This window comes from Callorhinchus milii, unplaced genomic scaffold (genome assembly GCF_018977255.1).
Source record: "Callorhinchus milii isolate IMCB2004 unplaced genomic scaffold, IMCB_Cmil_1.0 Scaffold19, whole genome shotgun sequence".
NCBI lineage: Eukaryota > Metazoa > Chordata > Chondrichthyes > Chimaeriformes > Callorhinchidae > Callorhinchus > Callorhinchus milii.
This window is the reverse complement of record NW_024704760.1, coordinates 9,764,008-9,866,376: the sequence shown is the minus strand read 5'-3', so window position 1 is coordinate 9,866,376 and position 102,369 is coordinate 9,764,008. Positions and strand designations below refer to the sequence as shown.

The following is a 102,369-nucleotide window of genomic DNA, read 5'->3' as shown; positions in this document are numbered from 1 at the left end:
TTCAATGTAGAGAAATGCAAAGTGCTTCACACGAGGAAAAAGATCCAGGAAGGAACTATTATTTAAATGGAAACAAAATATGTTTGGAAAATGAAAAAAAGAACCTGGGGGTCCTGATTGATAATAAATTGAAACTATCTCAACAGTGCTCGGTGGCAGTGAGTAAGACAAACCAGGTGTTGGGTTGTATTAAAAGGGCAATAGTGAGCCGAACTAGTGGGGTAATACTGCCACTTTACAAATCATTGGTGCAACCTCACTTAGACTACTGCGTGCAGTTTTTCTCATTGCAGTACAAAAATGATACTGCAGCGATTGAGAGGACAGACGAGGACAACCAGAATGATTGAGGAGATGGAAGGCCTGGACTATGAGGAACGATTGGGTAAACTGGGCATGTTCACACTGGAGAAGAGAAGGTTGAGAGGAGATATGATTGCAATTTTTAGGATTCTAAAAGGATTGGATAATGACACGCTGTTTTATCCTGTCCCGAACAGTAGAACCAGAGGACCTGGCCTGCGACTGAAGGGGGGGTAAATTCAAAACAAATCTGAAAAACCTATTTCAGTGAGCAAGTAGTAAATGTATGGAACAGACTCCCTAGGGAGACAGACGGTGGAAGCAGAAAGGGTTGATTCTTTCAAAAGCAAAGTAGATAGATTTCTTTCAGGAAATAATATCTTGGGATACAGTATTTGGTCTGGTACATGACATGTGCATGTGACTGCCAGGATCGTGAAAGACAAACTGGATGGTCCTTGGTCTTCTTTCGTCTGGTAATTATTATGTTTTTATAGTCAGTCTTCGGTGAACCCAAATAACAAGTTCAACACAGCTACAAATTCTACAATAGCAAAGTAACAAGGACTCAAGCTCAGATGAGAGAAGGCCCCCAAGCAGTTTAGATTCAAGCACCTTACATAGAGTGGGACATACTTGATATTAGCAATCCAAAGAGAGAGAGAGACATTTAATGTTAAAGATGCTGTATCAAATGCCAAGATAATTACATGTTCCCATACAACAGCAAGCTTAAAAATGGCTCAAGTAGAATTTACATTATAGTTTTGTGGGGAGAATAGTCTTCTTCCTCAATGCCAGGAGCTACAATGAAGCTCTTCCCAATTGCATATCTTTAACCAGATAAGAGCACATCCAACCAATCTGCAGTTGGGCCTCAGAATGCCACTAAAACCAGTCATTGGGAAATCTATGAATAGGCCCAGGGTGGCATGTCTGCTCAAGTTCCAACCCCTTCCCTCAGTAAAGTTGCGGTAGGAAAAATATGCAATATAACCATATAAAAACAGACAATTTATTTTTAAAGTTCCTTTCAAAACTGGAAAACATGCTAGCCTGTTTCCCCAGGCAAGCTGAAAGACTGGAATTTTTCCGTAGGGTTTCCTGTATCTAACAACTGCAAACTAAATCTGACCCTAATGATAAATCTCAAGGATGATAAGTTTTACTGCTGAACATTAGAAAGCTGTTCCCAAGACTACTATTAAAGCTACTAACTTGATTTGAAAAATGTAACATTTGGAATTCTGATTTCTAATCCTGGTACTAGAAAAACATTTGCCAAAAATCAAGTATTTCTTTCTGCCTTACCTCAAAAGAGAGACAGCTTGTAGGTTTTGCTCATAGGTCTCTATAAAAACATCACAGAATATTCTGAACAAAAAAGTGATGCAGTTTTCTGAATTGTGTAAATGTAAAGTTTAAACTAAGCTCTACAACCAGAATTTTCAGTGGGAAATTAACAAATTTATACACATTGCTTTGTCCCTAACCAACTTACAAGCAAGTTTAATTCAACATTTACAGCCTACATGACTTCCTTTATGTATTGTTAAACAAGCTTTAAACAACTGCAAATAGTTTTTTTCCAAAAGAGATTCAGAACACAGCTCTTAGCACAAAGAACCACTCCCACCCAGTTCCTCCCCAATTAGATCACCAGCGATGTTTATGCAAAAATATCACCTCAAGCAAAACCTCTAGAAAGAGAAGGAAAACAAAGTGACTTACTACTTTAAAACCCAGAAAGCTGTTGTGTAGTGACTATTTGTAGGCATACATAGTAGCCAATTTTAACACAGCAAAGTCTCATAAACAGACCTGAAATTATGTTGGCTAGGACACCAGGAGAAACTCCCTTCTCAACAGTATCAAGGAGTCTTTAATATCCCCTACAGCACTCCACCAATCTAATAAAAAAAATTGTTGTTTGATGTCGCAACTTTTAACATCATCAACGTCTCAAAGCAGTTCACAGGATACATTGCAAAGTTCTACTCTCGAGTCCCACGATCAGGCTTCAGACCCAAAGCTATCTGCTGAGCCAACCTTCTCTCACTAGTATCATCTGGACAATATACACCTATTTATTTTGATCACCCAACATCCATACAAATAACTTTAGTATCCTTTTGTGAACATACGTATGTGGTATGTGACCATTTAATGTAGCAACCCGGAGGGCACCAATCAATATCTCTAACACTAAAGCATAAAAATCAACATTTCAACCTTCAGTCCACACTATCAAGGTCACCAGCAAACAGTTTCTGTATTCCCACACAAGAAATAACCAAAAACAAATTGCCTGTGAAATACATCCAAATTTCTTATTCGTACTTTGTTTCCTATTAAGATCATAGCTCCAATTTTTTTGGTCAACTGTGTGTCTCACACATGGGAAATCAACATGGTTAAGAACTAAACATTTCTACCTTATGCATGGAAATGACCCATTGCACACTGCAATGCTTACTTAATTTCAAAAAAGTATTAGGTGCAGGTTCACTGGAGCCAAAGCTTGCAGACCCGAGAGCGTGCGTTGGGTGCTGCTGGAGTTTAAATGGTTAAAACCACATAGCTTGCCGTTTCAAGCGCTGTCTGGCAAGCTTCCAGCCTGCTGTGCGCAATTTACTGCCGACTTGCATCCACAAAATATTTAGGCAATTCATTTCACAGTATATTCTGTGAAGCGCTTTGAGTCGTGAAGATGTGATCAGGCGCTATATCAAATGCAAGGATTGTTATTATTGTCCCACTAGGACCACCCTACTGTTACTTCAAAATGAAAACACAAATCTAAGGCCAAAAGTGTTCTAATAATCAGACTAATAATACAAGGTACCAAAAACAGCTCAAAGATTTCCTCGTCAACTGAATCTCACAGTCAAGTTGCAGGCGTCGTATTACCATTCCAATGCCCGAATGTCAGCATGCAATGTACGTGAACCAAACCAGATTGTGATGCTTGCTTAATCTAGCTGACCGCAACTACATTCAAGAAGCCACTGATTATTTAAAAACATACACCATGGGTGCTCAATATCGCCATTAGCAAGTGGCAATGTCAGTCATTCTAATTCAGATAACACGACTAAACTGAGCATATTCTGAAACATCAACACAGAAACCTCACTGATCTCATCCAGCTGCACAAAACAATATTGCACAGCTCTTCTTGCACAAACACAGCCAAGCAAACCAATTATCCACTCATGAAATAAGTTTATAAAAACACAAGTTACATTTTTGTTGACCACATTTGTTCCACATGTAGACGAGGCAACTCTATTGACAGTCTTATTTGTATGGTAAAGAGGATCCAACTCTTCTATAGAATCTTCCTTTTCAACTGAAACCATTAAAATCACAATAGGAGCTCAATAACTCCTCCAAACAACAACAACAAAATTACATTTATAGAGCACCTTTCACGTCGGGAGGACGTCCCAAAGCGCTGTACAGTCAGATGTCGAAGCCCAAGCATGGGGGAGGGGTGGTGTAGCAGTGAGGGAAGGCAGGGAGGTGGGAGGGAGACCAAAGGAACGGTCGAAGAGAAGGGTCTTGAGACCGGCCTTGAAGGATGCAAGGGAGGAAGCGAGGCGAAGGGACCGTGGGATGGAGTTCCAGAGTGTGGGGGCAGAGAGGCTGAAAGCCCGGCCACCGATGGTAGGGCGGGTCAGGCGGGAGACATGGAGCAGCCGGAGCTGAACGGAGGGAGCGGGCAGGTTGTTAGGGAGTCAGTAGGTCAGAGGGGGCAAGGCCATGGATGGCTTTAAAGGTGAGGACGAGGATCTTGAACTCGATCCTCTGGGGGATGGGGAGCCAGTGGAGTCGGGCGAGGGTGGGAGTGATGGGGTCACGGAACCTGGTGCGTGAGAGTACACGAGCTGCCCAGTTTTGGATGATCTGCAGCTTGTGAAGGGAAGGGTTGGGAACGTCAATGAGGAGGGAGTTCCCGTAATCAAGCCTTGAGGTGACAAATGCATGCGTGAGGGTTTTGACAGCCTGAGGGGTGAGGCAGTGGTGAGTCTGGCAATGTTGCGGAGATAACGTTCGCACCCATTAGTGAAAATGATTAGTGACAGTGTCCCACCCCTGCGCAGTCACGTGTAGAGTTCCTCTGGGCACTATCTGTGGCCCCCTCCAGAGAAGCAGCAGGAAATCTCGCCAGACAGCAATACCAATGGCAAGTCTTAGCTGGTTAAACTCCAGCAGTACCAACACACACTCTGGAGTTCCTCCAGGAAGAGAGTGTGTATTCCATTCCAACAACCTATCTCTGGGATTTCCATGTGTAGGTGGATGCATAGAATTCTCAGCTTGGTTTGGATACTCTTAAGCATGGTGACGGGTTTCCGCATGTGTCAAGACACACAGCTGAACAACAAAATTCCCATCATCTATATGCTGCAGTCTCTAATTATCAACGATAGGGCCAAACATACACAGACTCTCTCCACACCCCAACAACAACTTTCACCTATATAGCATTCTGCATGCAAGGTAGCGTTGCAGAGCATTCTACCGTCAATTCCAAGACCACTGCTGTTCTGAACCTTTAGACAACAAGTTATGGAGCAGCTCTTCTTTTCTACATCAGCTCCACTTATCGTCTCCTCACATCAGGCGCTGACTGGATGCTCACTCCAACTCCTTTAGCTGGTGCGCAATCCTGTTGTTTCACACCTCCGCATCATCACCCACCTCCCAACACCCCCAGGCTGTTGAGACCCTCATCCATGTTTTAATTACCTCCAGACTTCATTATTCCAAACACCTGGAAGTCTGCCAGCAAGAGATGCACCAGGGGGATAAGGACAGGGAGCAACTTAGGAAATTTTTCATTAGTAGAGAATTGGTGCTCAGGAAACTGTTAGCACTAACAAGTGACAAATCCCCTGGTCCAGATGGCTTGCATCCCAGGGTTTTAAAAGAGGTAGCTTATAAGATGGTGGAGGCCTTATGTCTGATTTTCCAAAATTCCTTGGATTCTGGAACAGTCCCCATGGATTGGAAGATCGCAAATGTCACACCACTATTTAAAAAAGGTGGAAAGGAAAAGATGGGGAACTATAGGCCAGTTAGTCTCACATCAGTGATAGGAAAAATTTTAGAATCATTGATTAAGGATGTGGTAGTGCGGTATTTAGGGCACAATATAATTAGGCCAAGTCAACATGGCTTTACAAAAGGGAAGTCATGTTTGACAAATCTCATATAGTTTTTTGAGGATATTTCCAGTAAACTAGATAAGGGTGAATCAGTGGATGTGGTCTATTTGGACTTCCAGAAGGCATTCGATAAGGTGCCGTATAAAAGGTTAGTCCAAAAGATAAGGGCCCATGGAATTGGGGGGAGCATATTAACGTGGATTGGGGAATGGTTAACGGGTAGGAAACAAAGAGTAGGGATAAACGGGTCCTTTTCAGATTGGCGGGATGTGACTAGTGGAGTGCCACAAGGATCAGTCCTTGGGCCTCAGCTATTTACCATCAACATCAACGATGTAGATGAGGACATCGAAGCTAATATATCTAAATTTGCGAATGACACAATACTAGAAGGAAGTGTCAACACAGAGGTCAACATTAAAAAAATGCAGCGAGACATAGATAGGTTAGGTGATTGGGCAGGTAGGTGGCAGATGAAGTATAATGTAGGGAAGTGCAAAGTCATCCACCTACGTAGCAAAAACAGTAGAGCGGGTTATTTTTTAGAAGGGGAGAGATTGGAATGTGTTAGTGTCCAGAGGGACTTGGGTGTCCTTGTACACCAATCACAGAAAGTTAGTCTGCAGGTGCAGCAGCAATTAGGAAGGCGAACGGTATGTTAGCATTCATTATGAAAGGATTAGAGTATAAGAGTATGGAAGTCTTGCTGCAACTGTATAGGGCCCTGGTGAGACCACACCTGGAATACTGGGGGCAGTTTTGGTTTCCTTATATAAGGAAGGATATACTTGCCTTGGAGGGGGTGCAGCGTAGATTTACTGGGTTAGTACCAGGGATGAAGGGGATGAGTTACGAGGATAGGCTGACCAATTTGGCCTATATTCTCTAGAATATAGAAGAATTAGAGGGGATCTTATAGAAACCTATAAGATCATCAAAAGGCATGATAGAGTAGATAGTGGGAGATTGTTTCCCCAGTTGGAGAAACTAAAACCAGGGGTCACAACCTTAAAATCAGAGGCAGCCCTTTCGCACTGAGTTGAGGAAGAACTTCTTCACTCAAAGAGTGGTGAATGTATGGAACTCACTACCCCAAAGGGCTGTTGACGCTCAGTCCTTGAACATATTCAAGACTGAGATAGATAAGATTTCTTATTGCAAAAGGGATTACGGGATATGGGAATAAGTCAGGGTCAGGTTATTAGCTGGAGTTAGATTAGAAGATCAGCCATGATTGAATGGCGGGGCAGGCTCGAAGGGCCGAATGGCCTACTCCTGCTCCTACATGTTGTTACGTTATGACCTGCTTGATTAAACTCTCCCTGCACAAGCCACAAAACATGCAGAATTCAGCAGCCGATTTCCTGTGAGCCCATCCTCACTCAGCTCTACTGTTTCCCTCAGCAGATTAAATTCAAAATTCTCATCCTTACTTTCAAATGCCTCCGATCCCTACCTTATCTCTGCAACCTCCCCTCCCACTTGCTAGCCCTGTTCGAATTCAAGATCCTCATCGTCACCTACAAGGCCATTCACGGCCTTGCACCCTCCTACTTCTCCGACCTACTATCCCCCTACTTACCTGCCCATACCCTCCGTTCCTCTGGCTCCGGTCTGCTCCACATAACCCGCCCCAACCGCCCTACCATCGGCAGCCGGGCCTTCAGCCTCTCAGCCCCGAGGCTCTGGAACTCCATCCCCAAGTGCCTTCGCCGCCTCCTCCCTTTCCTCCTTCAAGGCCGGTCTCAAGACCTTTCTCTTCAACCGTGCCTTCACCTCCCCTCTCGACTCTCTACCCCCTCCTCGCTCCCTCCCTTCCCTCCCCTACCCTGACCATTTCCCCCCTGCTCGGGTCCCGACCCAACTGTCCAGCGCCTTGGGACGTCCTCCCGACGTGAAAGGCGCTATATAAATGGAATCTTGTTGTTCGACAAACACTCCACTCACCTGCTTCACACTCCCATCTAGCCATCGATGGACAAGCTTTCAGCCATTCTGCCTAGTCTCTGAAACACGATTCAAATCCCTCCACCTTGATCTCTGCCTTCAAAACTTGGCTTAAGCTCCACCCCTTTGACCGCGCTTTCAGCCTCCTACCCCCAACCCAACATCCAGTTTGGGCTCCCATTCAGTTTTGAAGTGCTTTGAGATATCCTCCCAACATGAAACACACTGTAAAATGTAAATTGTTGTTGAATATGGAGAGGGACAACCAACAGATATAACCTTAGGCAACAGATTTCCAGAATCCTGTTGGGACAGACTTCATATTTTGACATGTACAGATCTATTCAAAATGTTATTCTGGTTAGTTCTCTAATCTGCAGTGTTCCTCAAAAAAATATTAGTTATGGGTTGATCAAAAGAAGTTGCAGAAACCTCATATTAAAGACTCCTTTATAAAAATGTCAGTGTTTTCTCAGACAGCAAGATGCAAAAAGCACACATCAATGCAAAGTTTGTTTATTGGCAGTAATATACCGATTGCTGCAAAAAAAAGGAATCAAACCTCAGTAATGAAGTCATTCTTTTCAAACCATTACTCATTGTTCTTTACACTTACGGTAAGCGTATTTCAGCTGTTTCTCATTTCTCTGGTCAAAGCACTGTCAGAACAAAACGAAAACCACTGGATTGAATTTCCCTAAGTAAATAAATCTAGCATAATCCCATCTTCCACCCCATCAGGGAAGTTGCTGAACAGACAGCCAGTGCCTCACGGGAAGAGATGAAAGTAAGTAGAGGAAAACAACCTAAAAACAATATTGGTGTGCCATTTAGTGCCTACCACAAGGCCCACCCTCCCATCTAAAGAAATACATGGCTCAAATCCCCCTGCAAACACAGAAATGTGGCTGGGGCTGACAAATAATGTAATTAGGAAGAATATTCTATATTTAAGGGTTGCTGATCAAGAGCAGACTTCAATAGAAAAGGAATGATGCACTAAATTGGGAATTGGTGACATTTCTACTTCTAGGAATTTATCAAAGATACAGAACGTCTACTTCAAAGCTTAACTTCCCAAGGCGGGAATGGGAAAGCTTAGTAAAGAAAATGCAGTCTGGCTAGCAAGATTTAATTAACGTCCTTGCTAAACAGCAGGGCATCTTGCAAATACAATTAAATGTAAGTACATATTGTTTTACACAATATAAAAACACATAGCCACACACTACATATTAAATCCTTTTTCAGAACTTAAGAATGCACAGGTCAAACTTGAACTTAAATTATCCTTCCAAATTTGCACACACAAAACCTAACCACTTAAGCACATGTATGTCTTAAATCTACAGCTAATTACCAACCTTCCTGTACAACCTTTAAATGTTTAATCTGAATTAAATACATGTATGAAACTGCATTATAAATCAGCAATTTCACAATGTTTTTATAACAACATGGAACACAACTGCGCAGAAAAATCCTCCAGCTATAGCGTCTGACACTAACTTCCCTGGGCCTCTTGAAACAATTTCATAACCAACCCTCTAAAGAAATTTCTCAGAGCCTTTTAAGCTTTGTGCAGTTGAATATACAACCACTCATTGGGTCAGAAATGATCTGGGCACAAAGCTCTCTTGATGGACTAATAGGTAATGGAACTACCCGGTACAGCAGTAAGCAAGAGTCGATTTCCAATACATGTTGGGCAGTAATTTCAGGAAAGAGCATTTGAGCCCTGGGCTAGGGAACAGAAAAGGTAAAGCATGTATTCCCTCTCCTGATCACTATCCCTGCGAGAGTGCTTGTGTGAATACTGACTGATCAGGCTTAGTCTGTCAAGCATCACTAGGCTCATACATGAAGAAAAGCTCCTGAGTAAAACAGATTAATAGCCAGAATGAAGAAGCTTAACAATTACCAGAGACAAGGCAGACTTGGGATACATTCCTTACACCTGAGGTTAAGGGATGATCTGACTGAGGTGTTCTGAATGAAAGGAGTTGGCAAGCGGGGCGGGCGGTGACCATCGTTTCCCTCCAATAGAAGGTTGCAAACATGATGACAGTCATCAAAAATCAGAACTAAACTGATTAGTGGCAAAATCAGAAAGCAAAAAAAAAGCAACATATCTTATAGTTGCAAATAGGTAGAATCAACAAGATAAAATAGGTTACAATAGATAGTAAATAGTAAAAATAAAGAGAATAGGAAAGAAAATAGAAAAAGGATAGGGTAATCCAAGTACACTCGTAAGACGGCCTTTCTTTAACAACATGCTTTTCGTCATTAAATCACTAGTTTTATTTAGCAATTAGTTTGTGAACAGCAGGCCAATTCTAGAACTGGAAAATAAAACAAAGCTATCCCACCTAAAGGTAAACGTTATTACCTCACTTCGTAATCTCAGTGAGACGGATTCACAAAACATCCCAATTCTTTCCAAAACTCCTCACACTCACTGAAAATACTTTCCATCAAATGTGGTACAACTATTCACTTTATATTATTTCAAAGGCCTGCAAATGTAATTCTATCAGTTCTATATATAACAACAAAATGACATTTGTATAGTGACTTTCAGGTCGGGAGGACGTCCAAGGCACTGGACAGACAAGAGTTTCTGACCTGAGCTAGGGGTCGGGATCAGGGAGGGTGAAGAGCGGGGGGCGCAGCAGGGTGATCGAAAGCACGGTCGAAGGAGGGTCTTGAGATGCGTCTTGAAGGAGACAAGGGAGGGGGTGAGGCAGAGGGACTGCGGGATGGAGTCCCAGAGGCTGGAGGCAGAGTGGGGCGAGCAAGGCAGGGGACATGAAGCAGGCCGGAGTCTGCTGAGCGGAGGAAGCGAGCAGGATGGTAGGTGGTTAGAGCAAGATCATGGAGGGTTTTCAAGGTGAGGACCAGGATCTTGAACTGTCTCCTCTATGTGATGGGAAGCCAGTGGAGTCAGGCGAGGTGGAGGTGATAGTATCACAGAGCCTGGTGCGGGAGAGGAAAAGGGCTGCAGAGATCTGGGTGATCTGCAGCTTATGGAGGGAGGGGTTGGGGAGGCCAACAAGCAAGGAGTTTGCATAATTAAGCCTTGATGTAATGAAAGCGTGTATGAGGGTTTCGGCCGCCTGCAGAGTGAGACAGTGTCGGAGCCGGGCAATGTTGCGGGGGTGAGGGAAGGCAGAGCGGGTCATGGCACAGATGTGGGGTAGAAAAAAATAGTTGAGGGTCAAACAAGACTCCAAGGTTCCGGACTTCCTTAGTGAGGTGGAGGATGCAACCATGGATGATGACGCTGTCAGCGCCTGAGGTATGGAGACGCTGACCAGAGCCAATCAGGAGAGCCTCGGTCTTGGTGACGTTCAACTGAAGAAAATTAGCTCGAGTTTACTTCATTGACAAAATGCCACATGTCCATAAAATAACAGTTTAAAGTTAAATAAGAGTGTACGCACTCGAGAAGAATTTCAAGATGAAGAACACCAAAGATCAAAAGCTGCCAGGAGAGAGAATGCCAGGACTTTGGTTAAATGTTCTTCTTTTCAGCAGCCAAATTGCTAACCCACCCAAGTATTACATCTCACCATGTTTTCAACCTTCCAGTGAACTTAGCCACAGAAACTTTATACATACTGTATATTGTTTTAAAAATAAAATCAAAACAGTCCCACAGTGCTTTTCACACTGAACCTTTTTCACAACTGCTAGCAGGGCAGTAAAGTTCCAATATATCAATACTTTGTGTATGAGCCTATTAAATCAGATTAAATCATCCAAATCCAAACCAAGCTTCACCTACGTTTTCTGCACCACGCACTCCTCCCCACCCCCAGCCAGCACACGCAGGAGTAGGAACCCTGAATATTTTACCCCCATTTTAAAGGGCAGAAATATCAATTATTACAACTGAAATGCTATCTTAGTTAGTTTAACAGAGACCGGGGATTAAATATAGAGTTTTCTAGTGGGACTGGATGGCTTAATTTTACACTGGGCAGAGCTTTAGCAATTGGGCCACCAAGACACTTTATAACTGGGCCTGATGCTGATACAGGGTCTGCAGTTAAAATAATGAGGGATTGATTGCTAAGAGTACATACAATCCTAAAGATCAAAGAAGTATATTTTATCCACTCCGTTCAACTGGCTCCAGCTTTCTGCATGCTCTTCGTGCCTTCCGATCCACCATCAGTGGCCACACTTTCAGCCACTATACCCCGAAATTGTGGAACACTCTTCCTCGATCCCTCTGCCTTGCCCTTTCCTTCCCCAACTTCAGGTCACGCCTGAAGACCTTCCTTTTAGATCGTGCCTATGGCAACCTCCCCCGGCTCGGCAACGTGCTCCGCCACTGTCAAGCGCTCTGGGACCCTGCCCTGTGTAATTGTTGTTGTTGCTGTCATTTTACATGGGGGAAGAAAGGTCACATTTTGTCCAAAGAAATGTTAGCTGCATGTTATGCCACAGACTGCATTCCATATGAACTACATTTGTTCATTCTCCTGCTGAGAAGAGGTCAAGTTATAGTTTGGGACTTAGATTGTCTACTGGTACAAAGCATTTTAATACTTACTAAAAGAGAATCTCCATCTGCTACCCATTCTAGTCTGCAACAAGATTGTAATTAATCCCACAAAACGATTTAGACAAGCAGGTTAACAAACAATTCAGCGAGTGAGGTACCATTTAAATCATAATAAATCTTCTGGGAAATGATCATACTCGGTGATGTACACTCAATCAATAGTAGCACACTCAGACCAACTCCACATCAATTTCAACATAGCATCTCGAAAACAGGTGCAGCAAAATTATTTAGGGTTCAAATGACATTCATCTCCCAAGTCCCCCAGTTGAAGTGTCATCAACCAAATTCATAAATAAACAATACAACTGGAAGATCATCATTTAACAACCAAAGAGTTTCCTGTATTACTCCAAAATAATTTAATGGGATTTATAGGAGATATATACCACAATATATGGATTATAACCTTGGCTTTACCAACTAAAACTTTAACTCTCTGTAAATATATGTATATAAATGAAGATGTTAATGTGCTAGATTACAGATTTATTGTAATAATCTAGTTTGAAAAACTAATCCAAAATTCCTCTTTAGTGAAGAAAAACAGAATGTTCGGGCAGATCCTAAAACAAGCCTAATACTTTCCTATCCTCTGCTGAAGGCAATGACTTCAAGGGCACCTCCAGCCAAGTGGCAATTCTTCATACACAAGACTTTTAAAAGTGAGGCTATTCACTGTGGGACACTGCTGTGCGTAATTGGCCAAAGTATTTTGCCCACAAAACATACAGTCAATTACTGTGTATTCTGTGAAGCGTTTTGAGACGACTTAAGATGTGATAAGGCACTATATGAAATGCAAGGATTATTATTATAACCTACCACACAAATTAGATCAAAATACAGAAAATGTACCAAAATGCATTAATTCAAAGGGGAATGCTTCGCACGTGGCTTTTAAGAATTTTCTTATTTGCCCAAATATTTTTTTTTAAAAAAACTTCCCAAAAAAATTTCAAAAGCTAAATACAAACACTGAAATCACACCTTACATAAAAGACCCAAGTACACAAGCTAGTATTTAAATCAATTGCATTAAATGAGTATTGATATTCCACCACTAGTACTTAGTAAACACCAGCTAAAAGCTAGCAAATCAGATTCAATATTTGGCTTGAATTTTATAGTATTCTCATACTGAAACTTTTCAAACCCCTAAATAATATGTATTTGTAGGCACACACGGCAGCCAATTCTCATACAGTGACGTCCCACAACTAGTCATGAAGTAAAATAACTTCTTTAAAATCTAGGGGGATTTTTGACCAGAACACCAGGAAAAAATACTTTCTCTTTTTGAACAGCATAATGGGATATCTAATTATATCTCTACCACTATACCTCTACCACAGACAGCCCTCGGTTTAACATTTACCTAAGGGATGAGATCCAAGTATTCAAATTATCAAAATAAACAGAGCTTCGAGACACCATTTACAATTTTAAAAACACACCCAACATCTGGAAAGCCAAGAATTGGCATTAACCAACACAAACATAACATGCCGACTCTTTGCAACAGCAGGTAAACGACCATCATACTGCAGTACATGTTAAATGGACTATGGAAACAGAACTAATATCGCAAACACACAATGCACTGAGTAATGTGAAACCAACGTTCCCACTACTTCAAATGCAAATGTATTGGCATCACATACCTGACAGGCAATCGAATCGAGATACAGAGGCCACCAAAACAAGGTGCGGGTGTAAAGCTGGGAATAAAGTTTTACATTACGACTCCAAGACCAGTACCTTATACACGATCCGAAGATTCACATTTGACATGGTTGAAAAGTTAATAATTCACAGACGCACTAATGTCCAACGTGCAGTAATGACTGAACGCGTATGGACACTGGGATCCATTTACTGAACACGACTGATAATAATAATAATAATCCTCGCAGTTGATATAGCGCTTTTCACGTCCGGAGGACGTCCCAAAGCGCTTCACAGAACACACTGTAAAGTGAATTGACCGTATATTTGTGGGCGAACGCGGCGGACGATTGCGCACAGCAATGTCCCACAAACAGTCTTAGATTGAAAATGACCAATTTATTATTGTTTGGGGTTTTTGGAGGGATCATTATTAGGGCTCTGTGCGGAGTCAGGAAACTTGATGGGGGAGAAGCTCATCTGTAAACACCGTCACCGCAACATACGTCCCCGTGTAATGAAATGACGAGTGCAGTGATGTTACAAATGGCAATTAAACAGAGTCGGCTTCAAATGTAAGCAATGCCGCGGGAATACTAAACAAACAATGGACCGGCCGCTCGGTCCCCCCCACCCCACCCACACCCCCCGCGGAAAGCAAACGTACAAAGTTTGAAATAAAACGGGAGACTACAGGAGAGGGAAAAACAAAATGACGCTGAAAAGTGTAACAAAAGTTTTGGCGCAGCGAGAAACCCCGTTTCAAAACAAAGATCAAATGTGGGAGGTCACACCCCCCCTCACACCGGCACAGCCGGGAAGCTGGAGCCCGGGGGGGGGGTCGAGGCTTACCTGCCGCTGCGGGGGGGGGGGGGGGTCAGTGCTGTGAGCCGCTCCGGGAGCGGTGCGGTGACGGTAAGAGAGGCGGCGGACAGCCCCGACCCCGCACCATGTCGTTCGGCTCCTCCGCCCTCCGCCTCCCCTCCGCTCCTGCCTCCCCGGCGGTGCCTCACCAGCCCTCCGCGGTGCCGAGATGGGCCGAGAGGCCGGGCCGCGCGACTCGGTGTCCCTCGGGATCAGCGGCGGGGGGAGCGGGGGGGGAGCGGGTGCGAGACGGGCCGCATCGCGACTCTGCCTGCGGGCGGGCGGGCGGGTGTGTGCGCGTCCAACCCGCTCTGCGGCTCCGCTTCCTGCTCTTGTTTGGGTTTAATTTCCGCCACAGGAGGAGCGGGTGGTGGTGGGGAGGGGGGGGGAACAAACGCGACGCGCGTCACGTGACGTGACGCCACGCACAAGCACGACGCTCGCTCGCTTGACGCACGCACGCACGCACGGGCGGGCGGCGTGGCCTCTGGAGGTGAAGCGAGGAGGGCCCCGCCGCCTACCACAAACTACCACACACCAGAGCGCGCGCGCGCGCGCGAGAGAGAGAGAGCCGCCGCCGCGGGCCTCCTCCACCGATAAAATAAAAACGGGGGCGGGGTATCTGGTTGGCGGTCCCGGTCCCTTCGAAGACCCGTTTTTTTTATCGCGAAAGGAAGCGGTGGTTGGGAGAGTGATTTGATTTGAACGGGGAGCGGCGCATACTCCCCCCCGTCCCCTCCTCCTCCCCCCCGCACGGCTCGGCTCGAGCGCTCCCCGCGCAACCGCCGTCAGCCCTGCCGCCCGCCCCTCCCCCCACTGCTCACCTGCAGCTCTGGTTGGCCTATCGCGCACAGGATGTCCCGCCTTCTCCCCCTCCCCGATTGGTGGCTTGCAGACGCCGTCCGTCGTTCGGGCGAAATCGGACGCCGACGTCATGCCATGGGGGGGGAGGAACTGGGTGTGCGCGTGCGCAGTTGGAGCGGCCTGCCGCGATGCAGTGTGGTAGTTGTAGTTTACTTTACTGTGTGTGTCCACCACAGCTGTGATCCGATTGGTGGGCGGGGGGCGGGGTGGGGGGGGGGCTGTGACGCTACAAATATCAGCTCTTGTTTCAACCTGAACATCATCCGGGTTACTCTGGCTGTCTGCAGATCAGTTTGTACTCCCTCCTACATCTTCCCCACTTACCCTCCCTGTTCCCTTCCCCATCTCCCCCCTCCCTTCCCCATCTCCCCCCTCCTACCCCATCTCCCCCTTCCCGTCCCCATTTCCCCCTCCCTACCCCATCTCCCCCCTCCCTTCCCCATCTCCCCCTCCCTTCCCCATCTCCCCCTCCCTTCCCCATCTCCCCCTCCCTACCCCATCTCCCCCCTCCCTTCCCTACCCCATCTCCCCCCTCCCTATCTCCCCCTCCCTACCCCATCTCCCCCCTCCCTTCCCTACCCCATCTCCCCCCTCCCTTCCCCATCTCCCCCTCCCTACCCCATCTCCCCCTCCCTTCCCCATCTCCCCCTCTCCCCCCCCCTCCCTTCCCTACCCCATCTCCCCCCTCCTTCCCATCTCCCCCTCCCTACCCCATCTCCCCCTCCTACCCCATCTCCCCCCTCCCTTCCCCATCTCCCCCCTCCCTACCCCATCTCCCCCCTCCCTACCCCATCTCCCCCTCCCTTCCCTACCCCATCTCCCCCATCTTCTCCCCCCTTCTTCATCCCCCACCAATAAAATACAAAAAGCAGTTTTTTTGCAATGAGTCGCATTCAACTGCAACAACAAATTAGATTTACATCGCACCTTTCACACCAATAATAATGTTGTCAATAATATTGACAACACCACCTTCATAGGGTGCGAGAAAATAATAATTCTCCATTGTTTATGGCCGGAAATAATTAACACATTTACTAAATCTGTCCTTCAGATGAGATGTTAATCCGAGGTCCCGTCTGCCTGTGCAGGTGGATGTTAAAAATCCTGAAGCGCTTTTTCCGGGTGTTCTGGCCAACAGTGCCCCAAATAAAATTGGCCACTCACTTCCCTAACTTCAAATTGGCTGCCATGCTTGCTCACAAAATAGTCACAATATTTTACAGTAAATCCTGCGAAATGCTCGGAGCCATCTCCACGACATGATAAGACGTATGAAATGCAAGGCTTATTGTTAATTTATAACTTTTGCTTTGTGTCCTGTTTCCGTGTTTCTTGGTTGTTTTTTTCTGTGCTCTTGCGATACGTACAGTGCACAATTCAATCTAAGGATGTCCTCATGACATTAAAAGGTATTACATAAATATTTATTATTAAATTTCTTTTGTATTGTAATTCCTAGGTAAATGTAAGAAAAAAACATTTTTATAATACCCTATCACGTCAAAACATCTCAAAGCGCATCACAAATAATTATAGTCAAGTATAATGACTGGTTTTGTGGATGAATACAGTAGACAGTTTACACCAGCAATGTGCCACAGTGCATTTTTTAAGGAATTGTCACTGGTGGGGACTGCACTGAAAGGGGCACTTTTATCCCACATCCAGAAACATTAACATTAGATTTCTACAGATGAAGCAAACCTTAGAATGATTAAAATATGAAAACAGGAATCTAATAAATAATAATCAAATAATGTCTTTAATTATCAAATAATATTCTGTAAAATTTGCCTAAAATCCTGTAAAAACTGCCTAAAAACTGGTGTCCCTTTGGTGACTCTCGATGAAGTCATCATTACCTTTATTGTTATTTATTATCGAAGGGCAATTTACTGGTGGAGAGTTTTGAAATGACTGCTACGGAATTGCTAGGAGCTGATGGGGATTTTTCCCATCACTTTATATGTTAAGCAATATCCCAATGTGCCATAAACAGCAATCAGCTAAATAACCAATTTACCCAGAGTTTTTTGGCCAGAACATTGGGAGAAACTCTCTTCTCTTTTCAGAAAGTGTCGAGGGATCTTTAAAGTCCACCTGAGCAGGCAGCCGGGCAGACGGAGTTAGGTTAGAAGATCAGCCATGATCTTATTGAATGGCAGGACAGGCTCGAGGGGCTGAATGGCCTACTCCTGCTCCTAATTCCTATGTTCCTATAATACTGTAAAGTTTTATCCTGTGAAGCTGTGTGTTTTGCGGGGAATATAGTAACTTTTAAATTTTCTGACACAAACTGACTATCTTAAAACATTGTTGAGATGACTCAAAGCACGTCATAGAATATACGATAAAGTAGTGTTTCCGGTGAGAGTGGACAAGCAGAGGGCCGGGGGAGGGGAGTGTCTGAAACTATTAAACTCACTCAGGTTCAAGGGGAAGATAATCCACTGTAATAATCAAAATTCCAAGCTTTAAACATGTCAGTATCAAACGATGAAGTGAGTGAACAATTTATCAGGAAGACTGTTGGCCAGGATCCAGGGGAATTTTGCAGAAATTCCCGAATATTTAACCAATGATTTCACAGCTAAACAAATGCTACCCATGGTAAAGAAGTACAAGGAATCGAATCCTGGAAAATCCGACTGTGGAAACGGGAATATTACAGAGATATAATAATAATCCTTGCATTTGATATAGCCTTATTAAGTCGTTGAGATTGACCAAAATTTATTTTATTTTATTTATTTATAACAACAACAACAACAAGATTCCATTTATAAAGCGCCTTTCACGTCAGGAGGACGTCCCAAGGCGCTGCACAGTTGGGTCATGACCCGAGCAGGGGGGAAATGGTCAGGGTGAGGGAAGGGAGGGAGCGAGGAGGGGGGAAATGGTCAGGGTGAGGGAAGGGAGGGAGCAAGGAGGGGGAAGAGAGTCGAGAGGGGAGCTGAAGGCACGGTCAAAGAGAAAGGTTTTGAGACCGGCCTTGAAGGAGGAAAGGGAGGAAGCGGCGAAGGCACTGGGGGATGGAGTTCCAGAGCCTCGGGGCTGAGAGGCTGAAGGCCCGACCACGATGGTAGGGCGGTTGGGGCGGGGACGTGGAGCAGACCAGAGCCAGAGGAACGGAGGGTACGGGCAGGTAGGTAGGGGGATAGTAGGTTGGAGAGGTAGGAGGGAGCAAGGCCGTGAATGGCCTTGTAGGTGAGGATGAGGATCTTGAAATCAAGGGATTATTACCCCCAGAAAGTGATCTACCAATTGACTAACAACAACAAAATTACATTTGTATATGCCTTTCACATCGGGAGTACGTCCCAAGGCGTTGGACAATACGTGTTGTTCGGTCGGGATCGGGGAGGATGGAGGGCAGTGGGGCAAAGAGGATGATCGAAGGCACAGTTGAAGAGGAGGGTCTTGAGCCTGGTCTTGAAGGAGGCAAGGGAGGGGGCGAGGTGGAGGGAGTGCGGGATGGAGTTCCAGCGGGCGGAGGCAGTGTGGTTGAAGGCCCGCCCGCCAATGGTGGGGCAGGCAAGGCAGGGGACGTGAAGCAGGCCATAGTGCACTGAGCAGAGGAAGCGAGCAGGTTGGTAGGGGGTTAGGAGGTCGCAGAGGTAGAGAGGAGCGAGGCTATGGAGGGCTTTGAAGGGGAGCACATTGAACTGTATTGTGTGTGATGGAAAGCCAGTGGAGTCGGGTCAGGATGGGGGTGATAGGGTCATGGAGCCTGGTGCGGGAGAGGACACGGGCTGCAGAGTTCTGGATGAGTTGGGGAGGAGGGCAAGCAGGGAGTGTGCATAGTCAAGCCTGGATGTTATGAATGCGTGCGTGAGGGTCTCAGCTGCTTGCGGTGTGAGACAGTGGCAGAGTCACGCGACATTGCAGAGGTGGGGGAAGGAAGAATGGGGCATGGCACAGATGTGGGGTAAAAAGGATAGTTGAGGGACAACAAGACCAAGATTCCGGACTGGCTCAGTGAGGTGTAGTGTGCATCCTTGGATGGTGGTGCTGTCAGTGCCTGAGGTGCAGAGGTGCTAGCCAAGCAAGAGGGCCTTGGTCTTTTTAACACTTAACTGTAGAAAGCTCTCATCCAGAACTTGATGTCTGACAGGACAGCAGTTGTCCTGCAGTCAGAGTGGAGGCAGAGAGGTAGAGTTGGGTGTCATCCGCATACATGTGGAAGTTGACTCCATGTCTGTGGATGATGTCCCCAAGAGGGAGCATATAGATATTGAAGAGGACAGGACCAAGCACAGAGCCCAAGGACAAGATTCCCACTACATTATTTTGAAGAGCAGGGAGCTCTGGCCAGTGTACTGCTAGGATGAGATCATCCTCCTCTCTTCAAATCTACCGCAAAAGGATTAAGTCACTTGTAATGAAGTTAATATAAAGTGCACAAAAAAATAATCCCTGATTACTACTCATGAATAGTCAGGGCACATACATTTTGATGTCATCAGATAGAAAAATAGTGACCCTGAGCACATGGTACTCATTCTTTAATGAACATTGAGCCCCCCCCCCCCCCGCTGAATTAGGGTATTCAATGATAATTGTATTGCACCAACAATTCCTTGATGTAATTGGTACCTTTTTATGATCCAATTCAAATCATCCTTAAGTGACCCAATGGGGAAGCAATGCACCTTCCTATCCACTTATGCAAATTATAAATAGTCAGTTACACTGTCAAATTGTTGAGGTTAAAGTCAGACATTTTGGCACCAAAAGTATCAAAAACAACTCTACATACATAAAAAATTATTTAAAGGGCTACTCAATATACTTATAGCGTGCATGTGCCAGTTCTACTGAATTTCAGTACTTTCCGAGTTTCCCCGAGCACAATCGGTAATTTCTAAGCAAGTGCGCTTAGAAATTGTTTTAGCAAACACATAAACTTTACAGGACATATTTTAGATAACAAACAGACATAGTTTGCCATTGAGAGCATTGTCTGGCAAACTTTCCCACTGCTTGTCCAGATAGGACCACCCAAACCATTAGGGCTTTGGCTTACAGGGTTAACAATACAAGATTACATTTGTATATCGCCTTTCACGTCGAGTGGATGTCCCAAGGCGATGGGAAGGGAACTCAGTGTAAGGATTCTCTGCCCCCAGTGACTGGTCTTCCCTTCCAGGTCCTGCCAGTGAGCCGGGTTGATTGTGCTGTCAACAGCAGAGCCCCGGAGTACTGCCAACATAGAACCGAACTAGAGATGTCACAGGGGGTTGGCTTGATTCTGACATTCCATTGCCAAACATATCACCTTGGAGCCAATTCAGCTCCACGGAAAGCCCCCCCTTACCTCCTCACCAGGTGGGTCCTCAGTTCCTCCAAGGTTAATTTCCAGCCAGAAATGAACAGCTGTTTGCACCAATCAGCCTCTTACCTCGGAAACCATTGCAGAGCGCTTAACAGTGAAGGAGCCTGAGCTTGGTGGGAGGTGGGGGAGTCAGGAAGGCTGTCGAAGAGGCAAATGTTTAGAAATAGTTTGAAGTCGAGAGAGATTTAGGAAGAGAGTTGCAGAGAGTGGGGATGAAGTGGCTGAAACTTTGGCCACTGCTGGTGCAGAGGAACAGAGTGGGGATGGGGATGTCAGGGGCACCTCTTTCACCTTTTGCTGGTTAGACTCCAGCAGTTACCCCAACCACACTCTGGGGTCCCCAAGCCTTGGCTCTTGCCTAATACTCTGTGCATTAGGTAAGCAGGAAGCATCCCTCCAGTGAGTGTGCACATTCCATTCCAGACACAAGGGAAAGCTCCATGTGTAGGTGGCAGACACACTGTGATAGTGATGGGTTACCGCAGGCCGGCAGTGACTGGTTGACCATAACAAACCTCATGGCGTAACCAGTGGGTAATGCGTCTGCGGGACACAGAGGCAGAAGATTGTGGGTTGATAGCCTGGTCAGTGCAGATTACACAGATTTACATAGACTGAACAGCACTGAAACAGCCGACTGGCCCAACCAATCCGTGCTGTGTTTATACTCCACACAAGTCTCCACCCATTCCTTACTCCCTTCCAAGCCCTCTATTCCCCTCTCGCGCATGCGAAGGTCTAGCTTCCTCTTGCGTGCACTATCTACACTATCTGATTCAACCACCGCTTCAGGCAGCGAGTTCCACAATCTCAACCAGGGCCACAGAGGGGGTTTTACAGACAGACCACCTCCCTCACCGCCCCCCGGGAGATTGGCTTGTCTGGAGCAGCAGGAATGGCAGGAAGTGAAGAAAAAGTTGGGAAATGGAAGTACAGTAATTTGGCGTCTGTGAAGTTTCAAAACAGGAAACCTGGTAATAAAAGTTGCCAGACAGAGGTCCTGATAACATCAATCCCAAATACCAAGTGTGACTCGCAGATGTCTCTCCAAATTGTTCTGCTCTGAATTTACACAGCCCGAGCAGCAGCTGTGTCTGCCGTGTCCACTCAGGGCTCCATGGTCAATGGTCGGTGGTCGGGGAGGGACGTGGTAAAGGACAGTGCCAGCAGCTTGTTCTGTTCTGAATTTATGAATTTTTCTCCTCTCGGCACCAACATGAGAACAGCCTCACCTGTTCCCCAATACCTTGCCCATGGGACCATTCTGTTACCAGCTGTCCCTACCTGTACATACACTAAACGGGGTGGGGGGTGCGATTACAGAGAGAATGTAATGGTGCGACTCCGCTGCACTGGCATGATGTGAGGTGGTGTTGTGGCCTGAATCCGACATTCAACCCTTAATGATAACAACACACAGCGGATCCTATGGTCGGATCCAGTCTAGAGAAGCTGTGATTCTCTAAAACTGGATTCCTGTAACTTGGTGGTTAGAGTTCTCGCCTCGCAAGCGAGGACCTGGGTTTGATTCCCGGGCAGGGTGAAACATTAGGCAAGTTTCCTTACTCCACACACCTGTTTACCTCGCAATAATTAGGAACCCGGTTGTTAGTCGATTGGCAGATTCCTTTTCTGGGGCTAATAATCCCTTCTGAAAATATATATATAAAAAATAATAATTTGGTCACTCAATCAATGACTGTGGGACGCTGCTGTGCACAATTGGTTGCCGCTTTTTGCCCACAAAATACAGTAAATTCACTTTACAGTATACTCTGTGAAACACTTTGACACATCTCGAAGACGTGGTAAGGCTTTATATGTAGAGTCCAGTAGCTCAGTTGCTGGAGCACTCACCTCGCAAGCGAGAGACCTGGGTTCAATTCCCGTGCAAGGTTAAACGTTGGGCAAGTTTCCTTACTCCACACGCGTCTGTTTACTTAGCAATAAGTGGGAACCCGGTGATTAGTTGATTGGCGGATCACTTTTCTGGGGGTAATAATTCTTTCTCAAAAAATAATAAATTGGTCACTAAATCCACAACGGTTTGTGGGACACTGCTGTGTGCAATTGGCTGCCCCGTTCCACCCAGAAAATATACAATCAAGCGGTATATTCTGTGAAGCGTTTTGATACACCCCGAAGACGTGAAAATGTGCGAAATCAAATGCAAGGATTATTATATTCTCAACTCACAGCAACAATCTGATCGAGATTCAGAACTTTATTGGAAGTGTTCTATGCTTGCTCAACGATATTTCTCCCTCCTCTCATTCAATGCCCATCTCAAGACCTCTGACAGCTCAGCTTTCCTTCCCCAGCTCAGGGGCCCAGCTAGCAGCTTTGAGACGTCCTCTTGCCGTGAAAGGCATTGTATTTGTGTAAATTATATCATAGATTACTCTACATTGCTGGAATAAGAGGCGGAGATTTTGGATAATGTAGTGAAATGGGAGCACATTCCACACGTTGCATCTCAGACCGCTTTGCCAGTCACACAGCATTGATCTGCACACTGGAGCCACCTGCTGCAACAACAATGTTGCTGCAATAAATACTGTACAGTGCTTTCATCCCACTTGATATTTCGTAGCCCCTTATCACGTTGTCGAGACATCTCAAAGCACTTTGCAAGGTTTTAAGTGCTCTGAGACGCCGTCCGGCGTGGAGGGCGCTATATAAATCCAAGTTGTTGTTTTACTGTGAAGTATAGTAACTTTGCATTGGTAGGCAAATGTGACAGCCAATTTGAATACAGCAACGAACCACAAATAGCCTTGAATTGAACAACCAATTTTATTTGGGAGATTGTCGGCCAGGACTCTGGCAGCAACTCCCGATCTCAGACAGCGTCGTGATAATGAGCTGCACAAAGGCACTGGTACCACATTAAGTTGCAGAGCGATGCAGCACAGAAACAGGCAATCGGCCCAAACAGTCCATGCCGGTGTTTATACTGCATCTGAACCCCCACCTTCCCTATTCCCCTCTCTCTATCCCCTTTATTCCCATCTCCCTTATATGAGAGTCTCTAGCAAGAGATCACTTGTTATTTACTGACCAGCAGGCAGCTTTGCCAGTGCCCTCAATGACAACCTGCACAGTATTAGCTGGTTACCTCAACGTTGGGGTCCTAAACTCTTAGGATTAGGTGGAAAGGGTGTGATCCTGTGGGGAGAGAGAGTACGCAATGTATGCCAGATAACAGATGCCACACATATGTGGAGCTCTTAACCAGTGTGTGTGTGTGTGTGTGTGCGTGAGAGAAGTACCCAACTGATCAAAAATATAACAAAGATGGCTGAATCTCACTGGGGATAAGACCCGGGGTGGGGGGTGGGGGGAGATTGCAAAGACTGGAACTGTGTTTTCAAGATGGAAGGATTTTGTCCTCTTGAAGAATTAATAATAATCCTCATGTTTAATATACTGCCTTATCGCCATTGAGATAAGCTCTCGGGGGAGGTGGTGAGAAGGAGAGATCAGAGCAGAAAGGAAATCAGCCTGAGGGAAAGGAAAAGTGAACTCTGAATATCGCAACCCCCCCCACCCCCAGGTTTCCAGCAAATCCGTTCCTTCCGTTAAGACCAGACGCTTCTCTGTGAACTGAAAAGCACCTGTGCCAGGGCTCATACAGCTCACAGCTTTTATTTATACTCATATCAAACAAACAGCATCTCTGAGGTCAAACACATGCTGTTGGGGAATAAATCAATGCACAGGGGCATCATGCCCGTGTTAATACAATCAGTGTCGGTCACAGTGACTAATCAGTCGTGTATTTGATGCAGAGCTTTTAACAACAATTAACAACAGATTGCTGTAATCAGCGCACTGAGCACAGGGCAGCGACGCGCAGCCCTGACATTTCCATGTCCTGAGCTTTGCTCCCCTGATCCCAGCCTCTGCCTGACAGCAGTGACACCCAACACTGAACATGTCACAATGTGAAGACTCCCAGCTCGGTGTCTCTTAAAAGTCTTTTTAAGATGAACGTTACTTGCATCTGTTTAAGTTTCATCAAATCTCCAAAACGTGTGAGCAGCTGACCATGTCTCCTGGAGCCCTGGGGGCAGGAGCCCTGGGACTGAGGGGGGTGGGGGCCGCACGGTCAAGGCTCTGCTCTGCTTGGAACACCAAGCTGGTCTCTCCCGGTGGCCAGAGCCGCTGCAGGACTAAGCTTCCCCACCGCCCAGGGTCAGGACCACGGATTTCACCACACTGAGAAAGGCCTCGAGCATTGCCTCCCCCTCCGTGTCCTGCTTCACGGTGACCCTCAGGCCTTCCTCCTCCTTCTCGTCCCCTCCCAGCCACAGCTCAGCCAGCAGCAGCGAGCCTGCCCGCTCCCTGCCGTACACATAGGCCTTCCATGGCTGGGCCCCGGGGCAGCTGACAGCGATGGTCTGCAGGTGGAAGCGGTAAAAGGCCTCCTGCACCGTGTGTGGCTCCGGGGCCCCAGCCCAGGGAACAGTCACCCCTCGCACCCTTGCTGCCTGGCTCCACGTCTCCTCGAAGCTCCTCGGGGACAGATGGACCCCGGGAACCAGGCACATGACCCCCGGCCCCAGGGCAACCACTCCGGGACCTGAGCAGAGAGCACATTACGACCATTACTACAACAACATGCATTTACACAGCGACTTTCACGCGGGGCAGTGTCGCAGAGCATTTAACAGTGGGGGAGCCTGACGCCGAACCAGGGGGAGGTGACTGTCAGCATGGACGAGGTGGAAGGTCCTAACACCCTCTGCCCCCCACCCCCATCCCACCCCCCACCTATCTGACTGTGGCTTCAATCACCACCCTCCTACCCCCAGCTGTCTCCTGGGATAACCGCCTGCAGGAATAACAGGGCCAGGAATTGGATTCTTGCTGACAATCACAGCTTGCCAGTCCCGTCAGTGTGCGTCCACCTCCCGCCCACATGTGGGAACCCAGACTCCAACTAGAGCCTCTGGGATGGAATGCGCACTCTCCCCCTAGCGATGCAACAAAAACAACAATAAAATTACATTTATAGAGCGCCCTTTACGTCGGGAGGACGTCCCAAGGCACTGGACAGTCAGGGGGGAGGGGTATTGTAGGAGTGAGGGAACGCAGAGAGGTGTGACCGAAGGCACGATCGAAGAGAAGGGTCTTGAGACCGGCCTTGAAGGAGGCGAGGGAGGAAGCGAGGCGAAGGGACTGTGGGTTGGAGTTCCAGAGTGTGGGGCAGAGGGTCTGAAAGCCCGGCCACCGATGGTGGGCGGGTTGGGCGGGAGACATGGAGCAGACCGGAGCCTGCTGAACGGAGGGAGAGGGAAGGTTAGTAGGGAGTCAGCAGGTCAGAGAGGTAGGAGAGGGCGAGGCCATGGATGGCCTTGAAAGTGAGGACGAGGATCTTGAATTTGATCCTCTGGGGGATGGGGAGCCAGTGGAGTCGGGCGAGGATGGGAGTGATGGGGTCGCGGAGCCTGGTGCGTGAGAGTACATGAGCTGCAGAGTTTTGGATGATCTGCAGCTTGTGAAGGAAAGGGTTGGGAAGGCCGATGAGGAGGCAGCCTGCTTACCTAATGCCAGAAAGTATTAGGCGAAGGTTGGTGAGACCCAAGACTTGGGGACCCCAGAGAGTGCAGTGGGGTAACTGCTGGAATCTAACCAGCTAAAACCACATAGCTTGCCATTGAGAGCACTGTCTGGCAAGCTTTCCCACTGCTTGTCTAGCTAGGACTACCCTGGCCATTAGGAATACGGCTTGCAGCGTTAACAGTAGCTGAGTGGTAGAATTCCCTTCCCCTCTGTGACTGGTCTACCCTTCCAGGTCTTGCTGATAAGCCAGGAACCAGAATAGAGACTGCCATAGCGGGTGGATTGATCATTTCATTGGCAAACTAGCTCAGCCCCAAGAAGATCTCGCTTACCCCCACCAGATGGCGAGCGAACGTGCGTCTCTCTCTCACCCGTCTCCTGTACTGCAGGCGCCAGTGCCTCCGGTATGGTTAGAGACTCTGCATTCTCGGCTGTGAGCCGCGCCCACCGCGCTCTCCCATAGACTGGGATCAGGGTATTGAAGTCCTGCGCCCAGACATGCACTGCTTCGCTGGCCTGGCTGCTGATCACCCCCAGCGCTGGGTCAGACTCGGGGCCACAGACAACTCGCTTTGCCTCCTCGGCTCCTTGTAGCAGCAGCCTGTAATAGAAGAGGCCACGGTCCCGCACAGCCATGTCCAGTTCCTCCTCTGTCAGGCAAACAGTAGGCAGCTCACAACAACAGAAACAACGACAACAGCAAAAATAACTTTCACTTATATAGCGTTCTCCACGAGGGAAGCGTCTCAGAGTGCTTAACAATGGCGGGGTGTGACTCCGAGCCAGGGAGGGGGGAGGAAGGTTTTCAGGCGAGACTTGAAAAAGGGATGAGGGGGGGCAAAGAGGAGGGATTGAGGGAGAGTGTTCCTGAGTTTTGGGGCGTAGTCGATTGAGGCCTCGCTCCAGACGTCGATTTAAGCCTCAGTCCAGGTGTCGCGCGTGTGAAGTCGTCTTGGACCCCATTCCAGGCTTCCGCCGCGGGAGGCCTCGGACCAACGAACTCCTGCCCTCCCCCACTCAGCTCCAATGGGTCTCTGATTGAGCCCACTCGTCAGGATGGCAGAAAACAGGATTTTCCCCCCTGTTTTTGCAATCCAGCCTCCAGCCCAAATAGATCAAACAGGTAAGTTAGAAGAAATTTCTTCACACAGAGAGTAGTGGGAATATGGAACACGTTACCACAGGAGTTGTTGAGGCAAATAGCATGGATGTATTTAAGGGAAAGCTCGAAAGGTACATGAGGGAGAAAGAAATAGAAGGTTATGCTTGAAGGCTTAGTTGAGGAAGGGCAGGAGACTAGTGGAGCATAAACACTGGCACAGACCAATTGGGCTGAATGGCCTGTTCTGTGCTGTATATTCTAATGTATTCTAATGGATATCAAATGCAGGGACTATTATTATTAAACAGCCACATAGAGAACACCCACCTATAGTGTAGCACAGCAGCCGGCCCAGTGTGTCCTGACACTCTGCCGGGCGGCTCAGGAACAGCCTCACCATCGCCGTGAGGAGCTCGAGCTTCACGCCTGCGCAGTTCTCCGTCCTCACAGCCTCACCATCTCCTCCAGAATGTAGGGGGTGTTGGCCATCTGCTCTCCGTGCATTCCCAGCAGCCAGATCAGCGCCTGCTTCCCCTGCTCGTGAAAACGGGAAGAGAGGTTAGAAGACAGCAGTTACCTGCAAAGGTCTTACTTAAAGCCCCCTCCTTAGCCTCCTTCAAGTCCAACCGCAAGACCCTCCTCTTCGACCATGCTCGGGTCTGAAATGCTGTACTCTGTCCAGGGCCTTGGGACATCCCCCACTACGTGAAAGGCGCTATACAAATGTTGTTGTTGTTGTTGTTGTTGTAAAGAGGATTTATTTACCCGCTCAGAAGGAGCCCCACCCAAGCCCCATCCACCCCCACCACCTCACCCACCCTCTCCCCTCCTCTGACTGACTTCGTTGCTTTGGACGCTCTCCTCACAGCCGGGCAGAGCCTGACACACGGCCGGGATGCACTGAGGGCAGAGCCACACGAGATCCCTGAAGGTCTGAACCACAGCTAGACAGAGACAGAGAGAGACAATCAACTTCATAACAATAATACTATTCCTTTTATTTGATATAGCGCCTTATTGCGTCATTTAGACGTCTCAAAGCGCTTCATAGAAGCGTAAAGTGAACTGTAAAGGGCAGTGACTGTATTTTGTGGGCGATATGCAGCAGCGAATTGCGCACGGCAGTGCGTGGACTGAGTGATGACCACATTATTTTTGCGGGGTGGGGGGAGGGATGATTATCCCTGGAAACCAATCCGCTAATCGGCTAACGAGCGGGTTCCAATGAATTGCTAGGTAAACGGAGGCGTTATTTCAGCATTCGCAAGCTGAACAAAAGTGAGCTAAAACTGAAGGGAAAGCGTGAAGCAACAACCACCACCATCGCCACTTGCTGAGCGCTCCGAGATGCTGCCCCACGGTTGTTGTTAAGACGGTGTGCTGTACCTGACGTGATGTGCTCCTGTTTGAGTGCAAGCAGCCCGGTCAAAATATCCACACATTTCTCACTGTAAGTCCGGGCGATTCGACCTTAAAATACATCAGAAATTCTGAGCTGAGGCTCTAGGAGACACCATGGTTCCATTTCCCACACTCCCACCCTACCCCTAAAGCATTGGCTGCGGGTACAGCAGACCCTCGGGTCTATGCTCAGTAAGGTAACAATAACACCAGCAACACCATTCATGTCGCCCTTCACATCAAGAGGATGCCTCAAAGTGCCTCAGAGGTTTTATTGTGACGTTTAGCGACCGTTTATTCTGTAGGAAACGTAGCAGTCAATTTACGCACAGCAACGTCCCACAAATAGCCATGAATGTCCAGTTTTATCTGGGAGATTGTTGGCCAGGACACCGGGAGACACAAACTGCCTTTACTTTTCAAATAGTGCCGCGGGATCTTCACTGTCCACCTGAACAGGAACAGACGGTACTTTGGTTTAACATCTCATCTGAAGGATGGCATCTCCGATAACACAGCACTCCCCAAAGCCAGTACTGTATTGGAGTCTCAGCCTAAACTGTTGGCTCAAAGTTCCAAGATGGGGCTTCAACCCACAATCTTTTCACCCAGAGTTGAGAGCACTACTGGCTGAGCCAGGCTGACAATCGGATTTGAAGGTTGTGGGCTCAAGCTCCAGATCTCTAGTTATTGGTGCAATATTGGCAGAGGTGCCACCTCCCCTGTGGGAGATAATAATCCTTGCATCTGAAATAGCGCCTTATCACGTCTTCGAGACGTCTCAAAATGCTTCACAGAATATACTATGAAGTGAATTGACTAGGTTTTGTGGGTGAAACGTGGCAGCCAATTGCACACAGCTGTGTCCCATAAACAGTCTTGGATTGAGTAACCAAATTATTATTTTAAAAAAAATTTGAAGACATTATTACCCCCGGAAAAGCGATCCGGCAATTGACTAACAAGCAAGTTGGCGGCCCTGCCCTCACCTATGTTGAGGATGGCCACCTGTGCGAGCTCCACTGAAACGTCGGTGCAGGAAGTCTGCAGCTCCTCCAGGATGTGCTGCACATTCTCGTCGTTCACCAGGTCGCACAGGATCTCCATCTTCTGGTACTTCACGTAGTTGGGATCCGAGTAGGTGAAGAAGAACTTCTTGTAGTGGGCGCTGAAGTGTCCGGGGAGGCTGCGGAGAACCTGCCGCACGTGGCACAGGCCCAGGAAGCACAGCTCAGGGCACTCGGCTGTGCAGGCTGTCAGCAGCGGCCCCCGGACCCTCTCCAGCACATCCCTCTGCACCGTGGGGAAGTCCTCGGCCAGCAGGAGGAAGAGCTTGGTGGTCGCCATAACCACGCTGGGATGGCTGCTCTTCAGGAAACTGTCCAGGATATTGAGAATGTCGAAGACTTCCTCCTCGCCTCGTGCCTTGTAGCGAACCAGGAAGCTCAGCACCTCACTCTGGCCCCAGGCATCCAGCTCCTTCATTCTTAGAACCAAACACATGAAAAGCTCAATGCCCACTGATCACGCTCCTTCTCTGAGGGAATTTAACAAATCAAAAGGCAATAAACTTGTCCAGACCGATCTGTCCACTCTCTCTGCTCAGCGGACTCTGATCTGCTCCACGTCACACACCAGGCCTGCCTCTTCATCGGCGGTCAGGCCTTCAGCCTTTCTGCTCCCACCTTTTGGAACTCCATCCCACAGTCCCTTCGTCTCATTCCCACCCTTTCCTCCTTCAAGGCCCATCTCAAGACCATCCTCTTTGACCGCTCCTTCGGTCACCCTCCTACCCCTATCCTGCATGCCCTCCACCCCTCCTGATCCTAACCCCCAGCTCGAGTCAAATCCTTGACTGTCCAGCACCTTGGGACGTCCTGACGATGTGAAAGGCGCTGTGTAAATGTAATCTGTTGTTGTTGCTGCTAATGGTGTTTGGAACATTGCGGGTTCTTGTGCCTGCTTTCCTCCCCTCCTCGGCTGATCTCCAATAGCACAATTCAGGATCTGCTTTGACAATACAGATGTACTGCGAAGGCAACAATCATCCTTACATTTCTTACAACATCCAAATCTCTCAAAACTCTCTACAGTAATTGCTGTAAAGTTGTGACTGCGTATTTGTAGGCAAATGTGGTGGTCAATTTGCACAAGGCAATGTCCCCAAAAATGACCTATCATGAAGTGAATGACCAATTTTATTGTTAGTCAGGACACAGGGAGAGAGAAACTCCCTTCTCTTTCACAATAGTGTTGGGGCTTCCTTAGGATTCACCTGAACAGCCACAGATGGGACCTTAGCTTAAAAATCACATCCAAAGCATTGCACTGCTGACAACACAGCCCCACCCCACTGTGCCCGAGCATAACCCTAGAATGTGAGATCAAAGTGTTGATGTGGGGCATGAACCCACAAGTTCCCGACTCCGAGGCAAGAGCACGACTGACCGACTGCCCAGACTGATACCTAAACATAGCTATTGACTGGCTGTGGAGAGATATCACAAGTTGACATTAACCGACAGACCTGTTTAGCAGGTGATGTGCGATGGGCTTATTGATGACCATTCCCCCCTCGTGTTTGAGGATCTCCTCCAGCGCTCGCAGGCAGTTCACAATGACGATGGGGTCCGGGTCCCGCAGCATACTGTACAGCTCATTCACCACAGCACCATCTGGGGAGCAACACACAAACTGCAACAAACTTTCCCAGTGAAGCCGATCAACAATAATAATATGATTCTTGCACTTCAGACAGCGCCTCATCACGTCTTCGAGACGTCTCAAATTGCTTCACAGAATATACTGTAAAGTGAATTGACCGGGTTTTTTGTGGGCAAAACGTGGCAGCCAATTGCGCACAGCAATGTCCCCACAGTGGTGGATTAAGTGACCAAATTATTATTAATTTTTTTGAAGGCATTATTACCACCAGAAAAGCGATCTAGCAATTGACTAACAATCGGGTTCCTACTTACTACTAGGCAAACAGAGGGGTGTGAAGTAAGGAAACTTGCCCAACGTTTCGCCCTGCCTGGGAATCAAACCCAGGTCCTCTCGCTTGCGAGGCAAGTGCTCTAACCATTAAGCTACAGGACTCCATGCAGCAATGGACAATACGCTCACTGTGCTGCGCCCCAGGGTTGGTTTCCGCTTCTGAACATTGCTCTCTGCACCACCTTCTCTGGTCCTAGCATTCAATGAAGCGCCTATAATACCAAAACATCTCAAAGTGCTTCACTGAGAGAACTGCTATCGCGTGTATTAACTGTGTATTTCACAAGAACGGTTGGATGAAGAAGGCCCCTCGGCCCATCCAATCACTTCCTTGGGGGGGGGGGGGGGGGGGCGGTCAACCGTGTGTTTGACCCATGCGGAAACCTATCACCATGCTTAAGAGTATCCAAACCAAGCTGAGAATTCCATGCATTCACCTACACATGCAAATCCCAGAGATACCCTGATAATAATCCCTCAAGAAAAAAATAATGATTTTGTCACTCAATCCATGACTGTTTGTGGGACACTGCTGTGCGCAATTGGCTGCCGGGTATCATCCACAAAATACACAGTCAATCTACAGTATATTCTGTGAAGCGCTTTGAGATGTCTGAAAGACGTGAAAAGCACTATATCAAATGCAAGAATTATTATTATAGATTGTTGGAATGGAATGCACACTCTCTCCCTGGAGCGACACATCCTGCTTACCTAATTCCAGAGAGCATTAGGTACAGGTTGACTTGAGAGCCAAGGCTTAGGGACCCCAAAGTTTGGTCAATTTCTCATTAGAGAAAAAGCTGCCTCAGTATTTACCCACATCGGCGTCCCTCTGGAGAGTCAGCATTTTGGCGCATCCGAGGACAGCTACTCGACGAACGTAGGAGGCTTTGTCCCTCAGCCCACTCCGCACTGGCTGCTGAACGTACTCGCAAACACCAGGCATCCTAAACACAACACAAGGTCACTCAGTCTGGATCTCCATCATCACTCCACTGAATAGTGACTCACCTCCTCCTGGGGGCGGGGGGAGCAGGCGGTGACGGGTATTAAGGGATACGGGGCAAGGGTGGGTAATTGAATTTGAGGTACTGATCAGCCATGATCTTATAGAATGGCGGAACAGGCTCCAGGGCTGAATGGCCTATTCCTGTTTTTATGTTTGTAAGTGTACTTTTAATCAAAACTGATAGCCAAGATGTACACAAGGTCCAAAAAATTGTGAATGAATTAACTGAGGCTTTTGTTCATGCCTCAGTTCCCAGCTTTATCTGATCGTCCGCTTTCTCTTAAAGGGGTCAACTCTTTTCGGAGTACGTCTCGAGCAATGCACTGGAACGTCAGCCCAGACTGAGAAGATATTAGGCCAACGAGTAGCTGTCGCGATGATTGCTGAGAGCATCAGTAGATTGTGTGCTGTAACAGAGGGGTGAAGGCAAACCACAAAAGTCATGTTTCATTAGAATAAAATGCTGACTAATCCTTTTATTCCAAACTCCCTGAAATCCTTCAGGAATGTCCCCTTCCCACCACCTCCCAAAGACCCCCGCTGTAAAACACTAATAACAAACCTGAGGCTGCACATGCTCCTCAACGCCAAGCCCCTGACCATGGGGTTGGAGTCTGCACAATCCTTGCGGAGGGTGTTGATGGCAAGAAGGGCCAGATCGGGTTTGAGGGCTGCATACGTGCACATATACAAATAGACCAGCTTCTTCTGGACAATGTCCACCGTGGCGCTGGCCTTCACCATCTCCATGAAGAGCCCGGAGACATCCAGGCCCTGAGTCATGAACCTGATCACCTTTAGAACCACGTTCCTGTACCTCAGTCTGTCCGCCTGCAGGTGTGGGTTGGCCAGGGCCCTCTTCAGCTCCTTCACCGTGTCCTCAGAGCCATAGTAAGGCATCTGTCCAGACAACCAGTGCTTTGGCGCTTCACACCAAACACACAACAGATCACAAATTCTCAACACAATTATTATCGGAGCCTCTTACATCTGCTTCATCTGAAGGGACAGCCAACAAGACGTTCATTTACAGACAGTCCGACTAAGATAATAACAACAACAATAATCTCAGTCACTCGATCCACGGCTGTTTGTGAGACGCTGTGGGGCTGCCCCGTCTCACCCACAGATAAACAGTCACTACACTTTACTGTATATGCTGTGAAGCACTTTGAAGATGTGAGAGGGCGCTGTATCGAATGCCAGGATTGTTGTTACATAGTACACACACACACACAGATATATAAACATAAATAAGATGATTAAAGACACGGCCACTAAGTTGGTTACAAACACAATCAGAGCCGCGGCTCCGGGCACTGCAGGGCGGGGCCGGCACCCCGCAGGGCGGCGGCTCCTCATTGGCCGACACCAGTAACACCGACAGCCATTGGGCAGCTGCACAAAAGGAACAAGGACTCAAAATGAGCGCGGAGTGTCCCGGCGCCTCAGTGCGGAGCTGCTGCCCCCTCTGGCCACACACTGACACTGCACCGCCAGCCTCCACAGCCCAACACCACACTCAATAACAACAACTTGCACTGATGCAGCGCCCCCCACCCAGGGTGGCGTCTCAGAGCGCTTCAAAGCACTGATAATAACCCTTGCATTTGAAATAGCGCCTTATCGTGTCTTTTGAGACGTCCCAAAGCGCTTCACAGAATATACCGAAAAGTGAATTGGCTGTTTTGTGAGCGAAACGCGGCAGCCAATTGCTCACAGCAGTGTCCCACGATCAGTCACAGATTGAGTGACCAAATTATTCATTATTTATTTTTTGAAGGGGTTATTACCCCCAGAAAAGCGATCCGCCAATTGATTAACAACTGGATTCCTACTTACTGCGAGGTAAACAGAGGCGTGTGAAACAAGGAACCTTGCCTAACGTATCGTCCTGCCCGGGAATCAAACCCAGGTCCTCTCGCTTGCAAGATGAGTGCTTTAACCACTAAATTACAGGATTCCACTTACGCCCCAGACAGTACCTCACACCCCAGCACTGTATCTCATGGTCTTAAACCGCATTGCAAAGATTACAAGGGAGCCTAAGCCAGGAGGGAGCTGGGGAGGTGGCTGAAAGAGGTACAACAACAACAATTTGGATTTATATAGCGCCCTCCACACCGGATGGTGTCTCAGAGCGCTTCACAGTAACAGATCCCGGGGCTGAGCCAGGGTGAGGGGGCGGAAGGTGACCAAAGGTGCGGTCGAAAAGATCTTCAGCCGAGACCTGAAAATAGGAAGAGGGGACGAGGCGAAGGGAATTCCAGGTAGGTCTTCAGATGTTCATGTGGGTTAGGGAAAGCAGAGATACAACAACAATTTGCATTTATAGCATTTGTGTAAGAGGCAAAGTGTAAGAATTTAGAGGGAGACAATTCAACAACAACAAAATTTCATTTATAGAGCGCCTTTCACGTCAGGAGGACGTCCCAAGGTGCTGTACAGTTGGGTCAGGACCCGAGCAGGGGGGAAATGGTCAGGGTGAGGGGAGGGAAGGGAGGGAGCGAGGAGGGGGTAGAGAGTCGAGAGGGGAGCTGAAGGCACGGTCAAAGAGGGAGGTCTTGAGACCGGCCTTGAAGGAAGAAAGGGAGGAGGCGGCGAAGGCACTGGGGGATGGAGTTCCAGAGCCTCGGGGCTGAGAGGCTGAAGGCCCGGCCACCTATGGTAGGGCGGTTGGGGCGGGGGATGTGGAGCAGACCGGAGCCAGAGGAACGGAGGGTACGGGCAGGTAAGTAGGGGGATAGTAGGTCGGAGAGGTAGGAGGGAGTGAGGCCGTGAATGGCCTTGTAGGTGAGGATGAGGATTTTGAATTCGATCCTCTGGGGATAGGGAGCCAGTGGAGGCGAGCAAGGGTGGGAGTGATGTGGGCGCAAACACGAGCTGCGGAGTTCTGAATGACCTGCAGTGTGGAGGGAGGTGCCTGGAAGGCCGGCGAAGAGAGAGTCCAGCCTTGAGGTGATAAAGGCGTTGACCAGAGTTTCCGCAGCGTGAGGGGTGAGGTAGTGCCGTAGTCTGGCGATGTTTCGGAGGTAATGGAAGGCGGTGCCGGTTGTGGCGCGGATATGAGGAAGAAAGGACAGCTCAGGGTCGAACAGAACCCCGAGGTTCCTGACTGGCTTTGAGAGGTGGAGAGTGCAGCCTTGGATGCTGATGCTGTCAGCGCCTGAGGTGCGGAGACGTGAGCCAATCAGGAGGGCCTCAGTTTTGCGCACGTTGAGCTGAAGAAAGTTGTCTCTCGTCCAGGGGAAAGGTGCAAAGATGGCTGAAGATTTGCCAACCGATGGTGGAGCACAGGGCGGAGAGCAGGCTGAGGGGAGGGAGATATGGTGGTGCGAGGTCAAGGAGACATTTGAAAGGCAAGGATGAGGATCTTAACATTGTTTTCCTAAGGTAAGAGATCCCAAACAGAGGGCTGTGGACCCCGCAAGATTGTATCGGGGACTGCGGAGTTGGGAGACACACTGGAAGTGCAAAAGCTACGGAAGCCTAGTGAGACTGGAAGCCCTTAGAGCAGTTGTAAAAGGCATGTTCTCATGGTTTCAAGGCAAGGTATTCCAGGTCTGCTTTTTGTGAGGGGGCTCAGTCAGGAATAATGTCCTAGGGTTGGGGGGTGAGTCTTGAGCCCAGAAAGTTTGGGAACCTCTAACAAAGTGCTAGGGGGTTAGGCAAGGAAAATAATCCATATATATGACATACGGCAGGAGAGGATGCAAGCTACGGGGATGGCCTGAGGTTTACAGAGGGCAAAGCTGGGGAAGCGTAGATCAGGCAAGGTCATCAGATTACAGAAATAAACCATGCACTCCTTTGTTGGCTGAATGAGTAACAGAGCTATCCAGATCAGCATAGCCCACAAAATAGCCAATTCACCTTACAGTATATTCTGTGAAGCAAGAACTTTGAGACATCTCAGCAACGTGATAAGGCGCTATAGCAAATTCAAGGATTATTTTCATTATTGTGGTATTTCAGACTGAATTGTGTTGTGTGCTTAATTAGCTGATCTCAGTTGTGCCTTTTTAGAGAAACTGGCGAGACAGTCACCTCATGTCCAATTGCTCGGCAGCAAGACAACAGCTCAGCACCAAAATGGAACATTCAACCTCTTCCCACGAAGTTGGCTGTTCCCTTCATGGCCATTTTGGGACATTGCCATGTGCAAATTTGCCTATAACTACGGTCACTACACTGGTCATGGCTTACCTGTGAAGTTCATGGAGATGTTTTGATTTAAGGCATAATATCAAGTGTCAGAATTATTAGTTTTAGCTGATGCTCCAGTGCGGGCCTGATTCAGCGGGGCTGTCCAAATCCTTGAATGTCCAACCCCTTGGGATGTTCTCCCAATGTGAAAACGTAATTTGTTGTTGCTGTCCTATGTAAAAGACAGTAAATCGAGATCTTGTAGCCTGTTCTTCAGATGGACGTTAAAGATCCCATGACACTGTTGGGAAGAGAAGGGAGTTTCACCCCGTGACCTCAGTTTCAAGTCTCATCTGAAGGACCTCCTAGAGTATTTTACTAGGTTGTAAGCCTAAACTGTGAGCTCAAAGTCCTGACATCACTATCAGACGAAAGAGCAAATGGACGACAGACACATTGTATAATCTTCATAATTAGTTTAATCTAAAGCACGATGGGTTACCGATCCCATGGAACTGTACCCAGAAAAATCACCATTTTGAGGAGAGGCAAGAGAAAATTGGTGAGATAGGAAAAGGAAGCAAAACGGTTACAACACCTTTGCTCAGAGATTCTCCCGTCCTTCCCTGGCAGTGGTGGAAATAGTACAGCAATAACTCAAACTGTCAAACGTAACATTCACCCAAACTACACAGACAATGATTCGATTCCATAAACTATTGAATAGGCATTGGATAAATCACGTTTTGTTTATGAATCCTTAATCTGGAGCTCATGGAAGTAGAAATCTTCTGTATTTATTGAAATCAAAGGCATAGGTTTTTCATTCCAAACGTAAAAGGGAAACCTTGTTAATAATGCAGTTGGTTGAGTCCCATGTCTAATCTTATAAGAAAGATGGGAGAAAAATGGCCAACTTCTGGGTCGTCAGGTCACTGCTGAAGTCACTTCCCCCTCGCTTCACACACGTGCTCATCAGCAGTGATCAGGAACTGCTCGATTAGGGTCTTTATCTCTATATTAAAAGCAAGTTACAACTGAGTCGCCGTTCCTCTGAAAATCAAAGTTTGTCTTAGAAGTAAAGTTCCTTTCCTCACAAAAACCTCTAAACATGGGCCTGTGCTTAAGATTTGGGTCCCTTTGCACGAGTAAATACTGTGCATTTCCAATGTTCAGACGATTAAACACGTGAACAGAAACAAACGGTCCCTTCTCAATGCCCCAGGTCCAAGTAGTTAGGGGAAAAAAAACACACACTGAAGGTGGACCTGGCACCTTTACATTACAGTTATTGAAGACTCTAATCGTAATAGTGGCTTATACATGCTTTATGCCTCTTCTTAAAGTACTGCTCAACAATTGCATCAAAAGCCTGCAGACTGGCACAGCACCGAGCACTGACTGCCATCCCATTCGTCATGCTGTGCTTTCTCTTTCTTGTCCTCTTAACATGTGCTGAGGAACTGGAGCTACTCGCTCTCTCCAAGCTGTCTTGCACATCGGAGGACGAGGATGAAAGGTTGCCGTTTGAAGAGCGTGATGTGTTTGCGTTGGAAGCCAGATCCAAGTGGATTCCAGAGGGCAAAGAGCTGCTGCTCACAGCTGGTCGTGTACATTCCTCACCACCCCAGACATCTAACAGTGATGCCTGCCTTGCTTTCACATGAATGGGCATCACCTTCACGGGTGAGGGTGCTTCGGCTCTCTCAAACATGGCTAAAGGTATTCTGAATTTTCTTTTAAGAAAGTTAAGTGCACTGTCAACAGTATTGGCCTTAGACATTGACTGCGGACTAAAATCCTCCGCCATTATATCGTCGCAACTCTCAAGGCTATTCTCTGATTCACTCGGATTGCTGGCTCCATTGCAATCTGGTCGTCCTTCCTCTGGTGCTTTCTTTGAATCCGGTGAGTCAAACACCACACCCCTGGAAATATTGAGACTCCTCAACCTCGAGTTCACCTGACGCAATGGTACTTGCTGGCACCCTGTGTCCTGCTGCATAAACCTTTCCACACTTTCTGGAACTTTGAAGCGTTGTGACTCGTCACGCGGGCTAAGGTGGTGACGAAAGTAGCTCTCGCAGCCCATCCCTCTGACAACAGGGATAAGAGAGCAAGGCCTCAGCCTGGATACAAATTCTTGTAGTTCTTCAAACGAGGAGTGATCAGAGTAGCAAACCACATGGATATCCGGGTGGAAAACCTTATGCTTTCGGCTCGTGGGTAAGATGGCTTTCGTAGGATGTTCCCGATTCCATCGGATCATGTTGTAGCTGTTAATCTTACTCTGTTCTACCACTCGGATTCTTCCCGCTCCCTCCTCCGATGTGAAGACATTAGGCAGCCCTAACAACTGGAACATCTCAAGTCTCTGCGGACTGACCACAATCCATGTTTTAAAGGCCAGTGCGAGTTCTGTTAATAAGGACTCCTTGCCCAAACAATACAAACCTGTAATGAGACACAGAACATCACAAAAAGTCCATCAAAAATTCCTCTGAGGTTTCCACAACTTTTCCTTTAAAAGCACACAACTTGAATTTTTACTTTAAAAGTAAAAGTTTGAGTATTTTTAATGTTCGTAAAGGGGAAGGTTAGCGCTGAGAAAGCGTTGACTTAAAACGCAAAGAAAATGATTCAACTTGGTGTCCATTAGGCACGCATAGTTTAGATATAGAGAAGATAAATGCAGACTAAAGCACCTATCAAAGTACCTCAAACACAGACCCACTGGGTGACGGTTTAGATTTTTACTCCAGGTACCGTGAACACATCTTCTTGGTGAAACTGTCAAGCTAATCAAATTGCTGCTAAGCTGTTACAGTTATACATCACATTGAGGCTTCTCCAGCTAGTAGAGAAGAGGCGTTCACCTGATCCAAACAACATGTAAACCTATCTCACTGATCAATAGTGTTATATTCTCCTTCCTGCTTCTTATCACCTCTGTAAAGCATATCAAGACATTCATCCTACACGAAGAGCATTATATAAATGCATCATAGGAAATTTGGAACAGGAGACAGACATCGAGCACCCTCTGCCATATCAATTCATGGCCAATACACGACACCGTCCCATAATTTTTTTTACTCCTCAAGCATCTGTGTCTCTCAAATTCCTCAACTGATTTCTCATCTCTGGTTTTCTGGGGTTGTGCCACCTTTGTGAAAAGGAATATTTCCTCTTTTCAGTCCTAACATCGAGTCCTGTAGCTCAATGATTAGAGCGCTCACTTCGGAAGCGAGAACCTGGTTTTGATTACCAGCAGGGTGAAATATTGGGAAAGTTTCCTTACTCCACACGCCTGTTTACAGCAGTAGGTAGGAACACGGTTGTTAGTTGATTGGCAGATTGCTTTTCTGGAGGAAATAATCCTTTCAAAAAAAATATTTTAATAATAATTTGGTCACTCAATCTACAACTGTTTGTGGGACACTGCTGTGCTGGGTTTGGCCCACAAAATATACAGTCTAATCATTTTACAGTATATTCTGTGAAGAGCTTTGAGACGTCTTGAAGATATAAGCGACTTTATCAAATGCAAGGATTATTATTATTGAGTGGTTTCCTTGGCTCTTCATTTAATTTCCCAGATAAATCAAGGTGAGAATTTAATAAGCTGTTGCAGAGCTATATCAGTAGATAGGTCAGGACATAAAATTCAATACACATTGTACTTTGGGACTAAAACCTCCCAGTGTACTGTGTTCAGTTCTGATCGCCATATTACCTGAAGGATATTGAAGCACTGGAGAGAGTACAGCGAAGATTTTCAAGGCCATTACCAGGAATGAGTGGATACAGTTAGCTATCAAGGAAGATTGAATGGGTTGCAGCTCCTCCCACCCCCACCCCAGCATTCCGAGGTGCTACACCTTGTGAAGTACGCTATATAAATGCAAGCTGTTGTTCTCTGTCTGGAATTGAGATGATTGAGAGGGGATCTAATAGAGGGTAAGATTATGAAAGGTGGACATTAATAAGCTGTTTCCACTTGTTGATGAGTACAAAACAAGAGGGCATAAATAGAAACTACCCAGTAAAAGATCTAATAGTGAGTTTAGGAGGAACTTCTTCATGCAAAATATCTCAAAGCACCTTTCGGAAGATATAATGGGTTTGAAATAAAGTGAATTACACAGACCAACATGGCAGCTAATTGTCACCATCAATATCACACAAACAAGAGCAGCCAATAAAAGTGAAGGTGGAGGTTAAAAAAACACAGCTCCTACACATATGTGGAAAGACAGTAGCACCACTTCCAGCAGCAAGAGAATGATTGAGAGTTCTACAGATCAATGCTGCTCTTACCGATTACTATATCATGCTCAGGGTAACTCCCAATAATGCCTTTGATCTGTTCAGCAGCATCCTGACGCGCAAGTACTGTAACCTCTGGATCGCAGTTTGTGTTGTCGAGATACAAGATGTCAATCCTTTGCTCTCGATTCAATGGTGGCTGCTCAAACATGACTGGCGTGTATCGGAAATCAGCTGTAAAATAATCAGAGTAGCTCAACGAACTTCCAGGTCAGCTTTCCGTCAATGCGCCGTATCACTCGCAAGTTTGAATCTTGAAAGGTTTGTGCAGCATGATCAGAAATCACCACAAACAGCAGCAGCAAATTGCATTTATATAGCAATTATACTATATAAATCAGGAGGACTCCCAAGACGTTGGATGGAAAATGTTATGAAATGTTACCATAAAATGGCATCAAGCTGAATCTTGGAATCAAGCTGAATAGTAGAAAGATAATTTAAAAACATTGCAGTTTATGGGGAAAGGGAGAAAATTGCTGAAAAATAGGATAAATGAAAAATGGGACTTAAAAAGCAGAGGTTGCAATGACACAGTCGAGATGGGCTGTAGCTGGTTAGACTCCAGCAGTTACCCCAACAAAGGTTCTGGGATCCCCAATTCTTGGCTCTTGCCAAACAACACTCAGTGCTTTCTGGAATTAAGGAGGCAGGATGTATCTCTCTGGGGAGTTCTCTTCTCTTTGACCGTGCCTTCAGCTCCCCTCTCGACTCTCTTCCCCCTCCTCGCTCCCTCCCTTCCCTCCCCTCACCCTGACCATTTCCCCGCTCCTCGCTCCCTCCCTTCCCTCCCCTCACCCTGACCATTTCCCCCCTCCTCGCTCCCTCCCTTCCCTCCCCATTTCCCCCCTGCTCGGGTCATGACCCAACTGTGCAGCGCCTTGGGACGTCCTCCTGACGTGAAAGGCGCTTTATAAATGGAATCTTGTTGTTGTTGAGTTAGTGCACATTCCATTCCAAACACAGAAATTTCACGTGAAGGTGAATGTAACTCAGTTTGGTTTGAATACAGTGATGAGTTTCAGCATGTGTCAGACACCCAAATGAACAAAAAACAAAAATAGTTGACATTGATTACTTGTGAAATGCTTTAAGACATTTTAACATTGTAGGCCTGGTATCAAATGCAAGGGTTATTACATAAAGAAATACGTGATTCAGTTGACATTGTTTCCAAAAAAAAAATATTCTCATACCTGTGTACAGGATCGTGCCAAAGTAACCCTGAAAGAGAAACATAGCAGAACCAGGACAGTGGTTAGCATCCATTAGTGTCACAGTCATAGTTTCTCTGCCAGCTTCATCAAGGTTTAACAGGTGACTCTCGTCCAATTCCAATGGGTGAATCCACATTTCATCCACCTAATGATGAGTAAAGGTAAAGTGATCTCATATGCAGTGTTGCACGAACCCTAAAACAATCAAACCATCCTTCCTCTCTGAGGATCGATGGCTTCTCAATGGAATCTATTCTAGAAACTCTTTTTGTCTCCATTCTTTTACTTCCTTTACAAGAAAATAATGTGCCGAACTAATAGAAATACTTCTCTTTACAGGTAAAGGAAACACACACCAGACACCTGAAAATCCACTTGGTCTTAGCCTGTAGCTTGTGGAGTCCTGTAGCCAGGATTACTGCTTCTGATTTCTACCCGTTTGTTGGTGTGGAGTCCTGTAGCTCAGTGGTTAGAGCACTCGCTTTGCAAGCGAGAGACCTGAGTTCAATTCCAGGCAGAGTGAAACCTTGGGCAAGTTTCCTTACTCCACACAGAGCCTAATAATAATCCCTCCAAAACAAAACACTAATAAAAAATTGGTAATTTTCAATCTACGACTGTTTGTGGGACATTGCTGTGCGCAATTGGCTGCCGCGTTCGCCCACAAATATACAGTCAATTCACTTTACAGTGTGTTCTGTGAAGCGCTTTGGGACGTCCTCCCGACGTGAAAAGCGCTATATCAAATGCAAGGATTATTATTATTATTATTATAAGATCACTCTTACTCAAATACAATATGGCACACAATAATGGAAAATTCCTCAATTTAAATTGGAAAAAAAGCTGGAAAGCAAGATTAAAAATAGAACTTAAAAAGCAGAGGTAGCAAGATGGCTGAACAACGTACACTGTGCCAAAATAATACATTAAAACCTGCACCCCCCCACTCAATCTAAACAGCTGTTGCAATGATTTACACAAATTCATATACCGCCCGGCTGGGAGAAGACCCCAACACTGTTCACTCATCACTTTGAGCACATGCTTAGCTTCACAGAGCTGCCACAACAGCAATTATAAACTGAGGTTGCACTTGTTTTTAAAGCTTTTGTTTAAAGTGATGTGAAGAGGGCCGTATAAGACAAAATGGTCTTAAGCCTAGGACAAGGTGGAATTTCAGGTGAGGTCAAGAAACAGACCTTGCTGAGCAGGCGTGCACAAAACTCTGTATACAAATTTTTCAATCATCTGTCACAATAACAAAGGAAGCCTGTATATAATTGGCCATAATAGCAGAGCCTATGGGTTAGGGAACATATTTAGATTGCACAGTACAAATAGATCAGTGCGCCGAAGTCAATATGTTCTACCTTGCAACTTGCAATAGATTTATTACGAGTAGTTAATGATATACATCATGTAATTCTAAAATATGGCTATGGCTATCATTGGAATTCACATTACCTGAATGCTTGCCTGATTTTGCAACAAACACCAATGCCTCATGACACTTCCTTATAACCATCCTCCTCTATCGGCTAATTTTTCTCATTCACTTCAGTACGTTCCTGGTTCAAATCCTACTTGACCCACTGTCACCATTTTGTCACCTCCAATGGTTTCTCCTCCCATCCTGGTGCAGTCACCTGCTGCATACCCAAGGCTCTATGCCCAGCCCCTTGTTTTTCTCAGTACATGTTCCCCTCTCTGTGATATCATCTGCAGACATGGTCGTCTTCCACATGTATGTGGATGAAACCAAATCTTTTCCTCCTCTTGCATGTTGCAAAAAATCTTACACCACCAGAATCACACAATATTTCCAGGATTTTGAAGGACTTTTCCCGCAACAGTGGCACGTTTCCACTTTTAATTCCACTGTACATTAAGAACCTGAAATAGACCCATTCACCATTTTACTAAAAATAGCTACAAAAAAACTAAAAATGTTGTGTGGAAACTTTTCTGATATTGGGGCAGATGACTCTGCAAAATCACAGGCAGTTTCTCTGTGTCTAACCTTGCTGTGTGCCCAATGCTGACACCAGGTGCTTAATATGGAATACTCTAGCAATAATCTCTCTTACTTTGAGAAATCCAAAACTTAAATATCTTAAATTAAGTAAATATCTGAAATTGTATCAAGAGTAGGAGAGCAGAGAAAGAGAAATTCTGAGCAACTAACTTCCTCAAATCCAACACCTTGTCCTGCACCACACACCTGCCCCCAGTGTATAATGGTAATGTAAAATGGTAAAGTGCCCCACTCATAACACGAATATCACTTAACTTGGATGAGCACAAAATTCAACTGAAATAAATATCTGAAATGATTGGTATGAGGACATGCCTGAAGTTTCCAGCGCAGCAGCTTGGCAGTTACTGGAGAACAGTAGATAGGCTTCTTCCAGGTGGATGATAATCCAGAAGTGTGGTCTGTGTGCATGTGCGACAAGAAAAACAACCGGATGTTGCTGCACTTCCGGATCTGCCAAAAGTCCACAGCGATTGGAGTGAACGGGATCACGGTTCCATTCATATTCGTCTAAACCAATTCAGCAGAATAAAACATTGGAACTCTTCATAAAAGGACTGAAGTATAATAATCCTTGCATTTGACAGCTGAAACCTTTATTCACACATTCAAAAACCTCCTGCATCAATTTTTCTGATGCCCTCCTCACCGGTGCACCCTGCTCCACCATTCATAAAATCCAATTAATTCAAAACTCTGCTACCCACACCTCACCCGTACTAAACTCCGCACCACCCATCATCCCAGGACTTGCCAGGCTCCACTGGCTCCCAATTGCAGAACAACAACAAATTACACTTGTACAGCACCCTTCATGTCAGAAAGACGTCCCAGGGTGTTGGACAGTCAGGGTTCTTTTTAGTTCTGAGCTGGAAGTTGGGGTCAGGAAGGGTGGAGGGCAGGGAGGGTGACTGAAGGCATGGTCGAAAGGAAGGTGTTTGGCACTTGAAGAACAATCAATTTCAAGATCCTCACACTGAAGTACAAATCACTTCATGCCCTGGCACCTCCCTACCTGCTTAGTCCCCACTCCTCTTCCAGCCCCTTTTGCTCAGCTGGCTCTGACCTCCTCCATGTTCCTAATCCCATCCATTCCGCCATTAGCAACCGTGCTTTGAGTCTCAAAGGTCTTGAACTCAGACTTTAGAGACCCTATCTCACCTTGAATGCGCAAATTTGCATGCAAATTCAAGTTGTTCAAACCACTTCACAGGGTATCCTGCAAAGTGATGTGACAATGTTCTGTGGGTGAATGTGGCAGTCAATTCTTGCACAGCAATGTTCCACGAAGAGCCATGAAGTTAGTGACCAATGTTATTTGGGGGTTTGTTAGCCAAGAATCTTCCTTCTCTTTTCAAATAGTGCCATGGGATCTTTAACCTCCACCTGAACAGATAGGACCTGTGTTTAATGTCTCATCTGAAGGATGACATCTACGACAATGCGACGCACTGTCAACACTGCATTAGTGCAGCATCTGAAGAGTATATGAATTCTAAGTCTCAATGAGGGGCTTTAACTCATAGCCTTCTGACTCAGAGGTGAGAGTGCTACTGACTGAGCAAGGCGGACACACATTCTTTACTGAAGGCTCTTTAGTTTTTTTTAAAAAACACCCAATTAGCATTCCTTGTTCCAAAAAAAAACACGGACTTGCCAACATACTACCGGGTACCGATTCGGTGAAGTTTTTTTGTTAAGCTGAGATCCGGTATGTGCACATTTCGGGCAATTCTGAAATTCAGCCGTGAAGTTTTAAAAGAATCTGTAGAATACGGCATCAGAACGAGGAATTTTAGAATGGTGCCCAAGTCTCGGTACAGGTGAAACAGCCATGAGGTGACCTTTACCCGGAGATCTGCCAGCCAGGACACCAAGAGAAACTCTCTTTGCTTTTCAACTCGTACTGCGGGAGCTATTGACATCCAGGCAGGTGGAAAAGACAAAAGGAGCAATAGGACGGTCTCGTCATCGAGTCCACTTGAAAACAAAGTCAGATGCGAGTGGTATTTAATTTAATTCGAAATACACACGTACCCTTCGTCGTGTACACCCGACGACAGCGAACGACAACGGTAAAGCAGCGTAAATGGCGAGGACTGTAAAATGCAGCTGTACCTGTGCGGTCGCCGTGGGTCCGGCTCCCGGGTCTGTGAGGAGGCCCCGCTGCCGAGCGCTGAGGGCGAGGTAGGGAGGAGTATCGGCTCGGACACCGGGAGAGTTCCACTCCCCGGCCCCCGCTTCAACACCGGTAACCGGGAGGGGGGGGGGTGACCGAGGCAGAGAGGAGGCCTGAGGAGCGCTGAGGTAACAGCGACCTCTCCCGCGCGAAAAATCAGCCTGACTAACCGTATCGCGCAGGCGCACTGCCCGGCGTTGAGCCCCCCCCCCCCCTTGCGCACGCGCGCTGCGCCTCCCGGGCCGCTCACCCTGTTGGAAATTCTCGGCCTCGTGTTGTGTTGTTCTCGAGCGGGCGACGGGCGGCTCCTCCGTGAGTGACAGCTGGCTCCGCGAATTAGCATGCAGAGAGGGCGGGGCAGCGCCGGGTCACAGCGCGTAAGGGGGGCGGGGGGGGCGGGACAACCGCGCCGATGCCTTGTCCCGCCTGTGCCCGCAGCGCCCCCTGGCCTGGGCTGACCAGCTAACCGGAACTGAAGGCTCCTCTCCAGGGCAAAGGTGGTCCATAATAGGATGGAATTTAGCATCAAGTTAGAGAGACAAGTCACAATAATCCCTCCGAACCCAAAAAACAATAACACAATGGTCATCTTCATGTTTGTGGGGCGTTGCTGTGCGCAATCGGCCGCCGCGTTCGCCCACAAATATACAGTCAATTCACTTTGCAGTATATTATAATAATAATAATAATAATCCTTGCATTTGATAGAGCGCTTTTCACGTCGGGAGGACGTCCCAAAGCGCTTCACAGAACACACTGTAAAGTGAATTGACTGTATATTTGTGGGCGAACGCGGCAGCCAATTGCGCACAGCAATGTCCCACAAACAGTCGTAGATTGAAAATGACCAATTTATTACCGTTTTGGGTTTTTTGGAGGGATTATTATTAGGCGTGTGAAGCGCTTTGGGACGACGAGAAGACGTGAAAAGCGCTATATAAAATGCAAGGATTATTATTATAGAAGTAGTTAAGTCCGAAGCAAAGGTCTTAAATTTAAGTAGAGCCAATTTTGCTGGTATGAGAGAGGATTTAGCCCAAATAAACTGGGAAATTAGACTTAAGGATTTGACGGGAGACCAGCAGTGGCAGACGTTTAAGGAGATGATGCAAAATTCCCAGCGAGCACGTATTCCTTTGAGGAATAAGAGTGACACGGGAAAGGTGGCCCAACCGTGGCTAACTAGAACAGTTAGGGACAGTATAAAGTTAAAGGAAGAAGCCTATCAAACAGCTAAGATGAGTAGTAAACCCGAGAATTGGGAGAACTTTAGGGGTCAACAAAGGAGAACCCAAAAAAAGTGATTAAGAGGGAGAAAATGGAATATGAGGGCAAACTAGCGAGGAACATAAAGACAGACTGCAAGAGTTTTTATAAATATATAAAGAGGAAGAGGCTGTCGAAGGTAAATGTGGGTCTGCTACAGGCAGAGACGGGGGGAATTATAGTAGGGGACAAAGACATGGCAGAGTGGAGACCTGTAGCTCAGTGGTTAGAGCACTCGCTTTGCAAGCGAGAGACCTGAGTTCAATTCCAGGCAGGGCGAAACCTTGGGCAAGTTTCCTTACTCCACACGCCTAATAATAATCCCTCCAAAAACCCAAAACAATAATAAATTGGTCATTTTCAATCTACGACTGTTTGTGGGACATTGCTGTGCGCAATTGGCTGCCGCGTTCGCCCATAAATATACAGTCAATTCACTTTACAGTTTGTTCTGTGAAGCGCTTTGGGACGTCCTCCCGACGTGAAAAGCGCTATATCAAATGCAAGGATTATTATTATTATTATTATTATTATTAAACAAGTACTTTGCTACTGTTTTCACCTTAGAAGACACTGAAAACCTACCAAGAATAGAGGGAGTGGCTAACAGATAGAAAACAGAGAGTAGGGATAAACGGGTCATTCTCGAATTGGCAGGATGTGACTAGTGGAGTACCACAAGGATCAGTGCTTGGGCCTCAGCTATTTACAATTTACATCAATGATCTAGACGAGGACATTGAATGTAACGTATCTAAATTCGCAGATGACACTAAACTCGGTGGGAGAGTAAGTTCTGAGGATGATGCAAAAGGTTGCAACGGGATATAGATAAGCGAGGGGAGTGAGCGAGTAGGTGGAAGATGGAATTTAATGTGGGGAAGTGTGAAGTTATTCACCTAGGTAGCAAAAATAGAAAAACAGATTATTTTCTAGAGGGGGAGAGATTAGATAGTGTTAGTTTTCAGAGGGATTTGGGTGTCCTTGTACAACAGTCTCAAAAAGTTAGTTTGCAGGTGCAGCAGCAACTAAGAAGGCGAACGGCATGTTAGCGTTCATTGCAAATGGTTTAGAGTACAAGAGTAGGGAAGTCTTGCTGCAACTGTATAGGGCCCTGGTGAGACCGCACCGAGAGTATTGTGTGCACTTTTGGTCTCCTTATTTAAAAAAGACATACTTACCCTCGAGGGGGTGCAGCGTAGATTCACTCGGTTAGTTCCTGGGATGAGGGGACTGACCTATGAGGATAAGCTGAATAAACTAGGGCTATATTCTCTAGAGTACAGAAGAATTAGGGGGGATCTTATTGAAACATATAAGATTCTTAAAGTGCTGATAAAGTGTCACTGATGGTCTGTTTCCCCCAATAGGAGAATCTATAACCAGGGGTCACAGTCTGAAAATTAAAGGTCAGCCTTTTAGAACAGAGTTGAGGAAACATTTCTTCACTCAGAGGGTAGTGAATTTATGGAATTCACTACCCCAGAAGGCTATAGATGCTCAGTCCTGAACATCTTCAAGGCTGAGACTGATAGATTTTTTTAAAAAAATAGAGGGATTAGGGGATATGGGGATAGGGCGGGTAATTAGAGTTAGGTCTGAAGATCAGCCATGATCTTATCCAATGGCAGGGCAGGCTCGAGGGGCCGAATGGCCTACGCCTGCTCCTATTTCTTATTTCTAACCTGGAGGCTCCAGGCAGGCATTGCAAGTCAGCACTCTACTCTGAGTTACATAGATTGTCACTCAGGCTGTGGAATCTGTCACTGTGTGGGACTTTGAGCTCACAGACTAGACTGACACTCCAATGCTTGGCTGGGAGACCACCACGTTGTTGGAGGTGCCGTCTGCTTGGACAAGGTGGACGTTAACGATACCGCAGAACTACTAAAGAAGAGAATGATTTTCTCCCAGTGTCCTGACAAACATCCCCCCTCAAATAAAATTGATCATTCATTTATTGGTTATTTGTGGGACAAACTGTAGCTTGTAGAGTCATGTAACTTAATAACAATAATAATCCTTGCATTTGATATAACTCCTTTTCACATCTTTGAGACGTCTTAAAGCGCTTCACAGAATATAATGTAAAGTGAATTGACTATATTTTGTGGGTGAAATGCGGCAGCCAAGTATGCACAGCAGTGTCCCACAAACAGTTGTGGATTGAAGTGACTAATTTTTTTTAAGGAATTACTACCCCCGGGAAAGCGACCCGCCAATCGACTAAGAACTGTGTTCCTAATTACTGCTAGGCAAACAAAGGTGTGTGGAGTAAGGAAACATATTCAACATTTTACCCTGTCAAAAATCGAACGCAAACATTGTTCGATGTTAATAATCAATGTGTTGATCTATCCTTTTGCTCTTCATTTGATAACCTTGGAATCAACTACAAACTTACCACCAGGAGGAGGTAGAGAACACAGCACATCCCCAATGGCACACCAAGAAAAATAAATTATGTTAGAGAGATTTGATGAATTCCAAGAAATCCAATTGGAACTGGACTGTCAGAGGCCTGGCTAGTGTATGTGTTTTTGTGTGGGTGGGGGTTCGCGGGACTGGGGAACAGCGTCACTTGGGTGGGGAATATGCTGTTGAGTGCATGGGAGTGATCTTTTGGCTGAGTGATGTGTTGGGTGGTGGGGAGCTGTGTGGTGGGTGGTGGGGAGCTGTGTGGTGGGTGGGGGGGAGCTGTGTGGTGCGTGGGGGGGAGTGTTGTGTTTGGTGGGAAGAATGGTGTGTTCGTGTGGAGGGAGGATGGCATTGGGTGGGCGGAGCACTGTGTTGGGTGTGGGGGAGAGGTGTGTTGGTTGGGGGGGAGCAGTGTGCTGGGTGGGGGGAGTAGCGTATTCAGTGGGCGGCTATGTTGTGTTGGGTGCTGGGGAGCGATGTGATGGGTGGGGGGTAGCAGTGTGTTGGCTGGAGGGACAAGTGTGTTCGGTGGGGGGAATGATGTGTTGGGGTGGAGGGAGCAGGTTTTGGGTGGGGAGAGCATTGTGTGGGTGGGGGGAGCGGTGTGTTCTAGTGGAAGAAGCGGTATGTTGGGTGGGAGACTTCAGTGTGTTGGGTAGAGGGGAGCAGTGGGTGGGGGGGAGCCATGTGTTGGGTGGGGGCAGCCATGTGTTGGGTGGGGGCAGCCATGTGTTGGGTGCAGGGGAACAGTGTGTTGGGTGGAGGGAGCCATGTGTTGGGTGCAGGAGAGTGGTGTGTTGGGTGGGGGGAGCAGTGTGTTGGGTGCAGGAGAGCGGTGTGTTGGGTGCAGGAGAGCAGCGTGTTGGGTGCAGGAGAGCGGTGTGTTGGGTGCAGGAGAGTGGTGTGTTGGGTGGGGGGAGCCGTGTGTTGGGTGCAGGAGAGCGCTGTTTGGGTGCAGGAGAGCGGCGTGTTGGGTGCAGGAGAGTGGTGTGTTGGGTGCAGGAGAGGGGTGTGTTGGGTGGAGGAGAGTGATGTGTTAGGTGGAGGGGAGCGGGGTGTTGAGTTGGGAGAATCGTGTGTTGGGTGAGTGAGAGTGGTGTGTTGGGTGGGGGTCACGGTGCTTTGGGTGGTAGGAAGCAATGTGTTGGGTGGGGGAGATCGGTGTGTTAGGATAGGTGGAGCAGTGTGTTGGGTGAGTGGGGGAGCTGTGTGTTGCTTGACGGAGAGCAATGTGTTGGTTGGGGGGAGCAGTATTTTGAGTGGGGGAAGCGGTGTGTTGGGTGGGGGGAGCGGTGTGTTGGGTGGGGGGAGCAGTGTGTTGAGTGGAGGGGGGCGGTGTTTTGGGGTGGATGGATCGGAGTGTTGGATGTTGGGGGGAAGTGGTGCGTTGGGTGCAGGGGAGCATGCAGTGTGTTTAGTGGGGGACTTCGGTGTGTTGGTGGAGGGGAGCGGTGGTCGGGAGCAGCCATGTGTTGGGTGGGGAGAGCCGTGTGTTGGGTGAGGGGGGAAGAGGTGTGTTGGGTGTGCAGGGAGAAGTGCGGTGTGTTGCATGGTAAGAGGTGGTTGGGTGGGTGGGAGAGGTGTGTTGAATGGGTGGGGGAGAGAGGTATGTTGGGTAGGGGGAGCAGTGTGTTGAGTGGGGGTGGGAGCGGTGTGGTGGCTGGATGGGAGGGAGTGGTGTGTTGGGTGGGGAGGAAGAGGTGTGTTGGGTGGGGAGGAAGAGGTGTGTTGGGTGGGGAGGAAGAGGTGTGTTGGGTGGGGGAAAGAGGTTTTCTTGGGTGCGAGGGAAGAGGTGTGTTGGGTGGGGGGTGCGGTGTGTTGGGAGGAGTGGGAGGAGCAGTGTGGTTGTGGGTGAAGTGTGTTGGTTAGGGGGAGCGGTGTGTTGGGTGGGGCGAGCGGTGTGTTGGGTGGGGGTTGTGGTGTGTTGGGAGGAGTGGGGGGAGAGCAGTGTGGTTATGGGTGAAGTGTGTTGGGTGGGGGAGAGTTGAGTTGGGTGGGGGGAGCGTTGAGTTGGGTGGGGGGAGCGTTGAGTTGGGTGGTGGGAGCGTTGAGTTGGGTGGGGGGAGGGTTGAGTTGGGTGGGGGGAGCGTTGAGTTGGGTGGGGGGAGCGTTGAGTTGGTGGGGGAGCGTTGAGTTGGGTGGGGGGAGCGTTGAGTTGGGTGGGGGAGGGTTGAGTTGGGTGGGGGAGCGTTGAGTTGGGTGGGGGGAGGGTTGAGTTGGGTGGGGGAGCGTTGAGTTGGGTGGGGGGAGCGTTGAGTTGGGTGGGGGGAGTGGTGTATTGGGTGGGGGAAGCGGTGTTGGGGAGCGGTGTGTTGGGTGGGGTGGGAGTGGGGAGCTCGTCGTTTGAGGGGCCGGGGACTGGGCTGAAAGGAAGCGGAAAGATCTCATTCTAAGTATTACAAAAATAGCAAAAAGAGTGTTGAGGGCGTTTCTCCCTGTGTCCTGACCAACAATCCCCCAAATAAAATTACTTCCTTGCTGTTTGTGGGACATTGCTTTGTGCTATTGTGTTCTACACGGTGTTACTCCCCCTAACTCTGCGACCTCCTTACCCCCTACCATCCTGCTCGCTGCCTCCGCTCAGCGGGCTCCGGCCTCCTTCAACACCCCCACCTTGCTCGCCCCACATTTGGCGGGCAGACCTTCCGCCACTCTGCCCCCACCCTTTGGAACTCCATCCCAAGTGGCTCCGCCTTGCCCCCTCCCTTGCCACCTTCAAGACCCTCCTCTTCGATGTGCTTTTGATCTCGCTGCTTTTCCCCCTGTCCTCCACCCTCTCCCCCCCCCTGACCCCCAGCTCGGGTCCGAAACACCAATCGTCCCAGCGCCTTGGGACGTCCTCCGACATGAAAGGCGCTATACAAATATAATTTTGTTGTGGTGAAGTGACCAAAGGGCCTTCTTTAACTGAATGGTGCGACCTTGTGAGCTTGTTTGTAAAATATTTCAACCTCTTGCTACAAGCAATTTGGATGAAAAATCAAAAAGACCATCAGTGCTCTGAGTTACAAGCTGCTGTTAATTAGAGCCCTGGGAATGTGCCTCCTCGTCACAGCGAGATGAATTTCCTCTGAAATTACAAACACATGGAGACTCCTGCCAATGCTGGGCTGAGCAGTCTCAGTTCAATTAAAGATCCTATGGCTCGAAAACAGAAGAGAGTTTCTGTCTCCTGGTGTTCTGCCAAATAATCCTCCAGATAAAATTGCTCATTCACTTCATGCATAATCTTTCTGCATAACCACCCAATATTCAAGCCATCCGATGTGGGCTAATTGTTATCACTCAATATCACAAAACAACCTGCTGAAGCCAACCAGATGTTGTTTTTGAAGGAAACGTAAAGATATGAGAGAGTAAAATAAGAGTGCGTTGAACAATAATATTGTTCCCTGGGATGCCCTGGAATGTCTTTCCAATGTGAAGGGCGCTAAACAAGTGTAATTTGTTGTTGTTGGAATAATAATAATAATCCTTGCTGTTAGAATATAGTAAAATGCATAGGGTTAAGTGTGATTTTGGCAGAAAGCAACACATGCTGTAAGATGTTATACTCTGTGAAGTGCTTTGAGACGTCTAGAAGATGTGATAAGATGCTATATCAAATGCAAGGATTATTATTATTAAGTAGGATCTTTAATATCCACCTGAACAGACAGATGGGACCTTGTTTTAATGTTTCATCAAAGTATAGATATGGAATTAATATTGATTATTTCCCTTTAACTATCCGTATTGATCTACATTTATACAAAGCATATCTCAACATCTATTCCTTCTGGATATTATTGCTAGTAGTAAATCTGTTGAGTTGCCATATTGGCTGTTTTTTTCTCTCTCCCACTCTCTCCAATTGTCTCCTCTTCTCCCTCCTCTTCTTTTCTTGCCCACCTCTGCCTTCCCATCCTCCTTCTCTTTCTCCTCCTCATGTCCTGATGGAGCTTAACTTCCTTTTTTCACATCTACTGGGATGTTCCATATATTGTGACCCCTGACCTGTGAGAGCGTTGTGTCTTAAAATCATAGACGCGACTGGATTTTGGACGCAATATGTCGGCAAATCAGTTCCGAATTAAGACTGAACTGAAGAATGTCCGACAATACTGCAGCACCTTAAAGTTTAAGCCAAACAGTCTCGCAGGCTAAGACTGGGTGGAATTGATGGCAAGTCTACCATATGGTACCTTAACTAAGCTCCAACCTGTCCTGACCTGATATGTACATGCGAGTAATAATAATAATAATAATCCTTGCATTTGATATAGCGCTTTTCACGTCGGGAGGACATCCCAAAGAGCTTCACAGAATATACTGTAAAGTGAATTGACTGCATATTTTGTGGGCGAACGCGGCAGCCAATTGCGCACAGCAATGTCCTCAAACAGTCGTAGATTGAAAATGACCAATTTTTTATTAGTGTTTTGTTTTGGAGGGATTATTATTAGGCTCTGTGTGGAGTAAGGAAACTTGCCCAAGGTTTCACTCTGCCTGGAATTGAACTCAGGTCTCTCGCTTGCAAAGCGAGTGCTCTAACCACTGAGCTACAGGACTCCACACCAACAAACAGGGGTAGAAATCAGAAGCAGTAATCCTGGCTGATTCTCGTCTCCACCCCACTCACTAATCCAGTGGGAACAAAGCCAATTTCCTTCTGAGCTCAGAGCACCATGGTGCCAAGCTTTCAAGGGAAGCCTTATAAGAAAATCTCGCTTTATGGGAGGAAACACAATGCAGGACTACACTCCCGATTCCTGTCGGTAGACATTCCCAAATGCAATTCGCTTTCCTGTGTTTGCTAAAAATAAAACTGATGCCTGGCAACTCTATGTGCAGCAGACCAAGCTGAGACTAGTTTTCATGTAATTCTTTGCAACGATGCATTTCATCAACAACAGGAACAAGACACACCCTGGACAAAACCTGACCCACCGCACTACAGTGAGATAAAGATCAGAGGGGAAGCTTCTTGCTTGGATGTGTTATGCAACAATGACACCTTGCATCTTCACAACGCCTTTAGTGTGGGTAATGTCTCGGAAGTGCTGAAGCTTGTCGCGAAGCCGGAGAGAGAGGGGAGGTGGTCAAAGAGGAAGTTCTCGATGCAATCTGAAGAAGGGCAAGGAGGGGCAATATGGAGGGATGCTCTCCGAAGACTGACAAGCAGGGAGTTTGTGTAGCTGAGCTTGGATGTGCTGAATCCATGGATGAGGGTTTTGGCAGCCTGAGGCGAGAGACAGTAGTGGAGTCGGGTGATGTTGCGAAGGTGGGGGAAGGCAGAACAGGTCATGGCATGGATGTGGGGTAGAAAGGACAATTGAGGGTCAAACAAGATGCCAAGGTTCTGGACTGACTCAGTGAGATGTAGAGTGCATCTGTGTTTTGTGGTGCTGTCAGCCCTTGAGTGTGGAGGTGCTGACGGGAGCCAATCAGTCTTGTTGACATTCAATTGACAAAAGTTAGCTCTCATCCAGGAGCAGTGCAGTTGGTAGCATGTTTGTCTCTGAGCTAAAATGTTGAATTCCAACATCAGGACTTTGAATTCACATAGTTTAAAGCCGAAACCCAGATGCTTGAGTGCAGATGGCAGAAATCCGGCCTCACAATTCACCACCAGCTGTGACTGGAGCACCTCAGCACCTACCGCCTCTCCCTTTCACAGGCCCAAACTGATTTTTTCTTCAAAGTCATCCTGGAGGCAAACAACAATCCAAAAACACTGTTTTCCACCGTTCATCACCTCCTCCGTGCACCCCCTCAAGCTCCTTCTATCCTCACATCAAACCCTAAGTGCGAAGAAGTCCTAGACTTCTTCGCCTCAAAGATTGAAAACATCTGCTTGGCTGCATCGTCCCTCCCGCCCATGTCCCCTTCCACCCCACCCAGACCATCCACACCAGCTTCTGCCTGCACCACAGCTCCTGCCACTCCCCATTCCTTACACTTCTTTGCTCTGAATTCTGCCTCCTCCCTCTCAACCACAATCACCCGCATGAAGTTCACAACCTGCTGCCCCCTCCCCACCCCCTCCCCACCCAGCTGCTGGTCACTCAACTCCCTCTCCTCGCTGCTGGCTGACACGGTCAACCAATTTCTCTCCTCAGGCTCTGTTCCACTCCCCCTGAAAACCGCTGTTATCCCTTAAATCTCTCACACTACCATCCCATCTCCAACCTACCCTTCCTTGCTAAAGTCCTGGAATGTATTGTTGCAGGTCAACTTTGGTCACACCTCTCCCTCCGCTCCCTCCTCAAGCCCCTACAGTCTGTTTTGTGCCCTGACTGCCCACATCACTGAGACAGCGCTTGTCAAAATCACAAACGACGTCCTCTCTACCTGTGACCAGGGTTTCCTCTGCCTTCTTGTCCTCCTGATCCTACCTTACCCCAAATGCAGCCGAAACCCTCGTGCATGCCTTTGTCGCCTGGATTATTCAAATGCACTCCTCACCGGACTTCCCAGCTCTGCTATTCAAAAAATCCAGCTCATTCAGAACTCTGCCGCCCGCCTACTGACCCGGATCAAACTCCACACTCCCATCTCACCAGTTCTGGCCCAGGTTCAACTGGCTTCCCATCACCGAACGGGTCGACTTCAAGATCCTCACGCTCGTATTCAAATCGCTTCACTCCCTGGCACCTCCCTACCTCTCCGACCTCCTTACTCCACAATCCACCACCCAGCACCTCTGGTCAACTGGCACTGGCCTCCTGCTTGTCCCTCGGACCCTCCGCTCCACCATTGGAGGTCTGACTTTCAGCCACTATACCCCGAAACTTTGGAACCCTCAATGTCTCCACCTTCCCCTCTCCTCCCTTTTTCAGGTCACGCCTTAAATCCTTGCTTTTTGATCGTGCTTTCGGTCACCTCCCGCGCCCACCCCCCCCCCCCCCACCTCAGCTCGGAGTCAGGCTCCTTCATTGTTAAGTGCCATGAAACTCTGCCCTGTGTGGAGGATGCAATATAAGTGCGAGTTGTTGTTATTGCTGAAGTTCAGGCTGACACTCCAATGCAGTGCTGGGGGTGTGCTGCATTGTCAGAGATGCCATCCTTTGGATGACAGATTAGACCAAGATTCAACAGCAACAAGAAATTGCTCTTATACAGCACCTTTCACATCAGGAGGACGTTCCAAGGCACTGGATATTTAAGGGTTTGCACCCAAGCTTGGAAATGGATTTCAACGTGTGGGGCCAAGGTGTGTGAGGGCCACAGGGTTGGTGGTGAGAAGATGACTGAAGGCAAGGGAAGGGAGCCGGAGAGAGAGGGGAGGTGGTCAAAGAGGAAGTTCTTCAGATGCAATCTGAAGAAGGGCAAGAAGGGGCAATATGGAGGGATTGGTGCAGAGAGTTCCATAGTTTGGGGATATAGTGGCTGAAAGCACAGTCGCTGTACGATATATAGCGATGTTCAAGTCTGGAAGACATCTCAAAGCACTTCATAGGAACTACATGGCAGCCAATTTGCACATAGCAATGATCCACAAACAGCCATGAAGTGAATGATTAATTTTATTTTGGGGACTGTTGGCCAGGACACCAGGAGGGAGAAACTCCCTTCTCTTTTCAATTAGTATCATGGGCTCCTTAACATGCACCTGAATAGGCAAATGGGCCTCGGTTTGACATACAGAGGATGGCACCTTGGACAATGCAGCCAATCCTCAGCATTGTACTGAGTGTTAGTTCCTGAGCCTGTGTCAGTGTGCCCGCAATTCATCACTGACTGGAGGGGGTCTGAATTGGTTGTACGTTGAGGAGGTCAAACCCATCCTTTGGCTCTTTGGCTCTGAGGCCAGAGGTGGGCAAAAGAGTAAATGGGCTGTTGAGAAGGCGGCAGATCTACTTCTGTAAAGAGTCCACATTGAGCAACTGTCAAAGATAAGATACAGGAAACAACAGTGGCTGAGGATATCCAGAAAGAGCGGACAGAGTGAGAGGTGGAAGAGTATTAGACATTTGGCAAATGAAAGATGAGAATTGTGCAAAAATTGCAGATCTTTGTCACTGGCACTGGGGTGGTTGTATGTGAGAGAGTGCGTGTGAAACAGAAAGAGTGTGTTTGTGTGTGAGAGAAACACTGTATGTCTGTGTGAGAATGTGTGTGTGTATGGAGGAGGGTGTTTGTGTGACATTGACCTGATCAGTATTCAGGGAGGGTGTGGGGGTGTGTTGCTGCCTTTAACCCTCCTGGCTTTCTGCTCCTCGCTCTCTCACTTGTGTGGAGTTTGCGGAGCTGCCACAAGCCTCAGGATCAGGAACCACAGCAAAGAGAGGAGAGAAAAGGACAAGACCAGGGTATAAATCCTTTACTCCTGATCGTGTGTTGCAGATGATATTTTCACCTTAACACCATTTGCTAAGGGATAATACTTAGGCTTTTGTTTTGCAGACATGTCTGGAAAGTCGATAGAGGAGATTGTGAAAGATATTAATTCCACCAGATGTGTTGGGATTGAAATCACCAACAACAGCAAACATTTCAAGCTGTCTCTGCCTGCGTGAGTACAACACTTTCTGTAAACTTCCTGGAAACTTTCTAGTTTTGTGTAAACAGAAAACACAAAGAAACGGATATTTTCAGATTTATTTGAGGCCTTGGTTGAGATAGGACTGTTCACTTTCCTGAGATAGTGCTCAGTGAGAGAGGTCCGAAGTGTTGATTTTTATTCTGTTTTGATTGTAATTTCCTCCCACATTCCCGGTGTCTCCACCACCCTCCTCCCCCACAGCAAGAATGACATTTCGAGCTCTGAGCTCTCTGGTTCGATGTTTATGTTACACATTGTTTGAGGATTCGTGCCCTTCACATAGGGGAATGTCTCAGAGCGCTTCACAAAGACGGGTTGGACACCGGGGCACAAAAACACATGGGGGTATTTATAGAGGGTCAAAGTGGATGGAATTAACAGTGAATGAAATTGAATCAGCAATGAGCAGCCTCCCACAAACAGCTGTGGATTGAAGTGACCAATTCATTATTTATTTTTTGGAAGGAATTATTACCCCCAGAAAAGCGATCCGCCAGTCGACTAACAACCAGGTTCCTACTTACTGCTGGATAAACAAAGGCTTGTAGAGCAAAGAAACTTACCCAACGTTTCGTTATATATATATTATATATATATATTAGCATGGATTGAAGAATGGCTAATGGGAAGAAAAGAAAGAGTAGGGGTAAACGGGTCCTTCTCAGATTGGCGGGATTTGGCTAGTGGAGTGCCACAATGATCAACTATTCACAATCTACATCAACATCTACATCTACATCAGACCTGAGTTCAATTCCAGGCAGAGGGCGAAACCTTGGGCAAGTTTCCTTACTCCACACAGAGCCTAATAATAATCCCTCCAAAACCCAAAACAATAATAAATTGGTCATATTCAGTCTACGACTGTTTGTGGAACATTGCTGTGCGCAATTGGCTGCCGCGTTCGCCCACAAATATACAGTCAATTCACTTTACAGTGTGTTCTGTGAAACGCTTTGGGACGTCCTCCCGACGTGAAAAGTTCTATATCAAATGCAAGGATTATTATAATTAGTTATTATTATTATTTTCTAGAAAGGGAGAGACTAGATAGTGTTAGCGTTCAGAGGGACTTGGGTGTCCTTGTACACCAGTCACAAAATGTTAGTTTGCAGATACAGCAAGCAGTTAGGAAGGCTAACGGGATGTTGGCATTTGTTACAAAAGGATTAGAATATAAGAGTAGGGAAGTCTTGCTGCAACTGTACAGGGCCCTGGTGAGACCGCACTTACAACAACAACAACATGATTGCATTTATAGAGCGCCTTTCACGTCGGGAGGACGTCCCAAGGCGCTGGACAGTTGGGTCGGGACCCGAGCAGGGGGAAATGGTCAGGGTGAGGGGAGGGAAGGGAGGGAGCGAGGAGGGGGTAGAGGGTCGAGAGGGGAGCTGAAGGCACGGTTGAAGAGAAAGGTCTTGAGACCGGCCTTGAAGGAGGAAAGGGAGCAAGCGGCGAAGGTACTGGGGGATGGAGTTCCAGAGCCTCGGGGCTGAGAGGCTAAAAGTCCGGCCACCAATGGTAGGGCGGTTGGAACGGGGGATGTGGAGCAGACCGGAGGGTACGGGCAGGTAGGTTGGGGGATAGTAGGTTGGAGAGGTAGGAGGGAGCGAGGCCATGAATGGCCTTGTAGGTGAGGATGAGGATCTAGAATTCGATCCTCTGGGGGATGGGGAACCAGTGGAGGCGAGCGAGGGCGAGGGTGAGGGCGAGGGTGAGGGTGGGAGTGATGTGGGCGCGAGGCCTGGTGCGGGACAGTACACGAGCTGCAGAGTTCTGAATGACCTGCAGTGTGGAGGGAGGGCCGGGAAAGCCGCGAGGAGAGTTCCCATAGTCCAGCCTTGAGGTGATAAAGGCGTGGACCAGTGTTTCAGCCGCGTGAGGGGTGAGGTAGTGCTGTAGCCTGGTGATGTTCTGGAGGTGGTGGAAGGCGGTGCCAGTTATGGCGCGGATGTGGGGCAGAAAGGAGAACTCAGGGTCGAGCTACAGGAATCCACAAACTAGCGAGAATGTGGACTCACTGCTGGAAGCTGTGGTTGAAGTAAAGCACATCAATGTATTTAAGAGGAAACTTGCTGCAGATATGAAAGAGAAGGGAATAGAGGGGAAGAGGAGAGGCAATTGGGAAGGTTGGAGGCGCGGAAGCTCGTGTGGAGTAAAAATCCCTGGAATAAACAGTTTGGAGCGAATGGCCTGTTTTGTGCTGTAGCATTTTATAACTCCATTTGGCAACTCCCACCTCCATTTTTCCAACTCCCTCCCCGCCGGTCTCCCCAACTCCACCACCTCATGAAATCCAACTGATTCAGAACTCTGCTGCCCGTACCCTCACCAAACCAAACTGCGCACCTTCATCACTCACTCCAGTTATATAATCCTTGCATTTGATATACCGCCTTATCACTTTTACTATTTTATTATTATGATTATTATTATATTATCCCGACATTGAGACATCTCAAAATTCACAGAATTTACTGTAAAGTGAACTAACTGTGTATTTTGTGGGCGAAATCTTGCCAAGCTCCACTGGCTCCCTATTGCAGAACGATCAATTCTAAGATCTTCACACGTCAATATCAATTCACACACTAGATCTCTGACCTGCTCACACCCACTCCTCTATCAACCTTCTTTGCTCAGCTGGCTCAGCCCTCTTGCACATCCCTCGTTCTCTCTGTTCCAACCATCGCAGCCTTGCTTTCTGCCACTATGCCCTGAAACTCTGTCACTTCCTACCTCAATCCCTCCACCTGGCCTCCTTGCCTGTCTTCAGATCACACCTGAAGACCTTCCTCTTTGTCTGCGCCTACGGACACCTCCCCTTTCTCTCTGGCTCTGCATCAAGCTCCGCCACTGTCATGCGCTCCGAGACACCGCCCCGCGTAAAGGGCAGTATATAAATGCAACTTGTTGTTCTCGTATGTGATTTACAGGACCTATGCTTACTGTGGCCGTGTGAACATCCCCCCAGACCCCACCATAGAGAAAGGGCAGAAAGGAGTATCTGTATTCATCAAGACTCCACTGTCAGCCTATGGCTGTGTTGGTGTCCTGAGCTACATGTTTGATGACCAGCAAATATCTCTGCTTTTCTCCAACCCTCTCGACCAACTGAAGTATAACGTCGAATATGCCCTCTACATTCCTGACCAAACAACACCGACCGATGAAGCTTTATATAACAATATGTACTACCATTTGTCGGAGACCAAATCCTTCACGAAGGCGTCCCTTGGCAGAGGGAATGCAACGCTACAGATTGTCACTGACCAGATGGAGGTCACAGCTACAATGGCAAATGAGAAAAGTAAAGCCATAATCAAACTGCAGGTCGGAGATGCTTCCTCAACTCCTTTCAGTCCCAACTGATGTGATGTTTGGTGAGAAACGAACGGATACTCATATCTGTCACAGCATCGCTGCATTTAGCCGTCCTCCCCGCAGATTGCAAAACAACCCCTTCTTAAAGGCTTCGTTAACTGAGTTGTACTCAGCCCCTCCCCAAATCATATTTCCACCCGCTTCCTATGCACAGAGGGAGTTTGCTCAGGATCACTCACAATGCCTTTTCTATATTGGTTCTTAAGCGAGTAGAAATAAGCAGAATTAATTTTCTACTTATCTTTTCCAACATATAGATTTCGTGGGACTCAAAGAACCAAAATTCATTGCTCGCTGCTTTTCTGCCCTCAATTTATTTTTGAAATGAATCTTGACTTTATTTTGCAAAACATTTTTAGCACCACTTTGTAATGCCGTGATTTGGAATAAAAGACAATACAAAATCAAGTGTTTATGTGTTACTTTGAACTCATGGTGTATGGTGACTCCAGCTCAGTGCTGGGGATGCCTTACATCATTTCAGAGGTGCCATTGTTTGGATGAGAAGTTAAACCGAGATCCTGTCTGTACTTGATCAGTTGAACCTGGCACTATTTTAAAACCTGGCACTATTCCTGGCACGATTTTGTTTGCCTGGCCCAGGAAATGTACCCAACCAACAGCATCTTGGCAATCTGTGATATTATTTAAAACCATCTCACACTGCATTTCCCTCCCTCTTTGTGGACATTAAAGGGTTTCACCATTTCCTGACTGTAACAGATTCATCAGGAGACCATCAATTGGTTTTGTAATTGTAAAATAGTTTAAGCAATCAATATAAACAGTCAGCACATTGAACAGTCAGCTTAACTTGTTGCTCAAACTGAGACAATAGATACAGTAAACAACAACAACAAATTACATTTGAAAAGCTCCTTTCACATCAAGAGGACATCTCACACGCTGCACAGTCAGGGATCCACACCTGAGCTGATGGTGGAGTTCAGGAGGGGTTGAGGGTAGGGAGGGGAGGGGTAGGAGGGTGACCGAATGCACAGTCGAAAAGGAAGGGTCTCGAGACAGGTCTTGAAGGAGGCAAGTGGGGTGGGGGGGGGGGGGGGCGGTGAGGCGAAGGGACTGTGGGATGGATTAAAATCAATTACCCAATTCCATTGGGAAGCTCGCTGACCCTCTATGATAACTTAGACTTTTCCAAAATGACTTTAAGAGGAATAAGAGGAATTTTGGCTTCCTCTTATTGTGCTCAAGCACCTTGGTTGCTCAGACCCCGGGACAGGAGGTCATGTAATCAGAACAGAAAGGAGACAATCAGTTCACTTATCTTTTCACACATATAGGTTTCGTGGGACTCACAGGACTAAACCCATAAACCAGTTCCCCAATTAGGGGTGGTAAGCGGGGACTCCCTGGAAATGAACTGAACTGGAAAATTGATTATGTGCAGGAGTGTGAGTGAGCAGGGTCTGGCGTGTTTGTGAGTGTGTGTGGGAGAGAAAGAGTATGTATGTGTGCGTGTGTTGTGTGAGAGTGTGTAATAATAATCCCTCCAAAACAAAACTATAATAAATTGGTCATTTTCAATCCACGACTGTTTGTGCGACGCTGCTGTGCGCAAATGGCTGCCAAGTTTCGCCCACAAATATACAGTCAATTCACTTTACAGTCTATTCTATGAAGCGCTTTGAGACGTCGAGAAGACTTGAAAAGCGCTGTATCAAATGCAAGGATTATTATTATTATGTGAGTGTATGTGTGAGAAAGAAAGAGTGTGTTTGTGTGTGAGAGAGACACTGTATGTCTGTGTGAGAATGTGTGTGTGTATGGAGGAGGGTGTTTGTGTGACATTGACCTGATCAGTATTCAGGGAGGGTGTGGGGGTGTGTTGCTGCCTTTAACCCTCCTGGCTTTCTGCTCCTCGCTCTCTCACTTGTGTGGAGTTTGCGGAGCTGCCACAAGCCTCAGGATCAGGAACCACAGCAAAGAGAGGAGAGAAAAAGACAAGACCTGGGTATAAATCCTTTACTCCTGATCGTGTGTTGCAGATGATATTTTCACCTTAACACCATTTGCTGAGGGATAATACTTAAGCTTTTGTTTTGCAGACATGTCTGGAAAGTCGATAGAGGAGATTGTGAAAGATATTAATTCCACCAGATGTGTTGGGATTGAAATCACCAACAACAGCAAACATTTCAAGCTGTCTCTGCCTGCGTGAGTACAACACTTTCTGTAAACTTCCTGGAAACTTTCTAGTTTTGTGTAAACAGAAAACACAAAGAAACGGATATGTTCAGATTTATTTGAGGCCTTGGTTGAGATAGGACTGTTCACTTTCCTGAGATAGTGCTCAGTGAGAGAGGTCCGAAGTGTTGATTTTTATTCTGTTTTGATTGTAATTTCCTCCCACATTCCTCGGTGTCTCCACCACCCTCCTCCCCCACAGCAAGAATGACATTTCGAGCTCTGAGCTCTCTGGTTCGATGTTTATGTTACACATTGTTTGAGGATTCGTGCCCTTCACATAGGGGAATGTCTCAGAGCGCTTCACAAAGACGGGTTGGACACCGGGGCACAAAAACACATGGGGGTATTTATAGAGGGTCAAAGTGGATGGAATTAACAGTGAATGAAATTGAATCAGCAATGAGCAGCCTCCCACAAACAGCTGTGGATTGAAGTGACCAATTCATTATTTATTTTTTGGAAGGAATTATTACCCCCAGAAAAGCGATCCGCCAGTCGACCAACAACCAGGTTCCTACTTACTGCTGAATAAACAAAGGCTTGTAGAGCAAAGAAACTTACCCAACGTTTCGTTATATATATATTATATATATATATTAGCATGGATTGAAGAATGGCTAATGGGAAGAAAAGAAAGAGTAGGGGTAAACGGGTCCTTCTCAGATTGGCGGGATTTGGCTAGTGGAGTGCCACAATGATCAACTATTCACAATCTACATCAACATCTACATCTACATCAGACCTGAGTTCAATTCCAGGCAGAGGGCGAAACCTTGGGCAAGTTTCCTTACTCCACACAGAGCCTAATAATAATCCCTCCAAAACCAAAAACAATAATAAATTGGTCATATTCAGTCTACGACTGTTTGTGGGACATTGCTGTGCGCAATTGGCTGCCGCGTTCGCCCACAAATATACAGTCAATTCACTTTACAGTGTGTTCTGTGAAACGCTTTGGGACGTCCTCCCGACGTGAAAAGTTCTATATCAAATGCAAGGATTATTATAATTAGTTATTATTATTATTTTCTAGAAAGGGAGAGACTAGATAGTGTTAGCGTTCAGAGGGACTTGGGTGTCCTTGTACACCAGTCACAAAATGTTAGTTTGCAGATACAGCAAGCAGTTAGGAAGGCTAACGGGATGTTGGCATTTGTTACAAAAGGATTAGAATATAAGAGTAGGGAAGTCTTGCTGCAACTGTACAGGGCCCTGGTGAGACCGCACTTACAACAACAACAACATGATTGCATTTATAGAGCGCCTTTCACGTCGGGAGGACGTCCCAAGGCGCTGGACAGTTGGGTCGGGACCCGAGCAGGGGGGAAATGGTCAGGGTGAGGGGAGGGAAGGGAGGGAGCGAGGAGGGGGTAGAGGGTCGAGAGGGGAGCCGAAAGCACGGTTGAAGAGAAAGGTCTTGAGACCGGCCTTGAAGGAGGAAAGGGAGGAAGCGGCGAAGGCACTGGGGGATGGAGTTCCAGAGCCTCGGGGCTGAGAGGCTAAAAGTCCGGCCACCAATGGTAGGGCGGTTGGAACGGGGGATGTGGAGCAGACCGGAGGGTACGGGCAGGTAGGTTGGGGGATAGTAGGTTGGAGAGGTAGGAGGGAGCGAGGCCATGAATGGCCTTGTAGGTGAGGATGAGGATCTAGAATTCGATCCTCTGGGGGATGGGGAACCAGTGGAGGCGAGCGAGGGCGAGGGTGAGGGCGAGGATGAGGGTGGGAGTGATGTGGGCGCGAGGCCTGGTGCGGGACAGTACACGAGCTGCAGAGTTCTGAATGACCTGCAGTGTGGAGGGAGGGCCGGGAAAGCCGGCGAGGAGAGAGTTCCCATAGTCCAGCCTTGAGGTGATAAAGGCGTGGACCAGTGTTTCAGCCGCGTGAGGGGTGAGGTAGTGCTGTAGCCTGGTGATGTTCTGGAGGTGGTGGAAGGCGGTGCCAGTTATGGCGCGGATGTGGGGCAGAAAGGAGAACTCAGGGTCGAGCTACAGGAATCCACAAACTAGCGAGAATGTGGACTCACTGCTGGAAGCTGTGGTTGAAGTAAAGCACATCAATGTATTTAAGAGGAAACTTGCTGCAGATATGAAAGAGAAGGGAATAGAGGGGAAGAGGAGAGGCAATTGGGAAGGTTGGAGGCGCGGAAGCTCGTGTGGAGTAAAAATCCCTGGAATAAACAGTTTGGAGCGAATGGCCTGTTTTGTGCTGTAACATTTTATAACTCCATTTGGCAACTCCCACCTCCATTTTTCCAACTCCCTCCCCGCCGGTCTCCCCAACTCCACCACCTCATGAAATCCAACTGATTCAGAACTCTGCTGCCCGTACCCTCACCAAACCAAACTGCGCACCTTCATCACTCACTCCAGTTATATAATCCTTGCATTTGATATACCGCCTTATCACTTTTACTATTTTATTATTATGATTATTATTATATTATCCCGACATTGAGACATCTCAAAATTCACAGAATTTACTGTAAAGTGAACTAACTGTGTATTTTGTGGGCGAAATCTTGCCAAGCTCCACTGGCTCCCTATTGTAGAACGATCAATTCTAAGATCTTCACACGTCAATATCAATTCACACACTAGATCTCTGACCTGCTCACACCCATTCCTCTATCAACCTTCTTTGCTCAGCTGGCTCAGCCCTCTTGCACATCCCTCGTTCTCTCTGTTCCAACCATCGCAGCCTTGCTTTCTGCCACTATGCCCTGAAACTCTGTCACTTCCTACCTCAATCCCTCCACCTGGCCTCCTTGCCTGTCTTCAGATCACACCTGAAGACCTTCCTCTTTGTCTGCGCCTACGGACACCTCCCCTTTCTCTCTGGCTCTGCATCAAGCTCCGCCACTGTCATGCACTCCGAGACACCGCCCCGCGTAAAGGGCAGTATATAAATGCAACTTGTTGTTCTCGTATGTGATTTACAGGACCTATGCTTACTGTGGCCGTGTGAACATCCCCCCAGACCCCACCATAGAGAAAGGGCAGAAAGGAGTATCTGTATTCATCAAGACTCCACTGTCAGCCTATGGCTGTGTTGGTGTCCTGAGCTACATGTTTGATGACCAGCAAATATCTCTGCTTTTCTCCAACCCTCTCGACCAACTGAAGTATAACGTCGAATATGCCCTCTACATTCCTGACCAAACAACACCGACCGATGAAGCTTTATATAACAATATGTACTACCATTTGTTGGAGACCAAATCCTTCACGAAGGCGTCCCTTGGCAGAGGGAATGCAACGCTACAGATTGTCACTGACCAGATGGAGGTCACAGCTACAATGGCAAATGAGAAAAGTAAAGCCATAATCAAACTGCAGGTCGGAGATGCTTCCTCAACTCCTTTCAGTCCCAACTGATGTGATGTTTGGTGAGAAACGAACGGATACTCATATCTGTCACAGCATCGCTGCATTTAGCCGTCCTCCCCGCAGATTGCAAAACAACCCCTTCTTAAAGGCTTCGTTAACTGAGTTGTACTCAGCCCCTCCCCAAATCATATTTCCACCCGCTTCCTATGCACAGAGGGAGTTTGCTCAGGATCACTCACAATGCCTTTTCTATATTGGTTCTTAAGCGAGTAGAAATAAGCAGAATTAATTTTCTACTTATCTTTTCCCACATATAGATTTCGTGGGACTCAAAGAACCAAAATTCATTGCTCGCTGCTTTTCTGCCCTCAATTTATTTTTGAAATGAATCTTGACTTTATTTTGCAAAACATTTTTAGCACCACTTTGTAATGCCGTGGTTTGGAATAAAAGACAATACAAAATCAAGTGTTTATGTGTTACTTTGAACTCATGGTGTATGGTGACTCCAGCTCAGTGCTGGGGATGCCTTACATCATTTCAGAGGTGCCATTGTTTGGATGAGAAGTTAAACCGAGATCCTGTCTGTACTTGATCAGTTGAACCTGGCACTATTTTAAAACCTGGCACTATTCCTGGCACGATTTTGTTTGCCTGGCCCAGGAAATGTACCCAACCAACAGCATCTTGGCAATCTGTGATATTATTTAAAACCATCTCACACTGCATTTCCCTCCCTCTTTGTGGACATTAAAGGGTTTCACCATTTCCTGACTGTAACAGATTCATCAGGAGACCATCAATTGGTTTTGTAATTGTAAAATAGTTTAAGCAATCAATATAAACAGTCAGCACATTGAACAGTTAGCTTAACTTGTTGCTCAAACTGAGACAATAGATACAGTAAACAACAACAACAACAAATTACATTTGAAAAGCTCCTTTCACATCAAGAGGACATCTCACACGCTGCACAGTCAGGGATCCACACCTGAGCTGATGGTGGAGTTCAGGAGGGGTTGAGGGTAGGGAGGGGAGGGGTAGGAGGGTGACCGAATGCACAGTCGAAAAGGAAGGGTCTCGAGACAGGTCTTGAAGGAGGCAAGTGAGGTGGGGGGGGGGGCGGTGAGGCGAAGGGACTGTGGGATGGATTAAAATCAATTACCCAATTCCATTGGGAAGCTTGCTGACCCTCTATGATAACTTAGACTTTTCCAAAATGACTTTAAGAGGAATAAGAGGAATTTTGGCTTCCTCTTATTGTGCTCAAGCACCTTGGTTGCTCAGACCCCGGGACAGGAGGTCATGTAATCAGAACAGAAAGGAGACAATCAGTTCACTTATCTTTTCACACATATAGGTTTCGTGGGACTCAGAGGACTAAACCCATAAACCAGTTCCCCAATTAGGGGTGGTAAGCGGGGACTCCCTGGAAATGAACTGAACTGGAAAATTCCAGCAACAACAACAACAACAACAAGATTCCATTTATAGAGCGCCTTTCACGTCTGGAGGATGTCCCAAAGCGCTGGACAGTTGGGTCAGGACCCGAGCAGCGGGGAAATGGTCAGGGTGAGGGGAGGGAAGGGAGGGAGTGAGGAGGGGAAAATGGTCAGGGTGAGGGGGGGGGAAGGGAGGGAGTGAGGAGGGGGGAAATGGTCAGGGTGAGGGGGGGAAGGGAGGGAGTGAGGAGGGGGAAATGGTCAGGGTGAGAGGGGAAGCGAGGGAGTGAGGAGGGGGGAAATGGTCAGGGTGAGGGGGGGGGAAGGGAGGGAGTGAGGAGGGGGAAATGGTCAGGGTGAGGGGGGGAAGGGAGGGAGTGAGGAGGGGGAAATGGTCAGGGTGAGTGGGGGGAAGGGAGGGAGTGATGAGGGGGGAAATGGTCAGGGTGAGGGGAGGGAAGGGAGGGAGTGAGGAGGGGGAAATGGTCAGGGTGAGGGGAGGGAAGGGAGGGAGTGAGGAGGGAGTAGAGAGTCGAGAGGGGAGCTGAAGGCTCGGTCAAAGAGAAAGGTCTTGAGACCGGCCTTGAAGGAGGAAAGGGAGGAAGCGGCGAAGGCACTGGGGGATGGAGTTCCAGAGCCTCAGGGCTGAGAGGCTAAAGGCCCGGCCACCGATGGTAGGGCGGTTGGGGCGGGGGATGTGGAGCAGACCGGAGCCATAAGTACTCCAACGAACACTCTGGGGTCTCCGAGCTTTGGCTTTTGGCAACTGTGCCTAATGCTCTATGTAATTAGGTAAGCAGGATGCATCCCCCCAGGGGAGAGAGTTGGCACCCATTGTAGATGTCGGTGGAACATATGCAGAACTCTCAGTTTGGAGACTCTTAAGCACGGCGATGGGTTTCTGCACGTATCTGACACTTGTCTGACCCCCCCAAATAGTCAGGAAAATTGTTATTCTGCCATATTGAGTGCCAGTGTGAGTGCATGAGTGTGTGTGTGTAAGTGTTTTGGGGTATGAGAATGTGTGTGAGTGGTTTGGGGTGTGTCATTGATTATGTGCAGGAGTGTGAGTGAGCAGGGTCTGGCGTGTTTGTGAGTGTGTGTGGGAGAGAAAGAGTATGTATGTGTGCGTGTGTTGTGTGAGAGTGTGTAATAATAATCCCTCCAAAACAAAACTATAATAAATTGGTCATTTTCAATCCACGACTGTTTGTGCGACGCTGCTGTGCGCAAACGGCTGCCAAGTTTCGCCCACAAATATACAGTCAATTCACTTTACAGTCTATTCTATGAAGCGCTTTGAGACGTCGAGAAGACTTGAAAAGCGCTATATCAAATGCAAGGATTATTATTATTATTATGTGAGTGTATGTGTGAGAAAGAAAGAGTGTGTTTGTGTGTGAGAGAGACACTGTATGTCTGTGTGAGAATGTGTGTGTGTATGGAGGAGGGTGTTTGTGTGACATTGACCTGATCAGGAGGGTGTGGGGGTGTGTTGCTGCCTTTAACCCTCCTGGCTTTCTGCTCCTCGCTCTCTCACTTGTGTGGAGTTTGCGGAGCTGCCACAAGCCTCAGGATCAGGAACCACAGCAAAGAGAGGAGAGAAAAAGACAAGACCTGGGTATAAATCCTTTACTCCTGATCGTGTGTTGCAGATGATATTTTCACCTTAACACCATTTGCTGAGGGATAATACTTAAGCTTTTGTTTTGCAGACATGTCTGGAAAGTCGATAGAGGAGATTGTGAAAGATATTAATTCCACCAGATGTGTTGGGATTGAAATCACCAACAACAGCAAACATTTCAAGCTGTCTCTGCCTGCGTGAGTACAACACTTTCTGTAAACTTTCTGGAAACTTTCTAATTTTGTGTAAACAGAAAACACAAAGAAACGGATATTTTCAGATTTATTTGAGGCCTTGGTTGAGATAGGACTGTTCACTTTCCTGAGATAGTGCTCAGTGAGAGAGGTCCGAAGTGTTGATTTTTATTCTGTTTTGATTGTAATTTCCTCCCACATTTCCCGGTGTCTCCACCACCCTCCTCCCCCACAGCAAGAATGACATTTCGAGCTCTGAGCTCTCTGGTTCGATGTTTATGTTACACATTGTTTGAGGATTCGTGCCCTTCACATAGGGGAATGTCTCAGAGCGCTTCACAAAGACGGGTTGGACACCGGGGCACAAAAACACATGGGGGTATTTATAGAGGGTCAAAGTGGATGGAATTAACAGTGAATGAAATTGAATCAGCAATGAGCAGCCTCCCACAAACAGCTGTGGATTGAAGTGACCAATTCATTATTTATTTTTTGGAAGGAATTATTACCCCCAGAAAAGCGATCCGCCAGTCGACCAACAACCAGGTTCCTACTTACTGCTGAATAAACAAAGGCTTGTAGAGCAAAGAAACTTACCCAACGTTTCGTTATATATATATTATATATATATATTAGCATGGATTGAAGAATGGCTAATGGGAAGAAAAGAAAGAGTAGGGGTAAACGGGTCCTTCTCAGATTGGCGGGATTTGGCTAGTGGAGTGCCACAATGATCAACTATTCACAATCTACATCAACATCTACATCTACATCAGACCTGAGTTCAATTCCAGGCAGAGGGCGAAACCTTGGGCAAGTTTCCTTACTCCACACAGAGCCTAATAATAATCCCTCCAAAACCCAAAACAATAATAAATTGGTCATATTCAGTCTACGACTGTTTGTGGGACATTGCTGTGCGCAATTGGCTGCCGCGTTCGCCCACAAATATACAGTCAATTCACTTTACAGTGTGTTCTGTGAAACGCTTTGGGACGTCCTCCCGACGTGAAAAGTTCTATATCAAATGCAAGGATTATTATAATTAGTTATTATTATTATTTTCTAGAAAGGGAGAGACTAGATAGTGTTAGCGTTCAGAGGGACTTGGGTGTCCTTGTACACCAGTCACAAAAAGTTAGTTTGCAGATACAGCAAGCAGTTAGGAAGGCTAACGGGATGTTGGCATTTGTTACAAAAGGATTAGAATATAAGAGTAGGGAAGTCTTGCTGCAACTGTACAGGGCCCTGGTGAGACCGCACTTACAACAACAACAACATGATTGCATTTATAGAGCGCCTTTCACGTCGGGAGGACGTCCCAAGGCGCTGGACAGTTGGGTCGGGACCCGAGCAGGGGGGAAATGGTCAGGGTGAGGGGAGGGAAGGGAGGGAGCGAGGAGGGGGTAGAGGGTCGAGAGGGGAGCTGAAGGCACGGTTGAAGAGAAAGGTCTTGAGACCGGCCTTGAAGGAGGAAAGGGAGGAAGCGGCGAAGGCACTGGGGGATGGAGTTCCAGAGCCTCGGGGCTGAGAGGCTAAAAGTCCGGCCACCAATGGTAGGGCGGTTGGAACGGGGGATGTGGAGCAGACCGGAGGGTACGGGCAGGTAGGTTGGGGGATAGTAGGTTGGAGAGGTAGGAGGGAGCGAGGCCATGAATGGCCTTGTAGGTGAGGATGAGGATCTAGAATTCGATCCTCTGGGGGATGGGGAACCAGTGGAGGCGAGCGAGGGTGGGAGTGATGTGGGCGCGAGGCCTGGTGCGGGACAGTACACGAGCTGCAGAGTTCTGAATGACCTGCAGTGTGGAGGGAGGGCCGGGAAAGCCGGCGAGGAGAGAGTTCCCATAGTCCAGCCTTGAGGTGATAAAGGCGTGGACCAGTGTTTCAGCCGCGTGAGGGGTGAGGTAGTGCTGTAGCCTGGTGATGTTCTGGAGGTGGTGGAAGGCGGTGCCAGTTATGGCGCGGATGTGGGGCAGAAAGGAGAACTCAGGGTCGAGCTACAGGAATCCACAAACTAGCGAGAATGTGGACTCACTGCTGGAAGCTGTGGTTGAAGTAAAGCACATCAATGTATTTAAGAGGAAACTTGCTGCAGATATGAAAGAGAAGGGAATAGAGGGGAAGAGGAGAGGCAATTGGGAAGGTTGGAGGCGCGGAAGCTCGTGTGGAGTAAAAATCCCTGGAATAAACAGTTTGGAGCGAATGGCCTGTTTTGTGCTGTAGCATTTTATAACTCCATTTGGCAACTCCCACCTCCATTTTTCCAACTCCCTCCCCGCCGGTCTCCCCAACTCCACCACCTCATGAAATCCAACTGATTCAGAACTCTGCTGCCCGTACCCTCACCAAACCAAACTGCGCACCTTCATCACTCACTCCAGTTATATAATCCTTGCATTTGATATACCGCCTTATCACTTTTACTATTTTATTATTATGATTATTATTATATTATCCCGACATTGAGACATCTCAAAATTCACAGAATTTACTGTAAAGTGAACTAACTGTGTATTTTGTGGGCGAAATCTTGCCAAGCTCCACTGGCTCCCTATTGCAGAACGATCAATTCTAAGATCTTCACACGTCAATATCAATTCACACACTAGATCTCTGACCTGCTCACACCCACTCCTCTATCAACCTTCTTTGCTCAGCTGGCTCAGCCCTCTTGCACATCCCTCGTTCTCTCTGTTCCAACCATCGCAGCCTTGCTTTCTGCCACTATGCCCTGAAACTCTGTCACTTCCTACCTCAATCCCTCCACCTGGCCTCCTTGCCTGTCTTCAGATCGCACCTGAAGACCTTCCTCTTTGTCTGTGCCTACGGACACCTCCCCTTTCTCTCTGGCTCTGCATCAAGCTCCGCCACTGTCATGCGCTCCGAGACACCGCCCCGCGTAAAGGGCAGTATATAAATGCAACTTGTTGTTCTCGTATGTGATTTACAGGACCTATGCTTACTGTGGCCGTGTGAACATCCCCCCAGACCCCACCATAGAGAAAGGGCAGAAAGGAGTATCTGTATTCATCAAGACTCCACTGTCAGCCTATGGCTGTGTTGGTGTCCTGAGCTACATGTTTGATGACCAGCAAATATCTCTGCTTTTCTCCAACCCTCTCGACCAACTGAAGTATAACGTTGAATATGCCCTCTACATTCCTGACCAAACAACACCGACCGATGAAGCTTTATATAACAATATGTACTACCATTTGTTGGAGACCAAATCCTTCACGAAGGCGTCCCTTGGCAGAGGGAATGCAACGCTACAGATTGTCACTGACCAGATGGAGGTCACAGCTACAATGGCAAATGAGAAAAGTAAAGCCATAATCAAACTGCAGGTCGGAGATGCTTCCTCAACTCCTTTCAGTCCCAACTGATGTGATGTTTGGTGAGAAACGAACGGATACTCATATCTGTCACAGCATCGCTGCATTTAGCCGTCCTCCCCGCAGATTGCAAAACAACCCCTTCTTAAAGGCTTCGTTAACTGAGTTGTACTCAGCCCCTCCCCAAATCATATTTCCACCCGCTTCCTATGCACAGAGGGAGTTTGCTCAGGATCACTCACAATGCCTTTTCTATATTGGTTCTTAAGCGAGTAGAAATAAGCAGAATTAATTTTCTACTTATCTTTTCCCACATATAGATTTCGTGGGACTCAAAGAACCAAAATTCATTGCTCGCTGCTTTTCTGCCCTCAATTTATTTTTGAAATGAATCTTGACTTTATTTTGCAAAACATTTTTAGCACCACTTTGTAATGCCGTGGTTTGGAATAAAAGACAATACAAAATCAAGTGTTTATGTGTTACTTTGAACTCATGGTGTATGGTGACTCCAGCTCAGTGCTGGGGATGCCTTACATCATTTCAGAGGTGCCATTGTTTGGATGAGAAGTTAAACCGAGATCCTGTCTGTACTTGATCAGTTGAACCTGGCACTATTTTAAAACCTGGCACTATTCCTGGCACGATTTTGTTTGCCTGGCCCAGGAAATGTACCCAACCAACAGCATCTTGGCAATCTGTGATATTATTTAAAACCATCTCACACTGCATTTCCCTCCCTCTTTGTGGACATTAAAGGGTTTCACCATTTCCTGACTGTAACAGATTCATCAGGAGACCATCAATTGGTTTTGTAATTGTAAAATAGTTTAAGCAATCAATATAAACAGTCAGCACATTGAACAGTCAGCTTAACTTGTTGCTCAAACTGAGACAATAGATACAGTAAACAACAACAACAAATTACATTTGAAAAGCTCCTTTCACATCAAGAGGACATCTCACACGCTGCACAGTCAGGGATCCACACCTGAGCTGATGGTGGAGTTCAGGAGGGGTTGAGGGTAGGGAGGGGAGGGGTAGGAGGGTGACCGAATGCACAGTCGAAAAGGAAGGGTCTCGAGGGAGGCAAGTGGGGTGGGGGTGGGGGGGGGGGCGGTGAGGCGAAGGGACTGTGGGATGGATTAAAATCAATTACCCAATTCCATTGGGAAGCTCGCTGACCCTCTATGATAACTTAGACTTTTCCAAAATGACTTTAAGAGGAATAAGAGGAATTTTGGCTTCCTCTTATTGTGCTCAAGCACCTTGGTTGCTCAGACCCCGGGACAGGAGGTCATGTAATCAGAACAGAAAGGAGACAATCAGTTCGCTTATCTTTTCACACATATAGGTTTCGTGGGACTCACAGGACTAAACCCATAAACCGGTTCCCCAATTAGGGGTGGTAAGCGGGGACTCCCTGGAAATGAACTGAACTGGAAAATTCCAGCAACAACAACAACAACAACAAGATTCCATTTATAGAGCGCCTTTCACGTCTGGAGGATGTCCCAAAGCGCTGGACAGTTGGGTCAGGACCCGAGCAGCGGGGAAATGGTCAGGGTGAGGGGAGGGAAGGGAGGGAGTGAGGAGGGGGGAAATGGTCAGGGTGAGGGGAGGGAAGGGAGGGAGTGAGGAGGGGGGAAATGGTCAGGGTGAGGGGGGGGAAGGGAGGGAGTGATGAGGGGGGAAATGGTCAGGGTGAGGGGGGAGAAGGGAGGGAGTGAGGAGGGGGGAAATGGTCAGGGTGAGGGGAGGGAAGGGAGGGAGTGAGGAGGGAGTAGAGAGTCGAGAGGGGAGCTGAAGGCTCGGTCAAAGAGAAAGGTCTTGAGACCGGCCTTGAAGGAGGAAAGGGAGGAAGCGGCGAAGGCACTGGGGGATGGAGTTCCAGAGCCTCGGGGCTGAGAGGCTAAAGGCCCGGCCACCGATGGTAGGGCGGTTGGGGCAGGGGATGTGGAGCAGACCGGAGCCATAAGTACTCCAACGAACACTCTGGGGTCTCCGAGCTTTGGCTTTTGGCAACTGTGCCTAATGCTCTATGTAATTAGGTAAGCAGGATGCATCCCCCCAGGGGAGAGAGTTGGCACCCATTGTAGATGTCGGTGGAACATATGCAGAACTCTCAGTTTGGAGACTCTTAAGCACGGCGATGGGTTTCTGCACGTATCTGACACTTGTCTGACCCCCCAAATAGTCAGGAAAATTGTTATTCTGCCATATTGAGTGCCAGTGTGAGTGCATGAGTGTGCGTGTGTAAGTGTTTTGGGGTATGAGAATGTGTGTGAGTGGTTTGGGGTGTGTCATTGATTATGTGCAGGAGTGTGAGTGAGCAGGGTCTGGCGTGTTTGTGTGTGTGTGTGGGAGAGAAAGAGTATGTATGTGTGCGTGTGTTGTGTGAGAGTGTGTAATAATAATCCCTCCAAAACAAAACTATAATAAATTGGTCATTTTCAATCCACGACTGTTTGTGCGACGCTGCTGTGCGCAAACGGCTGCCAAGTTTCGCCCACAAATATACAGTCAATTCACTTTACAGTCTATTCTATGAAGCGCTTTGAGACGTCGAGAAGACTTGAAAAGCGCTATATCAAATGCAAGGATTATTATTATTATTATGTGAGTGTATGTGTGAGAAAGAAAGAGTGTGTTTGTGTGTGAGAGAGACACTGTATGTCTGTGTGAGAATGTGTGTGTGTATGGAGGAGGGTGTTTGTGTGACATTGACCTGATCAGTATTCAGGGAGGGTGTGGGGGTGTGTTGCTGCCTTTAACCCTCCTAGCTTTCTGCTCCTCGCTCTCTCACTTGTGTGGAGTTTGCGGAGCTGCCACAAGCCTCAGGATCAGGAACCACAGCAAAGAGAGGAGAGAAAAGGACAAGACCTGGGTATAAATCCTTTACTCCTGATCGTGTGTTGCAGATGATATTTTCACCTTAACACCATTTGCTAAGGGATAATACTTAGGCTTTTGTTTTGCAGACATGTCTGGAAAGTCGATAGAGGAGATTGTGAAAGATATTAATTCCACCAGATGTGTTGGGATTGAAATCACCAACAACAGCAAACATTTCAAGCTGTCTCTGCCTGCGTGAGTACAACACTTTGTGTAAACTTCCTGGAAACTTTTTAATTTTGTGTAAACAGAAAACACAAAGAAACGGATATTTTCAGATTTATTTGAGGCCTTGGTTGAGATAGGACTGTTCACTTTCCTGAGATAGTGCTCAGTGAGAGAGGTCCGAAGTGTTGATTTTTATTCTGTTTTGATTGTAATTTCCTCCCACATTCCCCGGTGTCTCCACCACCCTCCTCCCCCACAGCAAGAATGACATTTCGAGCTCTGAGCTCTCTGGTTCGATGTTTATGTTACACATTGTTTGAGGATTCGTGCCCTTCACATAGGGGAATGTCTCAGAGCGCTTCACAAAGACGGGTTGGACACCGGGGCACAAAAACACATGGGGGTATTTATAGAGGGTCAAAGTGGATGGAATTAACAGTGAATCAGCCGTTCTCCCAAACTCCACCACCTCATGAAATCCAACTGATTCAGAACTCTGCTGCCCGTACCCTCACCAAACCAAACTGCGCACCTTCATCACTCACTCCAGTTATATAATCCTTGCATTTGATATACCGCCTTATCACTTTTACTATTTTATTATTATGATTATTATTATATTATCCCGACATTGAGACATCTCAAAATTCACAGAATTTACTGTAAAGTGAACTAACTGTGTATTTTGTGGGCGAAATCTTGCCAAGCTCCACTGGCTCCCTATTGCAGAACGATCAATTCTAAGATCTTCACACGTCAATATCAATTCACACACTAGATCTCTGACCTGCTCACACCCACTCCTCTATCAACCTTCTTTGCTCAGCTGGCTCAGCCCTCTTGCACATCCCTCGTTCTCTCTGTTCCAACCATCGCAGCCTTGCTTTCTGCCACTATGCCCTGAAACTCTGTCACTTCCTACCTCAATCCCTCCACCTGGCCTCCTTGCCTGTCTTCAGATCGCACCTGAAGACCTTCTTCTTTGTCTGCGCCTACGGACACCTCCCCTTTCTCTCTGGCTCTGCATCAAGCTCCGCCACTGTCATGCGCTCCGAGACACCGCCCCACGTAAAGGGCAGTATATAAATGCAACTTGTTCTTGTATGTGATTTACAGGACCTATGCTTACTGTGGCCGTGTGAACATCCCCCCAGACCCCACCATAGAGAAAGGGCAGAAAGGAGTATCTGTATTCATCAAGACTCCACTGTCAGCCTATGGCTGTGTTGGTGTCCTGAGCTACATGTTTGATGACCAGCAAATATCTCTGCTTTTCTCCAACCCTCTCGACCAACTGAAGTATAACGTCGAATATGCCCTCTACATTCCTGACCAAACAACACCGACCGATGAAGCTTTATATAACAATATGTACTACCATTTGTCGGAGACCAAATCCTTCACGAAGGCGTCCCTTGGCAGAGGGAATGCAACGCTACAGATTGTCACTGACCAGATGGAGGTCACAGCTACAATGGCAAATGAGAAAAGTAAAGCCATAATCAAACTGCAGGTCGGAGATGCTTCCTCAACTCCTTTCAGTCCCAACTGATGTGATGTTTGGTGAGAAACGAACGGATACTCATATCTGTCACAGCATCACTGCATTTAGCCGTCCTCCCCGCAGATTGCAAAACAACCCCTTCTTAAAGGCTTCGTTAACTGAGTTGTACTCAGCCCCTCCCCAAATCATATTTCCACCCGCTTCCTATGCACAGAGGGAGTTTGCTCAGGATCACTCACAATGCCTTTTCTATATTGGTTCTTAAGCGAGTAGAAATAAGCAGAATTAATTTTCTACTTATCTTTTCCAACATATAGATTTCGTGGGACTCAAAGAACCAAAATTCATTGCTCGCTGCTTTTCTGCCCTCAATTTATTTTTGAAATGAATCTTGACTTTATTTTGCAAAACATTTTTAGCACCACTTTGTAATGCCGTGGTTTGGAATAAAAGACAATACAAAATCAAGTGTTTATGTGTTACTTTGAACTCATGGTGTATGGTGACTCCAGCTCAGTGCTGGGGATGCCTTACATCATTTCAGAGGTGCCATTGTTTGGATGAGAAGTTAAACCGAGATCCTGTCTGTACTTGATCAGTTGAACCTGGCACTATTTTAAAACCTGGCACTATTCCTGGCACGATTTTGTTTGCCTGGCCCAGGAAATGTACCCAACCAACAGCATCTTGGCAATCTGTGATATTATTTAAAATCATCTCACACTGCATTTCCCTCCCTCTTTGTGGACATTAAAGGGTTTCACCATTTCCTGACTGTAACAGATTCATCAGGAGACCATCAATTGTTTTGTAATTGTAAAATAGTTTAAGCAATCAATATAAACAGTCAGCACATTGAACAGTTAGCTTAACTTGTTGCTCAAACTGAGACAATAGATACAGTAAACAACAACAACAAATTACATTTGAAAAGCTCCTTTCACATCAAGAGGACATCTCACACGCTGCACAGTCAGGGATCCACACCTGAGCTGATGGTGGAGTTCAGGAGGGGTTGAGGGTAGGGAGGGGAGGGGTAGGAGGGTGACCGAATGCACAGTCGAAAAGGAAGGGTCTCGAGGGAGGCAAGTGGGGTGGGGGTGGGGGGGGGCGGTGAGGCGAAGGGACTGGTGGGATGGATTAAAATCAATTACCCAATTCCATTGGGAAGCTCGCTGACCCTCTATGATAACTTAGACTTTTCCAAAATGACTTTAAGAGGAATAAGAGGAATTTTGGCTTCCTCTTATTGTGCTCAAGCACCTTGGTTGCTCAGACCCCGGGACAGGAGGTCATGTAATCAGAACAGAAAGGAGACAATCAGTTCACTTATCTTTTCACACATATAGGTTTCGTGGGACTCAGAGGACTAAACCCATAAACCGGTTCCCCAATTAGGGGTGGTAAGCGGGGACTCCCTGGAAATGAACTGAACTGGAAAATTCCAGCAACAACAACAACAACAACAAGATTCCATTTATAGAGCGCCTTTCACGTCTGGAGGATGTCCCAAAGCGCTGGACAGTTGGGTCAGGACCCGAGCAGGGGGGAAATGGTCAGGGTGAGGGGAGGGAAGGGAGGGAGTGAGGAGGGGGAAAATGGTCAGGGTGAGGGGGGGGGGAAGGGAGGGAGTGAGGAGGGGGGAAATGGTCAGGGTGAGGGGGGGGAAGGGAGGAGTGATGAGGGGGGAAATGGTCAGGGTGAGGGGAGGGGAAGGGAGGGAGTGAGGAGGGGGGAAATGGTCAGGGTGAGGGGGGGGAAGGGACGGAGTGAGGAGGGGGGAAATGGTCAGGGTGAGGGGGGGGAAGGGAGGGAGTGATGAGGGGGGAAATGGTCAGGGTGAGGGGGGGGAAGGGAGGGAGTGAGGAGGGGGAAAATGGTCAGGGTGAGGGGAGGGAAGGGAGGGAGTGAGGAGGGAGTAGAGAGTCGAGAGGGGAGCTGAAGGCTCGGTCAAAGAGAAAGGTCTTGAGACCGGCCTTGAAGGAGGAAAGGGAGGAAGCGGCGAAGGCACTGGGGGATGGAGTTCCAGAGCCTCAGGGCTGAGAGGCTGAAGGCCCGGCCACCGATGGTAGGGCGGTTGGGGCAGGGGATGTGGAGCAGACCGGAGCCATAAGTACTCCAACGAACACTCTGGGGTCTCCGAGCTTTGGCTTTTGGCAACTGTGCCTAATGCTCTATGTAATTAGGTAAGCAGGATGCATCCCCCCAGGGGAGAGAGTTGGCACCCATTGTAGATGTCGGTGGAACATATGCAATACTCTCAGTTTGGAGACTCTTAAGCACGGCGATGGGTTTCTGCACGTATCTGACACTTGTCTGACCCCCCAAATAGTCAGGAAAATTGTTATTCTGCCATATTGAGTGCCAGTGTGAGTGCATGAGTGTGCGTGTGTAAGTGTTTTGGGGTATGAGAATGTGTGTGAGTGGTTTGGGGTGTGTCATTGATTATGTGCAGGAGTGTGAGTGAGCAGGGTCTGGCGTGTTTGTGAGTGTGTGTGGGAGAGAAAGAGTATGTATGTGTGCGTGTGTTGTGTGAGAGTGTGTAATAATAATCCCTCCAAAACAAAACTATAATAAATTGGTCATTTTCAATCCACGACTGTTTGTGCGACGCTGCTGTGCGCAAACGGCTGCCAAGTTTCGCCCACAAATATACAGTCAATTCACTTTACAGTCTATTCTATGAAGCGCTTTGAGACGTCGAGAAGACTTGAAAAGCGCTATATCAAATGCAAGGATTATTATTATTATTATGTGAGTGTATGTGTGAGAAAGAAAGAGTGTGTTTGTGTGTGAGAGAGACACTGTATGTCTGTGTGAGAATGTGTGTGTGTATGGAGGAGGGTGTTTGTGTGACATTGACCTGATCAGTATTCAGGGAGGGTGTGGGGGTGTGTTGCTGCCTTTAACCCTCCTGGCTTTCTGCTCCTCGCTCTCTCACTTGTGTGGAGTTTGCGGAGCTGCCACAAGCCTCAGGATCAGGAACCACAGCAAAGAGAGGAGAGAAAAAGACAAGACCTGGGTATAAATCCTTTACTCCTGATCGTGTGTTGCAGATGATATTTTCACCTTAACACCATTTGCTGAGGGATAATACTTAAGCTTTTGTTTTGCAGACATGTCTGGAAAGTCGGTAGAGGAGATTGTGAAAGATATTAATTCCACCAGATGTGTTGGGATTGAAATCACCAACAACAGCAAACATTTCAAGCTGTCTCTGCCTGCGTGAGTACAACACTTTCTGTAAACTTTCTGGAAACTTTCTAATTTTGTGTAAACAGAAAACACAAAGAAACGGATATTTTCAGATTTATTTGAGGCCTTGGTTGAGATAGGACTGTTCACTTTCCTGAGATAGTGCTCAGTGAGAGAGGTCCGAAGTGTTGATTTTTATTCTGTTTTGATTGTAATTTCCTCCCACATTCCCCGGTGTCTCCACCACCCTCCTCCCCCACAGCAAGAATGACATTTCGAGCTCTGAGCTCTCTGGTTCGATGTTTATGTTACACATTGTTTGAGGATTCGTGCCCTTCACATAGGGGAATGTCTCAGAGCGCTTCACAAAGACGGGTTGGACACCGGGGCACAAAAACACATGGGGGTATTTATAGAGGGTCAAAGTGGATGGAATTAACAGTGAATCAGCCGGTCTCCCCAACTCCACCACCTCATGAAATCCAACTGATTCAGAACTCTGCTGCCCGTACCCTCACCAAACCAAACTGCGCACTTTCATCACTCACTCCAGTTATATAATCCTTGCATTTGATATACCGCCTTATCACTTTTACTATTTTATTATTATGATTATTATTATATTATCCCGACATTGAGACATCTCAAAATTCACAGAATTTACTGTAAAGTGAACTAACTGTGTATTTTGTGGGCGAAATCTTGCCAAGCTCCACTGGCTCCCTATTGCAGAACGATCAATTCTAAGATCTTCACACGTCAATATCAATTCACACACTAGATCTCTGACCTGCTCACACCCACTCCTCTATCAACCTTCTTTGCTCAGCTGGCTCAGCCCTCTTGCACATCCCTCGTTCTCTCTGTTCCAACCATCGCAGCCTTGCTTTCTGCCACTATGCCCTGAAACTCTGTCACTTCCTACCTCAATCCCTCCACCTGGCCTCCTTGCCTGTCTTCAGATCGCACCTGAAGACCTTCTTCTTTGTCTGCGCCTACGGACACCTCCCCTTTCTCTCTGGCTCTGCATCAAGCTCCGCCACTGTCATGCGCTCCGAGACACCGCCCCACGTAAAGGGCAGTATATAAATGCAACTTGTTCTCGTATGTGATTTACAGGACCTATGCTTACTGTGGCCGTGTGAACATCCCCCCAGACCCCACCATAGAGAAAGGGCAGAAAGGAATATCTGTATTCATCAAGACTCCACTGTCAGCCTATGGCTGTGTTGGTGTCCTGAGCTACATGTTTGATGACCAGCAAATATCTCTGCTTTTCTCCAACCCTCTCGACCAACTGAAGTATAACGTCGAGTATGCTCTGTACACTCCTGACCAAAAGACACCGACCGATGAAGTTTTATATAACAATATGTACTACCATTTGTCGGAGACCAAATCCTTCACGAAGGCGTCCCTTGGCAGAGGGAATGTAGCGCTACAGATTGTCACTGACCAGATGGAGGTCACAGCTACAATGGCAAATGAGAAAAATAAAGCCATAATCAAACTGCAGGTCGGAGATGCTTCCTCAACTCCTTTCAGTCCCAACTGATGTGATGTTTGGTGAGAGACGAACGGATACCTGTATCTGGGTCTCTATCACAGCATCGCTGCATTTACAACAAGACCAACAAAATTACATTTGTATAGCTCCTTTCACATCGGGAGGATGTCCCAAGGCCTGGACAATCAGTGTTTCGGATCCGCCTTCGGCCTTAGCCGGCCTCCCCACAGATTTTAAAACAAGCCCAGTTTCTTAAAGAGGTCTGACCCTTTAACTGAGTTGTACTCAGCTCCTCCCCAAAGAATATTTTCGCCCAACGCCTATTCTCAGGATCACTCACAGTGCCCTTTCTACGCTGGTTCTAAAGTGAGTAGAAATAAGTAGAAATAAGCAGAATTATTTTTCTGCCAGAATACTATGATGCCCTAATTTCAAGTCAAAGAACCAAAACTCATTGCTTGCTGTTTTTCCGTCCTCAGTTTTCTACATATTATAACATATATACACAAATGAAACGCATCTAGATCTTATTTTGCGATAAGATTTTTAGCATCACTTTGTAATGCCATGATTTGGAATAAAATATAATGCAAAATCAAGTTGTGTTTGGGTGTTAAGTCTTATTCTTGCCTCTGGGTTCAAACTCCACTTTGAACTCATGGTCTACGCTGACACTGCAGTGCACTGCTGGGGGAGCATTACAGAATATCAGAGTTGCTGTCTTTTGGATGAAACGTTAAACCGAGATCCCATTTGTACTTGTTTGGTTGAACCTGGCACCATTTAAAAACAGAAGGGAGTTTCTCTCCTGATGTCCTGGCCAACAAACCCCCAGATCAATTGGTCATTCACTTCTTGGCTATTTGTGAAATTTTGCTGTGTACAAATTGGCTGCCACTTACACAGCCACTGTGAGGTGCGTTGAAATATTTTGATGTCATTGGAAATATAACATCAAATAGACATGGTCATAAATCTCCTTCCAGAGGAATACTACCAACCAAACCATAAAATATACACACACACACCGCCCCCTTGTGGTGAAGGACGTATAGCTCCCTTCATGTGGGGTAGCGTCACGGAGATCATGACAGTGGCGGAGTCTGACACCGAGCCGGGGGGAGAGGGAGTGGGGAGGTGACCGTAAGCACAATCAAAGAAGATGGTGTTTAGGTGGGAAGTGGTTCAAGGCGGTGGGATTGAGGGAGAGAGTACCAGAGTTTCCAGAGGGGATATACAATCCAGTGTCTGGGTCGCTCTCAGGTCCGGGGCATTCATCCATTGTACGGATAATTATTTTGCGAGCGCTCTGACATTACAGGGTGAACTCCCCTGGCTCCTTTCTCCACAGATCAGGGACCCTAGTGTGTGTGTTGGGGGGGGGGGGAGAATGTGTCTCCGGTGGAATCAGACCACGCCTGACCTTTGCCAAGCTTCAGCGTTATCCCTTCGCATGTAGTCCCTTTAGTTTTTAAAAATCTATCGATCTCATTCTTGAATATGTTCAATGACTGACTGAGCATCCACCGCCTTCTGGGGTAGAGAATTCCATAAATTCACTTCCCTCTGAGTGAAGAAATGTTTTCTCAACTCAGTTCTAAAAGGCTGACCTTTAATCCTGAGACTATGACCCTGAGTTTTAGATTCTCCAACCAGGGGAATCAGTCTCACACTATCTGGCCTGTCACGACCCTTAAGAATCTTATAGGTTTCTATAAGATCACCTCAAATTCTTCTATATTCTAGAGAATATAGGCCTAGTCTACTTAACCTCTCCTTGTAGGTCAAACCCCTCATCCCAGGAACCAACCTCGTGAACCTAAGTTGCACTCCCTCTAAGGCGAGTATATCCTTTCTTAGATACGGAAACTAAAACTGCAAACAATATTCCAGGTGTGGTCTCACCGAGGCCCTATACAATTGCAGTAAGACTTCCCTACTCTTGTACTCTAACCCCTTTGCAATAAACGCTAACATGCTATTAGCCTTCCCAATTGCTTGCTGTAACTGCATACTAACTTTCTGTGATTGGTGTACAAGGACACCTAAATCCCTCTGAATACTAACACTACCTAGACTCTCACCCTCTAGAAAATAATCTATTCTATTTTTTCTACCTTGGTGAATAACTTCACTTCCCCACATTATACTCCATCTGCCACCTTCTTGCCCACTCACTTAACCTGTCTATGTCCCTTTCATCCTCCTTGTGTCCTCCTCACAGCTTACTTTCCCACCCAGCTTTGCATCGTCTGCAAATTTAGAAACATTAAGCTCTATTTCCTCATCTAAGTCATTGATGAAGGTTGTAATCAGCTGAGGCCCAAGCACTGATCGTTGCAGCACTCACTAGTCATAACCTGCCAATCTGAGAAGGAGCCCTTCATCCCTACAGTCTGTTTTCTGCCTGTTAACCACTCTTCGATTCATGCTAATATATTATCCTTAATTCCATGGGCCCGATCTTAGGTAACAATCTTTTATGTGGCACCTTGTCGAATGCCTTCTGAAGATTCAAATACACTATATCCACTGGGTCCCCCCATCTAACCTGCTAGTTACATCTTCAAAAGGTTCCAAAACATTTGTTAAACACAATTTCCCTTTCATAAAACCGTGTTGACTCGCCCTAATCATATTATGACTTTCTAAGTGCCCCACGACGACGTCCCTAATTATAGACTCCAGAGTTTTCCCTACCACCGATGTCAGGCTAATTGGTCTATAGTTCCCTATTTTTTCTCTCCCACCCTCTTCTTAAATAGCGGTATCATGTTTGCGACCTTCTAATCAACGGGAACCGTTCCAGAATCCAGGGAATTCTGGAAGATCAAAAACAATGCATCCACTATCTCTGTAGTCACCTCTTTTAAAACCCTAGGATGCAGGCCATCGGGTCCAGGGGATATCAGTTTTTAGTCCCATCATTTCTCTAATACTATTACTTTACTGATATTTATTTCTTTAAGTTCCTCACTAACATTGGTTCCCCACTATTTCTGGTAAGTTTTTAGTATCTTCCAACGTGAAGACAGAAGCTAAACATTTGTTTAGTGACTCTGCCATTTCTCTATTCCCCACTATAATTTCTCCTGTCTCTGCCTGTAAGGGACCCACATTTATTTGTGTTAATCTCTTCCTCTTTATAGACTTGTGAAAGCTCTTAGAATCTGTCTTTATATCTCTGGTTAGTTTACTCTCATATTCCATTTTCTTCCTCTTAATCAGTTTTTTGGTTATCCTTTGCTGATCTCTAAAACCCTCCCATTCCTCAGGCTTACAGCTCTTTTTGGCAGTATTATGGGCTTCTTTTAATTTTATACTTTCCTTAACTTCTCTAGTTGAACCACTTTTCCTGTGGAATTTTTATTTCTCAAGGGAATATGCATTTGCTGGGAATTATCTAATATATCTTTGAAAGTTTGCCATTGCTTGTCTACCGTCATATCTTTTAATCTACTTCCCCAGTCTATTTTAGCCAAATCGTCCCTCATACCTGCAAAGTTGGCTTTATTTAAGTTTAAGTCCCTTGTTTCGCACTTAACTACATCAGTCTCAAATTTAATATTAAATTCCATCATATTATGGGCACTCTGCCCTAGAGGAGCCTTAACTTCCAGATTGCTGATGAGCCCTGCTTCATTATACAATATAATATTATTATCCATTAAGACAGTGTCATTAAACCTGCAATAGTTGGCAGCAAAATGATGTACACTACAGAGTGTGGCTTCATCTGACTGTTATAAACTGGTTTCAGTTGGAAATCATATCTTCCACTGAATTAGTTTGCTAAAGAAGAGATAAGGAGCCCTAAGGTATGGCGTACCAAAAAGACTTTGACCTTTAATGCCCCTCCTTTAACCCTGAAGTTAAACAGAAATTACTAGTCTTAACCCACGAGCCCATTTTGTCCTAAGGCTTATGATCGCAAGATCACAGGATTGTTCTGGATGAAGAAACCCTTTGGTCCATCTGATCTCATCCCTCCAGAATACCAACCTACTGTCCCTCCATCACAGCATCAAGCTGCTTTTTAAATAAGTTAGTTTCCGAGCATCAACCACCCTTCCTGGCAACCTGTTCCATTCGTTAATTACCCTAATTACTCTAAGTAAAGAAAAACTCCTTGTGCATGTCCTGAAATTGGCCTTTACAAATCAACCTGTGTCCTCTCATTCTACTGTCTTGCTGCATCATAAAGTAATGATCTGGGTTTGCTTTTACAAACCCATTTAAAATTTGGCACTTCTTTAAGGTCTCCTCTAAGTCATATTCTCTCAAGACTGAAAAGCCAGAGTCTGTCTGATCACTGCTTACAGCCAGGGCCAATAGAAAATTGCGGAAATATTTGCCAAACATTGCCAGGTTTTGTGGAAAATTGTGGGGTGATTGGTGCTATGGAGGTATATTTTAATATCAACCTGTATTTTTTCACTTTATTGATCAAAACTAAACATGAAGAAATAACACAGGTTAAATTGTTGCAAAAAAACTTACTAATGCTTTCTTTAACAAAAACTGGGTGGCCCACTCCGGTGGCGAGGGAGGGGAGGATACCAGCCCAGGCCAGAGAGGCCAAAAGTCAGTTTCCATCCTGTACTACATTTGAAGGTTTGGAGATCAGCCAAATACCAGCATTGCTGGCCAAGCTCACCCGTGTCCTGACTGTGGGGCTACAGGAAGTCACCAGATCTTGCCTCTCGGGAAACGCCTCCATACACAGACACAGAGACACAGACAGACGCTCACCCTCAGACACAGAGAGAGACACACATGTGCGTTCACAGACACAGAGAGAGAGAGACACCTCACAGACAGAGAAAGAGACACGCACTCGTAGACACATACCCATACAATACAATACAAAATTACATTTGTATAGTGCTTTCACGTCGGGAGGACGTCCCAAGATGCTGAACCTGAGCAGGGGGGGGATTGGGGTACAGGAGGGTGGAGGGCAGGGAGGGTGGGGGTAGGAGGGTGGCCGAAGGCACAGTCGAAGAGAAGGGTCTTGAGACGTGCTTTGAAGGAGGCAAGGGAGGGAGCGAGTTGAAGGGAATGTGGTTGAGGGCAGAGAGGCTGAAGGCCCGAGCACCGATGGTGGGACAGGCTGGGCGGGGCACGTGGAGCAGGCCAGATCCTGCTGAGCGGAGTGAGCGGACAGAAAAGCAGTTGTCCTGGAGTCGGGGGGGAGGCAGAGAGATAGAGTTGGGTGTCATCCGCACACATGTGGAAGTTGATCCCATGTCTGGGGATGATGTCATCAAGAGGGAGCAGATAAATATTGAAGAGGAGGGGACCAAGGACAGAGCCCTGAGGAACACTGCACGAGATGCTGTGGGGGCTCGAGGAGAATCTGTTTCCAGAAACAAAGTGGAGACGTTGTGAGAGGAGCTAGAGCAGCTCCGCCCACGGTAGCGGCACGGCCCTGCTTGAACCAACAACCTTCTGAGGCAAGAGTGCAATCAACTGAGCCGGGCTGACCCACACTGAGCCGGGCTGACACACACTGAGCCGGGCTGACACACACTGAGCCGGGCTGACACACATGAGCCGGGCTGAGCCGGGCTGACACACACTGAGCCGGGCTGACACACACTGAGCCGGGCTGACACACACTGAGCCGGGCTGACACACACTGAGCCGGGCTGTCACACACTGAGCCGGGCTGTCACACACTGAGCCGGGCTGACACACACTGAGCCGGGCTGACACACACTGAGCCGGGCTGACACACACTGAGCCGGGCTGACACACACTGAGCCGGGCTGACACACACTGAGCCGGGCTGACACACACTGAGCCGGGCTGACACACGCTGAGCCGGGCTGACTTTACGAGTAGGCGCTATACAAATGTAATTTTGTTGTTGTTGTTTTGTTCTAACATTCAAAGACCTCCACATCCTCACCATGCCTGACCTCTGTTACCTCCTGCGGTCCCACTCCCTACGAATCCTGTTTGCAGTGCTGGATAGGAGAACGGAGCTCGAGAGCTGTTGGTGGGGCCTCGCATTTGACTGCAATTCCTGTGACGACTTTGAGAAATTTCTCCGTAATGAGGAACAGTAAACATTCATTATGTAGGACCTGTTGGTTAAGTAATTCAGGTTTCAGTCTTACAGTGGATAATTCTGTCGTTGTATTTCATAGGCAAACCCAGCAACCAGTTACTATGCAGAGATATCCTACAAACAACTATGAAGTAAATCAGCAATGTTATCAGAGGTCATCCAAAACTCTGCGGCCCGCATTCGTACCCGCACCAACTTCCGCTCCCCGATTACCCCAGTCCTGGCCAGACAGCACTGGCTCCCTGTCCCAGAGAGGATCGACTTCAAGATCCTCACTCTTGTCTTCAAATCCCTCCACTCCTCTGCACCCCACGACCTCTCTAACCTCCTCTCTCCTCACACAGTGCCCATTACCTTCGCTCCACCGGGTCTGGCCTCCTCCTTGTCCCCCGAATCCTCCGCTCCACCCTCGGCGGCCGTGCCTTCAGCCACTATGGCCCGAGGTTCTGGAACTCCCTTCCTCACTCCCTTCGCCTCGTCCCCTCTCTTCCTATTTTCAGGTCTCGGCTGACGACCTTTCTTTTCGACTGCACCTTTGGTCATCTTCCCCCCCCCTCCCCCTTGGCCCCTACCTCTCCGCCTGGCTAGGTCCCGAGATCCATTACTGTGAAGTGCTCTGAGACGCCGTCCGGCGTGGAGGGCGCTATATAAATCCAAGTTGTTGTTGTTGGCCAGGACGTAGGAACGTAGGAACAGGAGGAGGCTATTCAGCCCTTCGAGCCTGTTCCATCATTTAATTAGATAATGGCTGATCTGTACCTCAACTAATCTTTTCAATTTTAATTTCCCGTTTTCTCACCATATCTCTTAGTTCCCTGACCAAGCAAAAATCTATCAACCTCACTCTTAAAGGTGTGGATGGATCCAGCATCCACGGCCTTTTGGGGGAGAGAATTCCATATTTCTACCACCCTTTGAGTGAAAAAATGCTTCCTGATTTCACGCTTAATGCTCTGGTTCTAATTTTAAGACTACGTCCCTCGTTTTGGAGAAGTTTGGGGACAAACTCCCTTCTCTTTTTGAGTAATATCGTGGGATGTTTAACGTCCATCTGAACAAATAAATGTCTCATCTGAAGGATGGCTCGTCCCATATCACTCCCTAACACTGCAGTGGAGTGCCATCCTAGAAGTCAATAGTAAATGTCTGACTCTGTAATCAATAGTAATAAACATTCTACTTTTGAATAGACTGAATAAAACCCTTTACAAACGTATCACTGAATCCTGTGTGGGTACAGCGTATGTATCAGGCTTGGCTCAGAGTTGACCTAGAGTCGGGTGAAGCTCAATTAATGTTGTCAAACCTGAGTTTGTGATATTTTATTTCACTCAGTAAGAAAGAAATATGCGGGTTCCATCCACCTCACTTACACCTGGAAATTCCTGTGTTTTGGAATGGAAACACAGGAATTTTGCAGGTGTTTTGCACTCTCTCCCTGGAGTCAAGCGGTCCTGCGTACCTAACCCTGGAGAGTATTAGGCACAGGCTTGCTTGGGGACCCTAGAGTGGGCGATGGGGTAACTGCTGGAGGACTCACTTATGTGGGAGTTGAGTGTGTTTGTGTGGGAGGGAGGGAGGGAGGGAGTGCGGTTGGTGTGTTTGTGAGTGAGTGTGTGTTGGTGAGGGGTTCCTACTTACTGCTAGATAAACAAAGGCTTGTAGAGTAAAGAAACTTACTCAACGTTTCGCCCTTCCGGGAATCAAACCCAGGTCTTTCACTTGCGAGGCAAGTGCTTGAACCACTGAACTACAGGAATCCACAAACTAGCGAGAATGTGGACTCACTGCTGGAAGCTGTGGTTGAAGTAAAGCACATCAATGTATTTAAGAGGAAACTTGCTGCAGATATGAAAGAGAAGGGAATAGAGGGGAAGAGGAGAGGCAATTGGGAAGGTTGGAGGCGCGGAAGCTCGTGTGGAGTAAAAATCCCTGGAATAAACAGTTTGGAGCGAATGGCCTGTTTTGTGCTGTAACATTTTATAACTCCATTTGGCAACTCCCACCTCCATTTTTCCAACTCCCTCCCCGCCGGTCTCCCCAACTCCACCACCTCATGAAATCCAACTGGTTCAGAACTCTGCTGATTATTATTATATTATCCTACCGTTGAGACATTTCAAAGCACTTCCCGACATGAAAGGCGCTCTATAAATGTAATTTTGTTGTTGTTGTTCACAGAATATGCTGTAAATTGAATTGACTGTATATTTATGGGCATAACATGGCAGCTGATTGCGCACAGTAGTGTCCCATAAACAGTTGTGGATTGAAGTGACCAATTTATTCTTGCTTTTTCTTCTTCAGCGATTATTATCAGGCGTGTGGAGTAAGGAAACTTGCCCAAGGATTTGCTCTGCTGGGAATCGAACCCAGGTCTCTTCCTTGCGAGGCGAGTGCTCTAACCACTGAGCTACCGGAGTCCTCATGTATACAGTACATTCTGTGAAGCGCTTTGAGACGTCCAGAAGACGTGAAAAGCACTATATCAAATGCAAGGATTATTATTACAGGAGTCCTGTACAATCACTCCTGAGTGTGTGTGAGAGAGAGAAGGTGAGTGTATGCGTGTATGAGTGTGTGTGTTTGTGTGTGAGAGAGGTGAGTGTGTGAGAATGTGTGTGTGTATGGAGGAGGGTGTTTGTGTGACATTGACCTGATCAGTATTCAGGGAGGGTGTGGGGGTGTGTTGCTGCCTTTAACCCTCCTGGCTTTCTGCTCCTCGCTCTATCACTTGTGTGGAGTTTGCGGAGCTGCCACAAGCCTCAGGATCAGGAACCACAGCAAAGAGAGGAGAGAAAAGGACAAGACCTGGGTATAAATCCTTTACTCCTGATCGTGTGTTGCAGATGATATTTTCACCTTAACACCATTTGCTGAGGGATAATACTTAGGCTTTTGTTTTGCAGACATGTCTGGAAAGTCGATAGAGGAGATTGTGAAAGATATTAATTCCACCAGATGTGTTGGGATTGAAATCACCAACAACAGCAAACATTTCAAGCTGTCTCTGCCTGCGTGAGTACAACACCTTCTGTAAACTTTCTGGAAAATTGTTTCGATTGTTTCGGGTTTGTCTGAGGTCATGGTATAGTTAAGACTGTTGCATTAATAATAATATTTCCTGCATTTGATATAGGCCTTGACACATCATTGAGGTGTCTCAAAGTTATAAAGTGGAGCGACTGTGCATTTTGTGGGCGAAACTCTAATTCTAGACGTGTTGGTGTAAGATTCTGTCATCTATTTAAAGTTATTTAAATATACACCAAAGAGTTTTAGCCCTGGGCTTTGGGATAGGTGAGATTGCTAGTCTTTTATGATCTTTCTCCCACTGCTCTCTCTGGCCAGCTTCCTGTCTCTGGCTTTTCCACCCTACCTGCCCTAAAGACTTTATCTGATATAAAAATAAATGTGCATTGCAGAAAAGCAATCTTGCAGCTCAGTGGTTGGAGCACTCGCCTCACAAGCAAGAGATCCGGGTTCAATTCTCAGCAGGGCAAATCTTTGGCCAAGTTTCCTTACTCCACACACCTGATAATAATCCCTCAAGAAAAAAAACAATAATAAATTGGTCACTTCAATCCACGACTGTTTGTGGGACACTGCTGTGTGCAATTGGCTGCCGCGTTTCGCCCACAAATATACAGTCAATTCACTTTACAGTATATTCTGTGAAGCGCTTTGAGACGTCGAGAAGACATGAAAAGTGCTATATCAAATGCAAGGATTATTTATTATATAAGTAACGAGAACAATTGTTGTGGCTGTTTGTTTGTGGCTGTTAACAATAACTTGTATTTATATCACGGTCTTCACCAGATTAATGTCTCCGAGCACTTTAGAGTGGTGGTATGGACACTGAGCAAGGGTAGAGGGAAGGAGGAGAAGGGGATGACCACAGCTAGATTTTGAGGTGGGATTTGAAGACAGAGGGAGTCAAACGGAGCAATGAGGGAGGGAGTTTCAGAGGTGAGGGTTGTGGAATTGAAAAGCTTGGCCACCGATGGTGGGGCGGGTAAGACAGGGGACACCCAGCAAGCCCGAGTTAGCCATCATAGGGGACAAGCAGAGGAGTGGGGTGTCAACCTTATCCACTTGCCTCCAAAGGGCTTACACATTCAATGTTGAACAACAGATGAATTTCGAAATGTAGAGTATTGGAATCAAAGTTTTATTACACCAGCATAGTTGATCAGTCTACACAAATTGTAAGAGATAGCTTCAGGATTCTCTGACTGTTCTGTTTCCAACGATTGCTAGAGACTCTCATTTCTTATATACTATTTTGGCCACTACAGAACGCTGAGACCAAAATGATCTCATCCCTAATCTAGAGGCCATTTTAAGATCGTTGAACTAGGTAATAAGTTAATGATCATTTTGACTATCCATCAATATTATCAGGACATCTTTATCTTTCCTTGAGTTCTCTGTTGGTCAAAGACACTTTATTAATCTAATAACTAATTAGCAACAGATACATCTCTGTACCTTTTACTAATTGGGTACTGGTACTAAATCTTACTAATTGGATACTGGTCCTATCTACCTCTACGTAACACACATTCCTCCTGGTAACACCTTGCAAATGTGTGTAAGATTACACACGGCAGCTAGTCAGTAATTGGCACAGTCTTGTCTTTGTACTTTACTGTGGTTAATTGTTGCAGTGCTGACACATCCGACAAGGGGAAGGACTAGAGTAGAGAAAGGCAAGTGCCAGGACATGGGGTGGGGGAGGGGGTGGTTGTGTGAAATTGAGAGAGACAGTGAGCCATTGGTGACTGGCGATGGTGATAGACTTGTGGAGTTTGGAGACATCTCAATGATGTAACAAGGTGCTATATCAAATGCAAGTATTATATCAAATGTAAGGATTGTTATGATTATTATTAGTGTGAGGAGGGTAGTGGAGTTTTGGACCAGTTAAACTTTATGGATCGTGGGTATAGGGAGGCCAGCGAGGAGAGAATTAGAGAAATCCAGCCAGAAAGTGACGAGGATGTAAATAAGGACATGTGGACCCCATAAGAAGCAGACTGGGGTGGTAACCAATAACATAATGTATTGAATAGCTAGTCTATGCTTTGCTGTGAGTCTCATGGGTATTGTATCTTTCACCTGGTGATTTACAGGACCTATGCTTACTGTGGCCGTGTGAACAGCCCACCAGACCCCACCATAGAAAAAGGACAGAAGGGAGTTTCTGTGTTCATCAAGACTCCGCTGTCACTCTACGGCTGTGTTGGTGTCCTGAGCTACATGTTTGATGACAAGCAAATATCCTTGCTTTTCTCCAACCCTCTCGATCAATTCAAGTATAATGTTGAGTATGCTCTGTATGCTCCTGACCAAAAGACAGCGACCGATGAAGCTTTATATAACAAGATGTACTCAGAACTTCAGGAGTCCACATCCTTCACAAAGGCGTCCCTTGGCAGAGGGAATGTGGCGCTACAGGTTGTCACTGACCAGATGGAGGTGATAGCTACAATGGCAAATGAGCTAACGACAGGTATCTCCATAATCAAACTGCAGGTCCGAGATGCTTCCTCAACTCCTTTCAGGCCTAACTAAACATGAGGTTTGGTGAGGGACGAACGGATACCTGCATCTGGGTCTCTATTACAGCATCACTGTATTTAGCCGTCCTCCCCCCAGATTGTAAAACAAGCCCAGCTTCCAAATCAAGATTGAATTGAAGAATTTTCCACCATCCTGACTGTCCAGGCGGATGTTAACAATCCCATGACACTATTCAAAGAGAAAGGAGTTTCTCATGGTGGCCTGGCCAACAATTCCCCGAATAAAATTGTTATTAAATTTCGGTCTAGATGGAATTATAGGCCTCTGAACAATCAGTTCTGATCAAGTCTACTGATTTAAGATCATAGAATCACAGAATTATACTGCACAGAAGGAGGTCATTTGGCCCATTGTGTCTGTGGAGTCTCTTTGAAAAGAGCTTCCAAATCAATCCCACTCCCCCGCTCTCTCCCCATAGTCCTGCAAATGTGTCCTCCCCAAATAATGATCTACTTCTCTGTTGAACGCTGTTTAAAAGGTGTGGGAACTCCTTGAAACGGACCTGGCTCCAAGATGATACACATGTCAGTTTTGAGTCCGCCCTCAGTTTGTTTCTATGTGTATAATATATGATATATACATAGGAAATAAATCCTGATCTTTTGTGAATGATTTATGGGATCATCGTGTGATGCAGTGGTTTGGAATAAAAGGTTATGGAAAATCAAGTCTTGTGTACATGTTAACTGAGTCCGTCTGGCTCAGTCAAGACTAGTACTCTTGCCTCTGAGTCAGAAGGCTGTGGGTCCAAGCCCCACGTCAGGATTTGGAAATCATATAATCTAATCTGATGCTCTGTTGCAGTGTTGGGGGTATGCTGGATTGTTGATGAGAGATTAAACCAAGGCAGCAAGATGAGGGTTGGTGTCAGGAGGGATGGGGATCATTGGGGGTGGGAAGATGACAAAGGTTATAGTCAAAGAGGGAGATGTTGAGACCAATCTTGAAGGAGGCAAATAAAGGGGTGAGGCAAAGGGACTGGAGTTCCAGAGGGTTGGGCAGAAAGGTTAAAAGCTGAACTGAGTATCTGCTGAGCGGGTGGATCTGTAAGATTTTAGAAGGTTGCAAAGGTTTGAAGGGTCAAGAGGGATTTGAACGTAAGGACAAGGATCTTGAACTTGATCCTCTGGGGGAGGGGGAGCCCAGTGGAGGATGGGGATGATTGACTCACGGTGTTTGGTACAGGAGAGGTTACAAGCTGCAGAGTTCTGAATGGTCAGTAACTTTTGGGGGAAGGAGTCGAAAGTCCAGTGAGCAGAGTTGGCGTAGCCTATCCTGGGCAGATAGATGAAGATCTTGGTGGCCTGAGGAGAGAGGTAGTGGCGGAGGCAGGCAATGTTGTGAAGGTGGGGGAAAGCTGAACGGGTCAAAACATAGATGCAGGATTTAAAGGATAGTTGAGAGGTGGACGGGTATCCATGTAGATTGAAGTTGTCAGTGAGAAGGTTCTAACAAGGAGAAAGGAAGAGAGAAGGGAGTTCCTCCTGGTCTCCTCGCCGACAATCCCCCAGATAAAATTCGTCATTTGTGACTGTTTTGGGGGACGTTGCTATGTGCAAATTTGCTGTCTTGTTCGCCTACAAACACACAATCACTGCACTATACGCGATTCTGCTGTGAAATGCTTTGAGACATTTTGAGGTTATTAATCCTTGCATTTTGTTGACATTTATGTCAAATGCAAGGATTTTTCTTCATTTAGAAAATATATATGCAATGGAAAATATATATATTATACAGTATGAGGTATGAGGCCACAATTCTCTTTCCATAAGAATACAAACTAAACCATACAGTAGATATATATATATACACATCACCCTCTTGTGGCACAAAGACACCTCTGCATGTTCCATACATCTCCAAACTGGACAAGCAGCAGGAAGCTTGCTGTACAGCGCTCTCAACAGCCAGCTAAGTGATTAAACCCCAACACACTCTGGGGTCCCCAAGCCTTGGCTCTTGCTACACCTATTACTCGCCGGATTTAGGTAAGCAGGGTACTATACAATATAAAATTACATTTGTATAGCACCTTTCCTGTCGGGTGGACGTCCCAAAGTGCTGGGTACATCCCTCCTGGGAAAGAATGCGCACATTCTGTACCAATACACGGGAATTTCTATGGGGATAGACCCAGTGAGGAGCTGGAGATGAGAGCCGCACCATCACCACGGTAATTGGGTTGCTGGGTATGATGGACGGGGTTACCGGTGAACCTATCACAGCCTGAAGCTGCTGTTTAAATGACTCCTCCTCACTGGTCCTCTCCAATTTCAACTGTGAGGAGATGTTGGACTTCCTCGAATCCAAAATCGAAGGGATTTGTTCGGCTACCTCTCCTCCATCCACCACTACTCCTCGCCACCTCCCCCTCATGCCCTGGCCCCCACCCATCCCTGCTTACACACCTTCGACCCTGACTCCCTCTCTTTCCTCACCTCGATCATTTCAAAAATGAAGCCCACCACCTGCTCCCTGGACCCCATCACCATCCCTCTTCTCACCTCCCAGCTCCATCTCCTGGCCCCTCTCTTAACTAACAGTGTCAACCTCTCCTTATCCAGTGGCACTGTTCCCACTCCCCTAAAAACAGCTGTTATCAACCCCATCCTCAAAAAACCTTCCTTGGATCCATCTCTACTCTCCAGCCATCACCCCATCTCCATCCTCCCTTTCATCTCCAAGGCTCTGGACCCGTCGTGTCCCAGCTTTGCTCTTTCCTCACCTGCCATTCCCTCTCTGAACCCTTCCCCACAGTACAGAAACAGCCTTGATCAATGTCACTAATGACATTCTGAACATTTGCCACCAGGCTCTCTCTGTCTCCTTGTCCTCCTCGACCTCTCTGCTGCCTTCGACAGCGGGCTCCAGACTGCTTCATGTCCCCCACCTCGCTCACCATTGGTAGGCGGGCCTTCAGCCACTCTGCCCCCACCCTCTGGAACTCCATTCCGAAGTCCCTCCGCCTCAATGCCTCCCTTGTCTCCTTCAAGACCCGTCTCAAGACCCTCCTCTTCAAGCATGCCTTCAGTCACCATTGATCCCGACCCCCATCTTGGGTCCGATGTACTGATTGTCCAGCGCCTTGGGATGCTCTCCTGATGTGAAAGGCGCTATACAAATATAAGGTGACGTGCCTGCAATGGAATGTCAGAATCGAGCCAGCCCTCTGTGGTGGTCTCTAGTCCGGTTCCTGAGCCAGGCCGGTCCGCAGTATTGCAGGGCACTGCTGATGACTGCCCAGCCAGCCTGGCTCATCTGCAGGACCTGAAAAGGCAGACTAGTCACTGGGGGCAGGAGTCATCCCACTCAGCTCCTGTTAACACTGCAAGCCAAAGCCTTTACAGGTAGAATGGTCCGAGCTCGACAATCAGTGGGAAAGCTTGCCAGACAGCGATATCAATGGCAAGCTATTCAGCTTTAGCTGGTTAGACTCCAGCAGTACCCAACACACACTCCAGGGTCCCCAAGCCTTGGCTCTTGCCAACCTGAGCCTTACACTTTCCAGAATTAGGTAAGCAGGATGCATCCCTCCAGGGAGAGAGTGCATATTCCATTCCAACAATCTATCTATGGGATTTCCATGCATAGGTGGGATGCCTGGAATTCTTAGCTTGGTGTGGATATTCTTAAGCAGTGATGGGTTTCCGTATACCCAGTTGACCAAAAATAAAATAATAATAATCGTTGCTCACAGCTCATTACAAAGGGAAAGGTTTTATTACAAGTTGCAAAGGTAAATTTCAGAACAGACAACAGGAAGTGTTTCTTGACTCAGAGGGTAATTACTAACTGGAACAGGGTTCCCAGGAAGGGTGGTTGAGGCCAGGACCCTGACAGGATGATGTATTTTGTAGGCAAATGCATTTAAAAAGCAGCTCGATGATGTCGAGGGAGGATGGTGTTCTAGCAGGATGAGAACAGATGGGCTGATGGCCTTTCTTTATCTGAACTGATCTTGTGATCTAGTGAACGGCGAGAGCAGCACACAACCTGATGACCCGGATGTCGGCCATGGTGTTTAGCCAGTGACCCAGGCCGGCTGCCGGGGGTGAACGCAGTGAAACCGACCATCACGGCCTTGATTCGGGTTTTAATGAGCTCCGCTACAGACGATTGTTGATAATTTAGAATGAGAGATTTTTCTTGGACGGATGATACCAGCCACAAATTTATCATAATTAAATAAATTCAAATTCCTTAAATTTGACCAGCGCCTTTCACACCGGGAGGTGTCTCAAAGCCCTTGACAGGATTTACTGCAATATCGAGTGACTGCGCATTTTGTAAGTAGTCAAATGCAGTAGTCCATTTGCGCAGAGCAATGTCCCACATTACAGCCATGAAGTGAGTGACCAACCAGGCCTCTTTAATCCTTAATGTCCACCAACAGGACCTTGGTTTAATGTCCCATCTGAAGGATGGTAATCTCCTTTGCACTTGCTCCAATGCCTTGACATCCTTCCTAAAGTGCGGGGACCAGAACTGTGTCCAGAGTAATTTTAGATAATTATTTGGGGAGGACAAGTTTGCAGGGATATGGGGTAGAGAGCAGGGGAGTGGGACTGAATTGGGTAGCTCTTTTCAAAAGGCCGGCACGCACATGATGGGCCGAATGACCTCCTTCTGAGGCCTAATTGGTGTTATATAAAGGTTTATCACAACCTCCTGACTTTTGGATTCTTTGCCCCTACTTATAAAGCTTAATATCCATATGCCTTTTTAACAGCTGTATCTACCTGTCCTGCCACCTTCAAAGGATTTGCTTAAATGACCCCCAGGTCTCTCTGTTCCTTCACCCCTTTAAGATTGTACCATCAGCTTATGTTGTCTCTCCTCATTCTTCCCCCCAAAATGCATCACTTCCACATTAAACTCCATCTGCCACGTGTCGGCCCACGTTACCATTCTGTCTGTGTCCATTTGCAGTCTGTTACTATCCTCCTCACTGTTTATTACTTTTCTTAGCATAGTATAATCTACAAACTTGGAAATTGTACTCCCTATACCGAAGTCCAGGTCATTTATATGGATCAAAAACATGAGTGGTCCCAATCCCGACCCCTGAGTGACACCATCCCAACATGGACTACGACTTCTGGATGTTCCCCTTCCCCCTGTAGAACGTTTTTCACCCATTCCGTGATGTCTTCAACCCTGGCACCAGGGAGACAACATACCATGCAAGTGTCACGACTTTGGTTGCAGAAACGCCCGTCTACTCCTTTCATCATTGTGTCCCCAATGACAGTTGCATTGACACTCTTCCCTGTGTTCCCCTGTGCATCCATTTACTTTTGACTCCTCTCCCCAGAGGTGCCGTCACCCTGACCGGTATTCAGTAAAGAGAACTGGTTTGTGAGTGCCACACTCTCAGCGGATTTCTGCACAGCCCGTCCCCTCTTCCTACCATGCCGGGTGGTCACCCGCTCACTCTCCTTCTGAACCCTCTGTGGCTGTGGGGTGACCACCTCCTGAAACGTTCGATCCATGAACTCTTCAGCCTCCCGTGTGCACTGCAGTGACGCCAGTCTCTCCTCGGGCTCAGAAACCCTGAGCTCAAGCTCGAGCAGCCGGAGGCACTTCCTAAACACGTGTCTGTCCAGGGCACACAAATCATCCTGGAGATCCCACATGGCACACATTGTGTATGCAACCGGTCTCAGCTGCTCTGCCATATTCCTAGACTTGTTTTATATTATTTTAATATAATTATTACATACTTTGTAATTCTGCACCTCTTTTCCCCCTCTGCCCCGAATTCCCACTCTCACCAAATTCCTGAACAGAATTCTCACTCTGTTCCACCTCACTCAGTTCCCTCCTCACGCTGCTCCGTTGCTCCGTTGATGATGTTGTCGGCTGTGAAAGATCCGCGACACTATTGGAAAAGAGAAGGGAGTTTCCCGCGGTGTCCGGGCCGACAATCCCCCGGGTAAGTGAATTGTCCGCCTCGGGCGGTTCGTGGGAACAGCCTGCGTGCAGATCGGCTGCTGCGATCGCCTACAGTCACGGCACTTTGAGATGCTTTGGTGCTGGAGGTATGATATCGGAAGTAAAGGCCGTTATTGTGGTGCTATGGGAAAGGCACTAGGACCGCAGGGATTTGCTCGCTGTGCAGCAGGAATTGAACCTTGGTCTTTGGTCTCCACCTTAAACACTGACAACAGTGTCTGCAGAGCCTCGGGGAGCTCGGGGAGCTCGGGGAGCGCGGCGACAGACTGTAGGAGGACGGCAAAGGGAGCGCGAGAGCGGGCACTGGAGCCGGAACTGGAAGGTGAGCAAACGAAGACTGGCGGTGCTTTGATTCTCTCTCGTGATTCTCAACTTTCACTGCAGGACAGACGTATGGTCAGAGGGAGACGGACGGATTTCGCTCAGAGGATCGCATAGAGTTGCACAGAACGGATACAGCACAGAAATAGGGCCGTTTGGCCCAACAAGTCGGCGTTTATGCTCCGCACGAGCCGTCACTTCTCCTGACCCCCCCCCCCACCCCACCCCCCACCCTGACGTGCATCTGATCACACAGAGCTTGAGGAACACACAGAGAGAGAGACTGAGAGTCAGACAGTTAGAGGGACAGACTGAGAGAGAGAGAGACACTGAGAGAGAGAGACACTGAGAGAGACAGACAGTGAGAGAGAGACACTGAGAGAGAGAGAGTCACTGAGAGAGAGAGACACTGAGAGAGACAGACAGTGAGAGAGAGACACTGAGAGAGAGAGACACTGAGAGAGACAGACAGTGAGAGAGAGACACTGAGAGAGAGAGACACAGAGAGACAGACAGTGAGAGACACAGACGATGAGAGACACAGACGGTGAGAGACACAGACGGTGAGAGAGAGACAGACGGAGAGAGAGAGACACTGAGAGAGAGACAGACAGTGAGAGACACAGACAGTGACAGACACAGACGGTGAGAGAGATGGACAGTGAGAGAGACACAGACGGGGAGAGAGAGAGACACACAGACAGAG

At 47.1% G+C, this 102,369-nt stretch overlaps 4 protein-coding genes across 12 annotated transcripts; 2 read left to right on the top strand and 2 right to left on the bottom strand.

The window, feature by feature from the left end:
- Window positions 1–24,366: 24,366 nt before the first annotated feature.
- On the bottom strand, window positions 24,367–33,990 carry ap4b1 (adaptor related protein complex 4 subunit beta 1). Its single transcript, XM_007894112.2, is given in 10 exon segments — window positions 24,367–25,319; window positions 26,635–26,952; window positions 27,732–27,854; window positions 27,857–27,938; window positions 28,245–28,348; window positions 28,791–28,874; window positions 29,795–30,291; window positions 31,333–31,480; window positions 32,622–32,752; window positions 33,377–33,990. Coding segments are annotated over 10 exon segments (2,235 nt in total). The 5' UTR covers window positions 33,715–33,990; the 3' UTR covers window positions 24,367–24,909.
- Window positions 33,991–37,421: 3,431 nt separating this feature from the next.
- dclre1b (DNA cross-link repair 1B) lies at window positions 37,422–46,881 on the bottom strand. Of its 2 annotated transcripts, none has more exons than XM_007894114.2 (5): window positions 46,663–46,881; window positions 44,860–45,054; window positions 42,486–42,651; window positions 41,281–41,463; window positions 37,422–39,414 (listed from the first exon to the last, which is right to left on the bottom strand). In XM_007894114.2, exons 2-5 carry the CDS (start codon window positions 45,046–45,048, stop codon window positions 38,261–38,263), a joined length of 1,692 nt encoding a protein of 563 aa, XP_007892305.1. In that variant the 5' UTR covers window positions 45,049–45,054; window positions 46,663–46,881; the 3' UTR covers window positions 37,422–38,260. The 2 variants fall into 2 exon arrangements, with proteins under 2 accessions (XP_007892305.1, XP_007892306.1); XM_007894115.2 differs by lacking the exon at window positions 46,663–46,881 and adding an exon at window positions 46,582–46,596.
- A 17,239-nt stretch (window positions 46,882–64,120) lies between these two features.
- LOC121850436 lies at window positions 64,121–79,485 on the top strand. 5 transcript variants are annotated; one of them, XM_042342068.1, is made up of 4 exons: window positions 64,429–64,493; window positions 71,010–71,118; window positions 77,432–77,540; window positions 78,630–79,485. In XM_042342068.1, exons 3-4 carry the CDS (start codon window positions 77,434–77,436, stop codon window positions 79,063–79,065), a joined length of 543 nt encoding a protein of 180 aa, XP_042198002.1. In that variant the 5' UTR covers window positions 64,429–64,493; window positions 71,010–71,118; window positions 77,432–77,433; the 3' UTR covers window positions 79,066–79,485. The 5 variants fall into 5 exon arrangements, 4 of the variants coding, with proteins under 4 accessions (XP_042198003.1, XP_042198002.1, XP_042198001.1 ...); XM_042342067.1 differs by lacking the exon at window positions 64,429–64,493 and adding an exon at window positions 70,780–70,915; XM_042342069.1 differs by lacking the exons at window positions 71,010–71,118; window positions 77,432–77,540; window positions 78,630–79,485 and adding exons at window positions 64,121–64,290; window positions 67,465–68,316 and having other exon boundaries at window positions 64,385–64,493.
- Window positions 79,486–81,866: 2,381 nt separating this feature from the next.
- LOC103172162 lies at window positions 81,867–96,052 on the top strand. 4 transcript variants are annotated; one of them, XM_042342066.1, is made up of 3 exons: window positions 81,867–82,039; window positions 82,134–82,242; window positions 83,332–84,318. In XM_042342066.1, the coding sequence occupies exons 2-3, from the start codon at window positions 82,136–82,138 to the stop codon at window positions 83,765–83,767; spliced, it is 543 nt and encodes a 180-aa protein (XP_042198000.1). In that variant the 5' UTR covers window positions 81,867–82,039; window positions 82,134–82,135; the 3' UTR covers window positions 83,768–84,318. The 4 variants fall into 4 exon arrangements, with proteins under 4 accessions (XP_042198000.1, XP_042197999.1, XP_007883159.1 ...); XM_042342065.1 differs by lacking the exons at window positions 81,867–82,039; window positions 83,332–84,318 and adding exons at window positions 92,705–92,813; window positions 94,934–96,052 and having other exon boundaries at window positions 82,184–82,242; XM_007884968.2 differs by lacking the exons at window positions 81,867–82,039; window positions 82,134–82,242; window positions 83,332–84,318 and adding exons at window positions 92,437–92,610; window positions 92,705–92,813; window positions 94,934–96,052.
- Window positions 96,053–102,369: the final 6,317 nt, after the last annotated feature.

Excerpts from the sequence above, each read along its gene's own strand:
- dclre1b (XM_007894114.2), bottom strand. The coding sequence starts at position 45,048 with ATGAATGGAACCGTGATCCCGTTCACTCCAATCGCTGTGGACTTTTGG. Across the intron at positions 42,652-44,859 it reads TGCTGCGCTGGAAACTTCAG|GTGGATGAAATGTGGATTCA; the intron begins GCATGTCCTCAT and ends ACTCATCATTAG. Across the intron at positions 39,415-41,280 it reads TGAGCATGATATAGTAATCG|GTTTGTATTGTTTGGGCAAG; the intron begins GTAAGAGCAGCA and ends GTCTCATTACAG.
- LOC121850436 (XM_042342068.1), top strand. The coding sequence starts at position 77,434 with ATGTCTGGAAAGTCGATAGAGGAGATTGTGAAAGATATTAATTCCACC. Across the intron at positions 77,541-78,629 it reads TTCAAGCTGTCTCTGCCTGC|GACCTATGCTTACTGTGGCC; the intron begins GTGAGTACAACA and ends TGTGATTTACAG.
- LOC103172162 (XM_042342065.1), top strand. The coding sequence starts at position 92,707 with ATGTCTGGAAAGTCGATAGAGGAGATTGTGAAAGATATTAATTCCACC. Across the intron at positions 92,814-94,933 it reads TTCAAGCTGTCTCTGCCTGC|GACCTATGCTTACTGTGGCC; the intron begins GTGAGTACAACA and ends GGTGATTTACAG.